The following is a 121896-nucleotide window of genomic DNA, read 5'->3' on the forward strand; positions in this document are numbered from 1 at the left end:
CTTATAACTCGTTTATAATAAATAATTAATTATTTAATTAATTTTAAATTATTATTATAAATATATTTTTAAATTACTAAAAAGATTAATATCGAATAATTTTAAACTTATAATTTATTCTTATAATCTATTTAATTTTAATTATTAAAAATATCTATATACTTTATCTTTTTTTATTTATTATAAATACTTTTTTAAATTTATAATAAAAATTATTACTTTAAATTTATATAAAATTATCTCTTAATAATTATATTAATATAAATAGAGAATTAATAAATAGAGTTAACGTAATCTCTTATCTAGCTTAAGAGTTAAAATCTTAATATATAAATCGTATATAAGAGATTATATTCGTACGCGAGTTATAGCTTAATAGAGATAAAAAAGTTTAATAGAGATAAAGCTTTAATATATACTCGCTTTATCTCGAATAAACTTATAATATATATTAAATATCTTTATTTTACTCTAAATAAACTTAAATCGAGTTTAAAATAATATTAATACTTTAAAGAGAGATAAAGATATATATTAAATATATACTATCGATTTTTAAATTTCTAATTACTATAAAAATAATTCTCTATTATTAATTTTCTATTATTTATAATTATATATTATAATAAATAAAGTATTAAATAAATCTATATATATTAAGTATTAGCTTTATATATTCTATATATAAGAACTATCTAATATCTTATATATATAAAAATTCTTAAATTAAATTCTTTTTTAACTCTCGATAAGATTATTAATCGAAAAGATATAATATAATATAAGATATTAATCTACTATACTATACTCTAATATAATATAAATTATTAAAATTTATATAATCTTATATCTAATATAATATAAGATCTTAATAATATATTCTATAATATAATATATCTATAATATTATATTATAATATAATATATATATAAGATATTTTAATTAAGATTTTTATATTTAAAAGTATAAGTAAGTATTTTAATTATTATTTTAATTAATTATAGCTATTACTATTATAGCTATTATTACTATAACTATTTCTATTATAACTATTTCTATTATAGCTATTATTATTATAGCTATCTACTATAACTATCTCTATTATAACTATCTTTATTATAATTATCTCTATTATAATTATTTCTATTATAGCTATCTCTATTATAACTATTATTATTATAGCTATTATATAATAATAAACTATTTTAATAATAAATAATAATAGCTATAATAGTAATAGTTATAATAATAATAGCTATTAAAATATTAGATATATAATATATAGAATAAATAAATTAATTCTTTAAAATCTCTTCGAAGTTAGATTTTAAATATAGTATAAAATTAAATAGCTAAAAAATATAATAATTAAAATACGCGAAGATTATATTTCGATAATAGATATAGTAATAATAGTTATAATAGAGATAGTTATAATAGAGATAGTTATAATAGAGATAATTATAATAGATAATTATAATAGAGATAATTATAATAGAAATAGCTATAATAGAGATAATTATAATAATAGTAATTATAATAGAGATAGTTATAATAGATAGTTATAATAGAGATAATTATAATAGAAGTAATTATAATAATAATAGTTATAATAGTAATAGTTATAGTTAATTAAAATAATAACTAGAATAGCTACTTATACTTCTAAATATAGAAATTCTAATCGAAATATCTTATATATATTATAAGATAGTAAGATCTCTTTTAATAAAACTACGTAATAGCTATATAATTACGAGATTTAGATATATAGTTAATAGAATAAATAAATTAATTATTAAATAAACTAATAATTAAAAAAAGAAGAAGAAAAAAGAAAACTTATAAATATTTAAGACTTTATTAAGTATATTAGATACTCGCTCTAGCTATATAACTTATAGTCTAGTAAGTAATATAAGCGAGTTTATTAATTCGCTTTAAGTACTTTTACTCTTATATATATATTATATTATAATATAATATTATAGATATATTATATCGTAAAATATTTTATTAAGATCTCGAACTTATATTAAAAAAATAAAAAAATATTTAATTCTATTTATATTATATTCGAATACGTTATAATATTACTTAATATAAAATATTCTATAAAATATATTATATCTTTTCGACTAGTAGATAAGATATTAATATATATTAAGTATATTTCTTTTATCTCGAATAAAATATATATTCGATAAACGTCGACGTCGAGATAATAAATTTAATCGAGATTCTTCTATTATATTTAATAGCTTTCTTATTTTAATAATTAAATAAATCTATTATTTATAATCTAATATATTTTAAATTATTACTATATCTACTTTTAATAAGAATAAATTAAATTAAATCTTAAAGTAGTAAAAAGAAGCTATAAAAATTAGAAAGAGATAAATATTTCTAAAAAAATATAATAATCTTCTTTAATATATTTTATTACTTTTAAAGTATAAATTAATAATAATTAAGTATTAAATAACTAGTAATTATCTTTTAAATAACTTATTTCTTACTTTATATATTAAATTTAATCTTATATAGATTATTACTATTTAAAAAATACTTCGAAATAATATTAATTTATATATCTCTATTTAAAGTTCTCGTAATCTTTATTAATACTCTATAATAATATCTAGAGTTTAAAATCTTCGTCGCTATTATAATCTATATAACGAGTAAAGATTTATAAATTAAATTTATAATTTTTTTTTAATTAAAGCTATCGAGAATAAGCGATCTTTAATAAGCGAACTTTAATAAGCGATATTTAAATTTCTTACGCTTTAATAATTATAGAATTAAATTTAAAAATTCTTTTTTTATCTAAAAGCTTATATTTTATTCTATAATTTTAAAAAAAATTATAAAAATTTAATAGAAAATAAAAAAGTTATTTTAAAATTAAATAATATATATCTAATTAGAGTTATTCGACTATCGAGCGAACTTTAATAAGCGATATTTAGATTTCTTACGCTTTAATAATTATAAGATTAAATTTAAAAACTATTTTTTTATTTAAAAGCTTATATTTTATTCTATAATTTAAAAAATAAATCTTAATAATTTAATAGAAAATAAAAAAGTTATTTTATATATTAATAATATATATTTATTTTTTTAATAAGAGAGCTTAAAAGAGCTAGCGAGCTAACTTAAATAGTCTAGTTAAAAGATATAATAATCTCGAATTTATAATTAATTATATATATAAATTTAAATTCTTTAAACTTAACTCTATTTTATTAATATATAAAAATAAATAAGATAAAACTAAGCTTAAAAATCTTAAATTATATATATAATTAATTATAAATTTAAGATTATTACGCTTTTTAGCTAGATGAACTAAGTTATTATAAATAAATAAATTAATATTCGTAACTATTAAAATCTCTTATTCTATTTTTAACTCTTTAATAACTTTATTATTTTCTATTAAAATTTTAAGATTATTTTTTTAAATTATAGAGTAAAGATTACGCTTTTTAATAATATAAGACTTTTAAAATTTAGTCTTATAATTAATAAAGAATAAGAATAAGAATATCGCTTATTAAAGTTCGCTTATTAAAGTTCGCTCGATAGCTCTAATTAAAAAATAGATATATATTACTTAATTTTAAAATAAATTATTTATTTTTTTTTAAATTATAGAACGTAATATAGACTTTTAGAGAAAATAAGAATTATTAAATTTAGTCTTATAAATATTTTAAGATAAAGAATTCAAATATCGCTTATTAAAGTTCGCTTATTAAATTTACTCGATAGTCTTAATTTAAAAATTAGATTATGAATTTAATTTATAGGCCTAAACTCGTTCTATTATATATACTAATAATAGAGTAGTAATCGAAATATGGTGCGGAGAAAATAATTTGTTGCCTCTCGGCGTTTATCGGATACTTAGCATCTACTCACCCCTGCCGAACTTTTTTTCACCCCTGCCGAGCTGTGAGCCCATTAGTACGGACGGGGGACTGTCGGAGGGGGACTGTCCGGAGTCAAGTTGAGCTGTAACAGTCCCACTGTGGCGAGTTTTCCGCACAAGCTGCGCTGACCCTGATTATTTTCCAGTCCTATCTTGCCTGCGCATTTCTAGAGCCGGGAGTCCTAGAGACAATCAATAGTACGTGACGTGGACTTGTCCTATTGGCTGTCAGCCCTCTTCGCAATAAAGGCCGATACTAAACATAGAAGTGCACGCGCGACTCTCCCAGCTCTCCCAGCATTCCCCTGTCCTTGTTCCCGCCACTCAGAATGACGCATCTTTTCGCACCCATGTTGCCGCATCTCTATTGACCCTCTTACGTTCTCCTTTTTCCAGCTGTCTTGCCCTGCTGTCTAGATGATCTTAAGTTGACGAGAGGAAAGGGGATATGTCTATCGCTGCCATGGAGATATCTGTCATCTACCAGGGAAATTGCTATTAGAAGACGTACATGGCTTGGGTTACCACATCAATTGCCAAATCAACTGCTATAGGTGGTGCAGCCACGGGAATTCGTGTATGAACCCTTCAAGATAGAACTTGGACTGTTGGGCCACCGGTCATTTTGTGGCGAGGACTTCAGTCGAGAGCCTGGAACTTCCTCTAAAGTAAAGGCGGGAGAAGTCGAGGGCAAGTATGTAAGGACTATTTAGGAGATTGGAAAAAGGGCTATGGTACATTCGCGTCGAGAAACTTTTTATGCGCAACCATTAAGATTTTGTTTGCCGAGGAGAAATCGGTATCACGAAACTTGGTAGAGTCAAAAAACCAAAGGGCCTAGCCTGCTTCTCCGCGGCACCCTTCATTACCGCATTCGAATGTGGTCAGCATGCTGAGCTCGATGTTTCGTCCATCATCTTCAGCGTAGGTCAAGGTAGTGCTAACCATTTTACGTGAGGAAAGGGCATGACTGGCGTCCTATCCAGCACCAATTGCAGTCCTCCATCGCCATACCCTCTCCTACAATGAAGTGAATTCGTTGTCAGACTGAATCAATACTTGATATGACAACGGTCCAGGCATTCCATGGCACCATTACTAAAAGACTTGGGAATGCTCTTCGCAAACTGCATGATGTTCGTGTGATCAAGAAAATCCGGGAACCCCAAATCGGCATCGACAATATCCGGGTCCAGCGAAAAAAAGTTCTTCCCAACAGTGCTCAGGCCAGGATCCTCATTACTGAAGGCGGCGATAAATACTGCTGGCTCGCAGTTGTCATTGAACTCATAATGGATGCTTCCCTGAGGCAGAATAGCACCCTGGTATTGCGATAACGTTGTGCTCATCTGAGTCTGCAAGCCATTCTCAAGTAGAAATCCGGTCTTCACATTAGCGCCGGTGGCAAGGATTAAGAATTCAGTTGCGCGCGGGTGGATATGAGGTTTATTCATGCCGCAAGGGTTCATGAATCCAGCTGAGGCTGCGACACCGAGATTTATGAGGGCGGGGAATGTTTTCCGGTTTGCGAGATCTCCTTGGCCACCGGCTCCTTTGCCTCCTCCGGGATTTGGGTTGGCACTCGGATTGAAATCATACTTGAGCCAGGTGTCGGCTGGGCCTTGCGCTTGGAGGATGGTGAAACGATCCACACTGTCGGCGGCGAGTTCAAGTTGGTTGATGAGGTCCTGGGAAATTTCTGGGTTGGAAGGCGGTACAGCGGAAGAGAGCATCGATGAGGAGCTGTTTTGTCGTGGTGCAATGGGACTAGCTCTCGAGATGGCGGCGAAAGCAAGCGCGGCATTGAGGAGTTGCTTGTACATCATGGCGCTTCTTTTGAAATGGAAGTGAATTCCAAACCCGGTCGATCTAAGAATCGTTGAGGTCTTTGAAGGTGATTTTGACAGATCACTAATGGCAGAGTGTTCGCTCTTCGGGATCGATTTCTCTATAACGAAAGGCGGATCAAGAATTCGGAACGGAAATCGTGTGTTTTAAGTTCAATCCGAACGCAGGTCACTTATCCCGCCTTTCAGCTCTCACTCGATGCAAGAGTACGAGCGAGTTCGTATTTCGGGATGGATTCCCGGCTAAGGAGCCTTAGGGCTTACACGGATCCCGAGTTGTGGTGAGACATCGAATGTGAGGTTACACCAACCTTTGAGGGATTATGTTGACAGCGAACATCAAAAATTGTGAGGCTGGGCTGACATGATGGTTGTGTGCTGATTCTGCTGAAGCGGTGAGTCACTGATCTGGCCATCTTTTGTCCAATAATCTAGGGAAGGAGCCTGTGCTACCCATCATGGTCTGGATTTTTAGGGGCCCATATAAAACGATGCAACCAGCTAAAAGCTAAAAATGTTATCTCCGCTAGCGATCTGGGAGTGGCCACAAGTTAATGGCAATGGATTGGTTATTCACTACGCTTACCAGCCAGCATTCCTCAAAACAGTAGAAGATAGTTCCCCGTAGCGTTTTCGTCTCTGCCTTGCGCAATATTTGAGGCTTTTCGTAACTTGATACTGCGAGAGTTGGGGTTAGGGTTAGGGTTAAGACGTCTCGTCTCACGTTTTGTTGCGGAAGCAAACTGGTTTCTCGATAGCTTTGAACTCTTCCTCAGCGACGACAGTCTAAATAGACTTGGTCCCAAGAGCTGCAGGACACTGTGCAGACGAGGTACCATCTTTACCCAAACGAGGCTAGGAGGGTTTTGCGCTGCTAACTGACAAAATCATCCCACCGCGAAGTAGAACGTCAATGCCAAATTTGCTCGCCACCTTTTCAGAATGCAGGTGCGGGAGGCTACCAAGATGAAACGCATACAGCGGTATTCTACAAAGTTTAGTCTCCTTGGCTAGCAAAACTGGTGGGGGAAACAGGAGATCCTGCTGCCTCACGTTTTGAATACCGAATTGTGTGTTGTACCCAGCAGGGTTGACGGCTTAGATATGCTAATATTCCGGCTGTAATTCGTCAGTCGTTTGACCACAAGCTTGAATACTGAGGGGAAAAGGAAATACGGGGTGTTGTGAAAGCAAAATTTGGGCAATCTTTTTATCGTCTGTCTTTCTGCTTGGCTTTATCATTCTTGCGTGTTTAGTCCAAGATTTCCAGTATGCTGCATAGGCAAGGCGAAGAGCGTGACTGGGCTCCGCTTAGAGTGCAACAGTGTAAACAACGATGACATTCCTGACAGTTTACCACCAACCTGAGCCTACCGAGCGTGACCATTCAAGCACCAACTCCTACATCGTGAAAGTAGATCAGCTCGGTATGCTGATTATGGGCCAAGTGGATGAGTTCCTGCACCTTCCAGTGGAGATTGTTGCTTCTCTGCAATGTCTCAATCGCTCATCCTGCTCGCAGTCTCGTATGATTCGTTACCAACCGCAGCCAGAAGAGATAGACTGAACGGTATCCCTTGACCATACTGGGTTTTGAACTTGAGTATCATCTTCCTTGAACTTTGGTCCAAATCTCGTCACCACGACTGCTCGCTACGCGCGCTGAGTTGTCCTGATCAGTGTGCTTGAGATGCGACTTTTCTCGTATCACTTTGAACGGACGTTCTAGACTTCTAACCACCTAGCGAAGCCTTTGCCAAGCGAAGGGATGGTTCGAGGTACAGAATGTCAAAGAAACTTGTTGTTACTTCTTCTTGTAGAGAAGGTAGAGGAGCAGAAAGCGGGCGCGATCAAGCCATTGGCACCTGAGGAGATACTGAAGAGGATCCATCGGGTAAATCCGCGGAAGGCATTGCTTCTATTTCATAGATTAGCTGGCTTAGGGTTGCTTTTATAGTCAGGCTTGGAACTTCCTGTCTCTGTGCACGAATTTCTCGACCCGAGGTTAGCTCTTCCAGAGTAGTTCGGCAGACTTAAGCCCGATGTGTAGGCGTTCAAGCAGTGTCATGGCACGGTGTGGCATTCTTCCATGCTCTGCTCGACCTTTTATACGCAGTGCTACTGCTCGTGGCAGATTCTCTTCTACGATGACCCTGAGGCCTTCAATGGTTTGGTACCCATGCTAGGCGACTCAATCAAAGATTTCCCAGAATGGGGCGAGAACTCCAACGGCATTGCTCAACATATGAGTACGAGAGCCCACCGGCCCCGTCCATTTTTCTCTATGATTACCAACTCACCCCGTCGCAGCCTGAACTAAGTTCTGGCTTAGGCGGCAAGCTGCAACAGCACCAAAAGGGTCTCACGGAGCGCAACAACTCTAATTGGAATCTGCCATCCCACTGACTTTAAAGCGCTCAACTCCTCTTCGGTACTCTGAATGGCCCGCCCCGTGGAGGATTGATGAAACAGTTCGCCGACGTCGAGCCAGGGTGAGGGTGCTCGAGAAAGCCAGTAACACTGACTAGGTAATGCTAGTAACACTAACTAGGTTGTGCAAGCAACACTAAACAAGTCGAGCTAATGAGTATGATTTAAACGTGGGGAGCCAAGTCATTCGTTTACTTGAACCTAGAGTAGACCAAATGGTGTAGACTCAGTGCTCTTGCTCTTGCTCTTACATCGTATGTTACATCCAAGCTTCTGCTAGATCTAAGAGTAAAACCATATAATCGGCAACATATATGTCCACATATCTGGATAGATTTGTATCACAAATTAATCACAGGGGTTTCTTACGATACAATGCATCGGCGTTGAGGCAAAATAGGAAATAATCCACAGAGGTTACACTTCGCGCGATGTGCTTGTGGTAGGCGCCTTCGGATGAACATACGATCTTGTTTTGAAGTATGGAGACAGGATATGGAGAGTGAGTGCCTGATATCGTCAAACACTGGAAGCTTCAATGTTGTGGAGGGATCATAACGGATAAATTGCCCGGAGATATCCTTCTCGAAAAGACTCGAATGGTCAGACTGACGAGAAGATACTGACTTCTAAACACTCTAAATGATCGAGAAAGATGGGTAACAGTCGCAATGGCGAGTGAATGAAGGGCCACACTACCCGAAAAATCTTGCAATGAAAAAAGTCAAGAACAAACCTTTTGGTATCTGTAGGGGGCGAGGGAGACATTTGAGATAAGTGATCTCCTAGTGCTCCTATGTATACACAGCCGATGGGCGTTCTCTCTGACCGAGGACAACCGTACCAGTCAAGTCAGGTTGGGTTGTCGTCCCTTTTTCAGAGGAAGAACATACTTTTTTGTTTTAGGTACTCCTTGCCCAGCAAGCGTTGACACTTATGACTACTGCTCGCCTCGATGGCGTCAGACCGCATCAAAAACAAGTATCAAGTCAATCGCTGGATAAAGTAGGTAGTATTTGTTGGCAATATGGTAGGCTATGCCCAATACAATTAGGGCTAGGGCTATATATGAATGCTATGTAAATAGATCGCATACATAGATAGGTAGAACATAAGGAAAGAACTTCATGCAAGTGGGCATGGGCCTGATATAAATGCAAAAAGTCGCTTGCCAAATCACTGGAGATTCGTCCCTTCGAGTCATCCGATTTCGGCTTGTGGCCCATAGTAAATCAGATTGCTTCCGGGGTCACATCTCAGCCTTCCAGGCGAGTTAGTTCCACATATGCGCTATATGGCTGTTGCCCATGGCTATATGGCTGTAGCCCCCAGCCACATTGTGGCTAATGGCCATAAGCCGTCATTATCAGATTAACTCTTTTAGGCCTAGCGCAGCAACTCCAGAACAAAGATTATTCAGGCGATATCACAAAAAATCAATCTAGGGCAGTGGATATTGATAACGTAGGTTGGCATTAGTTGAGACGCCATTCGTTCCACCCATCTTGCTCGATGTTCAGAATCTTCACTTGGCTGGTCATGGCGAAGTGGCTTTTGCGACGAGAACGCCACGAATGGCGGGAGGCGTTAGTCTCAGAAAGGCCCCACGCAGTGGGTCTGAGTAGGAAACCCTGCCAAGCCTCATTTTTTTGGTGGTTTGGCTGATATGAGATATTCACCCCTGTGTATATATGGGCACTAAGTATCAGCCGCAGGGCTGAGTGCCAAGCATGGCCTTTTTTTTATATGTAAGGTACTATTGGAGTTATGGCAACTACTCTGCTCCTCCGCGCTTTCGCGACACCTAGAATCTTACCCTGATAAGAGCGAGGAAGAGTTCGACTCGCTATAGGTACTCGTTTTTTGGGATTCTATAAAATCGCTAAAGTGATATCCGCCTTACTTCCGTATACGGGGAACCAAATATATAAATTTTTGAATTTCTTTCGATTCGAATTATTAAAAGTTTTTAAACTTCGTTATTATATAGAGAAAGAATATTATTATAAGATATAAAGAGATTAATATTTAAAGTTTAAAGATATCTCGCTATCGCCGCTATAAAGAAAGCTAGATATTTAAATATTTTTAATATATTCTATATTTATATAAACTCGTTTTAAGCGTATTAATCGCGTTAATATTATTTAAAATATATATATTATAATCTCTTTAACTTCTAAATAAAGCGTATTTAAATTAATATATATTTCTATAAAAGATATATTTTAAATATTCGACTTTTTAATTAAAAGTAATATAATAAATTTATTTAAATAATTTCTTAATTTAATTTATTATATAATCTTTTAATAATATTAAATATAATATATTATTATTTAAGATTTTTCTAATAAAAATTAATTAATTAAAAATAGATATTATAAGTATTAGCGAAGATTATAATTTTAGATTAACTTATATAATAATAATAAATTATTTAATTTTAATAAAATATTTAAATATTTAATTAATAATCTTAATAAATTTATTCGCTTTATAATTAACTTTAAAGAATTATATAATAATTATAAAAAAATCGTTAAAAGTCGCGAATTTCGTATTTTAATTAATTATTATAAGTGTTTTATATAAAATAATAATTAATATAGCGATTCTATAGTTTTCTATTTAGACTTTAAAAGAGGGGTATATCATAATAAGCTTGCGATATAATTAACCCCCGAAGCGAGGAACGAGTGTAGGGCTAGTTATAAGGTACCCCGCTAAGCGAGTCTAAATACTGAGACTAGGAGGCGTACCCTGGTGGGAGGCTGTCGTAATCACAGTTGGGCAATCGTTGAGAGTCCCTTTGGTCTTGTCCGCCATGGGCGCTTAAGCAAACGGCAACGAAAGGTTCCATTCTCTTTGCAAATGGCGTTTCTGTATGCCAACAGCTACTTGTACCCATCTCCGCTTGACTAGTTATGGCTATCACAAGGTAGAATTCACGCGCCTGGATGATGTCCTGGGAGTTCAGCATGCCTATCTACTCTACTTGTTCGCAATAGCTGTTACTGACAACAGCATGGAAGGTTTGTCACTCCTTCTTTTAAACTGTCCAAATCTTGGATCTTCTGGGCTCAGACCTTTATCAGTGCAACATGCCACTTTGAGGACCTCCAGAGACTCACGTCCTCCACCTGTGCTCTCCGCCTAGCAACTAGTGTCCGCCATCTTAGTTGTTCAAGAGAAAGCCTACAGCATAAAAACTCGCCATGGCTACATTTGTGACACATCAAATGTTTAATTGAGAACGCCCTGTCAAAGCAACGGCTTCGATCGCAGATGACAAAATTATATAGAGTACGTCTTATCCTACAGATTATCCTACATTTCAGAACGCCCGCAACCCTAAGGCGTCACTTACATTTGCCTTCGCAGTCATGAGTATCTTTGCCATCATTGTTTTCTTTGCTGCTATAGCTAGCCCCGCTCTGGCACAGTCGAGTTCTAGCTTTACTTCCAGTGTTTTTTCTTCCAGCACTGCGTCAAGCACTTCCGGAGCTTCTTCGATTGGATTTTCCAGCCCATCTGGAAGCAGCCTTTCCTCTTCTACAGCATCGTCCTTCTTTGCATCAATAACAGCATCAAACAGCAGTTACGGTAAGTCTCTAGGTCTTTGAGGTACAAGATCGTTCTTGCTTACTCTGCACCCCTTATTAGTAGCGAAATCCTCCCCAACCAGCACTAGCGCGGCCGTAGCATTCGCCTCATCTCTCACCGTTTCTTCTTTGGCTCCCGCTATCTCCACCTCGGCTTCCATGACCTTGGTCTCATCCAGTGCGAATACCGTCACCACAGTCTCGAGTTCCCTGGTACCTACTAGCTCGAGTCCCAGCGCTGCAAAAAGCACCACCCAGGCAACAACAGCTAAAACGCAAGTATTGGTTGCCGCGTCGTCCGCCTCATCTTTCTCCAAGTTCACTCCATCCAGCTCGACTAAGTCTACCACTACCAGCACCTCGAAATCTAGCGCGGTCGAGCACACGTCTAATCCAACAACAACTAACATGAAGAAAACCACTACTCCAACATCCAGCAAGAAAAACACGTTACAGACCACCAAAACGAAAAAAACCTCTACCAAGCCTACCACCACACCCCATAAGACTACGCTTTTCAAGACTACAGCAAAAGAAAAGCAGACCACGGCTCCTTCCCTACAACATACTTCTTCTACCGCGAAAGCTTCCGCCAAGACCTGCGCCAACCTAAAAGCAAAGTATAAAAGTATCGAGGAAGAGATCGCATCTCTCAAAAAACAGAAAATTTCGATTCCCGCGTTTTTGGCCGGATATGAAACTGCTGCTGAAGCGGCGTTGACGGCGGCGGGATGTTCCACGTAAATCGGGTCTTTAATCTGTTAGTCTAGGTTATATAAGATAATGTTCAATGTCAAATGTGCGCCAGGAAAGCATGTGCTCTATCCATGGACTTTTTATTACCCCTGCGGCAGAAGAGCCCAAGCTGAGAACTTCATGGCACGACCTGACTGAACGGTACAGGCAAGGTCAACCCTAACTCATGTATTTTTCAACTTACGTCTCGGAGCCTACTAGAGATTATGAGCACGCATACGAAGAAGCATGTTGGAATTTCTCTGCCATACTAGCCGATGCAATGTACTGAAGCAGACTCGTGCTCACTGAGTCTCTGTAGGGTGCAACTCAGTTCCCTGTGGCAGTAGGGGCCAAGCGAGGTGTTTTCGGGGCGCAAGGGCTCAACGCAACGCAATCACCATCTTCAGAATAATAGTGGTAGATCATCCATTAACCTAATCCTAATCCTACATGGTGCTCTGTTAATTCTGAATGCCCCTTACCAGTACATGAATATGAGATCTCCCAATTATCCTACGTCCTCAGAAACTTTCATTGAGAGGTTAGACGCCTGAGTCGAATTGAATTCTATCCAAAGCTGCTTTGCGAGTACTCTTGTTTCGATTTAAGGGTCCCGACTACAAGAGACACCACCTTCGAGGTGACAGGCCGTCTTTATATTGCGCTTTATATTTGCGCCTAGAAGACGTTCCAGGATGTATCCCCTTCACTATCTGTCTCTTAATGTACCGGCATACCCTCGTAGACTTCTCTCTCGTCCTCTCAGGTGTCATAAACAAAAATTCCTGCTTAATAGGGGTCGTGAAAAGATATCGATGTTCTCCCACCTCAACAATACGCAACGCTACGGAGCCAGACATCACGCCCTAAGCATTGACGCTAGTGTCACCGTTGGGCCTTGGCGGGTAGGTTTCCGTGGCCAGTCCCAATGGCATAGTTCAAAAGGCCGAATACAAGCTCTATAGAGCTTGCGCCTATTCCGCTATGTATTTCTGAACCTTGACAGCCGGACTTAATGCAGCTGCCTAGGTGACTGGTTCCGATCTGGCTTGCTTGCTATGTATCAGGCTACTGCTGTAATCACTTATCGGAAGAGATCTCGCATGGTGTATCAAGCTTACGAACGTTTGTTTGCTAAACAACCGTCTAGTTTCCGTCGATAAACCAGTCAAAGAACATCGTAACTCTCCACTTTTGTAATATCTTCAGCATTGCGAAGTCTATCTCCTTCTACAGCGGCTGTCATTATTTGAAGAAGAGTACCACAGGTCCTCAGACTTTGGGACCTCTGTTCTCTCGAACATCAAAGTTCTCCTGATAGACAATGGCTTCTGATCGATTTCATGGCATAGACGGTAAAACCCAGACTGAATTACTTACAATTGAGAGCTGCATTTCCCATACATTCAAGAACCCTGTGCTTCTATTGGAGGCGCTCCAATTCCCCAGATCGATTGTGGGATGGCATGGCTATGATGACAACACGGGTTTACAAGTGGTCGGTAGCAACGCTATCAGCCTTGCACGTGCCGTTGTCGAGTACAACTACACCGGTCTAGCTAATTCTCGTGGTATATACTACTCAAGCTATATGACATCACGAAATCACTGACGTCATACAAGTATTGAACGAAACCCATAACACCATGTGGCTGGAAGACAGCGTGTCTGTGTGTGGGAGGAAAATAGGATTGTTGGACCTGATCGAAAGAAGCGGTTACGGAGGTGACCAAAATGAAGCTACCGCCATTCTTCGGCTCACTATCAAAGCGCTTATGGGAGCTGTGTACATAGATGGTGGCATGGAAGCTGTTGTTGTAGTTCTGGATGAGTATGATGACCATCTGATCAGGGCTAGCTTGGGCCGTGAAGGTGGAGGATGAAAATGCTCAGGTGCAGAGGGATCCGAGGCCTTGATGGCTACTCCTCAATCATTGCCCGAAGCACGATGATAGGACTTCATAGTAATAACCACTTATCGCGAGCTTTCATTACCAAACAAAGGTCGGGACAAGAGACAGACGTCCCAGCTTGGACAACAGGACAGCCAGAGTTACCGAGTATCGTCGCAGAGTGGCTTTGGTTGTAACCGTGTCGCCTTTCTTTGTGCTTCTGATCCCGATCGCGCTCGCGAAGCCAAAGTGCCCGATCCGAGCTCTTTCAAATTAACAACAATACTAAGCAACAATATCAGGCAACAACAAAGGCGTAGCCTTTTATGGTTAGACCAACGTGCAATGGGAAAGGCACAGGCATGTGGCTCCAGACTGAATCACTGCCTTCTTCTTTGCTGCTGAAGAAAGAAAACATGAGCCTGACCAAGGCTCAAAGAACTGGTTAGGATACGTCGTTCAGTCCATAAATTGATGCATTCTCTCTCCTACTGATCTGCCAGAAACTCACATTCGATTCCATACCACTCATTTATTTAAGCTGGCCTTCCTTGTGCAATTATTTCTACTTCTCGCCTCTACTTCTCACTAACCTTACGGGAACCACCGACATCATGCGTAGCTCATCAGGAATGAGTACCATTATTCAAACATACATATTCTTCGCCCTTTCAATCACATCCGAGGTTCAAGGGTTTAGGAACGACCAGGCCGGAATCACCCCGCCTCCAGCCGTAGCTACCCTAGTGGCTAGAGATCAGGTTGTCCTTGGAGCATGTGGACCATTTGACCATTGGATTACAGTGGCCGCCGGTGCTAGCTGCGAGAGCGTAGCATCAGACAACGAAATTACCATGGACGAATTCCTATTAATGAACCCGAATATCTCTCCAAGCTGTGACAACCTTATCGCAGGTAATCAGTACTGCATTGGTACGGGTCCTGCCTCGCCACCTTCCTCAACGATACCTTCATCCACGTCTGTAAGTCTTCGTTTTCAATGATCACGATAAGTGCCTTCGGTATCTGTGTCTCCAAACCAAGCAATAGGCTAACAACATATTTCTTATGCGCAGACACCTCCTCCTCCGCCAAGCACTAGCGCTGGCCCTACTCCTACTCCCACTACCACTCCACCTTCTTCACCAATTGTAAGTGCTCTCTCTCTCTATTGCAAGTCCAGAACAACTTTCAGATGCAGTGATATGCGGTTTTTGTTCCATGCGAACAACATGCTGACAGAGAATTTTTCACCCCAGGTCTGGAACCATGTCTGCACCACCACCCCATCAACCTGCTTCAGTGGAGCTACCGGTACCGACAAAGTTGCTTATGCAACGGGTTGTTGTAATGGCTGTGGCCCGGGGGGTACTTGCATACTTGATGGCCCTGCTAATGGCCCAATGGCGTGGGAGTGCGAATGTGGAGGGTCCATGCGCAATCGGCGAGATTTCAACGGCTTGGTTGCGAATAACACCTGGGTAGGGTAGAAGTTTCAGCGTTGGTGAGATGGAAGCAGGGTATCTTTGCGTAGATGAAATTTGTCCTGAGTGCGAGTCTTATACTTCTTGTGACTGTTGGTAGTCTTTCGTCATGGTCAAATTGTAGACCATCACGCCTCTTTCCCGCACAGAACACATTCCATTGTCTGCGTGCTAAGTTGTAAAGTCTGTCCCATCTAGCATCTGGGATTTCACCGTCTCAATGCATTTTAGATCTTCGTATAAAATATTCTACATCTACCCTTTTCGTACAAGAGATCAGGAACCGTTGCAGTAGCCGTGATTTCATCAGCTCGTATGAGATATCTATCACGCGGACTCAACGCCTCCGTCAACCAGTCCCCCACTGGTGACCACCGTCTGATTCGACACCTTGAATTCCAGTGCAGACTGAGGCCTTCCAACAGCCACATAGAACGTCTCCTCCTCCGCAATTCCATGGACGCCACCCCATTTCAGTAGCGGGTATCTCCCAGAAGGATCTGGTTTACCGACACAGTTATCCATAATCAATTTCGCAATTCGTGCAACATCAGCAAATCTAAACACAGCCGTGTCGCGATCGTTTTCGCAGTTGACCACAATTCTGCATTCCGACTCATGGCTCAGCTGCCAGCCCACCGGGACCTCTTTGGCCATTGCTCTGGGATTCTTGCTGAAGCGAAAGCGCGTTGTGAAGTCTGGTGTGCGGACAAGGACTGCGAGGGCATCTTGGCACCCTTTCAGATTGGTCGGACGAATTCCGGGGGTGTCTTGGCCATCTGGAATGTAGCAGTGGGGTACGATAACATTCGTAGTCGAGTTGAAAATCACTGGCACATTTTGATCATTCGGAGCCGTGGGAGATGCATTGAAAGGGGGCGGGAGTAGGAGCAAGAGAGACATGATGACGGGGCGAAGTGGAAAGCACATTGGAGTCACACTTTTCAGAGCTCCTGTCGTTATTGTAAGTCAGAGTTCTGACTGCAGATGCCAGTCTTCAGGTAAGGTGCTTTGAGTTGAGATTTAATGCGAAATAGTTGAACTCATTCAGCATACCCGTGCTAGTCGCGTACTCGGACCGCGCATAAGGCGCGTTTTCTCTGCGACTTGCGTTCACCACTAGTAGATAGCAAATGAGGATTCGTCGCTTCTCGCATCAAGAAGTGGAGTCATCTTGCTAGCTGCTGTCACGGATGACCGGACCCTTTCCCGTTCAGAGTCCCCAACCTCAGAAGGTGCAAAGTACCAAGATCGCCGACCCGATACCCCAAAATTCGCGCCTATATAACCCAGCCTAAGCTACCCAGGTGAGTCGCGATTTTGATCAGCTTTGCAGCTCTAAAGCTAATAGGGAATAAACTCGCAACCTCCAAGCAGTCCTCCAAGAAAAGTGGCTTGATGGTTCAATGGTGAGACCCTGCGCCGTAGGTCGTTGCTCATACTATGGCGGTCCGACTTCTAGTCCCAAGTAAAGCACGTAATTGGGTTGTTGCAGCGCGTTAAGAAAGCTATCAATCAGGCGTGAAGTACCGACGGGCAGGCCGGAGAATTAGGGCGCCCTGTCACGTACGGCGAGTGCTGAGCAACCTGGAGTTGAGCTGTTGTGGGATACAAAAGAGCCCTTTTTTAGACAACAGGGCTTCATTTGCGCTGAGCATTATCAGTAACAGGTTCTTGCATCGAACTGCTGGAACAGACGGCAAAATTCTCTGACTCTACGGCGGCAGACGTACGGCCATTAAATCCGCTCTTGACGGAGCTTCCAGCACTCACACAGTGTTTCGCGGAGTTCGAGATGACCAGTGAATGTTGCCTATGAGGACTGCGATTCCTGACACCATTGCGTTCGTTCTTTGGACTGAATAAGGCAGCGACGCTAGGAAGACAGGACACAATAACCGCAACGGCTGACTCGAGGTTCGTCCAAAGCGCGGTAGAGCCTTCAATTCGGCCCTTCGTGTCCGTCTCGACGGCGCGTAGAATGTCAAACGCAATTGTGACGAAGGCGCAGCAGAAGACACCAGCCAGGCCGAGTTTTACCGACGTGCGCATCTGGAGACTTTTGAGCATTGCTAGTGGTAATGCCATGACTATAACACACTTAGCATTGAAACGCTAACAATTTATTCTAGGGCCAGAGCACTTACTAGCCAGGTCTGAGAAGACGTTCACTGCGCAGCCATAGATGACGAAGACCTGCTGTCGATGTATCATTGAGGGGGTATCGCAACTCTCTTACTATTGTCAGTAACGCTGTTGGTATTGTGAGTGACGTAATAATAGGTAGCACGTACCAATATGTCCTAGGGCTGATGGACTACCGCATTCAGTGAGGGAGCCGGCAACCAAAATCCAAAAGGTAAGGAAGACTATTCCAAGAACAATCCACCATGCTTGAACAAACCTCTCAGAAATCTGGAAGATACGGTGGTAGAGCAGTAAGAAGGACATCTTGACGGCATAGAGGCAACACCACGAGACTAGAATACCAGCAACGTCAAGACGGACGAAAAGCAAGTGTTCTGCTTCGTAGCGGCCATCGTCTCCTGCTTCAAAACTCGCGACCTGATATATAACTGAGGCCCCCCCAGAAACAATCGAGATTTGCGCGACCAGGAGCAAAAGTCCTAGCAGATGCGCTGCATCATCCCAGGAGAGGCTTCTGATAATCTTGCACCGGATCCAAAACCGGCCTGCCGTAAGCACAATAGCAAGACCGGTAAAAACCCACGAGACTGCCGTTAGAACACTGAAGGAGATTGCTGACATTCTGATAGAGTAATCACAAGTCCTTGGAAGCCGTGAGCTGGATCGAGACACAACAATTCCAAAGCTGCAAGACGAACTCAGAAGAAACACAGATACTCCCGCGCTTGGGGTATTTCAGCAAGGAAGTGAAGCGGAAACCAGGGTCTTGGACTCTAAGATAAAGCTTGACTCCATTTAAGAGGCTCGCTGCCATAGTAGATTGCAGGGTCACAGCCAAAATAGTGGGAGAGGCTCAGCCGCGGCTCAGAGCACGTTGTGTCAGCGCTGGGACTGAAGTCTATTGAGACATGCTTCAGTAAGATAGCGATCTGACAAGGGCATGTTGGACGTGGTCGCCTAGTCTCAGCAAATAGCATTTGAGCATGAGCTCAGCCGCAGACTGTGGAGTTAAGACTTCTGCAAGATGAATAAGCGGTGTACACAAGGCCGGGAATTCTCCGAGAGTTAACATACTGACTATATCGTGAACGGCGTCTCTGGAAGTACACCTAAGAGATAGTGTACTCAGGGGACCTCACAATATGAGACGACGCGAAGTGTGATATTCTTCTTTCCTTCGACGGCGCGATGGCTGAGTGGAAGAAGTTCTGAGGTGAAATCCTTGTCGGCAGAAGCTAGGTAGTAGGCTAAGCCTAGCTCTGTTAGAGTGATGATGTTAGGGCTGAGGCTCGTAAGCGCTAGTAGTCTCAGTGGCCCCACGCAGTGGGTCTGAGCAGGAAACCCTGCCAAGACTTATTTTTTTAGTGTATTGCCCGATATATAATATTTATACTCTGCGTATATATGATCCTTAACTAAAATGCGTAACTACGTGATATAGTCTTTTTTGGAATTCTTGAAAAAAGTCGAATAAATAATCAAATAGGCCCTCGTTAAATTAGGAGCTATGATATAGTAATTAAGAAGTAGACTTTTAATTTCATTCTATTAAAAAACTTAGCTAACTCAGTTATAGTAGTGGTATTAATATTTAAGAACGTTATACGTCTTAATAGACGCGTAGATATCATATAGGAATTCCCTTAAAGTACATAATCCTCGGGGTAATCGCCGTGGTACTCGCCGGACCGACGGCACGACGTATTGGGGAAAATGTCGTGGCCTCGCTAGTCAGTTTATTACTTCGGTTAGACGCCGCAGTCTCCCCCCTTTTTTAGACGGCTAGGCTTACGAGAGTCGCCGCAGCGATAGATGCAAACAAACAAACAAGCAAGTAAGTAAGCAAGCAAGCAAGTAGAGTATCGCCGCGATGACTTATCGCCGCGGCGACTCTCGTAAGCAAATAAGTAAGCAAGCAAGTAAGCAAGTAAGCAAGTAAGTAAGTAAGCAAGTAAGCAAGTAAGTAAGTAAGTAAGTAAGCAAGTAAGTAAGTAAGCAAGTAAGCAAGTAAGCAAGTAAGCAAGTAAGCAAGTAAGCAAGTAAGCAAGTAAGCAAGTAAGCAAGCAAGTAGAGTATCGCCGCGGCGACTCTCGTAAGCAAATAAGTAAGCAAGCAAGTAAGCAAGTAAGCAAGTAAGTAAGTAAGCAAGTAAGCAAGTAAGCAAGTAAGTAAGTAAGTAAGTAAGCAAGTAAGCAAGCAAGTAGAGTATCGCCGCGGCGATGCATACAAACAAACAAACAAGCAAGCAAGCATACATGGCGGAGAGTAGAGCGGAGAGCGAAGCGGAGATAATTCATCCTTTTGATATAAAGTTAGATATTAGTGGTGGCGACATCGATAAATAAGAATATCTCACACGACGTCGGAGTCTCTTATCATCTGCAAATCTGAAAAGTTCCTGCTAAATTTTAAATTGCTGATCTTGCGAATAGGGCTAAAATTAAGAATTCCGCCGATTCAGCAACTATCTCAAAAATCAGCCAAAATTCCGCCGGTTTAGTAACTATCTTAAAAATCAGCTAAAATTCCGCCGGTTTAGTAACTATTCTAATCTTTTTCGCTAGTTCTATTAGTTTAATAGCAATACGTATAAAAAAAGAAAAGTTCTAATAATCGACGTTATAACGGTAAGATTCTACGATAACGAGTATTAACGTTAACTTAAATTTAACTATAGAATTAAACGATTTAATAAAATTAGTCGCGTAAGTAATACTCTAATATAGCGTATATTAATAATAATATATATTAATATTATTATAATATATATATAGAATAGTACTTAGAGTATATTAGAGTGCATTACGTAAAAATTTTTAAGTTATTAAAATTTTTTAAAATTGCTAAACTAATAGAATTAACGAAAAAGATTAAGATAATTATTAAATCGGCGAAAAGAGTTAGATATAAATAAAGTCTGCTAAATAAACTAAATTATACTTATAATATAAACCCGGCGAAAATTATACGAAAAGAAACTTTTCAGATTTGTAGATAATAAGTATATGGAATATAGAAAAAGACGTCTTTAAATATAGAAAGGTCTACGTTATCGTTATAAACGACCTAATCAAATATCGCTTAGTTATCTTCTCTCTACTTTTATACTCGAGAATTAAATATATAAATTTTTAAATTTCTTTTAATTCGAATTATTAAAAGTTTTTAAATTTCGCTATTATATAGAGAAAGAATATTATTATAAGATATAGAGAGATTAATATCTAAAGTTTAAAGATATTTTATTATTATTATTATAGAGAAAGTTAAATATCTAAATATTCTTAATATATTTTATATCTATATAAGTTTATTTTAAATATATTAATTATATTAATATTATTTAAAATATATATATTATAATCTCTTTAATTTCTAAATAAAGTATATTTAAATTAATATATATTTTTATAGAGAATATATTTTAAATATTCAATTTTCTAATTAAAAGTAATATAATAAATTTACTTAAATAATTTCTTAATTTAATTTATTATATAATCTTTTAATAATATTAAATATAATATACTATTATTTAAGATTTTTCTAATAAAAGTTAATTAATTAAAAATAGATATTATAAATATTAACGAAGATTATAATTTTAAATTAGCTTATATAATAATAATAAGCTATTTAATTTTAATAAAAATTTTAAATATTTAATTAGCGATCTCGATAGATTTATTTATCTCGCGATTAACTTTAAAGAATTATATAATAATTATAAAAAAATTATTAAAAATCGCGAATTTCGTATTTTAATTAATTATTATAAGTATTTTATATAAAATAATAATTAATATAGCGATTTTATAGTTTTTTACTTAGACTCTAGAGGGGGGGTATATCGTAATAAGCTTGCGATATAATTAGTTCCCGAAGCGAGGAACGAGTGTAGGGCTGGCTATAGGGTACCCCGCTAAGCGAGTCTGAATACTGAGACTAAGCGCTAGGACGAGAGGAATCAGCAGGAGCAACCTAAGGTATTAATTATTGAGCGCCACAAAAGATACGTCTCGGTGTGCAGCTGATGAAAAGACCCTCCTATAACTATAATCTGATAGTGACCACACCTTTCCAGGATCTGCGTAAGACCTTGATTCTGAGAGACTGTTCGAAGCTTCCATTTCCTTCAGGATATCTTCGGGACGCAAGACCCCAGCATAACGCAGACCTCTTCAAGGTAAGATATTCTAGTGCCAGGGCCAAATGGTTGTCCACAAAGGTCTCAACCTATTATCGCGTGGCGTTCCTCTGCTTTTCTATGTAATTTTGCTCTAAATTCTGGGCTTGAGGTCCATATAGATCCTCGAATTGGAGAAAAAGTAACATCATCGACTTGCACTTGTGGACTCTTTAGAGTAAATTGGCACATTTCCTATTCTCCCCATCTCAAGTATCGTGCCCCGAGGAGTCTATCCCGTGGTGAGACCTGACAAGATGGTCTTAAGCATCATTCTCATGCCTTTCGGAGTTTGCTGGTTTGAAAAGTGCCTCAGCAGTGACCGACTTGGACATATACTCGAAGGCGGAGAGGACGGTTGCTGCCGGGTTTGAAGCCACCTGCAGTATCCGATAAACGCCGAGAGGCAACAAATTGTTTTCTCCGCACCATTATTTCGATTACTACCCCACTACATCAATATAATCTAATAAATATAGTCTAGATCTATTACATAGAGTTTAATATATTATTTCTTTCATGAAATCGTCTTACGTAATCTCTCTTATAATATAAAAAGATCTAATATACTTTATATTCCTCGCGTATCTTAAGAGTATTATCTCTATTTCTACTAATCTCTCGCTCGAAATCTCGATTTTAAATATTCTTAAGATATATAAAGTATGTCTAAATAGTCTTTAAGTCTTATTAATTATAATTATCTCGTAATATCTTTAATAGTATAGAGATAGAGAGAGAACTTATTAAAGTTATAGATATAACTCTATTAATTTCTTAATAATTATAAATAGTAAAAAAGTAAAGAATTCTTATATAGATTAAAGATTTTAAGCTCTAATATAGTTATAGAATATTAATAAAAATCGCGAGAACTTTAAATAGAGGTATATAAATTAATATTATCTTAAAGTATTTTCTAGATAATAGTAATTTATATAAGATTAAATATAATACGTAAAGTAAGAAATAGATTACTTAAAAGATAACTAATAACTACTTAATACTTAATTATTATTAATTAATACTCTAAAAGTAATAGAATACGCTAAAGAAGATTATTATATTTTTTAAGAAATATCTATCTCTTACTAGTTTTTATAGCTTTTTTTTACTATTTTTAAGCTTAATCTAATTTATTTTTATTAGAAGTAGATAGAATAGTAATTTAAGATATATTAAATTATTAATAGTAAAGTTATTTAATAATTAAAATAAGGAAGCAATTGAATGTAGGGGAAGAATCTCGGTTAAATTTGTTGCCTCGGCGTCGGCGTTTATCGGATACCGAGGTTCTACCGACCAGTCTTCGGAATCGATATGCAGCAAGGCGCGAACGTCCAACGCGATTCTTGGGAGCTACGAATTATACTTGTCAAAAGCTCGGACCTGTTCTTCTCCCATTTTGCAACCAGCTGCAAGGTCTCTGTTTCTGCTATAGTCGTAAGCAAAGTTTGAAAACGTAACCTATCAGCCTTAGAAATGAGTGTGAAACCCTATGTACTCTGCCAGCGACCAAAACTCCGCCGTGTACCCCAATATCATAGAACGCCGACACTGCGTCCATTGAATTCGAAGGGTTTTCAAATCAGTATGAGAAGATTTCCAGGGATATCCGGACGCTCGTAAGAAAGATCACCAGTATGAAGATCTACTGTTGTGACAAGTATGAAATATGCTGCTACTCTAACACAAATTGGCTGAACGATTTGGAGTGGGATAAGCTTTCACTGGAAGACGTGAGGATGGACGTTCTCCAGTGAGTCCTTCTCCAATTTATGCGGCACATATCGTAATCCTTTGTATCCCGCTCATCAAATCTTTTCATCAGGCTCAGATGGCTAGCAATATTGAGCGTCGGACATCTCCCAGCGGAAATCGTGCGCGTCATCTACGACATGGTTTTCAAGTCGAAGTATCAGGGCCACGAAGATCCCTGGGACAAGGTCCTCGAGCAGAGTCGTTTCTCGATCATGATCTCCGCCAGCGGGTTTCAATACAGTCCGAGCGATGAAATAGTGAGCCGGTGGGCAAATTACAAATTCATACCCCAAACTATGGGATTCCTACAAATTCATACCCCATCTTACATTTTCATACCCCTCACCAAAAAAATGGGGTATGAATTTGTAAGTTGCCAGTCTTTGGGGTATGAATTTGTAAGTTACCATTTCTTGGGGTATGAAAATGTAAGATACCACCAACATGTTAGCAGCAGCCCTCACGGGGGCCCTACGACGTCCCTACGGGGCCCTATTTAGGTCCAAATAGGAGTGTCTGGCTATCAAGCGCAGACACCCCCGGGACCAAGCTTTTTTAGCTGAGTTGCTAATACAACATCCCTATACCTGTAAATCATTAGAAGGATATTTTAGAGTGTTTCAGGCTATCTAGGTACCCCAATTGTTAGTAACCCGAGTTACCGCTAAAGGGTTAAATAGGGGTGTTTACACTTCACGCTGCAGACACCCCTAAGGAGCCCCGCAGGGCCCCCGAAGGAATAATTCCTAATACCACCCCGCCCTATAGATGGCAACTTACAAAATCATACCCCTATAAATGGTATCTTACAAAATCATACCCCTGTCAATGGTATCTTACAAATTCATACCCCATTGGGGTATGAAAATGTAAGATGGGGTATGAATTTGTAAGAATCCCATAGTTTGGGGTATGAAAATGTAATTCGCCCGTGAGCCGGTAGACAAGTCATGCTTGTCTCATCGACCTGCCACGAAGATCTGAGAGAGTGGATGCATAGACTGTTCACAAGCGATGAGATTCCACCTAGCTCTAGATGACGAGGATGAGCGCTACCTTGAAAGCACGACAAATCATTTGCTTAACGAGGACATCACGTCAGATTTGAGTCCAAACCATTTCCCGGAAGCCGGCATAGAAAGCTTGCACAGCGAAACTGAGGTCGTTTCGCAAGGACTGAGACGAGAACACTTAAGCAGCGCGAGCGACGATAGTTTCCCAGCAAGGAAGAGAAGTTTTGAGCAAATTGAGGAGGCTTCGCCGGAGAGAAGTTCATAAATACCATGAAGTTGATCAGCTAGTGTTGTCTCGCTAAATGTCCCACGAAAACTACACGTATAAATAAGTTCTAAATGATAATTAACTAGATTTTAAGGCCTAGTAGCATATAGATAACGATTTACTATATAGCTTAGCTCTAAGAAAACTTTCTTTATATAAAATAGAAGATCTAAAATCTAAATATAAGGAAATGCTAAAAAAATAAAGCGTAAATAAATAGAAAAAGTGTAAAAACCTCTTCTTATAATAAGAGAAATAAGAATAGAAAATAAAAAATAAATAAGAATATCGTCTATTTAAGGCTCTTTTAATATAATAATCTTAGTTATTTTATTATAAGTATATACTATATTTTTACTAGCTTCTAATTAAATTATAATAATTAATATTATCTCGCTAAATATTTTATAAAAATTATATATATAAATAAGTTCTAAATAATAATTAGCTAGGTTTTAAGATTTAATAATATATAAATAATAATTTACTATATAGTTTAACTCTAGAAAAACTTCTAAAATAGATAATTTATATCTAATAAGAATTTATTAACTCTAAGCTATATAAAAACGCTAGAGATAATATAATATAATAAGAATATAAATCGAGTATATCTCGATATATAAGCGATATAAGTTAAACTTTTACGATTAAGTAGTTAAATCTTATTATTAATTAAATCGATATTTCTCGCGAAGATAGCGATTTTTCTATAAAAAGAGTATTCTAAATAGTAATTTAAATAATTAAGTATATATAGAGTATTACGTAGCGTAGCGATAATATATTATTTTATAAAGATCTTACTCGAATTAAATAGTAATAATAACTTATTAATAGAAAAGCGAGTAAATAAGTTTTATAGTAAATAAATAGAGTAGATATTATTATTTATAGCGATAATAAATAGCGTAATCTCTCTTCTAAATAAGTTTATCTTCGAGAATAATAGTAATAGCTTTATATAATAGCTATATAGCGTAATTAAATATCTTATAATATACTATTATTCGAAGTTACTATTCTTAAATTTAGCTTAAAATTTTATAAATTTATTTATATAAAGAAATATAGTAAATATAAGATAGCTTTCTTAAGAAAAGTTTTATCGAATTAAGTAAGAATATAAAATAGTATATCTCGTATAATTAAACGATATTCTTTAATATTAACCTCGTTATATAATTTATAAATATTAATAATTACTCGCTATAATAGTAGATAATAAAAGATCTCGAGATTCTTAAATCTTATATTTATATAAATTAAACGAATATCTATAAGATAGATCTTAATAGATTTAATTTAAATATAATAATTAATTAGATATATTATTTAATTAATAAGTAATTAAATAATAGCGAGAAATGTAATAGTTCTCGATAGGGTATAAAACTCGATATAAAAGATTTTCGCTATTTAATAACTACTTCTTATCTTATTAGCTAGATCTTATTAAAGATATCTTATAATATTATAATCTAGAGAAGTCTTTTTATATTATAATTTAGATAAATTACGATTTAATAATTTTTATATAAATTAAAAGCGCTTAGCTATAGATATAAATTAGTAATTTTATTAAATTTAAAACGAGAAAGTAAGTCGACTAAAGTATTTTATTTAATAGAGATTTAAATTATATTATAAATGATATCGTATTAAGTAAATAGTATAATTATTTATTTAAGTAATATTATAACTAGCTTATATATAGAATTACTATTAATACTCTTAATAACGATATCGTTATTATAGTAAAGTATAAGATATAATTAATATAAGCGAGATAGCTATCTACGAATAATTATAAAAATAATAAGTATTTCTTTAAATTAATATTCTTCTTATAATAGCGAGTAGTAAAGTATATATTAAATATATTATTTAATTTAGAATAAATAGCGATATTTCTAAGAATATATTCTTCTATTCTATATTTATTAGAAGTATCTATTTATATAAAATAATAATAGCGTATAATTATATAATAAAGTAGTTATATCTTATTTTATTTAGATAGAAAAATATTTTACTAGCGTAGATTCGCTGCGATTATAATAATAATATAATAATATTCTCGTTTTTTAGATAGTACGAAGTAGAGCTTTCTTAAAAAAGTTTTATTAGAAATTATTACTTTAATAAAGAAGAATAGTAGATTTATTATTAACTTAAGCTCGTTATAAAGAATATTTTATCTATTTAAAAGGGCTTTTATCGACTTTCTCGCTCTTTCTAACTGATTAAAAGAAAGTTTAATCTTTATCTTCTCGCTATCGAATTAAATTCTTAAAAATTCGATTAAAAGTATCTTTCTTATTCTTAATATAATTTATTTTTAAATTATAATTATTATAGATAGTATTAAAATTATTATTAAATTAAGTTATATCGCTATTAGATAAAAGAATAGCAAAGAAGTTATTTAGATAGTAAAAAATAATACTTTAAAATAGAATAATAATAAGTATTTAATAAAGAGTCTTAGCGAATAAATCGAAAATAAAGAGTATAATATATAAGTTAAATAATAAGAATCTATTAATATAATAGAAGCTATTTTAAAAGAAATCTAATAGCTAAAAATTCGATTTAACTATAGAGATATATCTAAATATATTAATAAGATCTCGTTTAATTATAATTATACTCTCGCTCTAAATAAGTAAAGTATTAATAGTATTATTTAATATAGTATACTTAAGTACTTTATAGACCTCGTAAATATAATAATTAATAAATTATAATTATAAGAAGAAAAGATCGTAAATTCTTCTCTAATTGTTATTATACTTTAGAATAAGATTTAATAAGAATAAAATAAAGTATTTCGAGAGTTTTATATCTAATCGTATTAGATAATTATTATTCTTCTACTTTTAAAGATCTTTAAATAGTATTTCGAGTATTATAGCGATATTAGAATAAAGTTTATTTAATAGTAATTAATTAAAGTCTTAATAGTTTACTTTAATATCGCGGGCGATAATTATAAATAAGATATTAGTGAATATCTAGTTAGAGTAATTCTTAAGCTATTTCTTTTAGTTATCTTTCTTTAATAAGTTATATCTTTTTAATAAAAGCTTACTTAGCGAGATAAGTATATATAAAAATAACTTAACTATCGATTTAAGACTTCTCGATATTAATTATAATTAAAAGATAAAAGAGAGTCTTATATTTAGCGAGATAATATTAATAAAGATTCTATTAATATAGCTAGTAAAAGAATATAATTAGTTATATATATTATATATATATAGATAGCGATAATCTTAAGAATTATATAATTTATTATAATTAAATTAATTATAATAGAATAATTAAGAATTTTAAGTATTTTAATAAAAAGATATAAGAGTAATATTATAATATATCTAGAGTAAAGCTTAACTCGAACGTGAATTATATAGTAGATAGACTTTCGATTAAGTTAATAAGAATCGCTATCTTAGAATTCGATTTTTTAAATAATTATTAAATATTCGCTATATATAAATATTATTTTAATAAAGCTAAATTCTACTATAAATAAAGATCTTATAGAAATAATATATCGATTAGAAGATATAGATAGTTAATAGATTAGAAATATAGTAATAATAATTCGATAGAGCTTTTTAAAGAGATAGAGTAATTATTTTATAGATAAAGAAATATATAATTTAACTATAGACCTCGAAGTATCGAAGTAATTTCTTAAGTCTCTTAATTTTCTTATTATCGCTAATAAGATAATTAATAAAGCTATTAAATAGTTTATTAAGATATTTAATATTAAATATTTTATAATATATTTATTTAATATATTTTAAATTTATCGCTTTAAAATAAAGAAGAAGAAGAGCTATTATAGAATTATTTTCTTAATATAAAAAAAAGCGACGCGATATTACTTTCGTTTTAGATAATATTAATATTTTTTATTATAATAAGATTAAAGTTAGTTATAAGACTTAAAGAGATATAGATAATAGTTAAAGAGATAGAGTGAATAGAAATAATTAATAAGCTAGTAATATAGAAGTTTAGAGTATAGATTAATATATAATAGAGATAGTTAACTAATAACGAGTATAGATCTTATTAATCTTATTCTATATATAAGCGAGTTTATTATAATTCTAAAGTATATTATTTTTATCGATCTATATTTATTTAAGTTTCTAATAAACTAATTATAATTAAATAATATAAAGATTATAAATTAAATCTAATGAGATAAATAATTTTATTAAAAAATCTAGCTAATAAATAAAAGATATAGCGAGAGTAGATAAAAGAAGAGGTTTATTAGAGAATTCTTTTATAGATAATTCTTATAAAGATAATAGTTTATTAGTAATAGCTTAACGTATAGCTATAGTCTTTACGATAGACTTATAAAAATATTTAGAGACTATTAATAGTAGTTAAATAGTAACGAATAAGAATAATATATTTTTTAAATAAAAATTACTTTCATCTAATGTTAGGAAAGAAAAAGTGTAAAAACCTCTTCTTATAATAAGAGGAATAAGAATGAGGAGTAAAAAACAGGTGGGAACACCGTCTATTCAAGGCTCTTTCAACATGGCAATCTCGGCTATCTTGCCATAAGTGTGTGCTGTGCCCTCACTAGCCCCTAGTTAAGCTGTGGCGAATTTTGTAGACCACCTAAACCTTCTGTTAACGCTTTTAATAACTCTCGCATAATAGCATTACAGACCATTATGCCGTTCGATTTCATTCAGCTTTAGCCCGATAAGGATGTTACAAATGCTCTCGGCCTAGTGTCACTGCTGCCCATTGTTTCACCAAAGCCACGGATTCTCTTTTCTCCTAGCGAGGCCCATTCTGACGTGCATTATGCAGCCCTACAGATCAGTGCAGAGTTGAAACACCTTCCGGCGACCTATTTGACGCATTATGGCTGAGATGGCTTAGCCTTATGTCAAGAGATGAAAATTAGTGGTTCTGAAAGTGCCAATCGTAGAATTATTCCACATCGTCTTGTCTCACTTTTTTCATAATTACTTCTGCTGCCGTCTGGGCGCCCAATAGTCTGGTAAGCCGGGCATAGCCGGATTAACATTATTCTGTACTTCTGGGCAATCCCTCCTTCCACGATTCAAGAGTGCCGAAGCTTCAATGGACTTTGAGGCCCGGTGATGCCTTTCCGGTGACAAAGATCTCCAAAGTTTCATGCGGAATTTGTCTATCGAAAAGGAGAAAAGGTTTGATTGTCTTCTCTGTTTCATTATTCTCGGCGTCCCCAGGTAATCCTCCCTGGCGATGGTCTGGTCTCTGACAGCTGGGACCCATCAGGTAAGTTCATATCCTTGCAGCTTGCAGTCAATCGATCTTCAACTCCAGTGTCTACCGATAATAATTGTTCTACTCGCAACCCTTCTCTCTGCGCCGCTTATACTACGCCTTTCGGTCGCCCAAATAGTCCTTGCTCCTCTCGAAGAAGCAGTGGTATTGTTGTCTATTAAGCTTGTATAAGTGTGATTGAAGGAGAGTCTTGAATTGAGAGCAGATCAAGGTCGTAATGGATCAAGTTGATATGACGCAGAAACAATGTCGTCAGACGGGTGCTATACACTAGGCTATTAAACATCCCAAACGATATTTGATTAGACAAGGTTGTTTAATATTTAAAATAAATATATTTTATTATAAAATTATATTTATAATTACGCTACGTAACGAGACGAGATAGAGCGAGATTTTAGATATTTAATATTAGTTCGCTTCGAGACGAGATTTTAACGAAGTAGAGTTAGATCGAAGTAAGATTTTTCTATTAAGATAATAAAGATATCTTATTACTCTCGTTAAGTATATTAATTAGATTAGCTTAAGATTATTATTTTTATAATATTCTTATAACGCTCTTATAATATCTTATAAATATAATTTTATATATCTTCTAATTATCTTTCTAAGTATATATATCTTATACTTTAATTTAAACTACGATATTATATTCTATACTCTATTTTATTCTATTTTTAATATATTATATTAAAATTTAAAGAAGTCGCTTAGAAGTATTTAGAGTCTATTAAAATAACGAAGTAGAGATCGAAAAGATATAATATTTAATATGAGATTTAAGTAATTTTCGAGATATTATTTTAAAAGATATAGAATATTTTTAATCTTACTTAATAGTTTTATATATAAATTATCGTATTTTAAAATCGTTTCGTTTAAAATAGACTAGTCTCGTTATAGAGCTTTAAGAATTATAAGATTCTATAAATAAACTATAAAGATATAAATTTTTAAAGAAAAGAAGTAGAAGTTAAAAAATTCTAATTTTAAAAAATCTTATATCTTTTCGACTAGTATAACGAAGTATACTTTAAAACTTCGCTCTTAAGTCGAGACGAGATCGAGATTTCGAGGAAACTTAAAATCTCGATTCGAAATTCTATCTCGACTTTAACCTCTCTTAAAATCTTATCGAGATTTTCTATCTCGTTATATAGCGTATTTATAGTAATTATATTAAGCGATAATTTATATATATAATTAAAGTCTTATATTATCTATTTAAATAAGAAGAATTATTTAATATATCGCTATTCTAATTAAGAAGCTCTTTTTTTATTTAAAATTTATCTTTAATAATCTTTACGAGATATTAATACTATCTAATATTAAGAGTTATTATTTAAATTACTACTTTTATAAAGAGATTATAATATTAATATATAATTTTAATTTTAATAATAATAAGATTTAATTATTAAATTATTAAAAGTTAGATTTTTATTATCTTTATATTATTATTTATATAATTTATATATTTAAAATTTTAATATAATTTTAATACTTTTTAATTTATTTACGCTAATATTACTAGTATTTATTATTTACTATAATAAATATTTTAAATTATTTTAAAAGTTTTTTTAACGTTAAAGAATCTTTTTAAATTATTTAAATATTTAGAAAAATCTTAACTATCTTAATATTAAATATATTTAATTAATTAATTATATATCTTTTTATATTTATATTATTTATATATTATAAAAGTAAAAGTACTCGAAGTAAATTAATAGACTTACTTACGTCGCTTATTAGATTATAAGTTACGCAGCTAAAGCGAGTATTTAATATACTTAATAAAGTCTTAAATACTTATAAATTCTCTTTTTCTTTCTTCTTTTTTTAATTATTAATTTATCTAATAATTAATCTATTTATTCTATTAATTATATATCTAAATCTTATAATTATATAGCTACTATATAATTTTATTAAAAGAGATTTTACTATCTTATAATTCTAATAACTTTATTTATATAAAGTTATTTAATTTAATTATAATAAATAACTCGCGAGCTAATTCTATTAACTTATAAAATAAAAATATTTTATTATAATTAATTAACGATATTTTTAACTTAATAAGCGATTTTTATTAAAATACGTCTATTATATAATTAAGCGATTATAATACTAATTTTAATATTAATAAGAATTTTAATAATATTATCGATGAAAATAATAATTATTAAAGTATTATATCTAATAATCTTTTATTTATAAGTTAAGATTCTCGTCTTATAGACTTAATTTAAGTTTAATACTATTAACTTCTAAAGCTTAATATTAAGAAATAATTAGTTATCGAAAAATTTAAGTTAATTAAGATATAGAATATATAAAAATATCGCTATAAGTATAGTAATAACTATTATTATAATTTAAATTATAAGAAGATAAGTATTATTAAGATATTTAATATATAATATCTTAATAACTATAGCTCGATAGTTATATTTCTTTAAGATTATAATAATTTTATCGCTTTAATACTTTATATCGATTTTCGTATAAATAAAGAAAAGATTTATTAATCTTCTACTCTATTAGTAGATATTAAGAAATAGATTTAAAGAAATATTAAAGATATAATATTACGCGATATCGAGGAATCTATTTAAGAGAAATATAAAGAATAATATTTAAATTAAATTTATAATCTAGTCGTTAAGTTTTATAATATAAAATATTAATTAATTAAAATAATTATAAAAAACGCGTAATTAATAACTAGCTTTAATAATTATCTTATTATATTTTAATTATAGCGAGATCGCTATATAATTAATCTAGAATATATAAAAGTTTTATAAAATAAAGTAATAGAGAAAATTTCTTTAAAAGCTATAAAGAAGATTATCTAATTTATTATCTATATTATATTATTATAATAATATTAGAATATAAAATAAAAATTATAAAAAATAAAAGAGCTTTTTACTCTAGATAAGACTTACTTTAATAATAAAATAAATAATTAAAGAAGTAATAATTAATAATATATAAAGTTTAAGAATTAATATATAAAGAATTAATAAAATTAAAAGAAGAGTTTATTCTTTTTAACGTTATAAGATTAAAAGTCTACGCGAATTAAATCTAAAGATAACGACTCTTATATTAAACTTAAGACGTCTCTTATTAAAATATAATACTATAATTATAAATAATTAGAATATTATAAGATTTTTTTTAAATATCTAAATTATATTATAAATAATAAAGTATATAATTATAAATTAAGTAAGAGAAAAGATAAAGTCTAATATTTATTATTATATTATTAAATATATTATTAATTAAGCGATAATCTTACTCTCTATTATTAAAAAATAAAATTATTATATTAAATAGAAAGTATAAGATAATTATCTTAATAGATATTAATAATAAGAAAATCTTTATATTATAATCTTTTATTAAAAAGATATAGATTTCTAAATCTAAATACGCGCTAATAATAATATATATTATTAATAATTATTAAATATTCTTATATAAGAAGTATAATTTAATCTTTAATTTTGCGAATAGTTAAAAAAGAAAGTAAGAGTAAACTTTAAAGATATATATTATAAATATATAAGAATATAATCTTATTCTTAATTTCTCTTAAATTTATAATATTAATTTGAATATTTATTAACGCGAGTAATTCTAGATCTATTACGATTTTTCTATAAGTAATAAAAAGTAAATAGATATTATAATAATAAATATAAAGTAATTTACGTTATTAGTTAATATAGTAATTATATATAATTTAAGATAAGTATTTATTATACTTTTATATTAGATTTTATTAAAAAATAATAAAAATAATTATAATAAAATTATATAATATAATATTATATAGCTAGATAACTTTAATATATTTAAATTATTTAAAAATTTATTAGAAATCTTTTTAGAAGAGTTATTTAATAGTTTTAATACGTATAATTAAATTAAATATTCTATCGATTTATTATCTAATAAGCTATTTAGAAATTATTTAATTTATAATATATTATATAATAAGTTTATAGTAATTAGAGATTATTTAAATACTACGCTTAAAAGAAAGTAAATTTAATTTTTAATTAATTAGATTAACTCGCTAATATTATTTATTAAGAAATTAAATAACTCGCTATAATTTTATATTAACTATCGAAAACTTAATAAGATAATTATTAAGAATAATTATTTATTATTACTACTCTTAGAGATATTAAAAAGATTTATATATATAAAATATTTTATTAAGATTAATATATATAATATATATTATAAAATATAAGTATAAAAGAAAGATAAGTAAAAAATTATCTTTTAAACTTTCTATAATTAATTCGAATATTAAATAATATCTTTTAATTTTATAAATATCTTTATAATCTTTTAAACTTATATAAATAAAGTATTTAAGTTATATATCGATATCTTCTATATAATATATTTAAATAATATACTAATCTATTTTAAAATAAAAGAGTTATATTAAGAGTATATATATAAAGTATTATATATATTATTAGAGTATTAACTCTATATAAAGTTATTAAAATATACTTTTAATTATAATAAGATTATTTTTCTAAAGTTTTTAATAAATTAGCGCGATATTTAAATAAAGTTATTATATATTAAGATTATTACTAAATAGTTAGAATTAGAGTCTATTAAAGATATCTTAATCTTTTTAAAATTTATAAACTTCTATTAATAATTTATATAAGACTTTTTATAAATAGCTATATTTTTAATAAATTTAATTTAAAAAGTAAAGAAAGATAAGCTTAAATTATTCTTCGTATTTAATAAAAAAGTATATAAGACTTTTAAGATATTTAAGCGAGTATTTATTATTATATCTATACTAAAATATTATAATTAAAAAGTATTATTTATTATAAAGATTAATACTTTTAATATAAATATAGATAGTATATTTAATTAATTAAGTAAAAATAAATAATAATATTTTATTACTTTTTCTAATTATAAATTTAAAAATATTAAGTTCTATTAAGATATATATAATAAGAAGCTCTATATAATTATATTAAACTTTAAAAATTAAAGATTTTATTTATATAATCTTAGATTATAATAATTTATATTATTTTATAATAATAAAAAAGTTTAATATAAAGTAGATTCGCTAGATTAAGAAACTAATTATATTTAATTTTATAATTAAATATTATAAAAGAAAACTTAATTCTATAAATATATTATTAAAAAGATTTAATATTATTAAATCGAATAATAGCGAGAATAATAATAAAAAATTTCTCTTTATCTTAAAAAATAAGCTTTATAATTAGAAATATTAATTTAATTTATAAGAATATAATAATATATCTACTATAGTTAAATTTATAGCATTAATAAAATAACTAAATAATATTATTATTATAGATATTTAAGTTATTAATTTAGATAAGAGAGTATTTAATAGATAAATACGTATTTTAGATATTATAATATTATCTTAACTTCTAATTTATTAAATCTTAAAATTAAAGAGATTTTATTTAAAATTATAAGAATTAATAATAATATAACTACTTAAATTATAATATAAGAATATTTTTATTATAAATAAGAAGTAATATTAAAAATACGCTATTAAATAGAATAAGCTTTCGAAATAAAAAGTTAATAAGAATAAATTATTACGTCGTAGTCTTATAATCTATATATTTAATAACTTTACTATAAAGAAAGAGATTTTTTATATAAATTATAATAATTCTAATATTAAGTACTTTACTTATAAATATATTAAAAAAAATATTAAATCTAAATATTATTAGATAAGAATAATAAGCGATATAATAGAGTATATTTATACTTATCTCGATTATTAAAAAATATAAATTTATTATTATAAGTCGTATAGCGAGCTAGCGTCGATCTCGTTAAATAATATAAATTTATTTTATATTATAATAATAAATTTTATTATAGATTTATTATTTATAAGAAATTTATATATTAATAAGATTTATAATATTATTTTAGTCTTAATAGATAAGTTAATTAAGTATATAATATACGTTATAATTATAAAGAGTTTAAAGATTAATAATCTTATTAATATCTTATAATAAAAATTTATATTATTATATAATATAATATATAACTTAATTTCGAATTAAGACTCTTTATTTATAAGTAAGTTTTAAATAATATTATATTAATATCTAGATATAAAGCGTAAGCTTAATATTATATTTTATTTTTAAATTAATAATTAGATTAAGAGATAAAATTAAATTTTTAAATATTATTTATAATTATATTATAATTATAAATAAAATAATTAATTTAAAATCTTATTAATAACTACGTTTATATATAATAATAATATATATATAAATACTAGTAAGACTTTATAAGAGTTATTAATAAAATATATAATAGATTTAGAAAATATTTTTAAAAATAGAATCTTAAAAGAAGAAGTATCGCTTACTATAAAGCGAGTAGAATAATTATAAAAAATAAGATTATATCTAAAAGAATTATAAGAGTAATTATTAAAATAATAAATAAAGTATTATAATAGTAATTATAAAGCTATAATCTTAAAAAAAAAGAATAAAGTATTATTATAAAGCTTAAATATATATATCTTATAATTAAAGAAGAAACTTAATTATAAGTAATTTAGATCTTTTAAAGTATTAAAGAAAATAGATATATAGATTTATAAATTAGATCTCTCTATTAAATATAAAAAAAATTATTTTATATTTTATATATTATTATTAAAATCGTAATACTTATATAATAATAATTTAAAATTATAAGTAGTTTTAATTAATAAAGAAGAAGAGTAAGAGATTAATAAGATATTAGATAAAAGAGTTTATAAAAGCGAGATTAAGTATCTTATTAATTAAAAAAAAAATCTTATAAAGCTTTATAAAAATTAATAAAATATCTTAAAAATATTAAAGATATAATTAAGAACTTTAAATAAGTAAAAAAATTATATAAATTAATATCTAAAATAAAATTAAAGATATAATTATTAAAAGAAATTAAAAAGTAAAATAAATTAAAAAAGTAATAATAATAGAGAAATCTTATAGAATAAATAAGTTATAATTAAAAGGCTAATGAAAATAATTAAAATATTTATAAATATATTCTAAAGCGTTAAAGCGTCGTATATTATAAGAAAAATAGTTATTAAAATTATATATATAATTATTACTATTTAATATTAGCTTATTTATTCTCTTATATTAAAAAATAACTTCTTATTTAGAAAATTTATTAAATAATAAAAAGATTTAATATAAAGAATAGCGAAAGAAGTAGCTAAAGAAGAAGCGAAGATAATAATATTATATCGAAATTTCTCGATATAATAAGTTATTATATATATTAACTATATACTCTAATATATATTAATTAAAATTTATATTATTTTATATTTAAAGAGTAATATAAATATTCTCGCTAATATAAATTTTATAAAAGTTATATATAAGAGTATATATATAATAATAATAAAAGAGAATTAATATATATTAATATAATCTCTTAATATTTAATATCTCTTTTATTTATAAATAAGAATAGAGATAATAATAAAGAAAGCTATTAAGTTTTTTTAATTAAGTATATTTTTAAAATAGATATAAATATTTATTAATTATAGCGAAGAGCGTAGAAATAATAATAATTACGAGTACTTAATAATTTATAAAATTATAAAAGCGAAGATTTAATATTATTTATTAATATATTAATATACTTTTTATACTATTTAAAAAATATTATAAAGTATTCTTTAAGATATTTATTATATATAAAGTTAATTTAAATAACTTTAATCTTACTTAATTATTATTTTAATTAATATATATATTATACTATAGCGATAATACGTAACTCGCTATTATAATATTACGATAGAAATAAATAAAGATAAAATAATAGATATAAAAAAGAATTAGATATTTATTTATAATAATATTAATATTAATATTATTACTAAGAAGAATAAAAGTTAAATTAAAAATAAGACTTTTATACTTATTAATATAACTTTTATAATTATAATAATAGAATTATTATAATTATTAAAGTAATAATAATAATAATAGTATATAATAATAGTAATAATAATATATCGTAATAAGATAATAATATATCTATATTCTATTAATTAAGATAATAATATATATAGCGATACTATCGCGATTTAGTATATAAATATATTAATATATTTAAAGAGACTTTAGAGTAAGAAGTTTAAATATACTATTATAGTATATATTAATTTAGATTATATTTAAATTAATAATAAATAACGTATAAGAAATTAATAAGTTTATAAGTATTTAATTATAAGACGTAATAATAATAAGATTTTAAGATTAAATCTTCTAAGAAAGAATATAATTATAAGAATAAAAGTACTTAAAGTGAGTTAATAAACTCGCTTATATTACTTATTAGACTATAAGTTATATAGCTAAAGCGAGTATTTAATATACTTAATAAAGTCTTAAATACTTACGAGTCTTTTTTTCTCTTCTTTTTCTTTAGTTATTAGTTTATTTAATAACTAATCTATTTATTCTATTAATTATATATCTAGATCTTATAATTATATAGCTACTACGTAGTTTTATTAAAAGAGATCTTACTATCTTATATATATAATCTTATTATTTATAAATATTATTTAAAATAATAGATTTATAAACTAGTAAATCTATTATAAGTATTAGTCGAAAAGATATAATATAATATAAAATATTAATCTATTATATTATACTCTAATATAATATAAGTTATTAAGATTTATATAATCTCATATCTAGTATAATATGAAATCTTAGCGATATATTCTATAATATAATATATCTATAATATCATATTATGAAATAATATATATATGAGATATCCCGACTGGAATTTCTATATTTAGATACATTTATTCGATAAATCCGACATAATAGCTACTACTACCATGGCTGCCACTACCATGGCTACCTACCATGGCTGCCCCTACCATGGCTACCACTACCAATGCCTGCCACTACCATGCCTGCCACTACCATGCCTGCCACTACCATGCCTACCATCGAAATGTGGCCCCCGCGCATCCCAGCCACCATGTTTTCGAGCTACCTAATTTTGTACTATATTTAGAACCTGGCCCCGGAGAGGTTCTGGAGAATTGATCCGTCCGTTCTACACATCACATACCTGACATTCTAACAGCTACCACTACCATGGCTACCACTATCATGGCTACCACTATTTATTATTGAAATAGCCTACTATCATATGGTAGCCATGGTAGTGGTAGTTATGGTAGTGGCAGCTATGGTAGTGGCAGCTATGGTAGTGGCAGCCATAATAGAGGCAGTCATGGTAGGGGTGGCCATGGTAGGGGCAGTCATGGTAGTGGCAGCCATGGTAGTGGCAGTCATGGTAGTGGCAGCCATGATAGTAGCAGTCATGGTAGATGATAGTGGTAGCCATGGTTAGCCAGAATGATGATCAGAATAGCTACTTATACTTCTAAATATAGAAATCTCAGTGGGGATATCCCATACATATACCATTCCATGGTATGATACTACAGATATACCATACCGTGGGATATACCGCCAAGATCCCGAACCCATACCAGAAAAATGGTATGGTATCCGACCCTACTCATATCATACCCGGGTACGGTATAATATCACTTGATATGAAATATCCCATGGAATATACTATATCTTTTCGGCTAGTAATTATAAGATTATAATATTAATAATAATTTAATAATTTATTTTATTAATATATTAATATATATAAAAGAATAAAATAGAATTAAGCTTAAAAATCTTAAATTTATATATATAGCTAATTATAAATTTAGAATTATTACGCTTTTTAATTAGATAAACTAAGTTATCGCGAATAAATAAATTAATATTCGCAATTATTAAAAAAATAGAAATACGTTATTAATATATAGAATAACTTTTTTTATTTTCTATTAGAATTTTAAGATTTTTTTTTTAAATTATAGAATTAATTAATTAAATATAAGCTTTTAGATAAAAAAAAAGAATTCTTAAATTTAATCTTATAATTATTAAAGCTTAGAAATTCAAATATCGCTTATTAAAGTTCGCTCGATAGTCGAATAGCCTTAATTAAAAAATAGATATATATTATTTAATTTTAGAATAACTTTTTTTTATTTTCTATTAAAATTTTAAGATTTTTTTTTTAATTATAAAACGAAATATAGGCTTTTAGAGAGAGAAAGAATTCTTAAATTTAGTCTTATAATTATTAAAGCGTAAGAAATTTAAATATCGCTTATTAAAGTTCGCTTATTAAAGATTACTTATCTATTTACTCGATAGTCTTAATTTAAAAAAAAAATTATAAATTTAATTTATAGACCTTTACTCGTAATATATAATAAAAGAAAGATAAATAATTTTAGCGAGTATTATTTATATAATTACTATAATAATAATTAATTAATTCTTTATTTAAATTACTCTCTTTTAAAATTATATTATTATTATAATTATTATTTATATCTATATATAACTTTATTTTTTTATTATAAAATATATTATTTAGATATAAGAGTTTATCTAATACTAAGAATTCTTTTTAAATTATTTATATATTTAAAAATATTTTAATTATTCTAATATTAAATATATTTAATAATATATCTATATATCTATTTATATATATATTATTTATATATAATCTTATTATTTACGAGTATTAATTTTAATATTACTTATATTTACTAGAATTTATAATCTCTAAAATTTAATTTTTATAATCTATTTTAAAAAACTTAAAAAGAAATCTAAGAGAACGTAATTAAATAAGATTTTTATAGTTTTAATCGAAATTTTCAACTCGTTAAATTTGAATTACTTAATATTCACGTAAAATTCAAATCGAAATTCTCGCTTAGCGATCAATAGTAGGGATGCTCCAACCCGACCTTGTTTGGTCTGCCGGTAAGACTTACAATTCGGAGGGGTACTAACCTAATGGCCTTCAGTAACCACATTATCGCGCAGCAAGGGGTCGTTATCTGCAAGATAATTGCCACTTTCGAAATCAGTGGTTGATTGGCCGAGCGAATAGATGTTAGTGCCCACCGGACATTAACACGGGCCGTCTCTCAGCCTGTCAAATGCTAGACTACAACAGTACCTTCCTAATCTTCCCGCACCCGCCTTCACAACACAACAACATGACGTGATGGCTTTTGCGAGATTCCACTCTCGGGACAGACGTCGGCGAGGCCGGATTGGCCTTGGCCTCAACCTGAGTTATTGTCGCGAGACCTCACGCACAAGCCAACAGAATCTTCGCAATGCCTATGCAAGGCTTGGAACAAAACTTGATCAACCACCTTGATGGTTATGGATAAGTCATAATAAGCCCGCTAGCCACTGCCTTCTCTCAAGGGAAGCACATTATCTCCTCCTCTCGGATTTCTTCACCTCATGAATATCCAACTTTGAACACAGCTACGACCAACTGCGATCAACTACGAACCATGTCTCGTGAAAATGAAAAAGACATTGCCGTCATTGGCATGTCATGTCGTGTAGCTGGTGCCAATTCTCCATCTGACTTGTGGGATCTTCTGGCCTCCTCAAGAGATGTCCAAAGCAAGATCACTCGCTTCAACAGTGAAGGCTTCTATCATCCGGACGGCGGTCCACGCAAAGGCCTCACCAACGTCAACAAAGCCTACATGCTTGACGATAACATCATCGACAAATTTGACAACGCTTTCTTCTACATTACCCCATTGGAAGCCGTCGCGATGGACCCTCAACAACGCATGCTTCTGGAAATTGCCTACGAAGCTATCGAGAATGCTGGAATACCTCTGGATGATTTTGCTGGAACGGACACAGCAGTCTTCGCAGGTGTGCATACGAGCCACGGACAACACAAGAAGACGCTAACAGCCTGCATCAGGAATGGAAGGCTGCGAATACCATACGATCGCCGCCCGCGATCTCGATGCCACTCCTCGATACCTTGCTACTGGCACCCCAATCTGCATGGCAGCCAATCGAATCAGCTACTTCTTCGATCTATCTGGTCCTAGTATGTCCGTTGACACGGCATGTTCATCTGCTATGGCAGCATTACACCAAGCCGTGCGTACCTTGCAGCATGGCGATTCGAAAATGGCCGTCGTTTGCGGCGCCAAGCTCATCCTCAGCCCAGATATGTTCATGCCTTCCTCAGAGCTAGGCTTTCTTAGCCCAACTGGCAGATGTCATACTTTTGACGCTGCAGCCGATGGCTATGGTCGAGGAGAGGGAGTCATAGCGCTTCTCTTGAAACCCTTGAAAAAGGCGCTGGCAGACCGAGACCCCATCCGCGCTGTCATCAAGGGGACACGATTGAATCAAGATGGCAAGACACAAGGAATTACATTGCCATCAGCTGACGCTCAGAAATGTAACATGCAAGCCCTCTATAAGGAATTAAGCATCTCTCCAGCCGATATTCAATATTTAGAGGCTCATGTAAGTCAATCTCGATCTATGGCCTACTGTTACATCTGACGTGTTGTAGGGCACTGGAACAGTAGCGGGCGACCCCCTGGAATTCTCGGCCATCAACTCAGTATTTGGACAATCTCGCGGAGCCGTTGATCCTCTGGTGGTGGGCTCGGTCAAGAGCAATATAGGGCACCTCGAAGCATGCTCGGCGCTTGGATCCGTTATGAAAGTCGCTCAGTGTCTTGAAAGAGCCCAAATACCGCCTCAGATGAACTTCAGAGTCCCCAATCCGAATATCGATTTTCAGAACGTCACAATACCAAACCAAATGACCTCTTGGCCAACATCGAACGATGGCAGTCGGAGAGCAGCTGTCAACACATTCGGAGCAGGGGGCACAAATGGCCATGCTGTTCTAGAGGCATACACAGGATGGCTATCTCAGTCACCCACCTCCGAGAAGAAACCATACTTGTTCAAAGTCTCCGCCGCGGATGATATGTCTCTCAAGCAGATTTCATTGAGATTTGCAGAGTACGTGAAGGTTTCTAAGCCAGTACTTCGTGACCTTGCACACACCATGCTTGATCGCAGGTCGACGCTTAGGAAATCGGTTTTCTTCACAGCAAGCAGTCATAAAGAAGTGGTTGCGGCTTTGTGTGCAGATGGCCACAGTGTTCATGCGAAGCCGAAAGAAGCTAACAAAGGGCTCGTTTTCCTGTTTACGGGTCAAGGTGCTCAATGGGCACAGATGGGGATGTCCTTAATGGACGATTGCCCCCTCTTCGGATCCATGCTACGTGAATGTGACCGCTTACTATCAGAGCTACCTGATCCTCCGGCTTGGACAATCATAGAAGAACTCTCCAAGGCCAAGGAAACCTCGAATGTCGACAAGGCGGAATTTTCTCAGCCGCTCTGCACCGCGCTCCAGCTGGGCCTGGTGGCAGTGCTAGAATCTTGGGGTGTGGCTCCAGATGCGGTGGTGGGGCATTCTTCTGGGGAGATCTGTGCAGCGTATGCTGCCGGTATACTTTCGTTGCGAGATGCGATGGCAATCTCCTACTATCGCGGTCTCGTACTGGGCTGCCACCCAGCCCAGAAGCCTGAAGGCTCCATGTGCGCTGTTGGGCTGAACGAAGACAGCGCAAAGGCTCTGATCGAAGATTTGGGCGGCAATGTTCAGATTGCAGCAATAAACTCGCCAAATAGTTGTACGCTTTCAGGTGACGCTGCTGCCATCAAGGGAATAGTGAAGCAGCTTATCGAGGAAAAGCGATTTTGTCGGGAGCTGAAGGTTGATCAAGGTATGAGCTGGTTTCTCTGCACTTCTGTCTATGCTGACGTTTTCACTAGCCTACCACTCGCATCATATGTTCCCATTGGCCCCGAAATATGAAAATAAGCTCGTGCGGGCTAAGATAACACCTCTACGTGACAACGCAAAATGTGCCATGTACTCCTCTGTCTATGGTCGCAGAATGGATGCCTCAGAATACACACCATCATACTGGAAGCAGAACATGATATCAACAGTCACATTCCAGGCAGCATTGGAAGAGTGCATGAACGGTCACCCAGACGCAGCTGCGATTATTGAGATTGGGCCTCACTCGGCATTGAAGGGACCAGCGCAAGAGATCCTCCATGCCTTGGGCAAACCCCATGTAGGCTATTTGCCCACTTGCTTACGCGCACAGAATGCTCTTGAATCTCTCCTTTCTAGCGCTGGAGTAATGATTGGAATTGGTCTTTCCCTCCAGACCTCCAACATCAATGCTCGAGCAACAGTCGATGGTCTCCGATGTTGCCATGAGCCAGGCAACGTCCTGACTGATCTTCCAAGCTACCAGTGGAACCATTCACAAAGTTTCTGGGCAGAATCGAGGGTCAGTCGCAATGTACGGTTTCGAACGTTCCCACGACATCAATTGCTCGGTTCTCGATACGTAGATGACATTCCGAACCGACCAAGTTGGCGGAATCGGCTTATGCTGAAGGAGATTATATGGCTTCAAGAGCTCATGGTGTGTACGTTGGTCCCGATTTGATGCTTGTTTGCTCATTGCTCTTATAGGCTGAAGGACTTACCGAGATACCCGCCGCCGCGTACCTTCTTATGGCTTTGGAGGCTGCTCGTCAGCTCTCCGGCAATAAAAGCTCTGATGCTTACTCACTTTGCGTGTCCAACGTCCATTTCGAGCAACCTTTACTACTCTCTACCTTTTCTGATGCTCATTCTGGTCTGGAAATCCAACTGATTGCTAGGAAAACGGACGGCACCGACAAAATTGCATTTGAGATCTTCTCTCAGCCTTCAGCAGACGAAGGCTCATGGACCAGGCATTGTTATGGCAATTTCGAGACGCAAGCGATTGCAGAGTCGCCTGTCCTCAATCTCCCAAAGCTCCTTCATGACCAATCATTGTTAGACAAGGCGCGAACACTGAAGCTTAGTGTGGGAGTGGGTGTAAGCAGCCTCAAGCTGAGCCTGGAAGGCTCATCTGGAGAGTTCGAACGCGATACAGACGATATGGACACCTACGCTGTCCATCCCTCAATTTTGAATTCTATCCTGGAATTACCTCCAGTGTCGTTGATGGGCCAGAATCTTCCAGCTGAGCACCGCCTATCTTCGGTCGCTTCAATCACGGTGTCGATCCTTCGGCTTGGGTCGGACTACGGGCGCTTTACTACTCGTATCAAGCCCTCAGAGTTCTACAACGTAGAAAGCGATATTCAGATCAGCCAATGCGACAGAATAATCTCGTTAAAAGGCCTAAATCACCAAGCTACGAAGTTGATTCACCAGAAGCCAGCGCTGAACTCGTTATTCTTCAAGCCAGTCCTGCTTCCCGATGTTACAAGGCTATCGGTAGCGGCGCCCATGAGTATCTCACGATGTGCCGAACTTTTGACCTACAAGTGGCCCATGTGCGACATCAAGATTAATGGCGTCCCTGAGCGCTGTACCTTATCTATCCTGAAAGCCTTTGGTGCGGCTGGTGGCCAAGCAAGATCTTACTTTCGATCCATAGAATGCTCCTCAATTCCACCAGGTGTTGTCTCAGATCGCATACAGCTGGTCGATGGCTCTGACATGACCAGCAAATATCACATGGTCATCACACATAACAACCCTCCAGCAGGGCTGCTGAGTGAACATTTGCTTTCTGGAGGCTTTTTGTGCATTCCAAAAGCCCATCTCGAGGTTTTAGAATGCAAAACCAATACATCATTTGAGTTTGTCTGCGATATTAGTGGCTTGGGCTCAGACTCATGGGCGCTTCTCCGTAAAATCACTGATCCGAATGCGGTGTCCGCCGGTCGAAGAGCCGTGTTGTTCACCAATCAGGGTGGACTGCCCTTTCGCAATGCTCTCGGGAAATTGGAGTCTATTCCGCTCGAACCTGCGCCAGTGAGGCATTTTTGCAAGCGAAACAGCTTTGCGAGATTCGATGCCATAGTTATTGACTTTCTGGGAAAGTCAGCCATTACCACATGGACCGGGAGCGTACTCATGCCGTGGGTGCAAACTCTACTGAAGTCCGCTGATAGCATCCTTTGGGTCACACGAAACAGCCATGAAAGCCCGTATGCCAAGGTTGCGGGCAGTCTACTACGCACGCTGCAATCAGAGCAGCCTTCTCTCAGGATCTCATGGCTCCTAACAGATGAGACGGTAAACAAGAATCTAGACACTTTTGCATCGCAGGTCGAACAAGCGTTTGTGCGTATGATCGAAGGTGAAAATGAGCTTGTGACGAAGACTGGAGGATTGGGACTAAAGATCTTGCGGTACTTACCTGATGATGATCTCTCAGTCGATACTGGTCTGAGCCTCCCTCGACAAGTGCGAAGCCCATTAGGCGAGGCAGATTACTCGCTTGGTTTTGCAGTACCCGGGGAGCCCGTCATCCTGTCTTATAAAGATAGCGCTATGCAGTCATTGAGCGGCGATACCACCGAGGTGCTTGTTGAAGCATCGGCAGTAGGCATTGATGATCTACACATGTTCAGCGGTAGAACTAACATTCAAGTCCCTCGGTCTCGGCCTGGATTGTTCTTCGCTGGAAGGGTACTCAACAGCCAAGATTCAGAGTTTCCACCTGGATCTCGCGTAGTTGGCTGGCACCACGATCATACCCATCGTAAGAAATTAAGCGTTCAATCTTACGATGTCTGCCGGTATCCAAGCTCAACGCAGCCATCACATGCTGCCTCAAGGTATTCAGCCATAGCAGTTGCGTGCTGTATTGTCGATGGGGCTGCAAGAGCTCGTCAAGGCGAGACCTTCCAAATCAACGTCCAAGGGTCGCTCCTGAACGCCGTCGAGCAAATTTGCAGGCGTTTGGGAGCACTTGTGCCAAGTTCATGCACCCGGTCGAAAGCCGATTTTGTTGTCACTTTCAAATGCCCCGAAGGTATCCGCGTCAACGACAGGCCAATCGAGGTCGCCAGCTACCTGCAGTCAGATCATGGCAGAGCAATGGTACAGCGAAGTTGGCAAGAGTTGGCCAACCTACCGTTGCAAATTGATGAGTACGAAGTTGCAGACTACAAAGAGGCATTTAACAACGCAAAGCACCCGTATTCCACCGTCCTCCTCCATCGCAACACAGCAAAAATCGTAAAGCATGTACCTATGTACAGGGAGGCGGCGCACATGTTCATGGATCATGCTAACTATATAGTGATTGGCGGACTAGGGGGCCTTGGCCGCTTTATCTGCTCATGGATGATCGAAAACGGAGCCAAGCACATAACAACCATATCGAGGAGCGGGGCAGACACTCTGGAAGCAAGAAATGCCGTATCTGCTATGAATGCCTCTGGTGCATTCATTCAATGCGTCAAAGCAGATGCCTGTGATCGCAAAGCGATCTCCAAGATTTTCTCCAAATTGCGTAGCAAATGCCCCATCAAAGGCGTCATTAACCTGGCCATGGTTCTTGGAGACGCACCAATGGCTTCCATGACTGCCGAGGAGTGGGATCGCGGCCTGCGTGTTAAGATTGACTCTAGCTGGATTTTGCATGAAGAGACATTGCAGGATCCGTTGGAATTCTTCATCTTGTTCTCATCCATCGCGAGTGTGCTCGGTAATAGGAGTCAGGGCAACTACAACGTAGCTAATACATTCTTGAATGCATTGGCGGAATACCGGCAATCGTTGGATCTTCCTGGGATCTCTGTGGCTTTGGGGGCTGTGAGTAAGTCCCCCAACGTATTTTGTTCTGCAACTCATCGCGACCGGAGTTTCTGACAGTTACGCTGATACAACTGACCTTTTCGTTCTAGCCGACATGGGCGTCCTCTACACCCTTTCCAAACCAGACATGCTGCAGATCCTGAGCCGCAGTGGGCTAACTTACCTTACAAAGTATCATCTCGCTAAGATCATGGAGGCCGCAATACTCGAATCCCCACGCAGGGATCGCTCTCTGGTACTCACTGGGTTGAATATGTTTGAACGTGAAGCAGATGGAAGCCTTGCCGGTCGCACCGACCCTCTATTTTGGACCGATTGGCCTGAATTTGGGCACTTGCAGCAGTACAAGCTCTCAACAGTTGTAGACGGGACTAAAATTAGTCAAGCCCCGCTCAAGGACCAAGTCGCCGACATGCGCCACAAAGGGGATACGGAACAAATAAGGGGTGCCGTACGAAACGCCTTCTTGACCTTCTTATCGCAATTACTAGGCTTCGGTGTAGACGCCTTTGATCCTTCACAGGCTTTGATGATGTATGGGATTGATAGTCTGAGTGGGGTGTCGTGCCAGTACTGGTTCCACAAAGGTACGCAGGCATCATGAAACGGGTCGAAGCTCTATGGCTGACAGCAAGGTACAGAGCTTGGAGTCGATGTGTCCGCTGGCAAGGTCCTGGGAGGAGACTCAATTGAGAATATCGTCGGTGGTGTATTCCAGAAACTGACCTCAGATCTGTGAGGTGTCATCTCCTAGGGACTGTCCCAGAGCCACACCAGACGCGGCTTCTCTGGCTTTGAACAGCACTGGTGGCACGAGCGACTGGCGAAACCAATACCCTTCTCCGAGCCTTCCGCCTGATATCGGAGCCGTACCTAGGTATCATAGGTCCTCTAACGTAACTGCGCATCTTCATACGTGATCTGCCTTTCCCAGCGAAAGGGGTGTCAGTTTGGCACCAACGCTCGCCATGTTCTAGTCTCAATGATTGGTCGCCAGCCGAAGAAAGGTCAGCAAACAGGATTTAGCGTCCCCCAATATGATTTAACCCAAGATACGAGTAGGTGATCTTCATGAAACGAGTGACGCTGAACAGAAGAGCGATGCTCCGTCCTATATATCTAATCATCAAAGGAGCATCTACCACGTGTTTTTGGTCTGTGAGGAACTAATCAACACTGAAACAGCGGAGGATTCTATGCTCTAATTAACCCCGAGGATCTGGTTGGCACGGGCGAGGACCTGCCTCACACGCCCCCCGGAACAGGCCAGAATTGGGGGCACAGACATGGATGTGCCTTGCGTTTAGCCGGGCGGGCCGCTTAGCGCTTGTTTGTTCTCGAGTCTCCAACACGATCACCTCGTGAAGTCTAAATCTATTTTTCCCTCATCCCTTTGCCTGATCGACTTTTCATCGACTGCTTTTCCTCAACAGGCTCAAATTTACCATGAAACAGACTTTTCTTGCGTCAGCCATGACCGAAACCTTCCACTAACTACTAAATCACACGTCGGCGACTCGAGCTTAAACATATTTAAATCTATGAACAAATAGTAGGGGGTTTCAGACTAGGGAATCTACATCCTACATACACTGAATTAGCTATCTTAAGGCTCTAATTTAGCGATAAACTCTATACATTTTAAAGCCGTTAGATAGCCAATTCACTATCTACACTAAATTACTAATATAAGCCCTCAAGAGTATCTAGATATACTAAGAGACGTATATACACTAAATTACGCTAATAAATCCTACGATTTAGAAGGTCTTTTAAAGGTATTCAGATATCCTATCTATCTCATACGCTATCGTTACTACCCTATCTATCAGCTATAGACCAGACCACTCAGAATCTTTAGACTATCGCCTTTCAGGCCACCTAGACCACCTAGGTCACCCAGGCCACCGATCGCGTTAAATAATATTCGAGTAAGATAGATATACTCATCAATTAGCTGTCGATTCGCGATATTAATAAATTACTTTCTAATGCCGAATACTATAAAAAATACCACACTAAGACTACTCGTACTCTCCTTCGCGAGACTACTATATTAGCTATAAAGTCTAGAGTAACTACGACTACGATATTTAATAAGCTATATATTATATATATTATCTATATAAGATAAAGAGATAAAGCGGAATTAATAGGCTAGAAAGTAAATTTAAATAAATATAACGATCTAGTAAACGGCTCTAAGACTAAGACTATTAAGTTAATTCTTCTTAAGCACTATATATAGTACTATTACTTCGAAGCTCTCTTTAATATTAATCCTAACGTTATAATACCTTTTTTAAGCGAATCTAGATAATTTAATTATATGAATTCGAAGTCTATTAGTAAAGAGAAGAATATTATAATAGATAATAATAAAGATAATACGTTAATTAAGTAAGATAAGTTATCGACTAGAGATATTTAGAAGATTTCTCTAAATAATAATCTTTTAAATTTAGACTTTAAGAAAGCGTTAAAAGAATTTAATTAATTAGAGAATATATAGCAATTAGAGGATATTTAATTAACTTAGCTAAAGGTTATTTCTAATATATTTATAGCGAATAATCTTATTACGCGTATATTAGTAATCTCTCGCTTTAAAACCCTCGCTGCGAAGATAAAGGGAAAGCGGAAAAAGCCTATAAAAGCAATCGTGGAGATGCTTTTATTAAGCGATAAAGAACGATTAATAAAGAAGACTAAAACTCGATAGCGTAATATTATTAATACGATAATTAAGATAGAATAGATAAGAGATATAATAAGACGTTAGAATATAAAGATATAGGCGGAGGTTTAGAAGATACGATTTAAGACGAATTAGAAGTAGAGAGATTAATAATATATAATTCTTCTATAGTAAGATTAAGAGAGATTAAATCTATAGTAAGAAACTCTTTTACGTCTATAATTAAAGGTTTAGAAGAATTAAAAGTAAGGCGATTAGATACGTGGATATTACATTTTTTTCTTTAATTTAAGAGTTCTCCACTATCTTCACCCTCTCTATTCAGAGATTAAAATTTATATGAGAAGTTAGAATTTAAGGTGGGCTATATAAGATCGAGGATACTATTTCTTCTTATCGATAAGTCTCTTTAATATGGGGATCGACTATTTAAAGTTCATTTATACTTATTTTAAATGGGTCGTTATCGCTAGTTATCGATTTTTTATATATATAAATTATTTAGAAATACTTAGTTTAAGTATTAAGCAACTAATAAATTTCTTTTATCTTCTTCACTCTCTTTATCTTCTTTATTCGAAAAAGAAAATTTTTATAAGAAGTTAGAATTTAAAGCGGGTTATATAATATTAGAGATATTAATTCTTCTTATCGAAGAGTCTCTTTAATATAGAAATTAACTATTTAAAGTTTATTTTAAGCTATTATAAGTAAGTCGTTATCGTCGTCTATCGAAATTTATATATAAGATAAGTTTAGAGAAAATTGCGATAAATATAACTAATTAAAGCTTTCTTTCTAGAATAACATTCTTTATATAATCTCTTTTCTAGATATCTTTATACTTCTACTAACTCGTAAACTCCGCTAACTTATTATTATACTTCTTCTTTTACTTCGAAGTTTACTAGTCTTTATCTTTCTCTTACTAATTATTATATTATAATAGAAGATTATAAAATATATAGTAGCAGTTGATCCAATATACCGCGTATTTATATTACGTATTATTATTAAGAATAAATCTTAATTCGATAAGACTAAGTTAGCGTCTCTTAAGTATACTAAAGATATACTTAATATTAATTCGAATACTTAATAACTTCTTATTAAATCGACGATTATTTCTATTCTTCGTTTCTAGCGTCTTATATAATATAATAAGATAGCTAATATTTATATAGGCCATATTACTAAGAAGATACTAGCTCTAAGTAAAATACTTCTATAATCTTCTACTAAGACTTATGAAAATAAAGATATACATATTATATAGAGTATTTAACTAGTCGACTAGAAGGTATATAATCTCTTTACTATTATTATAAATAGTATATAGATCTAGTATATATCTCTTCTTTCTATTCTAAAAGACTTCGTTATTATATTTCTCTCTAGACTTATATTTTAGAATAATATTAATCTTATTTACCTTTTCTACGACTCTAATAAAGCTCTCTTATTTATCATTATATATACTTTTTAAGCGTCTCTTTCTAATATCTAGCCACTAAATAACTATATCTAAATATCTATAGAGGGCGATAATTACGCGTTTAATATAGTTATATATATATTCTTTCGAGATTCTCTATTAACTAGCGACCTTTAAGTAACTATTATTATTTCTCTTATAATTAAGTCTAAATAAAGTTATAAGTAGCTAGTTTTAGATAGGTATCTACAAAGATATATGAGATCTATTTAAGAAGATAATATCTTCCTTAATTAGGCGAAGGATCCTTCGAAAGCTAGATCTATTCATTTAAGTAAAGCTTTAAAACCTCTTATTAGATAAAAAAGGAAGAATAACCAAGCTCCAATCAGACTTTGAGATACTTATTCGTAGTACGCAATATCGTTATTCCTTCATAACCTCCCGAAGAATAAGAAGATCCTCCGTCTCTTAGTTATTCTTAGAAATATAGGCGCTAAGATATACATAAAAGAGGTCTTTTAGCAGCATCTACTTATGGCTAGTTCGAGGTATAGTGGACTGCGAAACAATTGCATGGCTGCGTAGCTAGCAAATGAAGGTATTCATTAAGGCCACTATTCTACGGAGAAGGCTATGCTTACTAAGGCCTCATAGCTACATGAATCTATTGAAAATCAGGTGGGGTCCTCACGCGAATATACAGGGAAAACAGCTAATGCAGTATATACACGGTAGAGTCAAATTGTGGTTGACTCCCTAGTCTGAAACCCCCTAGTATTGGTTCCTTCTGCCCACGTGTGTATCCCCATGTGTAATGAAACACTGTTCTTCTTTCTCTCAGTCTCCGTTCCTCAGTTCCACGCGTTCCATAGGGCAAGAGATCGTTGGTGGAGTAGACCACTCCCAAGCGTAAGTTGAGTACGTAACATGTCGACATGTGTTCAAATCTCTCGGTGGCATCGTCGAAGGATCTTCTTTCTTTCTTGTTGGCGATGATTCTGTCTTGAGCCCTTAACAGCAAGGTCTGCCTCGCCGTTTAATATATTCTTGGACGTCGATCTCCACTTCCAAAGACATGCCTTGACCTTTCAAACGCTTAGTGTTCACCGAGAACATGCCCACACTCTTTTACATCCTCATACTTCTCTCATACTCTCATTCAATTACCACATCTCAATCCCTTTGTTTAGAAGCTCTCACTCCTTGCGTCCTAACCGCATCAGACGGGGGCATCGTGCAAGCATACTGCGAAGAAACCATCACTCCTTGCGTCTTGACAGCCTCGAACGGCGCCATCGTTCAAGCTTACTGCGAGCCGAGTTGGATTAGCCAGCCATTCGCCAGCATCACTGGCATTCCAGCCCTACAGAATACAACCGAGACGACTGCACTTTTCCAAATTCTTGGGACTAATTCACATACAGTGAGTAAAGCGTTATTCGCGTTGAGGTTACAGTATTTTGAGCATTTACAGACATCCTATAATGGAAGGACAAAAACCGCGACATCTCTCTCGGCCGCGAGTACGGAATCTCCCCCTTTACCGAGTCCAAATCCTTCTACTAGTTCTAGTACATCTTTCTCATCTACGAACATTACCATCTCGCCTCTGGCGAGCCCACCACCGACTGCTGCAAGAACTGTAAGTTGTAATTGTTTCTTTCTATCTGTTTTGATTAGAGTCATTTGCTCATTGAATGACAGTCATCGCAGCCCGGTGCACAGGCATCCCCTACCGCCGCCTTCCTCGCAAGTACTGCACTTGCCGCAGGTCCTTACTGCCTAGCCAAGTAAGTTCTCCCCAAGAGTTTTTATCACGAGCAGCATACAAATAACAGTTCTCATTCGTAGCGCGGATCCCGATTACAGCGAAGGAGCCTTCTGCACCTGTTCGGACGGAAACACATACACAGTTCAAACGCAAGGGTCAACGCCCGCTTCGCTATTCAACCCCTGCCCGTACACGTCTGGATCTACACCGCAAACAACGATAGCTCCCAAACTCTCAGACTGTGAATTCGACAGTCCGGTGAATTGCAGCACGACGACCGATCTCAACATCCAATCAATCATCAACCAGGCGAACTCGACCTACGTCCAGGAAGAAATCTCCAACTGCAGTACCTTTACCGCCCGGGCCGGCTACCCGGGAGTCAACGGTGCCGCCAACGGCGACAGCTGCATCGAATACTTCAATATCACCTCGCACATGCTGTGGTGGTGGGGCGAGAACAGCGATCATTGCACCAACGACCTGAACGTCGGCTTCGCCAACTGTTTCTACGACCTGACCTGGGACGGCAACTCGAACTGCTCCGACCTATCCTCGAACTGGTACTGCGCGGAGCCGAACATCACCTACTTCTCCGGGGCGAACCAGACCCTCGACTTCTACGTCGCCTGGAACATTTACAACTACGCCACCTGGTCCTTCGCCTACTACACCGCCATGCAGTACGCGTACAGCTACACGACGGCCATGATCTGGAACGACACACTCGCCTTCGAGCAAATCAAAGGCTCCTTCCCACTCGCAGAGGAGATCCTACTCGGCGTCTTGACGTTCGCCCTCGGCGTCATCAGCCCCAGCGGCTGGGGCAAGACCTTACCCGGAGAAGGAGGGGCCGTCGCCGTGAATAACGCGGTTGAAGAGGGAGCGAACGCAGCTGCAGAATCCGCGCGAATGAGCGCCTGGATTCTGTCCAAGATCTTTACCCCCGAGGTACCTGGCGAGTACCTCCTGCGCGCGGGCCAGCAAACGCCAGGTATTATTCACACGATCCTGGTGCCGGCGGAGTCCGGAACCATCAACGCCGCCATCATGACCTCGGCCGGACTGACGGCGCAGCTGGCGAATTTCGCCCAAGCGCTGTCGCAGATAATTGAAGACGTGGCGGTCGATGTACCGGACAACGTCACCGCCTTCGCCGAGTGGACAGCCGGAGGCTACTATTTCGTCGAGCCGCTCATGACGGAGCAAGACATGGTCAGCTACATCAAATGGGGTCTCAACACGTACGTCCTGTCGCAAATCCTGCAAAACGACAACGTCTTCATCACGCGGCAAGTCGACACGAACCCGTACGACCTCCAACACAACGCGAGCGCCAACACTTTGTCGAAGCCGAGCATCATAGGCTGCGAGTACGGGTACAACGACTGGAACCAATGCGGCGCCTTCTGGTGGGACTCGACGAACAACGTCGCCTACGCGCTCTCCTCCGCGAACGACATCTGGAACAACTACTCCTCCGACCTGACCACCGTTTTCAACAACAACCTCACGACGCCTGAGCTCCTGTTCCTCGGCTCGCAAGCATGCCAGGACGGCTACAACGCCACGGCCGACGCCTCGCCCTTTCAGAATGCCGCCAGCGGGCTCGTGGGCCAGGACACGGCCTGTTTGAGCAACCTGGCCGTTTGCACGTGGAACCTGGCGAATGATACTTGGGAATTTGTGGAGCCATGGTGCAACACAGGTGGCTACTTTCAACCCGACTACGATTTTAATGACTGTGCGGGCGACGGGGTGGATGTGGCGATAGGGTATCTTGGGTGGTATTTGTGGAATGCCGCGACTTGTGAAAGTGAGGAGTAGTAGGAGTTTTTTTGAACAGGATGACACCGTTATATTTTGTGAAAAGGAGGGCGTGAGGATCTCATATGGCTGTCAATGTGCCGCATTGACTGCTTCGGCTTTCGGCTGAAGAGAGGCGATGCTCAGCAGAGATCTTTGTTCAGGTGAATATCTGAAGATCGACAAGAGAGATCTAGGAGCTTGTCTGGCATCGATCTTCAACAGCAATGTACGAGCCATAGTATGAGCGCTGGCACGGCAAGCTGGGCTCAGATTCAGAGGACGTTTCTAAGCCACTGTCGTCTTTAGAAGCAACTTCTATCTAATCAACGAGAAAAGCGTTCCCGCACTTGTTTGTCTGTATCGTGTGCGGTGAGAAGTATATCGATAGTATTGAGCGATGCAGGCAGTGCTCAGTAAACAAATAAATGCCAGCTGCGTTATTGATCTTTTAAGACTCATGGAATTCTTCATTTATTTGTCAACATTTTCCTTCATTCACCTTTATTTCGTAGAAGTATTGAAATCCAGATTTGTGTCAGACTTGGTATCAGGAAGGGCAGATTTTGCATTTGAATCGGAGGCAACTGACAAAGACGTGAGATAGAAGTTTTCATTCTCGGTCAATTGAAGTGATGGGTCCAGCGCATTTCCCTTGTTCGATTCCTGCCGAATGTCGAGGACTTGCGTAAAAGCGAAATGACTTGCCAACTCCCGTGCAGGCTCACGAACACATGTGCAGTGCTGTTATGACATTGAAGGCACCCTGATAACATGATCTCGCCTATTTACTCCGTATTGCATTACCGGCCTGCCAACTCCGAGAGTACGCAGCAGGACCAAAAGGGCACACCGCCAAACCCTTACCGCCGCCAGCGCGGATTTTGTCCTAGACTTACTTTGCCTTTCTTGCAGCTTCACAGTCCTGATGCTGCAGTGTACGAGTACCCGCTGCAGCATTGACAATGTCGGAATCTCCTCTCGAACCTCCAGCCAAGCACACATTACCTTGGAATTGATGACATTGCCCATCGACACCGCTCGCGTGGCTTTGGTGTGAGTCTTAGCGAGACTCGTCTCGAATTCTCCATGTGTGATTGTGGAAAGTCTCGGTCGAGGGGTGGTTGGTGGCCGGAGGACCTTCTCATTCTGTTCTTGCCTCGTACTTTAATAGCGGAAGCCATCCGGGCATGATGCAAAATGAGTTTGGATACAAGGCTCATGGCCAACGTAGCCATGCAATAAGGTATGGTATGGTATGGTATGGTATGGTATGGTAGGGTACTTGGTGACATTGGAGGCGTTGAGATGAGAGCATACCTTAGGGCTGCACGTGATCAAAGATTGATGGTTTAGTTTTGTCGTAGTGTCAGCCTTCGTCCGCCGTACCTATAGCTTATCCCTTAGGCTCTAGCTGTATATAGCCCTAGCGGTAACCTTAATCCCCTCTCATTTAGCGTATTCAAAAACATCTGGAATGCTTGGCGCCGGCGTATATTTTAGGCGAGGGTATAAGAAAAGTATACTTTATAAAGAACACGGAGTTTTCTTTTTAGGTAGAGTTCCCCTAGAGTTGGCATCGAATATCTGAAGAAGGTGCACTCGGAACCAATGCTGCTTTCGATTATCTGAGCTGAAACAAGTCAGTCACACACTAAACACTCGCTCGTTCAGAAATTACTCAGCACTAACTTGTTTGGGCTTTTGCGCCGGCAAGGAGCCAATAATAATGATAAAAATGGAACAGGAACAAGAATTTACTGGGCTTCATGCTCTGCGGATATATTGATGAGTGATTTATCATAGTAACAACCACGCCGTACGTATAAAACAATATAATATAACATGGCTTCGACTCCTCCGCCTCTTCTTCCCTCTCAGCCATCAGGAACCATGTCATCTCTCCTAGGCAGCGGACGTACAACCCGCTGGTTTCTGCTCAGCCTCGCTCTTCTCCTCTCCCTCTGGTTCTGGCGACAATCATTTCAATCCCTCCCGCAAGCGCCACTGCCCTTCATCCCGGCAAAGCTTTACGAACCTGGTGCGGTAGCATGCACCGACAGTGTCGCCGACAAACCTAGGCCTGTCTCATTGTGAGCGAGCTGACCCTCCATTCTTAATCCTCACTGACCTGTATTGTCAGAAACCCAAAGGCGCCACTCTTCCCCGCCTTCGAAGACGCTGTCAAAGGCCTACCGTCCAATATCTATGATCCCTACCCTGAATACAATAGCCGTGCTTGGAGGGAAAATTGGCGGGGGGAGCATGAACCTTGTCTGGGGCCAAGAGGGGTCGATGTGAATGGCAATGCGGATGATACGCTGGTGGTACATCGATTGCAGAGACAAGGTGGGCACTAAATGTGAAGTTGGGTGGATGGATGGCTGACAATGGACACAGCGCCTGCCTCAATGTTTGGCTCCTACAACGCTACTGGACTGGCATCAGATTTCTGCCTGGACCGTCATGCTCGCTACGACCCATATGGATATGATGACACAGATCTCGAAGGCAATGGAGGGAGGCGCAAATCTAATCGCGCCTCCAAGGTGAAATGGGACAACGTGGACTGGGATTACCTACAAGGAGACTGCCTCATGAGGAATCAACATCGCTACGAACCTCTGCCATGGGCAAATCGAACGACCACGTTGTGGATGCCTCGCCAGGAAGACATTGACGACGTCGACAATGTTGTTGTGTTGCCGAATGATGAATCGCAAAAGAGCATGTCATATCGACTGTGGAAGTCGCGTCAGAACTACAAGCAGAGGACTGCCGTAGTCCTTCGCACCTGGGAGAGCAATGAGTGGACGGTTGATACCATGCAATATATACGATCGATGATCATGGAGCTGTCACTACACTCTGGCGCGGAGTACGAGGTGATTATCATGGTCGAGATCAAGGATGGCAGTAAACGGATATTCGACGATCATGCTTCCTATCAGCAAACGTTGAAGAAGGCTGTCCCTGATGAATTCAAGAACATTACCATCCTTTTCAACAGACAATTACTGGAGAAGTGGTATCCGAAAGCTGGACAGCATGAGTCAGTCCCAGTCTCTTTGCCATTGGTTTTGACACTGACCTTACCCTAGGGCCAAAACCTCGCCATCGGGGCATATGGCCCAGCCACTGCAACTTCTCTCCCTCCTGCGACCTGAGATCGAACACTTTTGGCAAATCGACACGGATGTTCGGTATACCGGCCACCACTATCATCACCTGGAGACGATATCCACCTGGGCAAAACAGCAGCCAAGAAAATACCTCTGGGAACGCGCCTCGCGATACTACATCCCCCACGTTCATGGCAATTGGACGAACTTCATGGCGATCGTTGCAAACCAAACTTCTCTAGCGATCAAGCCGCTGGACGAAGGGGAAATTGCAAGGAACGGAGGGGTATGGGGTCCAGAGGAAACCGAAGGGATTGAGCCGGTGGGCCCAATACCACCCACGGAGTCGTCAGACAATGACAACTACGCATGGGGCGTTGGCGAAGACGCTGATCTGATCAATCTCGCACCCGTCTTCGATCCCGAGGGCACTTCTTTCGTGTTAAAAGATAGAGTCGAACACTACCCCGAAGGCAACCACACCCCCAGACGTGCGACAGGCACCACATCGATGATCCGCCTCTCAAAGCGCTTGCTACGAGTCATGCATCACGGCCAGGTGATCTCAGGCTTCTACATGCCCCCGGAGATGTACCCAGAATCCACAGCGTTACACCATGGCTTGAAGCTAGTCGTCTTCCCACTGCCAGTGTACCTCGATTTTGCCAAATCGCCGGCGAACATGAACGCTGCGTTCAATGGTGATGAGGGTAAGACTGTGTTGAACAATCCCCCCATGCACGATGGGACGTGGCACCGGATGACGTATTGGGCGTCTATTGATGAGAAGACGACGTATCCGGACGAATTATATAAGCGATGGTTAGGATATGTGAGTCCTTCCTTGGAACCATCGTTCTTCCAGGCGTCGTGTTGACATCTCACAGGGCAATGATCCGAGCGAGAGATTGTGCCTTCCTGGCATGCTGCTGCATCCAGTGAAGGGAGTCTGAAAAACTACAAGGTCCCTGGAGCCCTGGTATCCATCCATTGAGGTCGTCAGCGCCATGTTGACAAATCGAGCGCGGATATACTGAAATGGGCAAATCTACATGAAACGACAGGACGTAAGTGCACGAAGCCTTGCGGGAAGAGATGGAATGGCACGAGATGCCGCGCCAAGAGATAGCCCGAACGAGAAAGAAGAGGAAGCTTGAATGAGATTCCGTATCACACCCAAGGGGGAGTCGTTGTTCAGGGAGTCGGTGTCCACTCCGGCCCATGTTCTTGGATGAGGCGATGATTCATATCATGGCATAGGTGCCACCAATGAAGTTTGCTCAATACTCGCCGCTGCCTCGCATAGCATAAGCAGAGGAAATTCCGCAAAAGCTACAGAGATTTACATTTTGGAGCGCCGTCGGCTCGAATCACTTTTCTCCAAGGCCAAGACGCGTAATTTGCGACATTGCGCCGTGAACTACCTTATGGCGCATGCTCAATGCAATTAAAATAGTGGAGAAATTTTAATGAGCCACGCCGGACGTTCTGTTTCGTGGCGGATCGAGGCTAGCCATGCAAACATGGTAAACTCAGTGATCAGTGATCGCTATTCATTGATCACATAAAGCGGCGCTAGCGGCCTCGGAATGGATACGAGCTGTGTTGGAATTTTGGACAATCCGAGAATCTCGTGAAGTCTTCCTGAAACGGCAAAGCGTCTCTTCAGCCTCAGATCTGTTACACCGCCCAGCGGCAACACCCACCAATGATACTGCTCTTTTAAGCAGCCTATCTTCTCGTCCACTTTTTGTTCATCCATCTCATTGCTCAACCAAAACCAAAAAAATGACTGGCTGCGGTGCGAAACGTCGCATCAATTTCCGAGATGAGCACCATTGTAAACACAAATTGGGGCTGTGCCCAAAGATGATTTGGGTATATAGCGAGCTCGTGCTGCACATGATGAATGGGCATTCCATTGCATATAGATGATTCCATTGACCTTCACCATCTTCCCGGGGAATTGACGAGTGCAAACCGTCTCATCTACCTCTCGATCACCTCAACCGTCCAGTCACAGGCATCTCTCAAAACCTCCTTTCGCGATGGGACTATTCAGCTCTAGCAGCAGCTCAGACAGCACATGTCCCTCGATACCGACAGGTCCCCAATACGGTACGAGATGCACAACATCAGCAACATTGCATTAATATAGTGCCAATACTGACAGCAACCATTTCAGGCGCCGACGCTGTCGTGGGGTCTCTCACCTTCCACACACTAACCATCATCCTTTGTGGCGCCTTTACCGCGGCAACTTTCCTCTTCTCCGGCGTCCAGCTTTTTCTACACGCAACGCATTTTAGCAATCCCGGCCAACAGACCCAGTACGGCCTCCCCCCCCCCCACCGCCAAAAGATGGCCTAATCTCATGCTGACCCTGGTCCATCAGGATTCTCCGCATCGTCGCCTTAGTTCCTACCTTCGCCCTCGTCTTCTTTCTCGCTGGCTTTATACCTTCTGCAGCAATCTATCTCCAGCCATGGGCCGACGCGTACGAAGCCGTTGCTCTTACGAGCTACTTCCTTTTGCTAGTTGTATATACGGTACCGGATCCGCGACTGCGGGAAGGGTTCTTCGATCGATTGCAGCAACCGAAGGGCGGTGAGGGTAGCCTGAAGTGGTATCGTGTACGTTCGGCACAGTTGTGAAGTCCAGTGGGTATTGGCTAACATTTTGTGATCAGCGGACCTGGTGCTTCGTGTTCCAATACCTTCCCATCTCGTTCATCGTCGCCGTCGCAACAGACATTACACAAGCAACAGGGACATACTGTGTGAACGCAAATAGTGTGCATTTTGCTCATATTTGGGTGCGCATTCCTTTCTCCATCAATCCAAGTCCAGCCGTCTGACTTACATGTGCAAAGTTAACAATCATCCACACCATCTCCGTCCTTATCGCTCTCCCCCGGCTATTACTATTCTACAAACGCCTTCGCACCGAGCTCAAAGAACACAACGTCGTGCCCAAGCTCCTCGCGATCAAAGGCATCGTCGCTCTAAGCACGCTGCAAAGTGTCATCTTCACCATCCTCTCCTCCACCAGCGCCGTGGAACCCAGCTCCAAACTCTCCTACGACGACATCTACTTCGGCATCCCTTCGATCCTCATCTGCGGCGAAATGGTCTTCTTCTCTCTCTTCAACTTTTACGCCTACAGCTTCCGACCTTACACTCTCGCGTCGTCCGGCTCGGGTATGGAATCACAACCTCTCAAAAGCCGGGCTCACTACCATGGCGGATTCCTGGGCATCAAAGCTCTACTGGCGGCTATGAACCCGACGGAGATTGCAAGCGGACTGGTGCTCGCGGTACGATATCTGGTTTCGAGCCCGCAACCACAGAGCCATGACAACGTACCTCTTCGCCAAGGCGTGAATGCGAGTGCACCACCGCCATACATGCCCCAAGGGCGATACCAAGGGCTTACCAACGCGGACCGCGCGCACAGTCCGAATGGTGTCGAGTATGGGCGTGTGGATCGTTATTCGCCGCTTCCACTGTGACGACGCTGAAGGCAGAGGGGGGGTGCATTTGGATTGTTGGAGCAAGCGAGCGATTTCTCTTGCATCTGTATAGAGTCAGCGTTGGGATTTAGAGACAAGTGCATAACACCTCTGTTTGTGTATACTGTGCATGGATGCGGCTGCTTAGAACGATTAGCTAGAAAAGGACGTGGGTATGGCAGAAACTTCAGCGGCGCTACCAATGGAATACTCTTCAGACCAGAACACCCGGAAAATCATGCCTTGCTTCTACAACCGAGGGGCGCTAATTTAGGGCATGCAAAATTCTCCAGATCTCTTGGCACTTGTCCTATACTAATTAATTGTTATTAACTTTTTGAAGTGCGTAGGCTCGGTCAACTCTTCATATCCATCCTACTGCTAATACTTCTCCCCTCCAAGAAAGCTCGTAAGCGCCAATGCTGCGCCGTTACGCATTCGGACTCTCTCGACTCATGTCAACCATGTCCACCACCCCAGTCGAAGATGCCATGCGACTCAAGGTACGCCTACACCCTCTTCCCATTTCACATCAGCGCTGACCAATCTACAGATCACAGCAGCCCTGCAACCCACCACACTCGAAATCCACAACGACTCCAGCATGCATGCACACCACCAAGCCATGCAAGGCAGCGTATCCAAAGAGACGCATTTCCGCGTGCTCATCACCGCGGAAGCGTTCAAGTCGAAGATGCAACCCGCAAGACACCGGATCGTGTACGCTCTGCTGAAGGAGGAGCTGGAGAGGGCGGGAGGGATACACGCGCTTCAGTTGCGGACGAGGACGCCGGAAGAGGAGGAAAGGCAGGTTGCTAGGGAGAAGGCGGAGGAGTGAGAGAGGGTTTCGGAGGTTCAAAAGAGATGAAGTGATGGCCACTGGGAAAAAGATAATCGGGGTTGCCTTCTACACCGAATAGCTTGTCAAGAGGCAAGCAGGAAGGAGAACTCCGTGCTCTGGAGATCTCACGACACGCTGACTTCTGGTCATTACCCGCTTCTGGCATGGCCATTGCGGGTCCGTGTCTCGTACTACCTCGACTCCAGCCATGCGAACACTAGGAGACCGGGATTCGTTGACCAGGAGCAGCATTTTGAGCCATTGCATCAGGACTATCAAGGCTTGCACAAAGGGAAAGCATTCATAATTGGCTACAGTGGTGAATGGGATCATGATATCAAGGGGTAGATGATCTATGCTCGAGGACTGCGGACATTTGGCTACGAAGGGCCAGAGACGAGAACAGAAAACCATGATAGTGCAGATGACCCAGCAGACTCTTCCCTGTCTTCCCCATGCGCGCTGTCTCCTGAGAAGCTGAAAGGGGCGCTGGAGTCTAGTACATCTTAATAGCTTCACATTCGCTTGATTTACAAGAACGAGTTCTAGTCACAAATTGTAGCCCTTTCCAACATCCACGTCTGATGCCGCCATACTTCCACTGGAGTACTTGAACCTGGGGTGGTATGAGCCCAATTAACTGGCAGGCGAAGGCAGGCTTTTAAGGGGGCCAAGAGCGCCAAGAGCGCCAAGACTTCAGCTCGCTTAGACAATCTTAGTGCAGGTCATCTCCCACCAAGCTCAAGCAATCGCGAACTTCTGCACGCAGCACACAACTCATTCCGCAACCACTCTCAACCTCCACGTTACTATCTTACACACGCGCCACAATCATGGCCGACGCACCTCGCGGAGGAGCAGCAGCAGGCGGAGCCCGTGGAGGCTTCGGCTCTCGAGGCGACCGAGGCGGAGACCGTGGACGAGGGCGCGGAGGACGTCGTGGGCCTCGCCGAGGTGGGAACAAGAGCGAAGAGAAGGAATGGCAGCCGGTGACGAAGCTGGGACGTTTGGTCAAGGCTGGGAAGATCAAGAGCATGGAGGAGATTTATCTACATTCGTTGCCGATCAAGGAGTACCAGATTGTGGACTTCTTTCTGCCCAAGTTGAAGGACGAGGTGATGAAGGTGAGGCCACCTTCCACTTTAGCAGTGCAAGGGAGTAGTAAGGAGGAGACTGCAGATTGCTGATGCCGTTTGGTGGGCGTACAGATCAAGCCCGTCCAGAAGCAAACTCGCGCCGGTCAACGTACCCGATTCAAGGCCATTGTTGTCATTGGCGACTCGGAAGGCCACGTCGGTCTCGGCATCAAGACCTCCAAAGAAGTAGCCACCGCTATCCGCGCCGCCATCATCATCGCGAAGCTGAGTGTCCTGCCGATTCGAAGAGGGTACTGGGGTACATCTCTTGGTGACCCTCATTCCCTACCTACGAAGGAGAGCGGCAAGTGTGGCTCCGTTACCGTTCGAGTAGGTTCCATGATCTTCTCCATAATTGGGCGATGGACTGATCGGTAACCAGCTCATCCCTGCTCCCCGCGGTACCGGCCTCGTCGCTTCTCCAGCTGTCAAGCGTCTGCTCCAACTCGCAGGTGTCCAAGATGTCTACACTTCCTCCGCCGGCTCTACGAAAACCCTTGAAAACACCCTCAAGGCTACCTTCGTGGCTGTAGGCAACACATATGGGTTCCTGACGCCGAACCTGTGGAAGGAAACCAAGCTCAACCGGAGCCCATTGGAGGAATTCGGTGATGTGCTCAGGGAAGGGAAGAGATACTAGAAGGTGAGATGGTTATGGTATCGGTCATTGGCTCAGGCGCTATGTTGCTGTAGCATGCATGTAGCGAGACTAAATGCAAAGCTTTGAAAGTCAATGGAATGGTTCAAGTCTCATGTGATATCTCGCGCGACTGGCTGAGCTACTGATAAGACTTAGGTTGCAAATCTCAGCGGCAAACGAACGTCTTGCGTTGTATGTGGTCCATTCCTACAAGTGCACGAATACCACAGCCCCCATCGACCCCAAGGCCTAATTGGCCCTTTGCCCTCCACGCAACGTGCAAATGCGAAGCAGCTTCCAATTCCCACCAACACATGCCACCAACAGCACGGACCGAACCGCCAGAGTGCTGCCCCAACCTTCCTCCGCACCATCGTCCTCAGTCACCAGAACACAGATGCGACTCATCATCCCCCTTCAAATCCTGCAGCGCCCCAGACATCTCCGGATAACCACCAACCGGCCTGTCACACAAGGGATCCCGAAGACGAAACAGTCTCGTCCACCCACACGCGCTCACCTTGTACATCGTCACCTCCGCCGACCGGGGGCTCCGGTCGCCTCTCCTCTCCCTCGTCTCCATCGGACTCGGAATCCGAACACTGCTCGAATTTGCGTTTGAGAAAGAGTGCCGTCCGTGGCGAAGGGGTGGGCGGGTCGGGGTGGATGTTCAGGGACTTTGCTATCTCTGCCGCAGGCTTTGTTAGGAAACACGCCGACGCTTCGTGCACGCACCGGGGCCAGACTGACCTGCCGCCTCATCGATCCTGAACTGGGCTGGCCTCGGCAGAGCGAACTTCTGCGTCATCAGCACGGCAGGCTTCCTCGCCACCGGCTCTATCCCTTCGCCTTTCTTCGACCCTGCGACCCATTCTATCAGCACAGCGATTCTTGCCCTAACGTCTGTACTAGTACATGAGCATCACGTACTTGGCGCAAGGTCTCTCTCAATCTGATCACTCATGAGCGCCTGCAAAAGCGGCGTTTCCGCAAGCAGCAGCTGCGCTTCGCCTCTATCGACATCGTCATAGCCGACCAAGCTTTCTTCCAGCTTAGCGCGATCCCTGTCCCAATCGATATCCATCATCTCCTGCGGCATGAGATTGCCCTCTCCGAGCTTAAGCGTAGCAGCTCTCGAGCGACCTGGCGGGTGGCCGGACCAGCGGTCCAGGGAGAACTTCTTCTCCTTCGACGCGGGCGGTAGGTACTTTTCGAACCCCCAAAGCCGGTCGTCATCGGTCTGGTTCGAAGACCTATTCTCGTGGTTCTCCCTTACCATTTGCTCGTTGATGAGGCGCTGCGCTTTGCCTAGGGATGGTAAACGGCCGCCGTTCAGAGGCCGCGCCAGCTCTCGCAGTTCAGAGAATGCAAAGGCCTCTTTTCCGCCGCTTGGGCGCCTTGTCACCCTGTCCGTGAGGTCGTCGAGTTTGTTGTTCCATTCGAATGAATCTGCTTGCTCCTCTGGATCTTGGTCGTCCTCTGCTGGAAGAGACATGACAGGCGTAGAAGCTTCACTTCTTGTCATAGATGGCCAATGTTGCGGCGGCTGTTTCGATGATCCTGCCGCATGGAAGTTATGGTGTTTAAGCAACTGCGCCACCTCCTTGCGCAGCTGGATCTCGTATTTGTCTTTCCCATGTTTATGGCTATACAGAAACTCCGCAATCTGCAATCCCCGGCTTTCAAATTTAGGGTCGTAAATGATGCCCTCGGTCATCAGGTAGTTTCTCGCTTGAGTCAGTCGTGTGTTTGTCGTCGGCGGTGGAGGCGAGTGTTCATGTTCGGATGCAATCTCCACAGCAGATGTCATCTCCTCCTGGTATTTGGCCAGATTTCTCTTCGTCAGTGGAGCTGCTGGGACAGTGATTGTCGGCCTGTGCCTGTTCTTCGTAGGGGACACTGAATCTATAGTCTCTTCGGGATCGGATATACTCATGATGGACGACGAAAGCTCAGACAGACGTTTCTTTCCTGCAACGGTACTTCCGGCGTTGCTCACCTCGCTGATTGGAGGGGTCTGCAGTCGCAGTATGTTTGAAGGTAGGACTGGAACAGTGGCGGTCATGGTATTGCTGTTATCGGTGGGCACTTTGACTCTGGGTCGTAGCTTCATGTTTCCGACAGCAGAAGAAATGCTCAAGTTTGCAGTCTTGGGCTCTGGGCTCTCTTAGGTTGCGTGGTCGAGCCGAGAAATTGGCTGTTGCCAGAAGGGAGGCAGTGCAGATAGAGCAAGTATTGTGGGAGCAATGAGTTCCAGTAGTAAGGCTGTCATGCGCCAGGTGTTACTCCTTTGGCGGGGCACCTGCAAAAAGTCTTGATTACTGCATGCGACAAATTCTGGTAGATTTTAAACAAAGGCAAAGTTGCCCACATTCCTTGGCGTAGGAGCGCAGAGTGAGACACGTAGGCAACAGCCGCTGCTTTCAGCGAAACACACACTTTCCCCGTCGTGAAAGGTAACCAGAGTCAAACATCAATCAGCCGGCTTATTTGAATTCGAGTCCAAGATATGGACAGAGACCGCACGCGCGTGACCGCATGGAGCTTGCAAGGTATGAGACAGCTTGAATTGAGACAAAAGGTGTTAACATATCCGAACAAAGACCACTTCGGGCAGCAAAACGTAATAAAAGGCATTCAGACGGCCCAAAAGACATGGCTAGCCTTATGACCTTAGAGGCTTCTGAGCATATGGGAGAGAGGCGAACGAGGGCTCGTTTGTCCAGAGTGAGGTAGCTTTACTTCCTTCGCTTCCTGTAGAGAGTCAAAGAAACAGGGCGCATCTTAGGGATCATTGCCACAAGAACCCTACAAGATGTATTCTTTGTGAAGCGCTGCATCAAGGGTGAGAGAGGTTTCTATATGTGAAGAAGCATGCATTGTGGGAAGTGTCCCAAACCTTCAATGTATTCGTAGGCAGCCCTACGGCACGGACGGGGTGAGGAGGGTGACAGGTGGCTCTTTAACCAGGTGACACTGTAGATCAGATCGGGACACACGACTCACGTATGCACTCATCCGCAGAACACTTGCTTGTCACAGCAAACATCTTCACAATTATTCCGGCCATCCTTCACGATCAAACGAACATCGAACACAATGTGGAGACGTCGCGACAAGACCAAGTCAGAGCTTGAAAAGGGTGAGGGAGCCCTCGGCTCACATGAACTTTTCGTGAAGCGCCCCGAGAAGGCTGTAGTGACCCAGCCAGCTAGCGACGCCGCAAGATCTAAACCCCAGGGCCCGTCTGTTACGTTCACACCAGCCACGCCTCAGCCTGGAGAATTCAGTCAAAAATCACGGTTAAACAGTGGTTCCGAGTGCACCCTCACGGCCGACTCCCCAGTCGTCATGGTCTCACCTTATCGCAATGTCAAAGAGCACTGCTCATCTCTCGTGACCTTCTCCAAGGACCAATTGATACGGATGGACCACAACAAGCATTACCTCGAGATCGACCTCCTTCGACCCGAAAGTGGGGTCGACATATTCCCGCCTCAAGACCTTTCACCGCTGTGCCTCTACCGAGAACTGCGGTCCCTGAAGATCACCGGCATGATGCAGTCGTATCAGTCGTACATTTGGCTCGTGGTGTGGCTGAACCCTCAATTAATAGATCTGGCGTTAGAAATGGCAGGAGAAGCAGGACCCTTGGACAAGAAGGCCATTGCCGAAGCTCAGGAGTATGCGCAATGCAAGCCGACAATGCGAGAAGTCGCGCAGGGCAAGACTAAGACGGAGGTCCTCAAGGAATTTCACATAGTTAATCTGAGCCTGACGAACTTTGTGGTGCACGGAGAATCCTTCGAGTGGTTCAGTGACCAATATTTGCAAAACGTGCAACTCCATCGATGCAAGGATACAGATTTTGAGCTGCCGAGCTTGATGCAGCGTAGCTTTAACCTTACCGTTACTGCCTGACTGTGTCGAATCTGGGCTGCAACATGGAAAATGGTAGATGGATTGGATAGGAGGAGGTCTGAGGAATGGGAAAGGGTGTCTAGGCTGGGACACCAGAAGAATAGGCTGATAGCCCAGTAGAATAGAAGAGCACCCTCAGCCCATCATGCCTTTCATACATGCCCTCGGTGTACCTACCTCTGCTTCCACTGACTGAATGACTGACATGCCAGCGCCGTTCCTTGAAGCCCCGGCGTACATGATATTGCCACTCATCTGATCGATAGCATCGCTTCTTGCTTCAATGGTGAGTCAAGACGACCACCGAAGGAGGCCAAGAAGCTAGGATGACAGTGCTCGGAGGAACGTTTTTCCAGCTTGGCGCGGCTTATCTAACCCACCAGTCAGCGCCTTCCTTCACTCATACTTTGTTTATGCCCCATTCCCAGTCACTTAAGTAGGCTATCATGATGTCCCACATATATAACTTTCATTCCCATCAATTGTTCGCTATACTGTCGTACCCAGTACGAAGTGATTCCAGCAGATGATCATTGTCACTGGAGCCAATAAACGCTTCGCCAAAACAGTAAAGGCGGAGGGTTGTGCAATGACAGAGCAGATGAAGAGGTCTAGGCTCTGAAGCAGCCAGCCTTTTCGCGCGGCTCGACGCAAATAAGGTCATACTAGCAGTGAAAGATTTGGTAAGGGCGAAGCTGCCATGGAGTCCATCAAAGACACGAAGGATCGAAAACGCGTGGCGGGGACGTGGCAGCTTGACCTTGCTAGTCACGAATTCATCAGGACTTTGGTGAAATTGAAACCAGGCCTGAAGCGACTCGACGCTGTGTTGAGGGATGCTAGCCTGTTGACCATGGACTATGCCGAAATGGAGGGCAACGAAATCACTATAGCGGTCAACGTTGTGCCGTTAGCACTGATTACGAACTCAATGAAACTACATGATGTCGCCAAGTAATCTAACGGTGCGCCTTGGCCATTGTGAGCTCGGAAGAATTTGCCTGGACAAATTTCCCGGGAAGAAACAGCCCCAGTACCTTCAAGGCGTTGAACGACAAGCGCACTGCAAGGATGCCAGACAGGTAGGCAGATCAAGTCCGCGGAAAAGGTTCGTGGTGTCCACGCTTCTCGACATATACTACGTTCGCGAACTCGCGAAGCTTACCAAAAAAAGCTGTCACTCAGCTGTCACATTATCAAAATCCTGAGCTCTGATTTCTGTCACTCCACGTTGACACGCGAGGTAAAGACTGTGGCAGCGGTGATGGGACTTGTTTTCCCCAGAAAAATAGAGCACGGTAGCCGGGCTCTGGTTCATGCATCACAAGCTGGAGTGGAACAGCACGGGCAGTGTCTCAGCAATTGTCAGGTCGTAGAATTCGTGTCGCCATGCCCCAACATTACCGAATAAATCAATACGAGGTTTACGGACCTGCTCAATTAGTCACGGGAGTAAAACGTGAAAAAACCCAAACAAGAGTGTGGAACGAGCTTTCACATAAACTGGAGACTATTCAGCCCAACATCATGTCAAATGTGTCGCTGATGAAAGCCAGTTCACTTTCTACTCCGGTCTCCCAGAGAATCTGGGTCGGTAAAGACCAGCACAAATCTGTAGTGCAATAAGGCTAAGATTGTACACGATTCTCATGCCTAGAACCAAGTCAACGTGAAATGGAAACCGGTTCTGCTGCACAAGAACCAGGGAGTCCAAACTCAGCACACGAGGAAGTTCAAACCCAAGCCTCAAGAGACGAACTTCCTGGACGACAACTAGCTTTGGGAGTGCTATTCTTGAAGTTGTTTGATTTTCAGAACCACCATCAATGCGGGTGCATTCCCCCGGATTGTACAGCAATGGAGGATGGGAGCTGGCCCCCAGATAGCGCCTCGCTCATCATTCGTCGTAGCTCCAGCAAAACTCGAGGATCGCAACTCTCAAAGCCAAGCGATATAACAAGCATACTAACCCACCAGTAAGCCTGTGGGATCGGACATGGGTCTGGAGGTTCGGACCGGCCAGGATCACCAATTACCAAAGCGGCTCAAGAAGCCGTCTGTGCCAGAACACCCCAATCTGCGCTTGGATCGCCGGACTGGAGCCTTCTGACAGGCTTGCTCACGGATCTAACGCCGAGGTCATGGTACAGAGAGGTTCTTCGATTGCCAAGACAGCTCTGGCAGGGGCGATTACCCCAGAGTTCTCGATTCTTGCGCACCAAATACAGTTGGCTAGTGTCCGTCTGTCATTCGTTCAAGCAACTTACAGGACCACGGCAACACGGTAACACTTTCGTCAACTACGTATTCCGTCCTTTCGCACTTTTTCCGGAAGGACGAGTAATTGAGTACCTCATCCATCGGCGCGCTTTTTCGCGGGTTCTGAACCCAGGATACCCAATCCACATTCACTGGCAGTGGACGCAACGCTTGGCCGGAATGGACCACAGAAGCCAATCATGGCCGGCACCTGATGTGGGGATGACTCCAGATCTGACCACACTCACGTGGACGCTGACATGTGCGCATACTGCTCCTTGCTCACTCGGTTGAACATGATTTACGATGGTCAGGCCTGACAATCTCCGAGGTGATCGCGTTGATTGCGGTTTTATCAATGAGATTACTTAAACTTTTGATACCAGAATAGCCTCCATTATGTGCCTTTCCACTAAATGCAGATCTCTAGTGTCGTTACCCAAATTTGTCTCTCTTGGAACACATACACCGATACGCCAGCCTTTGAAACCAAGCGTTCTATCGGGTATCTCCAAATTCACAAATGGCGTATGTACATCGTTGACGGCCTCGTCCTGTTCTTCGCAAAGAAATGTACTCTGCAGCAATGCTAGTCCCCCGTGTTCCAAACTCTTCTGTCCTCCACTATCTGCTCTGCCATGACGAGAGTTTTGTGCGTGCAAGATCCTTCGGGTTTGGGAACCGGTACTTCAACATTGCAACCCATTGTGACGAGATGTATCAGCCTCCAAGGATATTGTCGTACTGATCAATGCTCGTCCCAATCGTTTCACTAGAAGCGATACCGATCGTCTGTGAACCCACAATCTCGGTTGCTGCTGGTTGTTGAGGGATCGCCGCTGTCGTAGCAGTCAGAGTCGCGCCACTCCCAGGTACCGCGGTGACGTTGAGATGCAGTATATTCGAGGCGATGTACAAGTCTACGAGTCGACTCGCACCCGGGGTGAGGAATTCCGTGGCCAAATTTTCTCCTGATGGCATGCCAGTTGTGTCGATGGCCCAAAAGCCGTCGGGGAATGTCACGTAATAACATGATGCGGTAGGCTTGGTAATGGTCATGTCCGTAGGCATGTACGCCGTGATGTTGAGCTCTCGTTGCCATATTGCTCCGGCTGGCAATTGGACGAAGGATGCATCGGTCAATAGCCCGTACGGATACTCGGCACCGACGAGCTGGACTTGTGTACCTGCAAGACTCGACACGTTCATCGGCTCATAAGGAGAATTCGTGTCGAAAAGGTTGTTCCTTGCCTCGACTGAGTAATTGCTCGTGCCGTTGTTCTCCACGGTCACCAAAACCATCCCATCACCCTCAACTCCAGAGTGCAAGATGCTGCCGATAAGCTGTTGTCCATTGACAAAGCATTGGAAGAGGGTAGCAGTAAAGACTGTTCTGAGGATGGAAGCGGTTGAGCGATGCATATTCGAGACAGAAATTTTAGGTATGTATAAATGGTTTGACTTTTCAAAAATGCATTGCACAGCATATATACTGATCGTAGAAGGCTGAGGTCAGTCGTGTCAATCGCCAAGCAGGCAAAGAGATCGCGAGTACGGCCTTCGCGATGACTTTTTGCGCTCCAGTCCCATTTTGCAGAGACATGTTTCAAAGTATCTAGTACCCGAACGAACTCGAATTTTGGTTCAACGGCAAGACACCGACGCGCGCTTTTCACCGTTCGATTGAAGCGCCGTGCGCGTATAGCCTTACCCCAACGCTCAAGCACTTGGCACGCAAGCGCTCAAATCTGACCCCGGAGATTTGTCCGATGAGGCTTACGCCACCGCCTAAGCTTTTCCCCCTCAGAAGGGTTTCTTTGTCGACTAGGCGTTCTTACTCTGAACAGAGAAGCATAACCTATGGAATTTTGAAACACTAAAGCTGAATTCCTACGCGAGAGTGGATTTTCGGGCATCAGAGCCGTAATTGACAGGCTCAGCTTGTCATCGTAGCAAGCAAAGGCGTTCTCTCTCCATACCTGGGTCCACCAAGACAACCAACCAGCCATGGGCAAATGGGAACGTGCATGCGTCGACCGTCTGACATGTGGCGAATGAATATTTCCGGTAATTGCCAATATTGCAATATCTGGGGTTGCATCTATGCGAGCTTTGGAAATGTTTCACAAATTCCCAGACAGACTCTCACATGCGAGAAATACTGAAAGTCATCTTGGGAATGTACGCAGTACCTTAACGACCAATCTGAAGCCTCTCTTCGGACTTTTTTCCGACGAAGCCTTAGCGCATCGCAGCAGGAACAAGCGAGCCCACAGGAGCAATAAACAAAAGCTCGACCCCCAGATCTGTCAAGATCCGTTCACCAAGAGCGCTAGCTGTGGACATCGAGAATCAGAAGCACAAAGATGCGAAAAGTAACCAGCATGGCTTGACCTGTCATTTGAGCACGGGATCTGAGCGTTATCTGCACGCACAATTTCCTCAAATCGAACCCCATCCGCAGTGCGAAAGTTCAAGACATCTCAGGACCAGGTCCTTGTGCCGGCACCGGCCGCTAGTTGGAGGCTCTTCCACAGCGACGCCATCGGATGTCAGCAGCTAATATTGGCTACCCATGGTACTCATAATGGCAAACGTGCATTTGGAAGGATTCCGAAGGATTCTGCCCTCTGACTTGGGCCGCACAAGCCGAGTCGCACCCGTTATCTGAGCTATGGTGTTATGTTGGTCCAGTTGCTCATAATCTTAGAAGATCATCGGCGATCAGAAGGCTTTCACGCTTCTTCGAAGATACTGACCTGTAGCTCTTGATCCGCTGGCTAACCTAGCTGCCAGGATATCCTTGCATTCATGACATTACGTTTAATGACGGATGAACCTAGATGGCTCCTCCCGGCAGGATTTCTAGCAATCTTTTTAGGACGTGTTACGATAAATTGAATATATGTCACGCCATTGTCAAACCGTCCAAGCCGTACCTACGATGTCGGACATCATACTAAGTCTGTAGAAATTTCTAGGATGAGGAGCAACAGAACAAAAAAGACTCCGAGACTGCCGGGTCGGTCCGACTCCAGAAAAATGCGCAGATATCCGATTTCTAATATCAATACCCGAAGTGCGCTGAAACAAATGCATTCTGGTGCTCGCTTTCCCATGTGCCCAGGTTGCCATATCATCGAATTATTCTCTTGCGATAGTCTAGTCTCCTACTAGCCTCTTCCGCTGTTTTCCTCGCGAATCAGAACGAGGCTGCGAGTCCTCCACGAGCTGTTTATGGCCCATCATTTCGATCCCAGGACGTTGCTTCAAGGGAACGAGATATCTTGTGATCTCGATTTTCAGACTACTGTGTCAACTTGGGACAGTGCTTGATTACCGTGATGCGTGGAACCATGGGCTAGCATCTGTTGAATTCATTCATTCAGGGACGCTGATGGCCATTATTCGTCGAGAAACATGGCATAACAGGGAATGATACAGCGAGGAGAGGCGGAGAGACCGGCAGTGTAGGGATTTGTGTCGCGCTAAGGACCGGCTGTAGATCCCTCCATTGGCCAGTAGGCAGTAAACGAAGTTGCAAACAATATTAGCGAATTTGCCCAAAAAATAGTAAACCCCTCCCCCTTCCCCCAAAACAAGTCCGCTGCTTGGTGCCGTTGAATTACAGTGAGACATTACGAGGCCGGGGCGACCTATCCCCACACAATCCAAGCTCAGAGAAGAGTTGTAGATTGGCAAGCAACAAGTCTCTTGCGTTCAGAGGAATTGCATTGAGGACCGATACTACCTTCAGTATGGGTAGTCAATTCGCCTCATGCAAACGTACACTCCTACCCGTGAGTCTCGACTACACGAAATCTAATATCGCCAAAGACCGGAACCGCCATAACATAACAATATATGCACTTTAGCTGTTACAACTCCATCAAGCTCGCACATAAAAGGAAAGCGAGGTCGCAAGCGGTTGCTTCACATCTCCGACGCCCTCCGCCAATCAGCCAGAATGAGGATACCGAAGAGCAACACAGCACAACACAGCGCTGACAGCGGCACCTCGAGAGATGTTGCAATTTTGACACCAACCAACCCTCGTTTTTATCGAAGCATTCCCCGAGGTAGAGCTCGATTCGCAAATTCGAGCGGTGGCAACGAAATGAAGTGATGGAAGTAAGCCAGCCGGCGCTGCACTTGCTAAGGTCGGAGCCAGCTGGCAAGACGATTTCCGTGATAGGTCTATATTTGAGATATGGCTTTCCATGACGTTGAAGCATGGTGCCTTCTCGGCCAGAATGTTTTGGAGAGAAAGGCCAGTGCTATCTTTCATCCACGATCGAAAAGCTGTACGAGCTGGTTGGTGAAGTCTTCGGTCCAAAACGGTTGCCGCGTGCAGCGATGAGTGGACGATCAACCAAGATTTGACTTTCAACTCCTGGTGGCATCGAATTCTCCGCTATGCCGATCAAAGATGGAAGTCTGTTGCCCGTCTCTCGGTCTCAGTCTGTTCTAGATACTTCCCACCGATGTCGTCTTATACATCAACTCAGCAACTGGATCCGTGGCGCCCGCATCTGGCGTCGCCTCGACAAATGCAGAATCCATGGAGATCACTTCGGTATAGTCTATAGCGAACCCACAGGCAGCACCAGTCTTAGCATCGTGCGGAGCGAACCGCCTGATGTGTTTGCCGACAACTATAACCATCAATCAGGTCAGCAACTCTCTTAAAGTCGCGAGACGACGCACAGAGCCAGTACGTAAACGAGGGGACAAGGAGAACGATGCAAACCCCGACGTGAGAGACGCGTGAACGCCGCCCACGGAGCCAGGAGCCAAATCCAGCCCTCTCTAACCCCCAACCAAAATCCTCGCCGTTGCGCAACGCAAGCAAACTCCATGATCACTCATACCTCCACCAAAATACTCTCCGCCAGCAGTCCTCCCCCCCTTCCCATCAAGCCGGGCTCCAAAGCGTCTAAGCGCCACAGCAGCAGCAACATCCGCGCACTTCGTACTTGGGTTTAGCAGTCACTCAGTCAGTCACCTTGCGCTGGGTTTGCCATCGTACTCGCACGCTCGGTCTCCGCGCTACACGTTGCAGAACAGGTCTGCGTGGAAGCGTGGACGAACGAGTGACGACTGGTGGCAACATTGCAGCATCGGGAGAGAGGCGGAAGTGACGGCTTGGAGGGAGAGGGGTTGTTATGCTCGAGTGATGCGAGAGTTCGATGCTGGGGAACCATTGCGGTTTGGGTCGTAAAGTGCGTGGGTCTACTTAAAGCGAGCAACGATTTCTATGTACTATATCGATCGAAACAAGATGATAGACCGGTTACTGTCACAAAAGGATATGAGACGGGAGTTGATGATTCATACATCTCAGCGGCGAGTAAAGATTAATCACATTGCCTGAACTAAGCTCTATGTATAACAGAACACTTCAAGAACGCCACCAGAAGATGCTTTTGTGGGGGCTAGAGCTCCAAAGATCCTGCCCGTGTCTGTCCACAAACACTGCGCTTTTACTGGCAAGCACAGAAAGCTGCATAATTGAGCAAAATTCGTCTATAGAGTAATGGTGATTGGGATGCACTCGATATTAACGAGTCCCGTCTGGGAGAACAAGGTCAGCCACAATACTACATGCTCAACAACGACAAAAACACATGACCAACCTGAGGAGCATTACAGCACGCCAACGTCTGACCAGAGGTGCACGTTGGGTCGAGGGGGTTCAAAGCTGCTCAGATCAATCCAGTCAGCTGGGACCATTTCTCATGTGGCGGGGAATTCATGAACCGTACTTGAAAAGATGCAGCCGAAGCCGGTGCCGTTGGCGGCGATGCTGGAGCAGCATCCTTCCTGCTGGTTCGCAGTGCAGGACGAGGTCGAGGTTTGGGGACTGGGACGGGCGGACGCGGCGATGGCGATGGAGAGGACGCTGAGCATGGTTTTGGGCTGCATTTTGGTGGTGGTCGGAAGGCTTGAAGATTTTGAGGGTTATGGACGTTTGGTGAATGAGTCTCTTGTTGATGTTAATGCTTTGTTGATCGATGTAGAGAATGATTGGGGGAATAGAGTGTGGAGGGAAATGGCCTTATTATAGATATCCGGCAAGCTCGGGACCAGCCAGATGTAGGAAGAAGAGAGGAGCAAGCCGACGAGGAGAAAATCTCATGTGCGATGACGCAGATCAGCACATCGGAGACCCTTCCTATGCGATGTTGCAGCAAGCCACAACCTCAGGCGCTCGATCTTGTGAGCGTCCGTTCCAGGTCCATGGTCAAGGGTGCCCATGTTCGCCGGTCCGTTTGCGCTCGAAGAGGAGAAGAGGATTCCACCTGAGACACAGAGCTGAGCTTATGCATGCAAGACTGTTCGGCACTGGTGCCGTAATTTGATTGTTAAAGCAGATGGGGCGGTGCTCCTCTTGTCGACAGGAATCGATCGAGAGACTCCAAGGATGCATTCAATCAACGGAAGCCGCTGTTATGGTAGTAGATTGTTCTAAGGGCGCCGAGAGCCTCGAAGTGAACTGCTGTGGGGGAACTCATGCCAAGTGAGGAGGCCTGCATCATATCGTCATACGCCGCTGTTGGGAGAACCTCTCCGCCAATAACGATGAGGGCAACCCTTCACAAATCGTGTCCCAGAAGCTTGTCAGAAGCTTAACGTCGCAAGAGGTCAAGGAGAGATTGAAACCCTTTCTACCTATCCTGTGAAAGCGTGGCGTCTCCACAATCCAGGAACGTGCATGCATGGGGTACACCGGACGCTATGAATAGAAACTATCCGTATGCATCTTGGCGCTCCGCGAAGAATGATGCAGCGGCCAGCGAACAGGACTGCTTTACTCTGCGCTGCGTGGTTCGTCGTGTGAAAGGACTCGTTGACTGAAACTGAGAATGGTCTTAACGCATATCAGTCTTTTTCATGCATCTGGCATGAGTCGAGTCCTTCGTGGAGTCGTAAACCATCGATGAGTTGAACGGGATAGGTTCTGACCCCTGCAGCAACATGATCTAAAAGGATCTACGATATGTAAATGGTAATAACAGGCGGACAACGGTGGAGAGAAGAATAGAGTTAGGGAGAGAAGATCTTGATTGGTCTTGACTGCTTCGATCTGAAGAATGATTGGGTATTATCAGAGGGAGTTTACTCAGTCAGTCAAGGGTCCATCCATCCGCTTGACATATCCCAGCTAGTGAAGGTCACAGCGGGATGCGCCACGTACCGAAGAGCCGATTGGGAGAAGTTGATGGTGATATGCATGGGAAAATTCCATTTTCAATAAGAACGGGTTCGCAAAAAGAAGCCACCGGCGGGGGAGGCGCATGCATGACAAAGCTTGGATACTGATGCGAGCCAACCACAACGGTCTCTTTCCGGTGACCATCGATCGCACGCACTGACATCCCACCTGCGCTACTGTATTGTCTCGAAGTCCGGGAAGTACTGACGACAAGGTGCCTTAAGACTGGGTTCGCTAGGCAGCTTAGGAAGACGGCTGGCAAATGCATACGGTATGAAGTCGAAAAAGGGCCAAACCTCGCTATGCCTTGTTGAGTGATGCTTTGATGACCCCCGCATGCGGCGGCCGGAGACTTAAAACTCCTGCAATAGCTAGTGGCGGAGAGAAGAAGCTGCTACTCAGGTAGCTGGACCACTCAGGGACGCAATGCCTTGATTGCGAAGTATCGATAAAGTAAATTCAGAATTAGGATTAGGAGTCAACTGATGGAGATGGTTGATCCTGACTCTCCACGACGAGGCACCGAGTAGGTAGTTCCGTCTAATCCTGTGCATCAGATGATCGAATTGGCTGAGATCTCACTGTCACCGGAGTCGTAGGTGCAGGATCCACGCAAGAATGGAAACCGAAAACGAGCTTCTGCAATGTTCGAAAACAATTCGGGTTTGGCTTAGATATAAGACGCATGATGGGCCACTCGGCATGTGATTAACTAGGCAAATTAACCATTTGTGGGGTTGCTGAGGCTGTCCGTGATGGGAAAAGGGACTAGCCGTGGCGCGGCATCGCAGAGGCTCACACTTCAGTCTGCAGAATCCATCAGCGCAATGGCCTCCCAGTGCTACGGTAGTATGGACGGTAGTATGGACGGTAGTATGGACGGTACTCCATCGATTCTTGTGAATTGTTAGTGAGACGACATTTTACAACAATGCCACACGAACACCATGCACGATACTGAGGGTAGTGTGCTTGATTTTGGGTTCTAAACACGAGAAACACTGCAAGTAGATTCCCTTAATGGAAAGTTAGTCCAATTTGTCCTGGGCCACTAGAGAGAATCCTTCATCATCTGCGTAATTGTATCTCTGCATTGCTGAAGGGGAGAATCATATCGCGCATCCGATTCGGTTCGAGTGGCTCGTGCTTCTTCCTCATAAGAACATAAATTTCAAGCATGGGCCACCATCGCTCGCAGGTTGTATTGTAACGAGACTCACAGATGTCATTGAGGGTGCACGACGCCCACTCAAATGGCCGAGGTGGTAGGCAAGCTGCCGACGTCGTGGCTATGGAGAGGGAATGGATGCCTGCCGGGGCGAAAAGTCATGGGAGGTGATTACCGTGGTTTCCAAATCGAGTTGGCCGACACGGAAGCGCATTCAGAACCTTGGTTATGATGGCCATGATGGCCCGCTGCCTTCATTCACGGTTCCAATGAGCGCCAAGCTATTCATAAAAGGGCCTGCTGGCGTGGAGAGCACTGGGTAGTGATGTGCTATGGGTTGGAATAGGACCAATGGAGGGCTTTCACTCTTCAACACTGAGTGAAAATGTTGGTATAGAATCACAGGTAACGTCCATCCATCCTCGACTTTCTAGGACAGAACCTTTAACAACAATGAAGAAAGCAGGGAGCAAAAATGACATGCTCTTTCCCAATATCGAGATGCTAATGCCTAGTAAAAAATGTGCTGTCACCACGGTATCTTCACGGATCGAATCCTTGGTGCTTTGCTCCCCCTCCTCTCCAAGCTGATTTTCCTTCGTGCCACGGAGACTCATGAGCTTTGTGGAATCAATTCAATCGGCCAATGACTCCTTGTTTTTGAAATTGATACTATAAAAAATAATATATATGATTTCTAAAATGATCATGGAAAAAAGATAGGCCGCTAGAGGGGCGCTAAGATTAGCGGAAACTTCTCCGCGAACCAATTGATTTGCCGACGTCGCCCCACTCCAATTCCCAGATGTCGGCCTCGTGCAAATAAATCCTCCCGATAATGCACGCTCAATATAGCATGATCACTCATCTGCCAGCTCGGGAATCATGCTCATCCGTCTTCTCCAACGCCTCCACTCTCAAAACTCATCAACATCAATCTTCCCATCTATTCGAAGAAGCCTCCCGAGGACTCAGCATCTCCGAATGGCGTCAACTTTCCCAGACCTACCCATCTTCCGAGCAATCGCAAGCCATGATCCCAAAAGTACTGCTATAATACATTCAAGATCAGAAAGAAGATTCACATATGGCGAGCTACTCAAAGATGTTGAAGGCGCCAAGGTCACCCTGTACAACCAATTGAAGTCCGCGTCGGCCGAGGGCGAATCAAGAGGAGGTCAAAGGGTCGCTTTCCTAGTGGAAAATGGCTACGATTATGTAGGTGCGAGCAAAAGCTGCATCTATGCTCAGCTCAGTAGCTAAACCGAGACAGTGACCCTCCTTTCCATACTGGCATGCGACAGCATCGCCGTTCCACTTTCCTCAGGCTTCCCAGCGAGCGAGCTCAGGTACATACTGGAGAACAGCGAGGCGGTGACACTACTTTCATCCGGGAAGTTTCAAGAGAAGGCGGAAGAAGTCCTCAAGGAGGGCCTAGAGCACCTACCAAGAAAACCAGTCCTCAATGTCGTCGAGAAGAGGCTTACTGGCAATGGGGAAGATGAGGTCCAGCTGGTGCCCTTACCCCTGACCAAAGGCGGCATGATGCTGTACACTTCAGGAACGACCAGTCGTCCGGTATATACGTTCATCATACACCCAAAGATTGCCGCTGACACATCCACAGAAAGGCGTCCTTCTTCCGGAAAAGGTCCTCACAGCCCAAGCCGAATCACTCCACAAAGCCTGGCAATACACCTCACGCGATCACCTTCTCCACGTCCTCCCCCTTCATCATATCCATGGCACCGTCAACGCCCTCCTCACACCCCTCTTTGCCGGCTCAACTATCGAATTCATGTTCCCTTTCAACGTCGATGCGGTCTGGGAGCGCCTAGCCGCGCCGTTCATGCCAGACAAGAACAAGAAACCCATCACGTTCCTGACAGTTGTCCCTACAATATACAATCGCTTCCTCTCCTCATTCGACAAGCTCGCCGTACCTTTGCAGGAAGCTGTTAAGAAGGCTTTATTGCCGGAGAATCTACGCCTCAACATCTCTGGATCCGCGGCACTACCAACGCCTACGAAGAAGTCGTGGACAGAGTTAAGCGGCGGCAACGTCTTGCTTGAGCGCTATGGCATGACTGAAGTTGGTATGGCTTTGAGCTGCGGTTTGGACTTCCGGGACCGAGTGGACGGCAGCGTTGGATGGCCGTTACCCTCCGTCCAAGTCCGACTAGTGGACAGCGAAACCAATGAGGTCGTCCCCCTCGGACATGAAGTTGACGAGAACGGAAAAGAAACAGAAGGAGAGATACAACTCCGAGGTCCTACCGTCTTCGAAGAATACTGGCGCAACGAGAAGGCGACTTCCGAAGAGTTTGTGGCATCAGATGATGGCGGCGGCAAATGGTTCAAGACTGGCGATATTGCGACGAGAAAAATCGTGGATGGTGCGGGGCAAAGTGGACAGGGCTGGGCGAAGGGCCCGATGTATTTCATACGAGGGAGGAAGAGCACGGATATCATTAAGAGTGGTGGAGAAAAGGTCAGCGCTTTGGAGATTGAGAGGGAGCTTTTGTCATTGTGAGTCGCAATCGAACTTACCATGCCTCACTTCATCTTAGGCTGATGATCCTCCAGACCTCAGATCTCCGAGGCTGCCGTTGTTGGCGTCGCCTCCGAGCAATGGGGCCAGAAAGTAGCAGCAGTTGTCGTCCTCGATCCAGCACACGCCCAGACTGGGAAAGGAGGCAAGACTTGGGGTGTCATGGACATGAGAAGAGCGCTGAAGGACAAGCTGGCCAATTACAAGATACCACAGGAGTTAAAGGCGGTAGAAGAGTTGCCTAAAAATGCCATGGGCAAGAGTATGTACTCTCATCCGCTTTGCTCGTTCACGCTAACAATTCTCAAGTCAATAAGAAAAGCCTGGTCAAGGAGATATTTGGAGATCAAGCTTAACGCAGCAGCTTTTCGGATTAGTAGATGGTTCGCTTCTTGTACAATTCGGATCTTTACGCTATCCTTTCATCGCCAATCTGCCAAGACATATTGAGTCGCGCTTGCTACGGATTAGTGACAGTCTTTGCTTCAAGGAGTAGCATGTCGCCCCATATCTTTTCGCATATCTTCCATCCATTCGCATGACAGCTACCCTTATCAGCTACCCTCCTCAAATCTCAACCTTCGACCCCACAAGCTCCTTACTCAGCTCCCATAGCTTTCCCGCCATCACCGGATCACGCGCATACTCATTGACGGGCTCCTCCGGAATCTGACAATCCCTAAGAAATACGCCCGAATCACCTTTGCGATCCACACATCAGCCCATGCACCCTTTCAAACCATTGAAGACAAGACAGCGGGTAGGTAGGTGATACCTTTAATATAAGTATTCAACGCCGCCATCACCGCCACCGAGCACCCCAGCTCCAACGACTCCTCCGTCTCCATCTCCATGGATTTGCCGGAGGTTGCGTCATCGTGCATCGTGACGCCGATGTCGAAGGGCTCTTGCGAGATGCCTGCTATGAGGTGTTGGGGGAGAGAATCACTAGATTACATTCGCAATGAAAAAGGCGGCTTCGGAGTGGCTGGCTCCTCCGCATCATATCTGCTTACCACCATGGTGGACAAGTGTAAGCCTGCGCGTCCCCAGCTTTTTCTCCTGAGATTTCGCGAAGAGAAGGAGGTTGGGCCAGTCTTTGACTACCCGTAGTCGTAGTATGGGTGGTATGTTTTAGCATTCCATGTCGCTGATGTCAAGACCTACAATCTTCGTTCCCCCGGACCCCACGAAAGTGCTGCTGACTATACCTGAAAGTCTCCAACAAAAACGACCCAACACGACCAGCACCAAACAGCCTCTCATCCCACCCGCCATCTCGCCATACACCCCCGTCGCCAAGATACCCGTCCGCATCATACATCAAGACGACGCCAATCCTATCGACCACGCCATCCCATCCGCCGTCTCGCCAGCTCATCGAGATTGAATTCCACGATTCGCGCACCGGTGCCGAAATGAAAATTTTCTGATCGACTCGACCACGAGCGCGATCTCGGATTCCGTGCGGGCGGTGAGTCAACATATTCGAGGCTAGTGAATCATGAAGGATTCGAAGGACCATGCAAGGTCGAGCAGGCAGCGTCCGACAAGCTCGCATTTGAGAGGACGGGTTCCAAATTCAACAAAGCTTCTGCACTGCGGGTTTGATTTGTCGTGCATGGTCGTGCAGGCTCATGGACGATTGCATGGGGTTGCTCTGATGTAGAGTACGGAGCAACTACTCTAGCATAGCAGACGCAAAACACTGGTGGGATAGATCATGCTATTGATCCTGGCATAGAATAATACCTGCACATCCATAACAGGGGCAACCTGCCGCCTAGGAACTAGACTTGAGCCAGTCCTCCCCACCCATCGCATGCAACTGCTCATGACAAAACCGCAGCGGCCTCACCACATTCGCGAACAGCTCCTCTCGCCACCCGTCGTCCTTGGCGCCCGCAAACCGTCCTCTCAAGCACCAATTCACGGCGTCGGCGTACGTCTCGCCCGCCTCCCCGCACACAGACTGCGACCACTCCAGCGCGACGGCCAGATCCAGCGCGGCCGCCAGATCCGGATTCGCGGTCTGCTGCCCACCCGAAGTGTGGAACTCTTGCCTCATTGCGTGGTCTTCGAGCGCGGTGCCGAAACAGAGTTCGATGAGCAAGATTCCCAGGGTAGGTAAGGAGCGGTCGCTCGAAGCGTACGATGAGGAGGGCGATGGGGCGGCTTGAGTGGAGACAGCGTGCAGCATGTACGGTTGGTCGAGTTGGACGGAATGGGCGTCTTGAGGATCGATGTTGAAGACGATGTCTTTTTTGCTCCAGTGCGAGTGTAGCCATGGCGAGGGATATAGCTGCAGGTGAGATGATGCGAGGGTGTAGGCAATTCGATATCGTTGCCGACGGTCCAAAAGGAAACCAGAGCTTCTGTTCGACAGGCTCTCGAGAGACACTGGTGACACCGTTTGATATGCTTGTCCGGGCGGTTTCGTCTTTGCTCCTCGCTGAAGGATATACGAGCTCTCGTCGCCCTCCAGGAGTCCGAAGATATTGCTAGCGGGGTCACAGGTAGCTACAGTGGAGCAAAGGTCTGTAATCACTGTGGGCCCGGTGGTTTGTTGTGTCGAGTCTGCTGCGGGAGGCGTTGGGTTGGTCCAGCTGACTTTCGGACGAGAGGGTAGTGGTGAGAGACTAGGAATTCGCATTGAAGATTTAAATGACGTTCTTATTACCGGTGGTTGTGGGATAGAGTTCCGAGGTACCACTAAGGACATGTTTGGTTCTGACATGTCGTGGTTGATATGCTGAACATTCACCTCTTTCCAGCTCCATGGGCAACGATCAGCGACCGGGTTCGGAGCGTATAGGAAGCAAATACTAAACTCGATACGCTCAACATTTATCTCATGGTGTAAGAATAGACAAGCGCGATGCAAATGCTTGCATTGACAGCACCAAGCCTGACCCAAGAGGTCGTGAAGACTTGCAGCATGCCGCCAGATTTTCCACAGTATTTTCTTGACAACTGAGTTCTTAATATGTTGGCGAGACTGCTTGAGTGCTGCTGACTGGTCATTCGTATCGAGCAGTTCTCTCAACCGTGCATTGTATCGGGCGAATTCTTCGAAGAGCTTCGCGCGGTTTGTCCTACCAAATTCAAACTTCACTCGATGGATCTGATATTCTAAGTTAGGACGACTCAGCCATTTCTTCCAATGTCTGTCTGAACTCCCTGTTGATGCTTCTTGCTTTGGCCTGTTAAGCAGCTTCCTCAATGGGTTCGAACCCACGTTCCAGCATCAGCCCGAGTGTCCCACCCAGTCGCATCATGATGCATGACCAACTCTCCGTGACACAAGCCTTTGACCGTGCGCAATATATTTAATGATCCTGTGCCAAAAGCCTGGCTGCGTATTTCCAGGGGCTCATCTCTCTTCAGTTCGTATAGGCTGGTTGACATTCCCATGCCATGTAAGAGTTCGGAGCACTCGATGATTTCTTGCCACGGGATCTTGGCTGGTCCACACTTGACACATATTGATTCTCTCGGCTCGGACACAAGGACATGCCCACTTCTCTATTGTATCCAAGATACTGGATCCGATACCAATGACATGGGCCCCGGTCCTAATGGTTCCATCACGTGATTGGGCATCGCAACCTCCTGGACCACCAAAAGCCTTTCAAACCATCTTCTCTCGTACAATCCCATAGTATTCTCCACTTTTTTTTTTCAAAACGGCAAACCGATATCCTCCATTCGATCTTTCTCCTGGTAGCCAAAGTAACCAATACCTTTTTTATGAGCAAGATCTCCTTCGTCATCTCAGACCCTGGCGGCTTGTGAGATGCTCATCACTACGCGATCCCAAATGTCTCTCCCAAGCTCCAAGCTATCCGCCACTATTCTTTCAAAGGCACTTTCCGAAGAGCAGCGCCGCAAAAGCAACTCCTAGCCGAGCTATACCAAGAGCTATGGGACAAGCCAAAAGCAGGGTCGGCATACGAAGCAGCGGCGCAATGGTGCAAAGACGACAACGCTTCCGCGCTCGACAACAAGCTCAATCTAAAGGCGGGCGACCTCGCTGCGTTGGACAATGGCTACCTGGGCGCTTTCAGGCAGGCAGTAACGAACAACCTCATGCAGTCCTCTATCAATGACTAGCTCCTGCGCGCTGGATTCTGCCACCTTGCGCTCGACATCATTGGTGCTAAGCGGGCCTCGGAGAGCAATCGAGAACTAGATCCTCAGTTCGCTTTCGACCAGGGAGTCTCAGCTCTTTTCCGATCTCTCAGAGCCAGTGGAACAAGGGGACAGCGAGGGATCAGCTGAGAAGCCATTCCGATGTAATCAGCTGAACCCGCTGGACTCGTTTTGCACCACCATTTTGCTTAGGTAGGGTTTCTCACCTCATGCTCTAGGTTATCGCTAATTGTGGGCTCTACAGAAAAAAAGAACCAGCTGACAGAGAAAGAGGATGACTCCTCATAGCTTATCCTCCTCACCCACATTGTCACCAGCCCTCCTCTCCTCTCTCGCTCTCGACCATGATTTTCCGCCGCTACTCTCTTTGGCGGCCTCCTGCCCCTGCGACTGGTTTGTCATAGACAGGCACATGGACGCAATGAAAGAAAGCCCCGACGCGCTAGGAATACTTGCATGGAAATTCGACATGGGGCAACGCCCGCTGGCGTCCTACAACAGCCGCATGAACCCTGAGTATGAATGTCGAGCACAAGATGTATATTGCTCATGTACAATTCCATGCGTTTGGTAGAACGGCATAACCTCCACGCGCTGGCCTCTGCCTCCAAACCATGCCCGCAAGCCGCTCGGTTCAACAGACTATCGAACGCCGACGGATTTCGGAGTCGGACGTGCACCGTATGCCTCGAATGTGAATGAGATCCACAAAAAGGATTGAGACACTGTCAACATTGCGTGGCCTTCCATCCATCCGCAGGAGCTTCCGGGCTCTTCAAAGCGTACACAGATAGTTCCTCAATAGCAGCAGGCCCTTTGAAACGGCTAGGTGCCGGCCTTGTAATCGTGAGAAGGTGAAATACTGCGGGTTATAAGGGGAAGAGCACCCTGGTGGATGTCCCAAATGGAGGAATGAAGCATTTGATGTCCATATTTCCCATAGAGTGCATCTCTATAATACGCTCAAAGGAGACCTCTAGATCCAGTTTCACAGTCTATTGGCTAAGTCGATTCCCCATCATCGACGTTGTGTGCGGCGTCGAAAAAACCCTCGTCGACGACCTTCCCGCTCTTCTGAGACGGAAGCAGGCGAATGTTGATGCCTCAGGCCACTCTCATTTGATTGGCAGATGCTTCAGAAGGGTATTGGTTTTGCAAAGTATTTAGTCTAGGCTAGGAGCACAGTACATGCTCAAATCGCTATCATGATCCTCAATGAGCTGCTTTTCGTCTTCATGGCCGCCTAGCATATGCTCGAAGCCGCTCGCCAGAAGCCGTAATATCATGCTATTTTTTTTCTCGAATTCCGACACCACCACATCCATCAGACCGTGTGCTTCGCCTTCGCCCTCGTGCTACCGCTATGCGCACTCTCCGTGTGCCCCGAAAACTCCACGACCTCCGCATCCTTCAACTTCAAGACCTCTTTGAACTTCTTCCCCAGACCAAGCAGGACATCCTTGCTCTTCTCCGGGCTCCGACCTTTACCCCCGGCAACGTCTCCCTCTCCACCTCCTGGCACGCTCTTTCCGACCGTCTTGGTCCATAGCCCAACACGGTAGAAGCCCTTGCGTACGTTGACCACCACACCCATGACCTCGCCGTCATCGTCGCTGTTCTCGAGGGTTTCGCCGATGGCTGCGAGCATCACATGGAGCCAGAGTTCGTCGATGGGGGCGCTACGTTTGTCTGGGGGAGGCTTGGTCAGCACATCTGTCGGGAAGGGGGGGTCTGGTATCTGTATACCCACCCTTGAATTGGTAGCTCCATTTCCCTGTAACAGCAAGCATCAGCCTAGGATGTACAATAGGTTGAGCGAAAACCTGCCTCCGTGCTTATTTTGAGGGTCCTCCCACTCTGGGCGGATGCCTTTTTTGAAAAGATGGTAGTCTGACTTCAGCGCGAGCTCGGAAGTAGGAGTGATGTTATTCTGCGTAGAGGAGGATTGAGGTCAGCGAGTGCTGTATCGGAAGGTGGTAGCGGGAGCCGAGCTGTAGACTCACGTAGACGCCCCAGAACTCTTCCACAGAATCAAAGGTGACAACTTCCTTAAGTAGATCGTTCCAGTTGTCGCCCTTTGCATCGTCAGCACTGGATACACAGTCAAGCTCTCACAGGTGGCCGGTATTACCTTCCCACTCGGTGGCTTAGTGAACCAAAGAGTCCACTCATGCATCAGGGGATGTTTGACGTTGAAGTTCTCTGGATCATGAAAGACGGTGACTTGCTCGTCTCCCGACTTCGCAGCGCCATTGCTTGTGGTGGCTCCGTCTTCCGAAGTCATGTTCGGGTCGGCGTTCTCGTTTGCAGGTGAGATTGGGATGGTGTCGAGGGGGACGGGCGAGCTAGACTTGAGTGTGGCAGACGCAGTGACGGGTTTGGACATGGCAGGGGGTAGAATGCGGGAGGCGGAAGAAGTGAGTAGAAGTCAGTGTTGAGAGACGTGAGGTCTAGACGGCGCTGAGGCCTCGGTGAATCTAGCCTTTGGACTGAATACGCCAACGGTGTCAAGGTAGTTCAAGATGGTGAAGAGAGTATGGGTGTGACCAGGAATAGAAGAGAACAAGAGACTGCACCGGGCAGTGAGGCCAAACGAAATATCTAAGGTACAGAGGTTTCGTCTGAGGCTGAGGCTCAGTATCCGAAGGGCCATTAAAACGGCCCGCAATTAGCGCTGCATCTCGTGTTTAGTGTTTTTAAAGTATTCCACTGCCGGAAATAAGACCAGGTGAACTTGAAGTCCCTGCTGTCCCTATCAAATTATTCTGAGCGATTTCAAGGTAATGTCCTGCGGCGAAAAGATAGAACCCAAGCTCTGCTTCTATGTCATTAGTTACTATACCTATCCTGAACATCACCAAAACTACTTTCTTTGCAACGCAGTGATTTTTGACTAACAAAGTTTACGATCAATTTTGGTGCTACAAAATGTCAGGTCTGCTCAAGAAAAGAAATTGTGACATGGAAAGTTTTGCTGTTGAAAGACAAGCTTTGGTGCTCGATGAGACTGCCAATCCCTCAGTAGCAAGGCCAGAGCGGACAGGTTATTTTTTATTCCAGCTCCTGTGGACCTCAATCGGCTGGAAATTGCGGATTTTTAGCCAATGATTGGTGGTCTTTTACATAAGATCGGTCGCGCTGCCGGGATCTCTCAGCTATTTGATGCACTATATAAGCCTGTTCCTGGTCGTTTATTGCTCTGTGTTCTGCCGAGAGACCTTATCTCGCCGTTTCATGTCGTCCAACGCTCCTCTGCTTGCGGCGCCGTTGTCTGATTTAGCGGCGACTAGCACAGCTACTACTGCTCATCTCAAAGAGTCGAGACGGCCCTGCCTCTGGCGTATTCTAGCCGTTCAAGCCTGGGCGCAAACAAGCAACGTAATGCCGCGATGACACAAGAAGAAGACAAAAATCGGCCGAAGAAGTTGGAGCGTGTTCAAGGCCTTTTACCAAGACCTAATAGTTCTTTGTGCATGAAAGCCGAACACAATACCAAGCTGAGAGGTCCAGCCGAAGCGTTCAGAGATTCCAAGCCAGATTTTCCCGATCTGCAAGAGTGTCATAGGCCCAAACCCTTTGATCTTTACGTGACGTTGAGCTTCCCGAGTCTCAAGGCTCAAAGCAAAAGGAATTGCAATCTAAACGGATCTGCCCAATTGCCTCTTTCTCCACCCATGACGACGAGGCGACGATAGATCAGTGGTTCAGATACCCATGTCGCAAGCTCTTCAAGTGCAGAAAAGCAGCAAGCAACTTCTCAGAAGCCGTATCTCAATCTTGTGGTTGTCCTCATGCTGTGAGATTTCTGCCTTCTTTCATGTGTAAGAACGGTCCCTCGACGCTGACAATATCTGGTTTGTTTACAGATCTCAAGGCCGTAAGCCGATTCTTTGGCTTTACGAGCCAGCTTTAGACTAGATCACGTATAGCTCCGGGAGAAGGCGACTTTGCATAACAATGACAGTATCCCATCATGGCGACGGATGTATAGCTCGCTGGCAACAAACAGGCGCTAGGCGCAAACTCTCACAGAGGCGATGCGACCAAAGGGGAAGGAAGGTATGCCAAAATCTTGCAACAGCCGGTTTCATTTCCTAAATCCTTTGATTGTGCACACCGTCTCGATGCAGGTGGCAAAATGTGTTTACTTCACTGCGCATCTTCAGCTGTGTGCTCCCGTCCTCACAACATCACTTCGTCTTCCGACATCCTCCCCAGCGCTGTTCAGCAGCGAGACTTTCAATGTGACGCATGAATTTCTCCTGAACTCCTCAAAGGAGCTGGAAAGGTGCAACTGATGCTCGATCGTATATGGAATAAGAGAAAACTTACGTGCCGCAGTATAAAACCACCGAACCCTTGCTACTGCAGACCAGCCAGCTCCTCCCAAATCCTCAAGTTTAACGACTACGGCGCCCAGATCATCGCCGATTACGATGTTTACAGTTCACTGCAGAGCGCCGCGAGGGACGTAACGACACATGCTTCGGAGGAGGTCGTGGGGTGGCGGGAACGGCAGTATGGTTCTGTTGATGTGAGACTGCTACCGCATCCGGGTCCTAGCATGACTTGGGGAATGTGGAAGGAGGCAATCAGGGCCATTGCGCAGTTTGTGACGCATTATCAGTCCTTGGATATGGATTTTGATGTTGTGCAGGCTAGGTTGGTGGTGGGGACGGGAGTTTTGACGGTTGTTTGAGTAGCAGAAGAGGATCAAACACTGCATATTGGAAAAGGGTTCGGATAGCCATGAATACACACAGACCGCTGCTGGATCATTGGAGTGCAGGTGAGGACCCAAGGGGAGTGGCGTTGGAAAAGGTACAGATCCTAAACAATGCGGCGGCATGAGCATTAACGATGAATTATGTCGCTGTTCTAGATTCAAAGTTGCGCAACTCTGGATAAAAATCGCAATCGCGGCGCAAAGAGAAATGGAATCGACGTCCCAGACTGCGGACTTTTTTGACAGCTTGCCCGAAAAGGCTGCAATTCAAGGCAGCACTCATTGTCAATTCAGGGCCAATGTTTGCACAAGGAAGCCTGAATCCCTATTCCTCTCACTTTTCGCAGTCTTGTGATATTCCATGTTGTAGGAATTGAGAGATGCTGGATCTGCTAAGAATAGTAGACAAAGGCGCAGCAGGTAGACGTGGAGCGAGCAAGTCCTCTGCTAGGCACCCAAGGAGGGCTTGAACCGAGCATATCGTAGTTTCAAAGAAGCAATACATGCCGAACAGCCTCAACACAGGCTGGCCTTTGTGCGCAGTCGTAAATCGTTGGTATAAATGTAAGGTATAGCAGAAATGAGGACGACCTCTGGTAAATTGAGCGAAATCGCATCCTGAAAAAGCTAATCCATTTTAGGTAAGGACAAGTTGGATCCAAAACTGGGTCTCTCTCACGCATATTCTGCCATCTCAGTCAGCAACTTCTACATTTTTCAACGAACAACATCAGGCATCAATTCAGAACACAATTTACAACCGTCTTCTGCTCTTCTCCAAACCTCGATCGAATATTCATCGGACCCCCAGGCCACACTCTCGATACGTGGTCCGAAGCTCGCGAATTAGGGGCTTCTGTTCTCAACACTCCGAGCGAGCTGTGCAATGGCTGTAAGCATCTTCTACTCCTCCATCAATTACGCAACGGTCAATCCTGCTCCGAACATACACTGTCGCTGAGGGAGTAGATTCGCTGCAATGACTTTCAACCTGCAGGTGCTGACCGGTGATCCTCAACAGCAATACGGTGGTTACAGCAATGGAGGCGGAGGCGGCTACGGCCAAGCCAATCCCTACGAGCAGACAGGAAACCGATACGAGCAGCAAGAAGGTCGCTACGACCAAGAGTCCAGTAACCCATACGCCCAACAAGCAAGCAACCCCTACGCTTCACAACCCGCTGCGCCACAACAAGCCTATGGAGGGCGACAGCAACAGGGAGGCTACGATACTCGATACGGTCAAGCTCAGACAACGAATGGCGGCAGCTCTACCTACCCAGCCGGTGCGGGTGCGACCGGCGGCGGCTACGGTAAGGTCAATGCTGAGGACAGTGTTGGGACGAGAATTAATGGTCACTAGTTGGAGGAAATGATGTCGAGATGACACCCATGAATGGGCAAGCCGGTGCATACGGAGCGCAACCCAGCCGAGATCCCAATGCGATCTTGAACGAATGCCGAGACATCGACCGGGGCATTGACTCCATCCAACGGAATCTCGAACGCCTTCGCTTCCTCCAGCAGCGAGCCATCGATGACCCAGACGCGAGTCAAGGTACTCAGACCAATCGCGAGCTCGACTCGCTAAGCTCCGACACGATGACACTGTACCGCAGCTTCGCAGCTCGTATCAAGACGATCAAGTCACAAAAGGAGTCTGGAGACCCAAGGAACAAGCCGCAAGTTGGGTTGGTGGACCGCAAGTTGAAGAGTGCCATCAATGAGTATCAAATGGTGGAAAAAGACTTCCGGCACAAATTATCCGCCCAAATGGAACGGCAGTACCGTATCGTCAGACCAGATGCCAGCGATCAGGAGGTTCAAGAGGCTATCCAGGATACCTCGAATAACCAGGTGTTCAGCCAAGCTGTATGCTATTCTATTCTATTGTATCAACTCCAACACTCCGCTAATCCCCTTCTCAGCTACTGTCTCAAAACCGACGCGGTCAATCACAATCAGCACTGCGCGCCGTTCAAGGCAGACACGAGGCCATTCAAAAGATTGAGCGGCAGATGATGGAGCTCGCCCAGCTCTTCCAGGACATGGAAGCCGCAGTCATTACGCAAGAGCCCGCTATACAGAACACAGAAGAGAAGACGGAGAATACGGTGGTCAATCTGGACCAAGGAAATAAACACCTCGATGGAGCTGTCGTCAAGGCAAGATCTGCGAGGAGAAAGAAGTGGATCTGCTTCTGGATTGTTGGTGAGTCTATCTTCGCTGTACCTCCAATTGCTCTCAGGGTTAATTCTAACGCTTCCCAGTGCTCATCGTCATTATCATTGGGGTCGCTGTTGGTGTTGGGGTTGGAGTGACGGTTGGCGGAACCAAAAAGAACACTTGATTGCCATGTCTTTCGGTTGCACGCATTTTCCCAAAAAAATCACATGGCACACCCAACTTCTCCTTTTCATCAGCTGTCATTGGCCTGCGAGCCTCATCGGATTCTTGCGCTGGACCATTGCAGCACCATAAAGGCGTTTCAGACTGCCGGAAGGACGTCTTGGATGGCTGCTTCGTTACTCTTTGATCTTGCGCCTTCACTTCTAGAAAGCCGCGGGCGCTGCTATTATTAATAGCCTACTTTAGATATGTAGGATAGGCGAATGTGGTAATAGAACGTATCAACACATTATACCATGCCTTTGCGATTGGACGGCTGGTTTTGTATCTCTCGATAAACAATGATAATGCATCGAATCTCAGGGTCTTCAACGATTGGACCCTGAATCTTGTTTCTGAGAAGCGGCCCACGCCGATTGGCGCGCTGTCAGATCGCTTAGCGTCCTACCATCCGTGTCTATTCGGTCGAATCCTGAGTTCCATCCTGACCCTGTTTCCGACTCTCAACCTCAGCATATCTTCCTGTACATACATATCCCCCCCCATTAACAGCTTCGCCCACACTGTACGAGTAACCCGTACACAACCAGCCTTCAACAATGTTACGATGGTACCACTCCCCTTTCCCTTCGTCCCCCCAACCTTACGACAAAGACACAATCACTAAATGTCTCGGAATCGCAGGTACCAAACCAAGCTCGCCCGCCGGCCCCTACTCACACAGAGCATCACCACAGCCGTCAGTTGCCCCGATCCTGTCCAATCATATCATGTATCGCCACAGCTTCTGCATTTACTAACCGGAAGACGTACGGCGAGCAGGTACTCTTCGCAACGGGCGATGTGATGGCGCAGCAAGCGGTTGAGCGCGTCGGGCCCTCCAAGCACAACCTCGCCCGCACAGGACGAATGGCCCTATACGGCGGCGGTACATCCCCCCCCCTTCCCCCTTTTTCCCCCCATCCACCCCCCAGCAAACTGACAACCGGCCCGAAACCAAACAGCCGTCTTCGGCCCCGCCGCCACGACCTGGTTCTCCTTCCTCGCGCGCCGGATCAATTTCCCCACGGCGCCGAACCTGACCATCGGCGCGCGCGTGCTGACGGACCAGACGGTGTTCGCGTCGACGAACCTGTTCTGCTTCCTGTCGTCGATGGCCGTGATGGAGGGGACGGACCCGGGCGAGAAGCTGCGGGGGACGTACTGGGAGGCGTTGAAGAAGAACTGGATGGTGTGGCCGGCGGTGCAGGCGGTGAACTTCCGGTTCGTGCCGCTGGAGCACCGCGTCTTGGTGGTGAATGTGGTTAGTTTGGGTGAGTGGGGGCGTTCAATCTGTCAATCAATCGGTCAATCGATCGTTCATCCCCTCGGTGGAATGAAAGGGAATAGGGAAGGGAAGACAAGTGCTAACGCGTGCGTGTCTCTACAGGCTGGAACTGCTACCTCAGCTACGTGAACAGCCAGGGCGGGAAGGAGAAGATAGGAGACGTGCTCGACAAGGAGGAATGAACGAATGAATGAATGAATAAATGACTGCGGCGGTGGTGTAAGCTAGATACCCCTTTTTTGTAATTCTGATCCCTAGAAGCTCGTGTGCTGTATCTTCCTTCTTGCTCACGATGGCGTCGAAACCGTCGCATAGATGCCAGAATTTCCAGCCCCAGTTTTCTTACATATGATCATTCAGGCTCAAACAGAAAAGAAAAGAAAAGGAGAAATCTAAGAGCAGTCCTTGCAGACACGTTCATTTTGGGCAAAGAGCGTGGATGTCTATGTGAACTTGAAACGTCGAGAGGCACGAGAGGGATGAGCATGCCGGTTGTCATGTTCCCGAGTTTAAGATCCGTCAGGTTTGGCACGAACTTCCAAGATGGAGCCAATGGCTACCTGTGGTGGTTTAGGGCTACGAAGCTGGTGATTTGAGCAGCAGGGCATGGTAGAACCGGGGGTTGCCATTGCTTCAAGAACCCCCTAGGAAAGAGTAGCTCAGACCCAGGGGTGAGGAGCTACTGTCATGCATGATGTTATTGAAGCCAGCTTCTGAAGCTATTTATCCACCATCTATTCTATCGCATTATCATCAGTCATATCGGTCCCTGACTCTCACATCGTCATCCCTCATTCCTGCACGTTAGCCGTTGTTGCTTCCTGACCCTCGACTCCCCACCGTGTCTTCTCGTCACCAGCAGCCCATTTTCTCTCCACATAGCCTAGAGTCTCCTTGACCTTGTTTACGGTATCTGAATCACCGGTGTTCTTTCCAACATTGTCGCTGATTTTGATCGCAGGACGGCCGGATGCAGAGGAGATCTTGATGACGATATTGAGAGGTGCGGACTTTGTGCCGGTGGAAAGGTGATTAAAGTCATCTGCGACGGGTCAGCTGGGTCAATGTTTATCCGGACTCTAGATACTCACTTGTCAAGAAAGTCCCAATGCCAAAAGTAGGAATAAAGCCAGCCTCTTCTGCGGCCTGCATGTACTCAAGACACAGCTCGATGTTCAAGGAATCCGAGAACACTATGGTCTTCTTGTCCGTGATACCTTCACTATCATAGAAATCCCGCATCATCTTGACGAACTCCAGAGGATTCCCAGAGTCTTGGCGGACACCTGTGAAAGTCTGAGCGTACGAGCGTGGTGGGTCCACGTTCGTCACATGAAGATGTGGAGGCTGGTCCCCAGAAGGCTTGGTGTCGACCACGGTGTGAGTAGCAGAAATTGCCGGAAGCGGCGCTGACGGCAATTGAGTGTCAACAGTATCGACTTCCGCTTCGGCTACTGTTGGTAAAGACTTTTTGAAAGCTTTGAGAAAGGTAGGCGTGCCGAAGGTGTCCGTCAGTGCTATGCCCAAAACACCTTCGCCGAAGCAGCCGACCCAGTATCTCAAGGCAGTCTCATTGGCGTGTTCGTAATCATCGGTTATGGATGCTATGCCCATGAACCACTCGTGGGCGACAGTGCCAACTGGAGGGACACCGTATCTCATAGCGAAATGAACATTGCTCGTCCCACTCAACTTGCCCTTCCATCCTCGCTCTGAGGCAGTATTGGCCGCCCTCGTCAATCCTTGCATTACCAGGTCGTGAGTGTGGTAATCTCTTCTTCGTCGTGTGCCAAATTCGGAAAACATGCAGCCATTTTCCATCAGCTTGATGCCCTTGGTGTACGCTCTGTGTTCTTGCCCCGTATGACTCCAGTCTCTGTCGCAGAAGCGGAAGTATGCCTCGCTTGTGAGAGCAAGCAGCGGAATCTCATAGAGTATTGTGTGCAACCATAAGCCCCCAATGTCAAAATGTATGTCTCCCAGGTCATGTGCGCTGCCAGTATCTTTGAGAGGTTTGAACAAGACTTTGACTTGTTCAGAAGGCTGTAAGCGGAAGGTAGTGAGGAAGCGTAGGTAGGAGTCGTTGAAGTAGGTGCAAGTACCCTTCAGGTACTGAAGCTCCTCTGGAGAGAGTGCGATGTTTCCTAGTTCTATCATCCAACATCAGCATAGAACATGCAGCCGATTGACCGTATTGACGTACTCTTGACCTGTTCCTCGATCCAATGATAGGCTTCCCTGTTCAGTCGCATGTCCGAAGTCCTATTCGTGAAGGCGTATGTGACCCCTGCTCCATATCAGCGGAAGCTTCGACTACCAAAATGCTAGGCACTCACGAACGTCAGGAAGGTACTTGAGAATGGCGCATTGCATTGTCAGCTTGTAGAGATCGGTATCTAGTAGAGAGAAGATCCCCTCCGGGAGCTCAGTGAGCCCCGCATGGTTGGAGCCCATAGTCTCTGCTCTTGAGCTCAAGTAGCAATAGAAGCTCCAAGCAAAGGACTGTAGGGTATTTGCAGCGAAGTAACATTCAAAGAGGAGGATGACGATTTTTGGTATGGAGTATGAAGGGCAATTGAAGAAAGCACCAAAATAAGAAACGAGAGAGAAAGTCTTGAATGACGACGCCAGGCCAAGCGCCAGCGGAACCCAAGGGAGTGTTATGCGCTAAGATAAGATAGTAGTACTGAACTAGTCCGTTCTTGAACATTTATCACCACCTCTCCACCTTCTCTCGATCTTGCTCTTGCGGTCTATTTGCGTGGATGCGGTTTTTTTGGCAAGAACTTATATCCCTACTTCTACACCCATCCGACGGTACTGCATATGCGATATATTGAACAAGTATTATATGCAATGAGTGACGTCTCTTTCGAGCTGACCTTTGATTCAAGAGCATTAGGCCGTAGTGAAAAGGAAAATCTCTCGTTTTTGGTAGACCTCGACTCGTGGTAGGCTGGCTGTCAAATCAGAATTCTGTTAAACTCAATTGCAAGCGTTTTTGGGATTGGGTGACCATGGGTTTTACCGTTCCAAGAGCATGTTATCCAGGGATACTTCACCAGACGCTCGGCCTTGACCATGGACCAACCTTTTTCAAGCTTTCCAAAACCATGCTTCAATTCCATATCCATCTCATTTTTGCGCTTGAAATGTCTGCACTGCAAATTCTGCATTGCCCTCAAATCAACTCTCTCGTAAGACGTGGCAATTGCCTACTCCGGTTACGAAGGCCGTTGATTGCAAGAAAATTTCGACTGCGCTGCTTGCCTCAACTATATATATTGTCCGTCCATTCCTCTCTCTCTGTCTCTCGTGTCTTTCTCTCATCACAATCTTCCCACATCTAGTCTCCAGCCTCAGACCTCTCGATCCTACACGAGATCATTATGAAGCTTTCAATCTTCCCTCCAGTTGTGGCCGTTCTCATTACAGGATGCTTCGCCCTTCCTGCTCTTCTACCAACTTCAACCCATGTCTCAGCCTCACAGGATCCCTCGCCTCCAAGGCCTTTTCCAGCTGGCCGCATCGTGGAAGTAAATGATCCTTCACCACCGCGACCCTTTCCCAAGTACGCTTTGGAAGGGGGAAGCCCACTCGAGGAGAGGGACCCATCAGCTCTGTCACGCTTCCCAACGGACGGAGAGAATGAGGCTCACGACCCCTCTCCTCCCCGACCCTTCCCAGCTGGTCGCATCGTCGAAGTGAAGTACCCCTCACCACCACTGGAGGAAAGGGACCCTTCAGCACCACACAAGCTGGTGGAAATATACACGGCAGCCAGTGATCCATCACCTCCAAGACCCTTTCCCAAATACCCACTGGACGGAGGAAACCCACTGGAGGAGAGGGATCCACTCTCGCGCTTCCCAACTGGTGAAGAAAAGGAAGCCGCCGACCCCTCACCACCCAGACCATTCCCCGCTGGTCGTGTCATAGAAGTGAAGGAACCTTCACCAAGCGACACAATCGGACCCCGCTCCCCATCACCTCTCCTCCGCACCGCTGAAGGCTCGGCAGCCGAAGCCAACGACCCCTCCCCACCCCGACCCTTCCCAGCCGGTCGCGTCGTAGAGGTGAAAGACCCTTCACCAAGCGACGCAGTCGAACCTCGCTCCCCATCACCTCTCCTCCGCAAAACCTCAGGCTCCGGAGCCGAAGCCGAAGCCAACGACCCCTCCCCACCACGACCCTTCCCCGCCGGCCACCCCGTGGACATCGACCCACGAGGCGAAGACCCCCAGCTCCCTCCCCACCGTGGCCACGGCGGTTACTTCCCACCGTCGAACCCACCCGTCTCCGACCCCACCGCCCCAGCCATGGAAGCCGACCGTGCCAACGCCGATCTCGACCCGGACTGCGCACGCGGCAAATGCCCCCTCAACAGGCCCGACTGCTGTCGCCCTCACGCCCAGCACGGACCCCCAAACATCCTCTCGCGCATCCCCCGTCCCGCCTCACCCACACCCACACCCCGCGACCAAGGCCACCCGATCCCCCCACACCACCTCCCCTGCACGGCGACCATCACCTCGTTCCGCCACTTCCGCCCCCTGAACGGACCCGGCGCCGCATCGACCGCCTACGGCGCCACCGTCACGCTGCCCCACGAGCTGGACTGCGGGGCGTGCCGCGCGCTGACGGTGACGACGGTGCACATCGGCAACGGGCCGGCCGTCCGGACGTCCGGGCCCGCGCCCACGGTGACGGTGTCGGCGACGACGACGGAGTACGTGCCGGTGTGCAGCCCGTTTGTTCTTTTGTGAGGGGTGTTGGTTTCGTTCCTTCGTTCGTCGGGTCAGGGTTTGAGATTTGGGATTGGGGTGCGCTGTTTCATTGGGAGAGTTTTCTGGGTGGGCATGTGCCTAGGCGGAGGCTTTGGTGGTCAAGTGTCACGGTGCGTGGCTCATGGGCCGGGTAGGCTCTAGGGCTTCTGGGCGCGTGGATTCATTCAGAGAGGGGCTCGATAGACCGATACTTGCATTCTTTTGAATGTTGTGGTCATGTCGAGTGCGACTTTTATTTACATTCTTTCTTTTGTTTCTTTCTTTTCGTATTCGAATGGACAGACAGACTTGTATAGTAGTAGGTACGAACATTAATATGTCTGTCCCACCGAAGAGAAACGGACAATGGATGCCAACGAGACATTCCCCTTTTCTTTCTTCCAACGTTTCCAAACCTTCATCACTGTTCCTTCATCAATATCCATAATCTCGCGGTAGTAATGTTCGTCATACGCATCCTCTCCGAGTCCATCACAGTATCTGTCATATTTTCTGACAGCCATCCAACCCTTGCCTCATCAAACTAATTATAGCCCATCTGCCATCCGCAACGCTCTCACCACCTGCTCAAAGAACACCTTCGCGACAATCGGAGGCACGGCGTTCCCAATCTGTCTTCTCTCCCCTCGAAGGAACCGGTGTTCGAGTGGGAAACCCTGCAGGCACGCCAACTCTCGTACCGTGAAACACCGCGTCCCCGATGGATGATAGTTAACGCTGCCGCTGCATGTAATCGTATTCCTAAGCGGCAGGTTACCAGAGTAGCGAGGTTTCTTCAACTTGGTCATTAGATGAGGGCTATGGTTTGCGAAGTCGTGTGGGATACGACCGATCGCGTCGTACACCGTTGTGAACTTGGAGCGATGGGGGAAGCGATCGCAGTCTTCTGCTCTGCAGTGTGTAGGCTCAGGGAAGGCTGGGAGCGTTTCGCCGGGGCTAAGAAATCACGCAGTCAGTAATTGGATTCTGGAATTGTGTGAATGCTGGAAATTACCAGGATGCGAAGAGGATTAGCCTCCTCCTAGGCTGTGGTAAGCCAAAGTCCAGAAGATTGAAGACTTTCCACCGGACGCTGAAGCCAAGCTTGCTGAACATTTGAATCATGGTGTTGAACCATTCAACGTTGACCAGAGTGCGAGTTAGGCCAAAGGTCTCTTCTAATGTCACGATTCGTGGCCGTGTCTTCTTGAGCAACTCCTCGGTGGCCAGGAACGTTGCCTCATTCCCTTCATCATTCGGTCCCGGCCGAGTGTGTGCAGGTGAGAACGTCTGGCATGGGGGGGATAGATGGAGGATATCGACCTTGTACTCTTCGTTGATGGCGGTGGCAAAGTCGCTTGCTGCGATGCCGTCACAGCGAGCATGAGGAAAGTTTGCATGGTAGGCAGCGATGGCATGAGGGTCGTGATCGAAGCCCCATTCAACGCGGAGCCCTGCACCATAGGCTCCTCGTGAAGCTCCGCCACCACCACAGAATCCATCTCCGAAAGTGTATCGTCGTCGTCGTTCTCGATTCTCGGGTATGTCAGTCGAACGGTTTGGAGTGTGAAATCCCAAGGGATCGATGAAGAAACATCTCATCCGCTCCGTACCATCAAAAGCTTCTTCTGTGTCAAGCCATCTTGCGCAATCTCCTCCCTTGGTTGTAAGCCCTCGATAATCGTCTCTCAACTGACACTGCGAAATAGCGCATCCTTCATCTGACTCAACGTCGGTCATCCTTCTCAAGAATCCCTCATTCTTGTTGATCTTCACATAGTTCCACCGACAGACTAGTCGACAGTGGTCATTCATGTACTCTTTGCTCAAGCTGAGGCTCTCCGGATCAGTTTCGCGAAAGCTTAGAGCGGGGAACTGCTGATTGGTTTTGATGAGTTCGCGAATTTTGACCACGGCAGCAAGGTTGATGGTTTCGATACTCTGTTCAGCAATGTCTCGGGAATCGTTTGGATCATAATTTGCCATCATGGTGACTTCGTTCTTCCTAAACTCAAGGACCCCCTCCAAGGACTTATTCCTTTGGAACCGAAAGCCTTTTAAGAGGACCTCACCTGTTCTGCAATCTTCTAACAGGGCTCTGATCCTAAGAAAAGCTCCATCCGCCATCTCAACGGTCTTGCCGGGCTTCAAGGTCTGTCCGTTGTAGCTAAGTGTCTGTAGTACTCTATGATTGTCCAGGAAGCTCTCGATCGTAATCGCACCGGACCTGCGATTTTGTTTGATCGAAGTAATGCGGCGGAAGTTGCCGTCTTGTCTCTGAATCGTTCTGCCGACCTCGAAAGTACGGCCGTTCTGCGTATACGTCTGTAACTCCCGGAATCTCGCAGCCTGAATTCTGGCTTGACGTCGATTTCGACGAGCCTCGGATACTGGCGGTACGACTCGTTCAACAATCTCGTCACCAAGGAGTGTGTCATCGCTGTCGTTGCCGCTGTCGTCCTCTAAGTTGATAGGGTTGGGGTTTCGGCGGACAAAGCCTGCAGGCAAAGGGTCTACTTCGTCCATGTCCACATCCATATCTGAAGCGAAATTTTCCGGCGGTGAGTTGGTGTCCTCTGTGTCCACCCACGTCTAAGTCAACAGATAGTTTGATGATAAATTAAGGTACGTCGATATAAAGTAGTAATGGTGGTGAGGATAGATGTGTGTGAAGACAATTTGACAGAAAGATGCCGAAGGATGTCGAATAGTAGATGCTTCGATCAAGAAGTGAGGTTTGGAACGATGAGGGCGGAAGTCAGATCTGGGCGATTGTATGAGCATTCCTCACTTCACTTCATGTTACTTTAGATTCAACTAGTAGATCCAGATGGAGTCTGATCCATCCGGAAATCCACCTTCCATCGTTCCACTCTATCATTTGGATTGACGCGATGGTTGCCTCTGCTTTGACTGCTTGTCGTTATTGTAAATCCAAGATTTTTTCCCTTCAATCGGCTGGAGAAAGCCATCGACATGGACTCCCCCTACCATTACACCCTCAAACCTGTTGCTGGAGCCTTCTCCTGCTCGGCAAGTGTTACTCTGCCTACTCTCACCAGAGACAATGGGAGAAGCATCTGGTAGATACAAGTGCTCTTCGTGAACCTCCTTACCCTCCTGAAGAGTTCTGAACTTGATACCTTCCCCAAAAAGCGTGGCACATCGGGCAGTAGCACTGCCCACCAGGTTCTGGTGCCAACCAGTCATAGAAGCAACGCCCAGCACATCGCTCCAATCTCGAAGACCTAGACGCCCCTTACGGTCACGAAAATTCTGACTCCGCGATCTGCGCGAAGAAGACCTGGTGGGTAGAACTTTGCCTTTCGAGCCAGATTTCTTTCTGCTAGGACGGTAATGGTCGGAGTCGGAGTCGGAGCCAGGATGGTTTGGCGTGTCATGACTTGCTCCTGCGTCTTCATCAGGTTTTGATGCTTCCCGCTTCCTTTTCGGAGGCCTGCCTCTCGATGTTGACCGCTCGCTTGTTTGGCTCTGAGACTCAATGTCAGAGTCCTCAACAAGTAGATAGGTACTCCTAGCATGATGCAGTCCCATGAGTAGATCATCCAGCTTGGTCATCATGTGCTGTACTGTCGCCTGTAGTATCTCGCTTGCTTGTTGGTCATCAGCCATGACGACGGGCTTCTGGTCGGGGATCTCATGGTCTTCTTTGGCACTGAATTTCCCGTTGGAATCCCTTCCCCGGCCTTGATACTGAAGTCCTTGAGATGTAGTAATCGTCGCCGATTGTGGCTCACCCTCCCACAGCCGATCATGAAACCGTCCTTTAGCTTTCCTTAAGACTTGAGCAACGAGCATTTCCTGTAGATGCTGACCTGGTCTCTTTGGTTTAATGTGGTGCAGCTCGGAAGGAACAGCGTCTTCTTCCCAGCGCCTTTCGTCATGCTCTCTCGGAACAATACCAGGCGGTAAAGGCCAAGCAGTCCAAACGTTGGGTGGGATCCATTTTGACCCTTCACTGGCTTCCCTCAAATCTTCTGAGGTTCGAACTCGCCGGCCTAGATCCCGAGTGCGACTCCTCTGTCGAAGCTTGAAAGAGTTGTACAGATGGATGCTAAGATCCTTTGCTTGCAGTTGATCAAGACTGGCTGCTAGGTCCCTCTCCGGAGCAGTCCCATTCCGCCAAGTCGAGGACGGTCCACGGAATTTGTTTGCGCGGGACGGCAGAGATGTGGAGTCCTGAGAACCCTCGTCCAAGAAGTCCTGACGCTCGTCTTCTGCAACAGGTTGGTAGGCTCCAGAACCGTCCCCAACGCTAAAACCTCTTTGGGACGATTGCTGTATGTCAGGCTTGTGATCGGATGGCGCATCAGACAGGTAGTCGCTTGCCAAGTCAATTTCTTCATTCTCCGCGGAGAGTTGGTCAGCCGCTTGCTGAGCTGATTGGAGTGGCGGAGAGGAAGGAAGTTGCGCATCGTCCTCTTCAGTAGACGACATTGTGTATCTGAGAGAAGCTTCGGGGGCTCTAATACGAGAACATAGCTCGCATCGCGTAGCCTGTCTGCGCAGTGATCACATTGATGCTGCGGGGAAGACTTGTCACTTTAGCGGACGCGTGCAACTAACTGGATCGTTGACGACTATTGTAACGACATCTAGGACCTGATTTCTCCAGGGAATTACTACGTTTCAACAGGTGTTGTTCGTCTGCAATTATTATTGGAAACCGTGTCTGGTCCTTGGCGTACAGGAACTACTCGTTCAAAAGTCTACGAAATGAATGAATCTGCTGTCCCAGGAAAGTGCAATACCATGGGCCTCCACCCCCAAACTGTGTATGAGTATGTGTGCAGGAGGCTCCCTCTACACACCAAACCCTCCAAGCAACCTGGCAACCATACCGGTCCTATGGCTTTGCTGGCTGATATCACAAAATTGAAGCAAAGACTGCCCAGTCGGGGAGCTTAACCTCTTTTCGACGGAGCGCACATTGAGATCAATGTAAAGCGCAGTCAGAAAAGGTGGTAGCTTAGAGGGAATTAATTAGGTACAACACACTATGAGAATTTTCAGACGCTGCATTATTGTATCCTCTTCTTGCCCTCTTCGAGATGACCCAATCGGACGTTACTTGCACCACGCTCACGAGGCACAAAGCTCCCTATCACTTTGTCTTTCATAACGCTACCCATAGTCTCTTGATAGCCTTCTTGAGCCCAACGAGGGGTGTTGAGCTTTGGCCAATTGACCTGAAAAGATACGGGGTCAGTAGGCTCCGGCTTGGGGGCTTCGGCTACTTACGTATAGCATGCCATGGGACCAAATGAAATGCCCACACCAGCCACCAATGACCATCCACAACAAAGCGAACACACGCAAAGGCCAAACAGTCGTTTCTGGTTGGGTTCTTGTCAGGGAAGTAACCATGACCAGGAAGAAGCTAGCAGCGAACAGATATGGTATGGCTTGAATCAAGATTGGTCTTCGATCCCTGAAGACAAGGTTGGTATCAGTGATGGACGTCGAAGGCAGATATGCGCCTAGAAACAGATCAAATGCATCCTGACGTGGCCCGTCTCCGAAGTTGTTTTTGACATAGCGAGTGATGGAGTTGTTCATATCTTGAGCCATCCCAGCCCTTGTCCTCTCGCCAGTGCGCGTGAAGTCTGTCTTAAGAGCTCCAGTCCCGGAGTATGATTTTGACACGACATCAGCATTGTCTGCCCAAATGTTTCGGAATAAGTCCTGGAACGACTTGTCGTCATCAGCAGACTCCCCTGGCTTCAGAGCACCAACGTCAGTCAGTTGCCGCGTCAAAGTCCAGCGACCGAGCATTGTTTGAACGACGTTCGTCCGGTCTAAGCAATCCATGCAGTTCGTTCGAACCACCGCTGTTTGCCGATTTCGTACCTCCAGACGGCCCTGTGCATCCGCCGGCATGTCCACACCGCGAAAATACTGGCCCTCACTGAGACCCTGCTTTAACTGATCAAGCAGTAACTGGGCGCGATGCCACTTCAGTCCCTTGGTCTCGTTGTGAAAATCGAAGTAAACATAATGAAGTCGGTCGTACTTCTGATTCTTCTGGCTAGCCTCCACGACATGTATCTTCTCCTCCGTAACGTAGTCTGCCTGCGTTGCTTCATCTGGCGAGGAGACCAGAATTCGTACCATCTGCTCGTAGGCTTTCTTGACTCGATCTTCACGACCTTTTTGGTTGACGAGGTTGACAAGGTAGTTGTCACCATACAAGCTTATTTGCTCGTTAAAGTGGTGCCGTGCAGCCTCCACAGCTGTCTCTACCCCGCGTATTTGAAGATTCGGGACGTATTTCAACGAATTCACCTCTGCCCAGTAGACCGGTACGCTTCCCCTTGTTTGGACATAAGACATGACTTGTGTGTCATAACCTCCACTTCCTCCCACTTTGCCGTTCTGCATACCTTCACCACCAGCGAAGCCTCCTAGATCTCCTGTCTCGTCGTTCAGGATCACAATCTGCTCCGTCTCATTGAAGTTCGCAACATGCCCTTGATCATCAATGCCACGAGTAAGATAGCGAGTCCCGGCTCTGTACCTGGATCTTCTTGTGATTAGTGTAAACGTCAACGGAGTTGCCTTGACGCGGGTTTGTGTGATTCTCAGCATTCCGAACATGACAGGAAGGATGAAGGGGTCGGCTCCAGCCTGCTGGCCTCCACGGAGTCCAGAACCACTTCCTGCACCATTCGAGAAGTCTATGAGGTCTGACTGAATAAACTTGTTCCAGAAGAAGCGGTCGTCTGCTCTCTTCCATATTGGCTGTGAGGGATTTGATTGGGCTTGACGTTGAAAGCTGTTGGTGATGTCGAAGGAGTATGAGAAATACATGGGTCCTGTCTTCAGCAGAGTTTTAAGTAGGCTGAGGTAGGTGTCTTCATCTGGATCATGGAGTGCGCGCTCGCGCAGTGGAAGGAATTCCGTGGAGATGACTTTGTAGACCATGTGCCCTTTCAGGCGACCCATTGGCTGTGCTTTTGTGATTACTATTATGTACTTGTCTGCGGTTCTATCAGCACCGTCTTTTGCCTTAGAAGCAAGACCGATTCACCTAATCTCAGCTTGATCATGCCGAGTATGCCCGCAATACTCGACACCCTTTTGGCGCCCAACAGCGCACCATCATTGAGTCGTAAATCTCCAGAGGGGCGTTCGACTACCAGCGTCTGGGCCGAAGGAGAGGAAGGAGACGTGAAGGCGTAATGTGAGGAAGAGGCATGGACGTTAATGTCTCTGAAAGGAATTAGGCTACGCATTGTGGAAGTCGGTCGTCCGTGAAGCGGAAGTGTTTCGGAGTAAAGAGAAGAAGCTACTTCTCAAAAAGCTGAGAAGGAGGCTTGATCGCTATTGTGTATCATCGTGGACGTATTCGGTGCGGTGGTTGCGAGGGTGAAGCTGCCGCGCAGAGTCGCAGAGTTGCAGGTCTTGGCAGAATCAGCCCTACAGACCTCGTCATTTGATGGTCACGCTAAGGCACCACCCGTTCTTGCCTTTCGAAGGCCTCCATTGTCTCCATTTTCGAGCTTCCTAAGACTTTAAGACGTCCCTTCAGCCGCATTTAGAACTGTAATATTTGATACTATCTAAGACCTACCACAAAGTCCCGGCAACATGTCATCCCGGGTCTCCACTGGCGCCCGGCCAGGAGCTCGGTTTGCCCAATTCAAGCTTGTTTTGCTTGGTCCGTACATCCAGCCACTTGCTGCTCCATTCAAAGACTGACCATGATGTAGGAGAGTCTGCAGTAGGAAAGGTTGCTACTTCATTTTGAGCCACATCTAGCACACAGAAAGCTGACGCTTGTCCATTAGAGTTCTCTTGTCCTGAGATTTGTCAAGGTCAGTTAACCAACAGCTGGTTCTTCTGCCGCCACAACGAAATCGAGGTGCGGAATGATTGCTGATTCGTCTCAAGGATCAATTCGATGACTACAGAGAATCTACTATCGGAGCTGCCTTCCTCACACAGACCATCTCCCTCGACGACGCCACGACTGTCAAGTTCGAAATATGGGATACGGCAGGCCAAGAGAGATACAAGTCGCTTGCACCGATGTACTATAGGAACGCAAACTGTGCAGTCGTGGTTTACGATATCACACAAGCTGTATATGCCCTGCGCGAAGTCCGCCCAAGCCCTGCTAATAGGAAGGTAGTCGTCCCTGGATAAGGCAAAGTCATGGGTAAAAGAGCTCCAAAGGCAGGCAAATGAGAACATCATTATCGCTCTAGCAGGGAACAAATCAGACCTTGTTGCTGAACACCCAGACAAGCGTGCTATCACAACAGCAGACGCCGAAGCATACGCACGGGAGGCTGGGCTGCTGTTTTTTGAGACATCAGCAAAGACGGCGGAGAATGTGCGAGAGCTGTTCACGGCCATTGCACGAAAGTTGCCTCTTGAACAAGCTGGAAATCGCGGTATGAGGGCGAATCCACGACAAGGGGTTGATCTGAGACCCGAGGCGCCTGGGACACAAGGTGGTGGAGCTTGCAATTGTTAGACGACTGTTGTGACGCTGCAATACGATCGATAAGTCACAGTAGAATGATGCGGAGGTTCAGTGGACTCGTCTTCAGGCGAGACGGTCTCGGATCGAGTGGAGGAGAAGTGCGAGCTTCGTTGAGATGATTGCTGAATCTTGAGCGAGTCCTTGGAGTCGGCGTTTCTGGCATGCTCTGCTCTCATGGCGTCTGTCGTAGGCGCATATTGATGTCGTCGGTGCCGCATGGACCCTCTGTACCAACTAGAATCTTGACAGAACTTGTGCATCAAGGACAAGCACAGTATGCAAATTTCACCGACACAGTTACTGCCTCTCCGCATTGTCTCTTATCTATTCAGCGAATGTTGTTTTCTGAAATATGATAGGGTTTTGTTTCAAGTGTGGCCACATTCTGAATCATTTGTATCTGGCTCGTGGATCTGTATTTGCGAATATGGAGCTATGGAGCGCCGTAGATTAGCTCACCCGAAGCCCAAAGGTTTGCCTCCGAAAGCTGCAACGCCAACGACAACTTTTGCGTTCGGAAATCACACGACACAAACATTACCATCCATACTCAGCTCTGCCACTTGTGAATTCTGGCGCCCATACCGTCCTGCATTCTTTGTATATGCCTGAGCTTCTCTCATGATCTTTCAGCATGTTCATCGTTAACTGGTGTAAGCTGCCACCTAGCTTTTTTTTACTGCAACTGGATGGCCTGCTCCCCCTCTCTCTTCTGCCTACCTGCGATACAAGAGCTGACTCTTTGTTTGCTGCGGTAGTCTGGGACGTTCTCGCCTCTCTGGGACTCCTCAATAAGCATGCCAAACTCCTCTTTCTCGGCCTAGATAACGCGGGTAAGACCACGTTGCTACATATGTTAAAGGTACGTCCTTCCGTATGGCTCTCATTCGCTGTCGGGCCGATCAGCACGAGCTCGACAGGAGTGGACAAGCTTGAATTCTCTCGCTGACAGTAAACGTAGAATGACCGAGTCGCCATCCTACAACCTACTCTACATCCCAGTATGCTCCATTACGCCTACTATTGGCTCCCTACCGCATACTGACCCCTTCAGCCTCCGAAGAGCTCGCAATAGGCAATTGCCGATTCACAACCTTCGATCTCGGTGGCCATCAACAAGGTGCGTTTTGCGTCGCTGATGCCACTTTGACTGATGGCACTGGGGTCACGAACTGAACACTTCTCTTTTTCTAGCCCGTCGTTTGTGGAAAGATTACTTCCCCGAAGTCTCCGGGATCGTGTTCCTCGTCGACGCAAAAGATCACGAACGCTTCGCGGAGTCGAAAGCCGAGCTCGATGCCCTCCTTGCAATGGAAGAGCTGAGCAAGGTCCCATTCTGTATCCTTGGGAATAAAATTGATCACCCAGATGCTATCAGCGAGGAGGACCTTAGGCATCAGCTGGGCATGTGGCAGACGACAGGAAAGGGTAAGGTGCCGTTGGAGGGTGTGAGGCCGATTGAGGTCTTCATGTGCAGTGTTGTTATGCGGCAAGGTGAGTGTACAAGACAAAGGACGAGCGGAGATAAAGCTGACTCTTTATCAGGGTATTACGAAGCTTTCCGTTGGCTGTCCAACTACGTCTAAGCTAAATGTCCTCTGCAACAACAGTCAAAGATAGACGAGGGGTGTTAAAGCCAAGCGATACCCAAAGACTGCAAGATAAATGGATCCATTTTTGATTCGTTGAAGTATTCATGCAAGAATCCTCCAGCGAAAACCCGTAGCGAATGTACAATTCAATTTCACCACTGTCTAATCACCACAGTATAGAACTTTAAGACACTTTTTTCCCAGCTTCAAGAGCGTCGGCCCTCTTTAGCCCCCTCCAAAGGCATCAAGATCAACAACGTATGCCACCTATGGTACTGAGGTGCCGCAATAAAGACCCGAGATCTTGAAATATTGGCGCTAGTACTCGTAGGATTGACCGACTTTCCGGTATCCGATGTAAAGCCGGAGCTGGGGCAACTTTTCGCGCGCACGGAATTTCTCGACATCAGCTTTCAACTTTCTACTCTCGGAATTTGACATAGTTTGTCATATCAGTGCTTACACCATGGGAAGAATAAAGAAGAAAGGTAAGATTGCTCACATTGGCTGAGTGACTTGACTTTCGTTGACAAGGCTCGCAGGAACGGCTGGTCAAGCCAAGAATTTCATTACCAGGTGTGTGCATGTTTGATAGCTTCTCTCCGAGATGTAGTAGCTGACTTTCGCCAGGACTCAGGCAGTGCGTAAGCTTCAAGTATCGCTACCAGACTTCCGACGCCTATGCATCTACAAGGGTGTGCAATCGTCAAATATCTGTATCAAAGGCATACCTGACAAATGTGCAGGCATATATCCTCGAGAACCTAGAAGCAAGAAGAAGGCTTCCAAATCTTCCACTCCCTCTACCACCTTCTACTATACGCGAGACATTCAGTACCTCCTACATGAGCCTCTCCTCGCCAAGTTCAGAGACCATAAAGCGCTGGCAAAGAAGATCTCACGGCATCTAGGTCGAGGCGAGGTTGGAGATGCTGCACGTTTGGAAAAGAAAGGAGCGACGAAGCTCTCGCTTGATCATATCATCAAGGACAGATACCCGACGGTAAGCTTTCCAAATGGAGCACGGAATCTTAGACTCCGGCTGGTGGAATGTCGCTAATCGTACCTGGTATTTCAGTTTGTCGACGCTCTCCGCGACCTCGACGATGCATTGTCCCTGCTGTTCCTCTTCGCCAACTTGCCATCCACGTCCACTGTCCCACCTAAAACCATAGCTCTTTGTCAAAGATTATGCCTCGAGTTCGAACACTACTTGATCACAACAAACTCGCTGCGGAAATCATTCCTTTCTATCAAAGGCATTTACTACCAAGCCACGATACAGGGCCAAGATATACTATGGCTGGTGCCATATAAATTCGTACAGCGAGTGACCGGGGATGTGGATTTCAGAATAATGGGTACGTTTGTGGAATTCTACACGACTCTGCTCGGCTTTGTCAACTTCCGATTGTACACGACTATTGGTCTTATCTATCCTCCAAGGTTCAATGCGAAGAGTTATGAGCAAGGAGGCGAGTTGGATGCAATTGTTCTAGAGGGAAGGGGCATTGAAGAGCCCAAACAGATCGAGTCGTTTAAGGGACATGTCAATGGTGAAGTGGACGGAGGGACGGTGCCAACAAAAACGAATGAAGAAATCCAAAAGCAGATTGCTACCATCAAGGAGGGTCCAAACGCAGAGCTGGACGTTTTAGAAGGCCAAGACCAATACCAGGCTTTAGACCAGGAAATGAACGACGCTATTGATACCTTCGAGACCACTGGAGACGACGCAGATGTGCTCCCACAGCCCCAAGCCGGCGGCAATGAAGCTGGCTCACTCTTCGCACCATTCACATTCTTCCTGTCTCGAGAGACACCTCGGCAGCCACTCGAATTCATTCTTCGTGCTTTTGGTTGTAAGCGAATAGGTTGGGATGCCATTCTGGGCGATGGCGCCTTCACGACCAACGAAGCCGATCCAACCATCACGCATCAAATAGTCGACCGTCCGCCCATGGCAAGCCTTCCCGAAGAGCTGCAAGTCTCCGAGAGTCCTTCAGATCCACCGCCCACAACCGTCGTGAGGCCTGGGTACCGAGTACCCGGCCGAACATTAGTTCAGCCTCAGTGGGTATGGGACTGCATCAACCAACTCAAGCTTCTGCGACCTGATCTGTACGCACCGGGAGCGACCCTACCTCCACACCTTAGTCCATGGGTCAAGCCGACAAAGGGCGCCTACGACCCGAGCGCGCCTTTAGCGGAGCAGGAACGCGAAGGCGAAGCAGAGGAAGCTGAAGGCTTCTCCGACGACGAAGACGAAGAAGCGCAGGAGGAGGAGGTGGAGAAATCCGACGACGCTGCCGCAGACGGCGTAGCACTCGCCCCCTCGGCATCGACACCAGCAACAGCCGATCTCCAAGACGACCACGGCATGACCATCGCCGGCAGCGAGTCCGAATCCGAGCCCGCCTCCGAAGCCGACTCCTTCGCAGGTTTCGACTCCGCCCCAGAATCCGACACCGACCCGACCCTCACGCAGCACCAACGCGAACTCGAAGCCGAAGCCGCTGGCCTCAACTTCTCCGAAACGCTGACCAAAGCCAACGGGCAGCCCGTAAAGGGGATCTTGAAAGGCAGTGGTAAAGGAGACGAGGCGCGGAAGAAGGCGGCGAAGAGACGGAGGGAGGAGGAAGAGGAGTTGGAGAGGAGGAAGATGATGATGGGGCGGAAGAAGCGGAAGGTGTTGGACAAGATGTTGTATTCGAACCGGCAGAAGGAGGGGGAGGCGGAGGCGTTGAGGGCGAAGAGGAGGAAAATTGAGGCTAGGAGGGGTTAGGGCAGGGGAGAGATTGGCTCCACTGAGTGCTGTGAACAATGCATTTGACAGCGTGAGCTAAGCCGGATATCTTTGTTGCGAAAAAAGTAGAATTCTTTTGCATGTTGAGTGCAAAATTGCCTGATGATACATGACTCTATCTAAGCCTTGCCCGTCTCCAAAACCTCTAGGAATCCCCCAACCAGATGCACGCTTCCCGTCACCAGCACCATCACCTCTCCCTCCGCATCCCCCTTTTCCACCCCTGCAACATCCTTACACCACCCCACCGCCTCTTCAATACTCAGCTTCACCTCGACTATGGTCTGAGGATCAACCCCCCTCCACGTCTCCGCTAAGCCTCTTTGCACATCCAGCTTTTCAGCGGCTGCAGCGCTAGTATTCATACTCATAAGATCAGGCCTGTACCCCTCCTCCCTGAAGGTCATGTTGGTGCAGAAAACCGCATGTGTAAAAGGTTGCTCGTCTTGTAGAGCGGAGGCGAGGGTGCGGTGGAGAGCTTTGGCGAGCGCGTTGGCGTCGCGGGTTTGTTGGTTGAAGAGGAGGATGCGCGTCCGTTTCCGCGATCGGGCGGGAGGGATTTGAGAAGCGAACCAGGAGCCTGCGACTTCGATGCTCTCGAGCGTGTGGCCGCCGTCTATGTGCCACGCGATGTTCTTCTCGCGGCGGGTTTCGCAGCGGCCGGGCCAGCGCACCTCTTCGAGGCCGCGGATGAATTCTGGAGGAAGCATGTCGTCTTGGCGCTTGCGATTTTCTTGGCCGAGAGCCACGAGGTGGGCATCCGCGATGGCCACAGCGAGGCTGGCGTTGATCTTTTGGAAGTCGGCGGCCAGCCCAAGCTTGACATCCTCAAGTAAAGGGTTTCTGCCGACCACATGGAGCTTTGTAGGGACCTCATCCGCACGCTTTTGGAGAACCTCGATGGCAGCTGGAGGCTGAGGAGCTGTAAAACAAGGAGCGCTGGCCTTCATTATGCCCCCCTTATGCCACGCAATTTCTTCAACTGTGTTCCCCAGCATAGCCGTGTGATCGATTCCCAAACTCGTGATGCCAGTGACGGTAGGCTTGACGAGGACGTTTGTGCTATCGTATTCCCCGCCAATGCCGCATTCAGTGATTGCGGTATCGACGCCCTCGCTCATGTACGTATGATATGCCATGAGCGTCAAGAACCTAAAGTAGCCCGGCTTCGCGGTTGTATCTGGCGGCTCGCCTTTGGCCCTTGCTGCCTCCTCTAATCGGTCCCATGTCTCGAAGAAATATCTAGCAAAGGCTTCTTCCGACAGAGGCTGGTTGTTGATCTGGATGCGCTCACGAACATATCGGAGGTGTGGTGAGGTGTAGAGACCGATTTTACGGAGCAGTGGTCTTTCGGGCTTCCGGGTAGAGGGGAAGCGATATTGACCCAGCATAGAAGAGATGAACGCACTGGTCGAACCCTTGCCTTTGGTCCCGGCAATGTGTATAGCATTCAGCCGGTTGAAATCCGAAGGCTGTCTTCCGTCTCAGTTTGGCTGCGTCTGCGGGCGATCCTATTTGTTGTAGCAGTGGAGGCTCGCACCTCATATCCGATCCTGCGGCACCACTCTACCATCTCAGGTATAGAGTTCTTGTTCATGCCCTTGCCAGAATTCCTGATGGCGTCGACAATAGCGAAATTAGTCTGCAACGTATTCAAGGCAGCGACGGCGTCCTGTGGTATTGGTAAGTCGTAGTATGGAAGGGAGGAGCGGTTGCTGGCATACTGCGTAAGTGCGGCTTGCCATGGTTGCGGATGCCGCAAAGAGGCGCCTTGTTTGGGGAAGAATTTTGTAGAGGATGAGCGACAAAGTTGGCGGCAAGAGGCATGATACCGTATGGGCTGTCAAGTAATATACTGGGTATTGTATTATTGTATACCAGAGAGGGAAGGGGTCATTGGGCAAGCTAACCCGGTCTTGGACTTAGTTTCTACAGCACTCCAGGTAAGATACATGTACATTTCCGTCATTCTTTTACAGTACTTTACTTGATCACCATCTTTGCCATTCGTATTTACTAGTCAGCCACATGGCTTTGATATCTCATCGATTCTGACCCTGAGGAATCCCATCGGCGTACCATACTCGGCGGCTTCCTTAGATGTGATCCGCAACTAACAATTCGAGAATTCCGCTTCCATGATGATGATCGGCGGCTGCATTATTATTGTTAAATGTAATTGGTCTGCAGGTCTAATCATTTATGCACTTTATTGGGCTGCACATTTCGCACGCCTTTGCGTGCCGTTGTCGTGTGTGCATCAGCGAAAGAGATCATCAAATCGGTAGGCCTTGGAATGTCAAAAGAGAAGTGTATGAGTTGTCGTCGAATTACGTATCGTGGTCTGGTTCGGTCAAGTACCTACCTTCTGTGATTGGCAGCCGGAGTAGCATTCTAAAAGCATAGCCGTTCAAGCGTTCAAAGTAACAGACATAGTAAACGACGGCAGCAAGCTAATGGAGAAGTTGAAGCGCAAAGTAAGAGAAGCACTGTTTGTTCTTATGCTAATCTAACTCAGTGCTGTTGAAGTTGGATTCAGAGTTGACAGACCATCCGTAGAAAAGACAAGAGACGGCTGGGATTTCGGGCAGCCAAATGTCGTGGCTATACCTGTACTAGTACGGCAGCGCAGCAATTCCTGCTTTGTAAGGAATATTGGTGAGGGAACCTATGGCACGCCTGCGCAGAACCCTAACGTGACCTGCACTCCAGCCAACCCGATCTGTATCATCTCTGATGGTGTTTCCTGAGCAAATATGCTAAGTATTCAAGCCACTGTCTAATGGTTCATGCCTTGATCGACGCTTCGGTTATGTGATCACGCCGGGATTGCTGATAGCCTCAAGAAAGGTTTCGACATTGCATAAGACTTGTCCGCCCTGCTCATACAAGCCTTGTCTTATGGAGCTCTCCGCCGATCTGAGTTGCGATGGACGACCGCTACTGGTGTCCTGAGAGCCTTCGTAAACTGTTTTCACTATCTCCGGTGTCAAGAGGTTTTGAGCCTCTAGAGATTACCCAGGCTCGCAATATAGATCGCCGATGATTGAGAGGAGCACGCGTCGCCAATCATTGCCCTCGACATCATCGGAATCACTGTCATGGAGTGTAGCTCGGGGGAGATCCAACGCTTCGTAGAATTAGCCTTGAAACTTGAGTATCCTAGCCAGCGAGATATCCTTGCTCCGCACAAATATTTGTCCGGTGGAAGACGGTGAGACTACATTGATCGGCCACCACTGAAGGAGCTCGTGCCTGGCGGACTGCAGTCTTCCGCTTCATGTGAGGTTTTCTGCAGAAGAGCGAGTCCGTTCTCGTCTTCGAACGTTCCACCGTGCGTCACCCTTCAACAGCTCATCAATGATCATAGTGAATATTTGCGTAAATAAACTTCTGAAGATCTCTGGTGGGACTTTGTTTTCTCGTCCACTATCCGTAAGAGGGACCTCTCATGTTGCGCAACACAGATGTGAAGGTAGGCATTATTTGCACCTTGCGAAAGCCTTCTGGCCTAATCGACAGCCTTCCCCCTCCACAACGTATTGGAGAATTCGTGAAGCGACTAGCGGCAGTCTCCACTTACCTTTGCGAGGCTTTAACAGCAGATACTGCAGAAGTGAATGAGGATTGAAATGCTCGCAACCGGACGCACATTCTATGCGCGCTATCACTTCTATCCACGAGCTCACCTACAACAGGTAGTGAGCCACGCAGACGAACGTACTCAGCTTAAAGTCTATTATATAGGATATCTCTCAAGCATTTGTTTCCAGGAGGCGGAGAGCACCACCGACTAGGTACAGACTTCCTGTCACCAAAGTCTGCATTCCGTTGTCACGATCTCCTATGTCCTTTGCAAGGTTCAAAGCACCCTCAATGGTTGGCTCAATTGCTATGTCGACATTGGGATTAATACTCTTGTAAGCGTCAACATAATCCTTCTGAACATCTAGTGAGAAAGGCTTTTTGGGAGGGTTTGAACATTGATCTGCATGGACAATCAGCTAGGGTTAGGTACCATCGACAATTATCCATGGCCATACTTATGCCGACAGTACCGTCTTGTCTTTCTTCATAGGTGCTCAAGATGACGTGTTGTATCTGCATTCCACTTTCCTGTAAACCTCTAGCAACACCTTTTAGGATGGCCGCTCCATCGCGTTCAGATACGTGGCTGAAAATGAGAATGCGCGTGACTGGCAGGATTTTGCTGGAATTTTCAGCTTTCGATTCCGTGTTTCTCAAATTGGACATTTCCAGGTACCGTTGGCTCTCCGAGACGGTCTCAGCAAACCACTGCGCAGCCTTCTGAATACTCAGCTCATTGTGGGCTCCATCAAGAAACCACTGGTAGTCCCCATCGATGATCCGTTGATATCTTCCGGGCCAGAAAAAACGATCTACACCTCGAATAACGTCTTGCGACATCAGGCTACAATACTCTTTAGGTGCCTTTGCCTTCAGGAAAGTGTCGGCAAGAGCGATAGCAAGCGAAGAATTTTTTTGCTGGACCTCTGGCTTCAACGCATCCGCTTTGCAGGGCAGTGTAGGATCGACATCGACAAACCCCAATGCCACATTTTTCTCACTTGCTCGCGCCTGTAATACTGTAGCAACTGCGGGCTCCTGGAGAGTTGAAAAAGCAGGGCTTCCATACTTGAAAATTCCCGCCTTATGCCAGGCGATGTTTTCGATCGATGGGCCGAGCTGCTCAATATGATCCATCCCGATTGTTGTAATTCCGGTGACGATAGGCTTTTGGATAACATTTGTAGCGTCATATTCTCCACCATTATGAGTCTCGTAGATCGCAACGTCAATCCCCTCTCTAATGAATGCGTGGACCGACGCAAGCATTAGAAGCTGGAGGTAACGGGGTTTTGGGGTGTTGTGAGACAAACCGTCCCAGACTTCAAAAACGTATTTCGCAAAAAGGTCTTCCGATATGGTTTTTGAGTCGATCTGGATCCTCTCTTGTACATGCTTCAAATGGGGGGAAGTGTAGAGTCCGATTCTTCGTGGAAACCCGGTCCTTTCGCCATGCGCTTTCAGGAACGAGTTGACGAAAGCACATGTGCTACCCTTCCCTTTCGTCCCTGCGACATGTACAACATTGAGACTGTTGACGTCATTTTCCTAATCCTCTGGTCAACAAGCTGTCGATATCGCCTCCGAATAGATACTGATACTGAATGCCCAAGTTCTTGTAGCCAACCTTTCATTCCTACCAAGCTGGGTGTCCCTTTCATGCTAGGCGCTCCGTTCAAGCTGGGCATTGAATCTAGGGCGGGTATGTTGCTCGTACCGAGTGTAACCCCCAAGCTGGGTCTAGCTGTCCGGCGTCTGCTATTGAGAAGGGCAATGGCGCTCTGCGTCACATGAGAGAGTGGCATAATATATAACGGCGTTCCTCTTACCCCATAATTCTTTTCCATTCCGACTCTTACGGAGTTATAAAGCCTCCAGCTCCTTCTCATGTCAGTTGGAACATATATTACTGCATCATTCTACGTTGCGGAGGTTAAGTCAGAGTCTGGGCGGAACAGATTCTTGGCAGCTGACTACTCTACTCTACATTGAGCTAGGCTTATCTAGGCTAGGGCTATGAGAGTCTTCTACAAGAGAACAGCTTATGGGCCAAGCATCATCTCATCTGAGGTGGCCATTGATGCAGAAACGATTTATTGATTGCTCACTTGGTAGAGAGGCTAATGCTGTATCTGCTAATGATGTTTGAGTGAGGCAATCGAAGAACATGTGCCCACAGGCGTGGTGTATGGGCCGCAAGAGGATAGGGAACCTGGCGGGACTCCTTCGTATCTTGGGGAAGAGGTGATGCCTAGACGGAGATTGAGTACTCGGCCTCATCCGGATGGGAGATATCTGTAGATTGGATATAGACTATGTATGGAACATGGGCGATGAGGGCAGTCCGCAGAGTGTGCAGTCAGCATATATTACGGCTCAGTGCTACATCAGCGCAAACCCTTCGCAACATCTGCTCCTGCAGATCAGAGGATTGCTGTGATGGTATCCTTTGTCAAGCAATCCAGCTGTGCTCTTCAAAGCTGGTCTGGACACCGACTTATCCCAAAACGCAAAATTTGCACATCCACTCCGCCATTGGCAAAGGAAAACCTCAACCCTCCCCACTCCACCACCAATGCGTCCTCACCCTCCCCCACCACCACTTCCACATCACCTCCCTTCATCGCAAAGGTGACGGACGGGATCAAGTCATGGAGGAAGCAGCGGAAGTCGATTGGCGAAATACGTAAGGAGAATATTCGGTCTGGAAGTAACTGGGCTTCTTGACAGATAGAAGTTCAACTCGGTGGCATCCGTTCATGTTCAACGCGCTGTCGCAACAGTGGCCCTACTTCAAAAGCTAGGTCTCCGCTACGACTACATTTACCATGAGATATTCAGATCCCCTCCGAACCTCGGGTTGCCGTACTGTTTTACATTTCACGGTCCGCCAATATGAAACGTCGCGGAGCAAACACGAGTTCCAACTTCCCCGGGTGCGAGTTGAATTGATCTTTGAGATCTCGCCACACGTTCACGCCGTCCTCACCGGGCGTAAATGCGAAATCGAAGTCGTTTACGAGCCTCGCCACGACACTGCGAATCTGCATCATCGCAAGGTTCTTCCCGATGCAATTGTAGCGCCCTGGTGTACGATAAACGTGATGAGTATCGGGAATTGCGTGCGGAAAGGGTAAGACGCACCCATGGAGAAGGGAGAGAAGCCTGAGTCATCCTTGATCATTTCTGGCCTTGCATACCATCTTTCCGGGACAAACTCGTTGGATCGATCGTAACACGATTCGACTGGAGAAGATCAACACCACAACTCCCAGTCACAGGGATAGTTCCACTTACGCCGGCCTAAGGAGTATCTCGGCGCTGATACCACTACATTTCCTGGTATGAAGTGACCCGCAATCGTCAAGCCTTCGGGGGGTGTCTCCCGAAACCCACCCGAAGGTAAGGCAGGGTGCAACCGCAAAGCTTCATTGATCATGCCGTTGAGATGTGCCATTGATTTCAGGGCGTCCAAGCCTGGAACACTGTTGACGTTCTCCAGCTCTGCTCGTAATTTGACCATCTGGCTGGGGTCATCAGCGAGGTGGTAAAAGATGGATATCAGAGTCGACGCGACAGTATCACTTCATCGACATGTAAACATCAGCGGGGATTCCTTTGAGGGATCTTCCTCTGCAACAAATACCTTCCAGCGACAATGAGAGCAAAGCAGTCCCCCCGGAGCCAGTGCTGATCTTTTTCCAAGCGACCCGCATCTTGGCTAGCTTTTAGAAGCCATGACATGACCTATTACTGTGATCAGTTATAGAGTAAGTGAGTCACCCACTACTCAACTTACGTCCCGTTTCGCAGGCTCGTTCTGCTCATGATGTCAGACTCTATCGTACCGTATAATACAGCCGAACGAGACTATACCTTCATTCGATCTCGAAGCTTCTGCGCTGACCAGCCAAGCAGATTCTTGAAATTCTGTGCTACCCCTGGAATACTATAACCGATTCTGACCAGCCAAGGAACAGGCGATAGTGGTCCAAGAAGGTTCATACCATCCTGCAGGAGCCCAACTGTAAAGTGATACTCGTCACTATCGAGCATGTTCAATGGTTCTCCGAAAGCTAGATCACTCATAACATCGAATGAGTAGAGGTAGAAGAGTTTGGAGACGTCGACGGCTTTCCCATCCAGTTTCGAGATGCGTAGGTACAATTGTGCTGCAAATCTCAATAATCGAGGCTCATACTCTTGCAAAGCTAGACAGATGCCTTCAGTTATAAAATCATAATGAGTGATGTTGAGATTTCTCACCTTGAGGACGGAAAGCTCGTTCCGATATCTTACGCCTTTGGCTATGGGACTCCTTGTCCCTCGTGGTGGCAACGGAGACTCGAGGTTGCATGATATCATACCACGGCGCCTTTGTGCATTTCGTACTGAGCCCATCGAGAGCCCGTACGGCCTCAGGCTTGAAGATTGATATCTCATTCGGACCTGCGTTGTACTAGTTTGGGTATGTACACAACGAGATAAGGCACTGGCAACAAGACTCGGTTCTTCGTACCTGTGCGGATGAAATCACCGTAGCGGTCGTGTAGATCTTCCATGAGTCTGAAATTGGTCGACTTCGAAGCCTTGACAACGTTCCACAGCTTCGATACCTTGGCCAAGCGAGGGCCGGGGAAATCGTGTAGACGATGGAAGAACACGCGATAGATGAACATGCTACCAAAAAGAGCGATGGCGTAGCAGAACAAAACTGAAGTGGCCATCAAGATTGCGGTTTGTACCCTCTTTCTCTCACAGTATGCCTCGATGCAGAAGACCAAGCACGTCAGGAGTAGATAGAATCTGAATATCTTCGGCGCTTGGATGTGATGTTCGCCTTGTATGAAGTATACCAGATGAGAGGATATGCCAGCGAGTCCTGATAGGCACAGCTGCAGTGTCCAGAGCATGATCAAGGTCAGGGTGGAAAGTCACCGAGAGCGGAAAGAGAAGAACAACAGGCTTCATGAAAAAGTGGGCATCGGTCTGTTACACGTCAGGTACGACTTCTCCGCCTCACACGCAGGCACCGACAAGGCACAGTGAATTGAAATTCATCCGACCACGAATGAGATTTCCGAGGTTCGCGATAGCGGTATCCACACCAGTATTACAACCTTGCAGAAGACCAATGGGGCGGAATCCGGATTACTGACTGGCAAGAACTCGGTGGGCACCACAGCAACTGGTCAGAGGAAGCTTGTCATGCAGCGACGGGTCTAGATGACTGAACCCAGAGCCAATGATCTGGTCATGGATTCTCGGCTCCGTGATCATGCGTCGTTTAATAGAAGCTGACGGGGATGTGTCAGTCTTTCATGTGCCGATATCGTCATAACGGCTTTTCTCATACCCTTTTCCATGCATGATGTACGCCCGATTGTACTGGGAAAGAAGCCAAAATAGGCAACAGGAACAATACCCATAAGGCACAGTCCCATGTCGGCTCCATGCATCGACATATCTACGTTGCGGTACAAAAGTCATGGTGCGTCAGCCCGGGGATGCCGATCAGAGCAATGCCGCTCGATTGCAACCTCGGCGGCAGAAAAGCCCATGGAGTCATTGTCAGTGAAGACTTGGGTGCCCAAGCTGTTGAGTCGAGTCTTGGAGCC

The 121896-nt window shown here is 43.7% G+C and overlaps 30 protein-coding genes across 30 annotated transcripts; 18 read left to right on the forward strand and 12 right to left on the reverse strand.

The window, feature by feature from the left end:
* Positions 1 to 4998: 4998 nt before the first annotated feature.
* On the reverse strand, positions 4999 to 5772 carry HO133_008265 (uncharacterized protein; the record flags this gene model as incomplete). Its single annotated transcript, XM_037299132.1, has 1 exon — positions 4999 to 5772. One exon carries the CDS (start codon positions 5770 to 5772, stop codon positions 4999 to 5001), a length of 774 nt encoding a protein of 257 aa, XP_037155133.1.
* A 5788-nt stretch (positions 5773 to 11560) lies between these two features.
* HO133_008266 (uncharacterized protein) lies at positions 11561 to 12238 on the reverse strand (the record flags this gene model as incomplete). The annotated part of the gene is made up of 2 exons (XM_037299133.1): positions 11561 to 11794; positions 11855 to 12238. 2 exons carry the CDS (start codon positions 12236 to 12238, stop codon positions 11561 to 11563), a joined length of 618 nt encoding a protein of 205 aa, XP_037155134.1.
* A 1652-nt stretch (positions 12239 to 13890) lies between these two features.
* Positions 13891 to 14449, forward strand: HO133_008267 (uncharacterized protein; the record flags this gene model as incomplete). Its single annotated transcript, XM_037299134.1, has 2 exons — positions 13891 to 14137; positions 14190 to 14449. 2 exons carry the CDS (start codon positions 13891 to 13893, stop codon positions 14447 to 14449), a joined length of 507 nt encoding a protein of 168 aa, XP_037155135.1.
* A 623-nt stretch (positions 14450 to 15072) lies between these two features.
* HO133_008268 (uncharacterized protein) lies at positions 15073 to 15662 on the forward strand (the record flags this gene model as incomplete). The annotated part of the gene is made up of 3 exons (XM_037299135.1): positions 15073 to 15441; positions 15535 to 15609; positions 15642 to 15662. 3 exons carry the CDS (start codon positions 15073 to 15075, stop codon positions 15660 to 15662), a joined length of 465 nt encoding a protein of 154 aa, XP_037155136.1.
* A 607-nt stretch (positions 15663 to 16269) lies between these two features.
* Positions 16270 to 18393, reverse strand: HO133_008269 (uncharacterized protein; the record flags this gene model as incomplete). The annotated part of the gene is made up of 4 exons (XM_037299136.1): positions 16270 to 16895; positions 17676 to 18032; positions 18090 to 18176; positions 18237 to 18393. The coding sequence occupies 4 exons, from the start codon at positions 18391 to 18393 to the stop codon at positions 16270 to 16272; spliced, it is 1227 nt and encodes a 408-aa protein (XP_037155137.1).
* Positions 18394 to 42203: 23810 nt separating this feature from the next.
* Positions 42204 to 49121, forward strand: HO133_008270 (uncharacterized protein; the record flags this gene model as incomplete). Its single annotated transcript, XM_037299137.1, has 9 exons — positions 42204 to 42582; positions 42635 to 43194; positions 43244 to 44477; positions 44527 to 44837; positions 45017 to 45059; positions 45124 to 45197; positions 45248 to 48383; positions 48472 to 48969; positions 49024 to 49121. 9 exons carry the CDS (start codon positions 42204 to 42206, stop codon positions 49119 to 49121), a joined length of 6333 nt encoding a protein of 2110 aa, XP_037155138.1.
* Positions 49122 to 53632: 4511 nt separating this feature from the next.
* HO133_008271 (uncharacterized protein) lies at positions 53633 to 56116 on the forward strand (the record flags this gene model as incomplete). Its single annotated transcript, XM_037299138.1, has 3 exons — positions 53633 to 54160; positions 54223 to 54308; positions 54370 to 56116. The coding sequence occupies 3 exons, from the start codon at positions 53633 to 53635 to the stop codon at positions 56114 to 56116; spliced, it is 2361 nt and encodes a 786-aa protein (XP_037155139.1).
* A 1872-nt stretch (positions 56117 to 57988) lies between these two features.
* HO133_008272 (uncharacterized protein) lies at positions 57989 to 60170 on the forward strand (the record flags this gene model as incomplete). Its single annotated transcript, XM_037299139.1, has 5 exons — positions 57989 to 58188; positions 58239 to 58444; positions 58496 to 59147; positions 59197 to 60049; positions 60105 to 60170. 5 exons carry the CDS (start codon positions 57989 to 57991, stop codon positions 60168 to 60170), a joined length of 1977 nt encoding a protein of 658 aa, XP_037155140.1.
* Positions 60171 to 61265: 1095 nt separating this feature from the next.
* Positions 61266 to 62728, forward strand: HO133_008273 (uncharacterized protein; the record flags this gene model as incomplete). The annotated part of the gene is made up of 5 exons (XM_037299140.1): positions 61266 to 61335; positions 61403 to 61547; positions 61613 to 61850; positions 61907 to 62032; positions 62090 to 62728. 5 exons carry the CDS (start codon positions 61266 to 61268, stop codon positions 62726 to 62728), a joined length of 1218 nt encoding a protein of 405 aa, XP_037155141.1.
* Positions 62729 to 63192: 464 nt separating this feature from the next.
* On the forward strand, positions 63193 to 63566 carry HO133_008274 (uncharacterized protein; the record flags this gene model as incomplete). Its single annotated transcript, XM_037299141.1, has 2 exons — positions 63193 to 63231; positions 63282 to 63566. The coding sequence occupies 2 exons, from the start codon at positions 63193 to 63195 to the stop codon at positions 63564 to 63566; spliced, it is 324 nt and encodes a 107-aa protein (XP_037155142.1).
* An 836-nt stretch (positions 63567 to 64402) lies between these two features.
* Positions 64403 to 65345, forward strand: HO133_008275 (uncharacterized protein; the record flags this gene model as incomplete). Its single annotated transcript, XM_037299142.1, has 3 exons — positions 64403 to 64693; positions 64778 to 65035; positions 65088 to 65345. 3 exons carry the CDS (start codon positions 64403 to 64405, stop codon positions 65343 to 65345), a joined length of 807 nt encoding a protein of 268 aa, XP_037155143.1.
* A 467-nt stretch (positions 65346 to 65812) lies between these two features.
* On the reverse strand, positions 65813 to 67458 carry HO133_008276 (uncharacterized protein; the record flags this gene model as incomplete). Its single annotated transcript, XM_037299143.1, has 3 exons — positions 65813 to 66033; positions 66096 to 66206; positions 66276 to 67458. 3 exons carry the CDS (start codon positions 67456 to 67458, stop codon positions 65813 to 65815), a joined length of 1515 nt encoding a protein of 504 aa, XP_037155144.1.
* Positions 67459 to 68444: 986 nt separating this feature from the next.
* On the forward strand, positions 68445 to 70224 carry HO133_008277 (uncharacterized protein; the record flags this gene model as incomplete). Its single annotated transcript, XM_037299144.1, has 2 exons — positions 68445 to 69237; positions 69926 to 70224. 2 exons carry the CDS (start codon positions 68445 to 68447, stop codon positions 70222 to 70224), a joined length of 1092 nt encoding a protein of 363 aa, XP_037155145.1.
* A 2021-nt stretch (positions 70225 to 72245) lies between these two features.
* HO133_008278 (uncharacterized protein) lies at positions 72246 to 73128 on the reverse strand (the record flags this gene model as incomplete). Its single annotated transcript, XM_037299145.1, has 2 exons — positions 72246 to 72869; positions 73081 to 73128. 2 exons carry the CDS (start codon positions 73126 to 73128, stop codon positions 72246 to 72248), a joined length of 672 nt encoding a protein of 223 aa, XP_037155146.1.
* Positions 73129 to 80893: 7765 nt separating this feature from the next.
* HO133_008279 (uncharacterized protein) lies at positions 80894 to 82816 on the forward strand (the record flags this gene model as incomplete). Its single annotated transcript, XM_037299146.1, has 5 exons — positions 80894 to 81131; positions 81183 to 81487; positions 81537 to 82438; positions 82496 to 82722; positions 82770 to 82816. The coding sequence occupies 5 exons, from the start codon at positions 80894 to 80896 to the stop codon at positions 82814 to 82816; spliced, it is 1719 nt and encodes a 572-aa protein (XP_037155147.1).
* A 1427-nt stretch (positions 82817 to 84243) lies between these two features.
* On the reverse strand, positions 84244 to 85182 carry HO133_008280 (uncharacterized protein; the record flags this gene model as incomplete). The annotated part of the gene is made up of 1 exon (XM_037299147.1): positions 84244 to 85182. One exon carries the CDS (start codon positions 85180 to 85182, stop codon positions 84244 to 84246), a length of 939 nt encoding a protein of 312 aa, XP_037155148.1.
* An 835-nt stretch (positions 85183 to 86017) lies between these two features.
* HO133_008281 (uncharacterized protein) lies at positions 86018 to 86573 on the forward strand (the record flags this gene model as incomplete). The annotated part of the gene is made up of 2 exons (XM_037299148.1): positions 86018 to 86108; positions 86326 to 86573. The coding sequence occupies 2 exons, from the start codon at positions 86018 to 86020 to the stop codon at positions 86571 to 86573; spliced, it is 339 nt and encodes a 112-aa protein (XP_037155149.1).
* A 1363-nt stretch (positions 86574 to 87936) lies between these two features.
* HO133_008282 (uncharacterized protein) lies at positions 87937 to 88998 on the reverse strand (the record flags this gene model as incomplete). The annotated part of the gene is made up of 5 exons (XM_037299149.1): positions 87937 to 88301; positions 88363 to 88386; positions 88440 to 88542; positions 88616 to 88687; positions 88744 to 88998. 5 exons carry the CDS (start codon positions 88996 to 88998, stop codon positions 87937 to 87939), a joined length of 819 nt encoding a protein of 272 aa, XP_037155150.1.
* A 1738-nt stretch (positions 88999 to 90736) lies between these two features.
* On the forward strand, positions 90737 to 91311 carry HO133_008283 (uncharacterized protein; the record flags this gene model as incomplete). Its single annotated transcript, XM_037299150.1, has 2 exons — positions 90737 to 90900; positions 90984 to 91311. 2 exons carry the CDS (start codon positions 90737 to 90739, stop codon positions 91309 to 91311), a joined length of 492 nt encoding a protein of 163 aa, XP_037155151.1.
* A 1006-nt stretch (positions 91312 to 92317) lies between these two features.
* Positions 92318 to 93688, forward strand: HO133_008284 (uncharacterized protein; the record flags this gene model as incomplete). The annotated part of the gene is made up of 4 exons (XM_037299151.1): positions 92318 to 92651; positions 92702 to 93210; positions 93267 to 93549; positions 93609 to 93688. The coding sequence occupies 4 exons, from the start codon at positions 92318 to 92320 to the stop codon at positions 93686 to 93688; spliced, it is 1206 nt and encodes a 401-aa protein (XP_037155152.1).
* Positions 93689 to 94286: 598 nt separating this feature from the next.
* Positions 94287 to 95196, forward strand: HO133_008285 (uncharacterized protein; the record flags this gene model as incomplete). The annotated part of the gene is made up of 5 exons (XM_037299152.1): positions 94287 to 94297; positions 94372 to 94426; positions 94510 to 94615; positions 94692 to 95000; positions 95117 to 95196. The coding sequence occupies 5 exons, from the start codon at positions 94287 to 94289 to the stop codon at positions 95194 to 95196; spliced, it is 561 nt and encodes a 186-aa protein (XP_037155153.1).
* A 609-nt stretch (positions 95197 to 95805) lies between these two features.
* Positions 95806 to 97468, reverse strand: HO133_008286 (uncharacterized protein; the record flags this gene model as incomplete). The annotated part of the gene is made up of 4 exons (XM_037299153.1): positions 95806 to 96056; positions 96106 to 97164; positions 97218 to 97301; positions 97351 to 97468. 4 exons carry the CDS (start codon positions 97466 to 97468, stop codon positions 95806 to 95808), a joined length of 1512 nt encoding a protein of 503 aa, XP_037155154.1.
* Positions 97469 to 98403: 935 nt separating this feature from the next.
* HO133_008287 (uncharacterized protein) lies at positions 98404 to 99780 on the forward strand (the record flags this gene model as incomplete). Its single annotated transcript, XM_037299154.1, has 1 exon — positions 98404 to 99780. The coding sequence occupies one exon, from the start codon at positions 98404 to 98406 to the stop codon at positions 99778 to 99780; it is 1377 nt and encodes a 458-aa protein (XP_037155155.1).
* A 1011-nt stretch (positions 99781 to 100791) lies between these two features.
* HO133_008288 (uncharacterized protein) lies at positions 100792 to 104238 on the reverse strand (the record flags this gene model as incomplete). Its single annotated transcript, XM_037299155.1, has 2 exons — positions 100792 to 102372; positions 102772 to 104238. The coding sequence occupies 2 exons, from the start codon at positions 104236 to 104238 to the stop codon at positions 100792 to 100794; spliced, it is 3048 nt and encodes a 1015-aa protein (XP_037155156.1).
* Positions 104239 to 104822: 584 nt separating this feature from the next.
* On the reverse strand, positions 104823 to 107036 carry HO133_008289 (uncharacterized protein; the record flags this gene model as incomplete). Its single annotated transcript, XM_037299156.1, has 3 exons — positions 104823 to 104990; positions 105043 to 106781; positions 106832 to 107036. The coding sequence occupies 3 exons, from the start codon at positions 107034 to 107036 to the stop codon at positions 104823 to 104825; spliced, it is 2112 nt and encodes a 703-aa protein (XP_037155157.1).
* Positions 107037 to 107391: 355 nt separating this feature from the next.
* On the forward strand, positions 107392 to 108283 carry HO133_008290 (uncharacterized protein; the record flags this gene model as incomplete). Its single annotated transcript, XM_037299157.1, has 5 exons — positions 107392 to 107461; positions 107514 to 107533; positions 107592 to 107618; positions 107695 to 107886; positions 107936 to 108283. The coding sequence occupies 5 exons, from the start codon at positions 107392 to 107394 to the stop codon at positions 108281 to 108283; spliced, it is 657 nt and encodes a 218-aa protein (XP_037155158.1).
* A 643-nt stretch (positions 108284 to 108926) lies between these two features.
* On the forward strand, positions 108927 to 109878 carry HO133_008291 (uncharacterized protein; the record flags this gene model as incomplete). Its single annotated transcript, XM_037299158.1, has 6 exons — positions 108927 to 108945; positions 109051 to 109154; positions 109254 to 109293; positions 109347 to 109412; positions 109487 to 109786; positions 109838 to 109878. 6 exons carry the CDS (start codon positions 108927 to 108929, stop codon positions 109876 to 109878), a joined length of 570 nt encoding a protein of 189 aa, XP_037155159.1.
* Positions 109879 to 110350: 472 nt separating this feature from the next.
* On the forward strand, positions 110351 to 112669 carry HO133_008292 (uncharacterized protein; the record flags this gene model as incomplete). The annotated part of the gene is made up of 5 exons (XM_037299159.1): positions 110351 to 110372; positions 110427 to 110460; positions 110515 to 110579; positions 110631 to 110887; positions 110963 to 112669. 5 exons carry the CDS (start codon positions 110351 to 110353, stop codon positions 112667 to 112669), a joined length of 2085 nt encoding a protein of 694 aa, XP_037155160.1.
* A 140-nt stretch (positions 112670 to 112809) lies between these two features.
* HO133_008293 (uncharacterized protein) lies at positions 112810 to 114435 on the reverse strand (the record flags this gene model as incomplete). The annotated part of the gene is made up of 3 exons (XM_037299160.1): positions 112810 to 114162; positions 114231 to 114362; positions 114415 to 114435. The coding sequence occupies 3 exons, from the start codon at positions 114433 to 114435 to the stop codon at positions 112810 to 112812; spliced, it is 1506 nt and encodes a 501-aa protein (XP_037155161.1).
* Positions 114436 to 116445: 2010 nt separating this feature from the next.
* HO133_008294 (uncharacterized protein) lies at positions 116446 to 120957 on the reverse strand (the record flags this gene model as incomplete). Its single annotated transcript, XM_037299161.1, has 12 exons — positions 116446 to 116678; positions 116734 to 117826; positions 119022 to 119049; positions 119106 to 119146; positions 119197 to 119363; positions 119423 to 119524; positions 119576 to 119862; positions 119925 to 120025; positions 120078 to 120098; positions 120155 to 120450; positions 120545 to 120727; positions 120798 to 120957. The coding sequence occupies 12 exons, from the start codon at positions 120955 to 120957 to the stop codon at positions 116446 to 116448; spliced, it is 2712 nt and encodes a 903-aa protein (XP_037155162.1).
* Between the last annotated feature and the right edge of the window lie 939 nt (positions 120958 to 121896).

Source organism: Letharia lupina, assembly GCF_014066315.1.
Source record: "Letharia lupina isolate WasteWater1 chromosome Unknown contig_5, whole genome shotgun sequence".
NCBI classification, from domain to species: Eukaryota; Fungi; Ascomycota; class Lecanoromycetes; order Lecanorales; family Parmeliaceae; genus Letharia; species Letharia lupina.